This window comes from Coregonus lavaretus, assembly GCF_964263955.1.
Source record: "Coregonus lavaretus genome assembly, chromosome: 33".
Classification (NCBI taxonomy): domain Eukaryota; kingdom Metazoa; phylum Chordata; class Actinopteri; order Salmoniformes; family Salmonidae; genus Coregonus; species Coregonus lavaretus.
Window position 1 is genome coordinate 17,529,078 of NC_140020.1, and position 144,179 is coordinate 17,673,256.

At 42.9% G+C, this 144,179-nt stretch overlaps 7 protein-coding genes across 8 annotated transcripts in view; 3 read left to right on the forward strand and 4 right to left on the reverse strand.

Annotated features, from left to right (window-relative positions):
* Positions 1-17,213: 17,213 nt before the first annotated feature.
* Positions 17,214-22,431, reverse strand: LOC311108238 (basic leucine zipper transcriptional factor ATF-like 3; the record flags this gene model as incomplete). The annotated part of the gene is made up of 3 exons (XM_084150855.1): positions 17,214-17,408; positions 19,568-19,687; positions 22,360-22,431. The coding sequence occupies 3 exons, from the start codon at positions 22,429-22,431 to the stop codon at positions 17,214-17,216; spliced, it is 387 nt and encodes a 128-aa protein (XP_084006981.1).
* A 751-nt stretch (positions 22,432-23,182) lies between these two features.
* nsl1 (NSL1 component of MIS12 kinetochore complex) lies at positions 23,183-27,093 on the reverse strand. The gene is made up of 6 exons (XM_084151430.1): positions 26,894-27,093; positions 25,144-25,216; positions 24,473-24,603; positions 24,224-24,278; positions 24,006-24,073; positions 23,183-23,878 (listed from the first exon to the last, which is right to left on the reverse strand). The coding sequence occupies exons 1-6, from the start codon at positions 27,059-27,061 to the stop codon at positions 23,636-23,638; spliced, it is 738 nt and encodes a 245-aa protein (XP_084007556.1). The 5' UTR covers positions 27,062-27,093; the 3' UTR covers positions 23,183-23,635.
* Positions 27,094-27,202: 109 nt separating this feature from the next.
* On the forward strand, positions 27,203-31,035 carry tatdn3 (TatD DNase domain containing 3). The gene is made up of 10 exons (XM_084151603.1): positions 27,203-27,285; positions 27,557-27,589; positions 27,718-27,791; positions 28,093-28,177; positions 28,352-28,414; positions 29,553-29,662; positions 29,903-29,958; positions 30,068-30,180; positions 30,527-30,607; positions 30,701-31,035. The coding sequence occupies exons 1-10, from the start codon at positions 27,220-27,222 to the stop codon at positions 30,836-30,838; spliced, it is 819 nt and encodes a 272-aa protein (XP_084007729.1). The 5' UTR covers positions 27,203-27,219; the 3' UTR covers positions 30,839-31,035.
* Positions 31,036-32,436: 1,401 nt separating this feature from the next.
* Positions 32,437-48,911, forward strand: flvcr1 (FLVCR choline and heme transporter 1). The gene is made up of 10 exons (XM_084151102.1): positions 32,437-33,202; positions 33,392-33,536; positions 38,246-38,386; positions 38,965-39,032; positions 39,782-39,885; positions 40,496-40,606; positions 45,331-45,436; positions 46,028-46,139; positions 46,359-46,426; positions 47,109-48,911. The coding sequence occupies exons 1-10, from the start codon at positions 32,531-32,533 to the stop codon at positions 47,193-47,195; spliced, it is 1,614 nt and encodes a 537-aa protein (XP_084007228.1). The 5' UTR covers positions 32,437-32,530; the 3' UTR covers positions 47,196-48,911.
* Positions 48,912-50,289: 1,378 nt separating this feature from the next.
* On the forward strand, positions 50,290-89,475 carry vash2 (vasohibin 2). The gene is made up of 7 exons (XM_084150751.1): positions 50,290-50,672; positions 58,033-58,121; positions 60,950-61,006; positions 61,452-61,526; positions 71,779-72,160; positions 73,964-74,082; positions 89,183-89,475. The coding sequence occupies exons 1-7, from the start codon at positions 50,358-50,360 to the stop codon at positions 89,250-89,252; spliced, it is 1,107 nt and encodes a 368-aa protein (XP_084006877.1). The 5' UTR covers positions 50,290-50,357; the 3' UTR covers positions 89,253-89,475.
* An 11,451-nt stretch (positions 89,476-100,926) lies between these two features.
* angel2 (angel homolog 2) lies at positions 100,927-112,382 on the reverse strand. Of its 2 annotated transcripts, none has more exons than XM_084151302.1 (9): positions 112,178-112,382; positions 110,882-111,369; positions 110,494-110,723; positions 110,173-110,242; positions 109,344-109,765; positions 108,903-109,011; positions 108,694-108,763; positions 107,971-108,128; positions 100,927-101,817 (listed from the first exon to the last, which is right to left on the reverse strand). In XM_084151302.1, the coding sequence occupies exons 2-9, from the start codon at positions 111,360-111,362 to the stop codon at positions 101,669-101,671; spliced, it is 1,689 nt and encodes a 562-aa protein (XP_084007428.1). In that variant the 5' UTR covers positions 111,363-111,369; positions 112,178-112,382; the 3' UTR covers positions 100,927-101,668. The 2 variants fall into 2 exon arrangements, with proteins under 2 accessions (XP_084007428.1, XP_084007427.1); XM_084151301.1 differs by lacking the exon at positions 112,178-112,382 and adding an exon at positions 111,621-111,800.
* Positions 112,383-115,136: 2,754 nt separating this feature from the next.
* The window catches only part of galnt14 (UDP-N-acetyl-alpha-D-galactosamine:polypeptide N-acetylgalactosaminyltransferase 14 (GalNAc-T14)), a 116,926-nt gene continuing 87,883 nt past the window's right edge, over positions 115,137-144,179 (reverse strand). The window contains exons 7-15 of the mRNA XM_084151303.1: positions 142,673-142,760; positions 141,124-141,208; positions 132,374-132,477; positions 130,567-130,693; positions 128,731-128,823; positions 126,985-127,068; positions 125,740-125,884; positions 118,033-118,152; positions 115,137-115,800 (exon numbers count right to left, since the gene is read on the reverse strand). Coding sequence (XP_084007429.1) covers positions 115,642-115,800; positions 118,033-118,152; positions 125,740-125,884; positions 126,985-127,068; positions 128,731-128,823; positions 130,567-130,693; positions 132,374-132,477; positions 141,124-141,208; positions 142,673-142,760 — 1,005 coding nt within the window. The 3' untranslated portion in view covers positions 115,137-115,641. The remainder of the gene's footprint in view (positions 115,801-118,032; positions 118,153-125,739; positions 125,885-126,984; positions 127,069-128,730; positions 128,824-130,566; positions 130,694-132,373; positions 132,478-141,123; positions 141,209-142,672; positions 142,761-144,179) is intronic.

Consider the following 144,179-nt stretch of genomic DNA (forward strand, 5'->3'; position numbering starts at 1 on the left):
CTGACAGCCAAAATACGAAATACTACCTAAGACTGAAACAAATAACGAAACAGGGAGAACACTTCTCAAGTACCTGTACATATATCTCCGATCAGACACTGAGTAGTACTGCTGGACATAGAGAAACTAGCAGAGAAAACTGAGCAAGGGAACACAGGGAAGTGAGGGCATAAATACACAGGTGAACCGATAGACACAGGTGACACCAATAGGATGATGATTAGTCCCGACTATGAGTGAGGAGGTGCCTAAGGTTGTCGGCGGATGACACCTAGTGGGTCGCTCCGGAACTGCGTCCCCCTCCTGTAACAGATATGCATATTCTCGATACCATTTGAAAGGAAACACTTTGAAGTTTGTGGAAATGTGAAATTAATGTAGGAGAATATAACACATTAGCTCTGGTAAAAGATAACACAAACAAAAAAACATGCGTTTTCTATTTTTGTTGGGGTTCCATCAGCTTTGAAATGCAAGAGAAAGGCCACAATATAATATTGCAGTTCAGGTGCAATTTATATTTTGGCCACTAGATGGCAGCAGTGTGTGTGCAAAGTTTCAGATTGATCCAGTGAAGCATTGCAATACTGGACTATTTTGTATCAAGTCTGCCCAAATGTGCAGAATTGGTCAATTGATACATTTTCAAGTACATAACTATAGAGAACATACAAAAATGATATGGTAATACAAAATGTAAGTTTACACACTCCCAGGAATGTCATACATGATGGATCATTAGCTTATACACTAACTTTCACACATCTAGATGGCCGGGCGGGGTGGGTGTGGAGCCAGAGACAGCAGGGGTTCAAACTGTAGAACCCAGTTCCTACATTTGAATATAAAAATGGATTTTATCAAACAAAACTATGCTACATTTTATCTCTGGGACCCTTAAGATGACAAATCAGAGCAAGATTACTGAATGTAAGTACATTATTTACCTTCAGAGGTGAATGTATCAAACCAGTTGCTGTGATACGTTTTTTGTTGTTGTTCACTCTCCTCAAACAATAGCATGGTATTTATTCCCTGTAATAACTACTGTAAATTGGACAGTGCAGTTAGATTAACAATAATTTAAGCTTTGGAAAGTTTGCTGTTACTTACAACAGTCATGCTACTCACATTAGCGCATGTTAGCTCAACCGTCCCGTATACGGGACACCAATCCCATAGAGGTTAAATGGTTCTAGAAAATGTTATTAAGTGCTTCTCTAGAACATGATTGGGAAATATGTATGTAGATGATAACTCTGACACATTAACCTGAACAGGGGAAGTGTGTAACACACACAGACAGAATAAACTTTCCACCATCTAAACATTGGATCACAATCAAACATTGAGAATTCTAAATTATTAACATTATTAAAGGAGCTGGATCATTGTTTAACACCAGAGGTCAAATTTGGGTCAAAGTAAAGTTGTGAGGTGAAAAGGTCTGTGTGCTGTAATGTTCTCAGATGGGTAGCATCATACGGGATGTTTTCATTCTCTCTCTCAGAGGTATGTTATTATAGGCCTACTGTATCTCATCATGATAACTGTTCCTTCAGCCTTGCAGCACTCAACTCATTCTCATGCCACAGATAATAAAACATGATAAAACATTTCAACCAAGTACCATTCGCAATGCTTCTCAGAGAGTTGCGCTACAAAATTAAGTACAGGAATGATTCAACCTTCATAGAAATGTGTTGCACCATAGTAATTCATGCAACGATAGGGAGCACTCTTTGACATCCTGAGATGTGTTTTCCAAGCTTCTGAAATGGGCATGGCATTTGAATTCCTTTGAAAATCAAATCTTTTGAAAATCATTAGAAATGTGGAATTAATTGGAACGTTGTCACATAAATTATGGATATGTCACCAGGCACTCCATCCGCCAGAGCTCTACAACTACCAATGGTGATTAGAAAACATCCCTTGATAACAACAAAAAACTTGTCATGTTGACTGGTAACAGGGAATGATGTACAGGTAACTGCCAAAATAATGGAAACACTTGAGTAAATTAGGGATACAAAGTATATTGAAAGCAGTGCTTCCACAGAGGTGTGGTTCCTGAGTTAATTAAGCAATTAACATCCCATCATGCTTATGGTCATGTATACAAATGCTGGGCAGGACATTATTTTGGCTACCATGGCTATGACCCCCATAGGATGACAATGTCCCACTCCACAGGGCACGAGTGGTCACTGAATGGTTTGATGAGCATGAAAACGATGTAAACCATATGCCATGGCCACCAGATCTCAACCCAATTGAACACTTATGGGCGATTCTGGAGTGGCGCCTGAGACAGCGTTTTTCCACCACCATCAACAAAACACCAAATGATGGAATTTCTCGTGGAAGAATGGTGTCGCAGAGTTCCAGACACTTATAGAATCTATGCCAAGATGCATTGAAGCTGTTCTGGCTCATGGTGGCCCAACGCCCTATTAAGAAACTATATGTGGGTGTTTCCTTTATTTTTGCAGGTATCTGTATATGTACACAGTATATTATACAGAAACATAAAACATGTTTCAGTTCCTCTAAAAGTTCATGCCCCATACATGTAGGTCTTCCTGTAAGCTTTGGGGTAAGTAGCTATACAGTATGTTCACAGGAACAACAATGGACAGGAAATTCATCATACTGTAAAAGTACGTTCAGCCACTGGAGAGCAGTAAAGTCTCTAGTTTTTGGTTCTTGGCTACCATATCTGACAGCCATGGAGCACACACACACAATGTCGATCATTTTAATATCAGAGACTATATGCTCTGGCTTTATGCTGTTAACATTATTATTTTTTCATCCTAGGTGTAGTGCATCCATACCTGCCAATGAACTAGAAGGAAGTGAAGGATGGGAAATGTCAGTTAGGCTATATATTTACTTTAAGTCAGGCAGCTACAGTGCCTAAAGCTCTTGAAAAGGAAGTTATGATAATCTAAATGTGTAAACTCCATGCCCACATGCTCTATATATGTAATGTATACCATAACTAGGGTTCTTCAATGATAGATGGAAACAGGTAAGGTTAACTTTGATTCTATACAAGTAAAGACCAACAAAATCCAACTTATCACATGGCTCCATGATGGGGAAAAAAGGCAAATAGTTCTTGAACACTTAAAGAGATAGTCAACAGATTTGGTTTTCTTGCAAGAGTTACATTTTTTAAAATGAGAAATTTAATATTTAAAGAGGAGCTGGGTTGGAGAGGCATATGCTGCCACCTACTGTTGTAACAACAGAGATGTAGGCATCCTGATAAATAAGAATATACCTTACATGGTGAAAAATACACACTGATTTAATTGTATATCCCACCAAGGGCAAATCTGGTGTTTTTAGATAGAATTCAAGCTATAGTAGATCAAATCCAGACAGGAACTATTATTTTAAAATGTGACCTAAATCATACATTCGATAAGATTTATAGACGTAGTAATAAAAAAGGCACATTTAGTGAGCCTCCAAAGAGGCAGAAATGTTGTATCTCTACAAATAATTTACAGGACACCTGGAGATTACTATTCCCAACTACAAAATACTATTCATTTTTTTCTCAAAGTAAGAAAAGCTATTCAAGAATTGACTACATTTTTATTTCCAAAAATGCACTGAACAATTTACTGCATAAAAAAATTCCTTCTCCGGGATCATGCTTAATTACACCAATAGAAAATACACTTTGAGAATAAACAGAGCGCATCTTCTGGACCCAAAATTCCCTTTAGGGGAATGTTAATCTCATACTCTGCAAAAGTTTAATCTGATTTAGAAAGAAAAATTAAAGAAAAATAAATCATTATTTTAGAAAAAAAACACATACAAACTCTTTAGAAGGTAAAGAAGAAGAAAAAAAATATTTTACTTTTGAAGAGAGCCAACAACTACAGATTAAACTCAAATAAAGCATACTACTTAATGGCAAATAAACCTGGTAAATATCTTGCAGCTCTCACAAAATGAATACACGCTAAACCAGTTATAATTTAAAAAGATAAAGATACAAATGCGGTAATTAGAAACAACAACGTGATTAATTAAAATGTTAAAAGCTTCTATGAAATGTACAGTGAGGGAAAAAAGTATTTGATCCCCTGCTGATTTTGTACGTTTGCCCACTGACAAAGAAAGGATCAGTCTATAATTTTAATGGTAGGTTTATTTGAACAGTGAGAGACAGAATAACAACAACAAAAATCCAGAAAAACGCATGTCAAAAATGTTATAAATTGATTTGCATTTTAATGAGGGAAATAAGTATTTGACCCCTCTGCAAAACATGACTTAGTACTTGGTGGCAAAACCCTTGTTGGCAATCACAGAGATCAGACGTTTCTTGTAGTTGGCCACCAGGTTTGCACACATCTCAGGAGGGATTTTGTCCCACTCCTCTTTGCAGATCTTCTCCAAGTCATTAAGGTTTCGAGGCTGACGTTTGGCAACTCAAACCTTCAGCTCCCTCCACAGATATTCTATGGGATTAAGGTCTGGAGACTGGCTAGGCCACTCCAGGACCTTAATGTGCTTCTTCTTGAGGCACACCTTTGTTGCCTTGGCCGTGTGTTTTGGGTCATTGTCATGCTGGAATACCCATCCACGACCCATTTTCAATGCCCTGGCTGAGGGAAGGAGGTTCTCACCCAAGATTTGATGGTACATGGCCCTGTCCATCGTCCCTTTGATGCGGTGAAGTTGTCCTGTCCCCTTAGCAGAAAAACACCCCCAAAGCATAATGTTTCCACCTCCATGTTTGACGGTGGGGATGGTGTTCTTGGGGTCATAGGCAGCATTCCTCCTCCTCCAAACACGGCGAGTTGAGTTGATGCCAAAGAGCTCGATTTTGGTCTCATCTGACCACAACACTTTCACCCAGTTCTCCTCTGAATCATTCAGATGTTCATTGGCAAACTTCAGACGGCCCTGTATATGTGCTTTCTTGAGCAGGGGGACCTTGCGGGCGCTGCAGGATTTCAGTCCTTCATGGCGTAGTGTGTTACCAATTGTTTTCTTGGTGACTATGGTCCCAGCTGCCTTGAGATCATTGACAAGATCCTCCCGTGTAGTTCTGGGCTGATTCCTCACCATTCTCATGATCATTGCAACTCCACGAGGTGAGATCTTGCATGGAGCCCCAGGCCGAGGGAGATTGACAGTTATTTTGTGTTTCTTCCATTTGCGAATAATCGCACCAACTGTTGTCACCTTCTCACCAAGCTGCTTGGCGATGGTCTTGTAGCCCATTCCAGCCTTGTGTAGGTCTACAATCTTGTACCTGACATCCTTGGAGAGCTCTTTGGTCTTGGCCATGGTGGAGAGTTTGGAATCTGATTGATTGATTGCTTCTGTGGACAGGTGTCTTTTATACAGGTAACAAACTGAGATTAGGAGCACTCCCTTTAAGAGTGTGCTCCTAATCTCAGCTCATTACCTTTATAAAAGACACCTGGGAGCCAGAAATCTTTCTGATTGAGAGGGGGTCAAATACTTATTTCCCTCATTAAAATGCAAATCAATCTTTGACATGCGTTTTTCTGGATTTTTTTGTTGTTATTCTGTCTCTCACTGTTCAAATACACCTACCATTAAAATTATAGACTGATCATTTCTTTGTCAGTGGGCAAACGTACAAAATCAGCAGGGGATCAAATACTTTTTTCCCTCACTGTATATAAATCAGAATTAAACAACAGTTGGATGGATCCTATAGCCTTCTCAGGCTCTACAACCCTGAAGCAATTATCAGCAGACAAAAAATAATGAAAAACAGAGATCACCCAAAAATAAATAAATATAAAAACATTTGCATGGAGAAAAGCACCAGGAATGGATAGCTTTCCCATAGAATTCTATTCAACATTTTGGGACAAAGTAGCACCCCTATTTACACAAATGACAACTCATGTCACTCAATTCAGTACTTCCTTGTTCTGTGTATCAAAACGTTTTTTCAGTTATATTAAAACCAGGAAAATCTGGAGAGTCCCCTGCTGATTACATACCCATAAGTTTAATAAATTGTGACAATAAAATAATACCAAAGCTTATAAGCAATAGAATGGCAAAAGTCTTACCAGACTTGATACATATCAATCAAACAGGGTTGATTAAAAATAGACACAAACAAATACAAGAACAGTTACAAAATGTGGAAAAAGTCAAGGGGTCTGAATACCTTTCGAATGCACTTTACACTACCGGTCAAAAGCTTTAGAACACCTACTCATTCAAGGGTTTTTCTATATTTTTACTGTTTTCTACATTGTAGAATAACAGTGAAGACATCAAAACTATGAAATAACACATATGGAATCATGTAGTAACCAAAAAAGTGTTAAACAAATCAAAATATATTTTATATTTGAGATTCTTCAAATAGCCACCCTTTGCCTTGATGACAGCTTTGCACACGCTTGGCATTCTCTCAACCAGCTTCATGAGGTAGTCACCTGGAATGCATTTCAATTAACAGGTGTGCCTTCTTAAAAGTTAATTTGTGGAATTTCTTTCCTTCTTAATGCGTTTGAGCCAATCAGTTGTGTTGTGACAAGGTAGGGGGGGTATACAGAAGATAGCCCTATTTGGTAAAAGACCAAGTCCATATTATGGCAAGAACAGCTCAAATAAGCAAAGACAAACGACAGTCCATCATTACTTTAAGACATGAAGGTCAGTCAGTATGGAAAATGTCAAGAACTTTGAATGTTTCTTCAAGTGCAGTCGCAAAAACATTCAAGCTCTATGATGAAACTGGCTCTCATATGGACCGCCACAGGAATGGAAGTCCCAGAGTTACCTCTGCTGCAGAGGATAAGTTCATTAGAGTTACCCGCCTCAGAAATTGCAGCCTAAATAAATAAATTAAAAATAAAAAGTCACAGACACATCTCAGCATCAACTGTTCAGAGGAGACTGTGTGAATCAGGCCTTCATGGTCGAATTACTGCAAAGACACCACTACTAAAAGGACACCAATAAGAAGAAGAGACTTGCTTGGGCCAAGAAACATGAGCAATGGACATTAGACCAGTGGAAATGTCCTTTGGTCTGGAGTCCAAATTTGAGATTTTTGGTTCCAACCGCCGTGTCTTTGTGAGACGCGGTGTGTGTGAACGGATGATCTCCGCATGTGTTTTTCCCACCGTAAAGCATGGAGGAGGAGGTGTTATGGTGTGGGGGTGCTTTGCTGGTGACACTGTCTGTGATTTCTTTAGAATTCAAGGCACACTTAACCAGCATGGCTACCACAGCATTCTGCAGCGATACGCCATCCCATCTGGTTTGGGTTTAGTGGGACTATCATTTGTTTTTCAACAGGACAATGACCCAACACACCTCCAGGCTGTGTAAGGGCTATTTTACCAAGAAGGAGAGTGATGGAGTGCTGCATCAAATGACCTGGCCTCCACAATCCCCTGACCTCAACCAAATTGAGATGGTTTGGGATGAGTCGGACCGTAGAGTGAAGGAAAAGCAGCCAACAAGTGCTCAGCAAATGTGGGAACTCCTTCAAGACTGTTGGAAAAGCATTCCAGGTGAAGCTGGTTGAGAGAATGCCAAGAGTGTGCAAAGCTGTCATCAAGGCAAAGGGTGGCTATTTGAAAAATCTCAAATATAAAATATATTTTTGATTTGTTTAACACTTTTTTGGTTACTACATGATTCCATATGTGTTATTTCATAGTTTTGATGTCTTCACTATTATTCTACAATGCAGAAAATAGTAAAAGTAAAGAAAAACCCTTGAATGAGTAGGTGTTCTAAAACTTTTGACCGGTAGTGTAGATTTATCTATAATGGCTGTTGATGCCGAAAAGTATTTCGACCATCTTGAATGGCCTTTTCTATTCAAAACTTTGGAAGCTTTCAACTTTCCAGATGAATTAATCAATTTTATAAAAATATTATATAAATGTTTTAAAGCAAAAATATACACAGATAATACATTATCTGATGAAATTGCATTAGAAAGGGGCACAAGACAGGGATGTCCCCTCTCTCCCCTCCTCTTTGCACTGGCAATTGAACCGCTTGCAGAAAGAATTAGACAGGACCCAAATGTAACAGGTATCAGTTTTAGAAAACATGAATATAAACTAAACCTATTTGCAGATGATCTCCTGATATACCTGACCAATATTGAAAACTCAATGTCCCCTTTGCTAAAAAATATGTTCAGAATACTCTAAAGTCTCAGGATATAAAATGAAGGTGGAAAAAAACGAAACAATGGTAATAGGAAAAATAAAAAGAATAACTCGCGAACTACAACAATCCTTTAAGTGGACCACAAAAAATATTAAATACTTAGGATGCTTGATAAGTGACAACAAACAACATATATATAAAGTTAACTTTATTCCATTACTCAACAATATGAAAGCAGATCAAATTAAATGGAACAATCTTCCCATAGATCTTACAGGTAGAATACATCTCTTCAGAATGGTATGACTCCCAAAGTTTTTGTATTTATTTTCGGTAATACCAATTACCCCACAGAAGACATTCTTTAAAAAAGTATAGTCAGTCATAACTGACTTTATTGGCAAGTAAAATTCATAGAATAAAAAGGAATGCTTTACATCTTCCTAAGTCTGAGGGTGGTTTTAACCTTCCAGACTTGGAATCGTATCAACTCGCTACCCAACACTTTTATTTGCGACATATAGTTAAATGCACTAAAGAGGAACAATGTGTCCATATTGACGATGCATATGCTCCTCCCCAGAATCTTTATACGTGTCTATTTTCAAAGGATAAAGCTAAGAACATTAACTTCATAATTAAGAACACTATAACAACATGGAAGAAAATGAAACATATTCTACAAGAACCAATATCACTCCCTAAAAACACAATCCTATGGAACAATCCTTGGATAGCTTTTCAAAATTCACCAATAAATTGGTCCACATGGAAAACTAAAGGCATAGAAACCGTAAATGACTTGGTAACAGGAAATACATTTATTTCCATGACAGAATTAAAAAACAATTTTGGACTGACCAATGTACAGTTCCTTCAGAAAGTATTCACATCCATTGACTTTCTCCAAATATTGTTGTGTTACAGCCTGAATCAAAAATTGATTCAATTGAGATTTTTTGTCACTGGCCTACACACAATATCCAATCATGTCAATGTGGAATTATGTTTTTCGACATTTTTACAAATTAATAAAGAATTAAAAGCTGAAATGTCTTGAGTCAATAAGTATTCAACCCCTTTGTTATGGCAAGCCTAAATAAGTGGTGCTTAACAAGTCACATAATAAGTTGCGTGGACTCACTCTGAGTGCAATAATAGTGTTTAATATGATTTTGGAATGACTATCTCATCTCCGTACCCCACACATACAGATAATTGTAAGGTCCCTCAGTCGAGCAGCGAATTTCAAACACAGATTCAACCACAAAGACCAGGGAGGTTTTACAGTGCCTCACAAAGAAGGGCACCTATTGGTAGATGGGTAAAAATAAAAAAGCAGACATTGAATATCCCTTTGAGGATGGTGAAGTTACTAATTACACTATTGGATGGTGTATCAATACACCCAGTCACTAAAAAGATACAGGCGTCCTTCCTAACTCAGTTGCCGAAGAGGAAGGAAACTGCTCAGGGATTTCACCATGAGGCCAATGGTGACTTTAAAACAGTTACAGGGTTTAATGGCTGTGATAGGAGAACAATGAGGATGGATCAACAACATTGTAGTTAATCCACAATACTAACTTAATTGACAGAGTGAAAAGAAGGAAGCCTGTACAGAATACAAATATTCGAAGGCACTAAAGAATACTGCAAAAAATGTGGCACAGCAATTCACTTTTTGTCCTGAATACGAAGTGTTATGCTTGGGGCAAATCTAATACAACACATTACTGAGTACCTGTCACGAGAATTTTGTTATCTCAATGGTTGAAGTCAAACACTTCTTAAATCTTTGAATAATTCCCAGAGGTGTAAATCTCTAGTTTAAATTAATTAAACAAAGACCCAATCCTGCAATGGTCAGCCTTTATTCTTTGTTCTTATCATAGTCTACTCCTTGCTCGGGCAGGCTACATTTTTTCTCTATCGCGGTTCTCACAATATCCTGCAAGCCTTTTTCACTCCCCCTCCCTGTGTGGGAACCGGTCTCCTGTTATTGGTTTCAGTCGTTTTGCACATCTGCTTGCCTAATTACAAGACACAAATACTCTGTTGCTGGGCAAATATGCATCTTATATAAACACATTTGATTAACACTCTAAGCTCTAGTCTACTAATAGTCATACATTATTAGTTTAACTGAGGGTGTGACATTTTAGTCATATCTTACTCACACATTTCTTTATCAGTACCACTCTCCATATTCTCAAGCATAGAGGTGGCTGCATCATGTTATGGGTATGCTTGTAATCGTTAAGAACTTTCAGGATAAAACATAAACAGAATGGAGCTAAGCGCAGGCAAAATCCTGGAGGAAAACCTGGTTCAGTCCAAATCTACACTGGAGTTGCTTACCAGGTAGACAGTGAATGTTCCTGAGTGGCCGAGTTAGAGTTTTGACTTAAATCTACTAGAAAGATCTATGGCAAGACATGAACATTTGACAGAGATTGAAGAATGTAGAGAATAATAATGGGCAAATGTTGTACAATCCAGGTGTGGAAAGCTCTTGGAAACTTATCCAGAAAGACACAGCTGTAATCGCTGTCAAAGGTGCATCTACAAAATATTGACTCGGGATGTAAATACTTATGTAAATGAGATGTTTCTGTTTTTCATTTTCAATACGTTTGCTAAAATTTCTAAAGACATGTTTTCACTTTGTCATTATGGGGTATTGTGTGTAGATGGGTGAGAAAAACAATATATTTCATCCATTTAGAATTCAGGCTGTAAACACAACAAAATGTGGAATAAGTCAAGGGGTAGGAATACTTTCTTAAGGCACAGTAGATATTTTCAAAAACATGCAACATTTCGATTTGAAATCTTTTGGACATCAGAGTAACCTTGAGGGAATCTTACTTGAGTCAGAAAAGGATGTTCATATGATAGGTAAGATATGTAAAACCATGCAGAGCGCATATCCAACTGACAATCTCTTACAAACAAATCTAAACTATTGGAACAAAGACATAAAAATAACTGATTTTTGCACAAGATGGAGGGAATGTTGGAACATAACTAATGAAATTACAGTTAACCTCTTAAGGATCTGACCTTTTTTTCAATTTCCGCCTAAAATGACACACCCAAATCTAACTGCCTGTAGCTCAGGACCTGAAGCAAGGATATGCATGTTCTTGATACCATTTCAAAGGAAACACTTTGAAGTTTGTGGAAATGTGAAATTAATGTAGGAGAATATAACACATTAGATCTGGGTTTTTTTTGTTTCATCAGCTTTGAAATGCAAGAGAAAGGACACAATATAATATTGCAGTTTAGGCGCAATTTAGATTTATTTTGGCCACTAGATGGCAGCAGTGTGTGTGCAAAGTTTCAGATTGATCCAGTGAAGCATTGCGATACTGGACTATTTTGTATCAAGTCTGCCCAAATGTGCAGAATTGGTCAATTGATACATTTTCAAGTATATAACTATAGAGAACATACAAAAATGATATAGTAATACAAAATGTAAGTTTACACACTCCCAGGAATGTCATACATGATGGATCATTAGCTTATACACTAACTTTCACACATCTAGATGGCCTGGCGGGGTGGGTGTGGAGCCAGAGACAGCAGGGGTTCAAACTGTAGAACCCAGTTCCTACATTTGAATATAAAAATTGATTTTATCAAACAAAACTATGCTACATTTTATCTCTGGGACCCTTAAGATGACAAATTAGAGCAAGAATACTGAATGTAAGTACATTATTTACCTTTTGCTGTGATACGTTTTTTGTTGTTGATCACTCTCCTCAAACAATAGCATGGTATTTATTCACTGTAATAGCTACTGTAAATTGGACAGTGCAGTTAGGTTAACAATAATTTAAGCTTTCTGCCCATATAAGACATGTCTATGTCCTGGAAAGTTTGCTGTTACTTACAACAGTCATGCTAATCACATTAGCGCACGTTAGCTCAACTGTCCCGTATACGGGACACCGATCCCGTAGAGGTTAATGAAAATGTACGCTTAATCCAGTATAAACTAATGTATAGAATTTATTATACAAGAGACAAAATTCACAAATTCTACAGCACAACTGTCACGATCGTCTAATGAGGACCAATGCGCAGCGTTGAAGGTGAACATCTTTTATTAGATAAATGATCACACGATCAAAATAACAAACGAAACGTGACGTCTACAGTTGAACACAACCCAACGAGAACAAGAAACCACAAAACACAAAGTGAAAACCGACAGTTTAAGTATGGCTCCCAATCAGAGACAACGAGCCAACAGCTGACACTCGTTACCTCTGATTGGGAGTCACTCACACAAAGAAATACAATAACCTAGACCCACAACAAAACATAGAAACTAACACCCTGGCTCAACATACGAGAGTCCCCCGAGCCAGGGCGTGACAGTACCCCCCCCTAAAGGCGCGGACTCCGACCGCGCCAACGAAACACAACAGGGGAGGGACCGGGTGGGCACTCCGCCTAGGCGGCGGATCCGGCTCCAGTGGAACAGGCACGTGCCGTGCCGAACCGACGACGCACACCACTGGCTTGGTGTGGGGAACAGGCACGGGCCGGACAGGGCTGACGAAACGCCCCACAGACTTGGTGCTGGGAGCAGGAGTGGGCCGGACTGGGCTGGCGACGCGCACCACAGACCTGGTGCGGAGAGCAGGAACGGGCAGAGCCGGGCTGACGAGACGCACCACAGACTTGATGCGGGGAGCAGGAATGGGCCGGACTGGGCTGGCGACGCGCACCACAGACCTGGTGCGGAGAGCAGGAACGGGCAGAGCCGGGCTGACGAGACGCACCACAGACTTGATGCGGGGAGCAGGAATGGGCCGGACTGGGCTGGCGACGCGCACCACAGACCTGGTGCGGAGAGCAGGAACGGGCAGAGCCGGGCTGACGAGACGCACCACAGGCTTGATGCGGGGAGCAGGAATGGGCCGGACTGGGCTGGCGACGCGCACCACAGACCTGGTGCGGGGAGCAGGAACGGGCAGAGCCGGGCTGACGAGACGCACCGTAGACTTGATGCGGAGAGCAGGCACGGGCCGTGCCGGACTGACGACGCACACCACTGGCTTGGTGCGGGAAGCTTGGATGGGCCGGACTGTACTGGGGACACACACCACTGGCCCTACACCGGGATCTGGAACGGGCCGGACCGGACTGGCAACACACGCCAGTACCTCTCGCCGTGCCTCTACTTCCTCCATCCCCTCTTCGACCAGTGGCCCCCGTAACCCGGCGGCCTTCTCCGGCAACCCACTGGGCCGCTCTATCGCAGCCTCCTGCTGGTCCGACGTCGTGAGCCCCCCCCTAAAAATTTTCGGGGCGTCTCTCCTACCCGTGGACCAGGTCTCCATATCCCTCGCCAGCTTCTCGCCCTTCTGCCATAATGTCAAGCCCCTCTCTTCCTCACTCGGCTTGACCCAGTCCAGGAGGCGAAGGAGATCTGTGAGGGATCTCCCTGGCGATGGCTCCTGGACACGCTGCTTGGTCCCATCTTGGTGGTTTCTTCTGTCACGATCGTCTAATGAGGACCAATGCGCAGCGTTGAAGGTGAACATCTTTTATTAGATAAATGATCACACGATCAAAATAACAAACGAAACGTGACGTCTACAGTTGAACACAACCCAACGAGAACAAGAAACCACAAAACACAAAGTGAAAACCGACAGTTTAAGTATGGCTCCCAATCAGAGACAACGAGCCAACAGCTGACACTCGTTACCTCTGATTGGGAGTCACTCACACAAAGAAATACAATAACCTAGACCCACAACAAAACATAGAAACTAACACCCTGGCTCAACATACGAGAGTCCCCCGAGCCAGGGCGTGACAACAACGGCAGAATCACGTCTTAAATGTAAATCTAACAATGACTCAATAATCCATGCTTTCTGGAAATGCTATAAAGTCCAAAGTTATGGGCGGAGCTATAAGGTTGGCTGTCAGAAGTATTACAATGTAAACGTACTTTTAATCTGTCTGTCTACATATTTCAAGACATGGCATATGGGGGTGTAGTGAGATACCCAATGGGCTGGACGATTCTATTCTTATCACTAATCTTGAAGAAACGTATACAAAAAACGTGGAACTCAATCAATCCGCCATCATTAGCATAATGATTTATCATTGAAATATTGAAATAGCATGGGCGACAAAACAAATTGGTACAATTGAAGGCCATGTGGTTTCTGAGCTGGTCATGGGTGCACCTCAGCCACGCTCAAGGTCCTAAACGATATTATAACCGCGATCGATAAAAGACAGTACTGTGCAGCCGTCTTCATCGACCTGGCCAAGGCTTTCGACTCTGTCAATCACTGCATTCTTATTGGCAGACTAAATAGCCTTGGTTTCTCAAATGACTGCCTCGCCTGGTTCACCAACTACTTCTCAGATAGAGTTCAATGTGTCAAATCGGAGGGAATGTGGTCTGGACCTCTGGCAGTCTCTATGGGGGTGCCACAGGGTTCAATTCTCGGGCCGACTCTATTCTCTGTGTATATCAATGATGTCGCTCTTGCTGCTGGTGACTCTCAGATACACCTCTACACAGACGACACCATTTTGTATACATCTGGCCCTTCATTGGACACTGTGTTAACAAACCTCAATGCCATACAACACTCCTTCCGTAGCCTCCAACTGCTCTTAAACGCTAGTAAAACTAAACGCATGCTCTTCAATCGAACGCTGCTTGCACCCGCCCGCCCGACTAGAATCACTATTCTCGGCGGGTCTGACTTAGAATATGTGGACAACTACAAATACCTAAGTGTCTGGTTAGACCGTAAACTCTCCTTCCAGACTCACATTAAGCATCTCCAATCCAAAGTTAAATCTAGAATCGGCTTCCTATTTCGCAACAAAGCCTCCTTCACTCATGATGCCAAACATGCCCTCGTAAAACTGACTATCCTACCGATCCTTGACTTCGGCAGTGTCATTTACAAAATAGCCTCCAACACTCTACTCAGCAAATTGGATGTAGTCTATCACAGTGGCCATCCGTTTTGTCACCAAAGCCCCATATACTACCCACCATTGTGACCTGTACGCTCTCGTTGGATGGCCCTCACTACATATTAGTCTCAAAACCCACTGGCTCCAGGTCATCTATAAATCACTTCTAGGCAAATCCCTGCCTTATCTTAGCTCATTGGTCACCATAGCAACACCCACCCGTAGTATGCGCTCCAGCAGGTATATCTCACTGGTCATCCCCAAAGCCAACACCTCCTTTGGCCGCCATTCCTTCCAGTTCTCTGCTGCCAATGACTGGAACAAACTGCAAAAATCTCTGAAGCTGGAGACACTTATCTCCCTCACTGACTTTAAGCATCAGTTGTCAGAGCAGCTTACCGATCACTGCACCTGTACACAGCCCATCTGTAATTAGCCCACCCAACTACCTCATCCCCATATTGTTATTTATTTTGCTCATTTGCACCCCAGTATCTCTATTTGCACATCATCTTCTTGCACTATGGCCTATTTATTTCCCTACCTAAATAACTTACTACATTTGCACACACTGTATATAGATTTTTCTATTGTGTTTTTGACTGTATGTTTTGTTTATCCCATATGTAACTCTGTGTTGTTGTTGTTTTTATCGCACTGCTTTGCTTTATCTTGGCCAGGTCGCAGTTGTAAATGAGAACTTGTTCTCAACTGGCCTACCTGGTTAAATAAAGGTGAAAAAAAGAAGAAAAAAGTGGCAAACATGTGAACATGCGAGTCTGGGCAGATGAGATGTAGTCATTGTTTGTGTGCATCTGTAAGTTGTTCGTAGGTGTATGTTTGTATCTGGTGTGGGGAAACAATTTTTTTTGGAAAGAAAAATACACTATTATATGAATGTGTAAACTAATATTCTTACTAAGAGCATAAAAGATGGCATGTGAAATACCTCATTATGCCCTAAAATCTCCTGGACTGAACTGAAAGTAGTATCCTCTGTGTTGTGTGGTGGAAGTCCAAGTAGTCTGTGCTCATTTGAAAGTGAGAAGAGAAAGTTAGAAGAGAAAATAACTAAGAAGAAGTGCATACCGGTATGAAGAAGCGATCCACACAAAAGGCTTTATTATAATCACCACAATCACCCTCAAATGCAGTATGCAGAAGTCTATAGATTCCTCTGGTATGAAATGCACTGCCTGTGTGGCTGAAGAGTCTTTCACGTCTCTCAGTGGTCAGCCTGCATTTAGTAGAAGAAGCCTTGCCAATTACTACTAGGAATGTATCCATCCATTCATAATAACATTTGAGAGAAGCCTGCAGTCATGTCATCAAGATAGACCATACATACTGTAGATCATTGATGGTGACAAGAATTCCCAATCTTTTCCCCCCTTTATTGAGTTAGTGAATGATAATGGCATGCTTCAAAATTCACAATTTTTTTTTAAGTTATGAGAAGAAGACGTAATGAGGTTAGTGAGTATTTACCCACATTATAGGAAAGAGAGGGTGGGTACACTCTATAACAATGTAATAACATGAGCTAACAAACAATAATAATAATACTGTAAATATGATATTTGGATTAAGTGATTTGATTCTGTAATTTTATAAATTAAGTGTTGAATTGCATAAATCCATTGGTAATAGCCAGTGTATTAAATGTTTTAGATTAGGGACTAAGAAACCAGAAACATTTTAATGGTTAATTTTTTTCTGGTAAAGTATAAGTAAGTTCCCACACGGTCAAACCCAGGTAACGGTAAACCAGTTTGGTTAACCAAAACACAAGTAACCACATTTATCAGAAGCAAAGGGAAATGGTCTCATGGGAAAGGGATATGCAATTTATGTGCAATGTATTGTACAAAACATTTAAACAGGAAAAGCAATTTGAACATCTGAAACAAAGATCATTACTTCAGCCTATAATTATTTGATTACAACTTGATTCAAGCTGTACAATAATAATTGACGCAGAGAATAAAAAGAGCAGATGAGGACATATAATGTGACCTATTAAGTCTCCCACGTTGGTTTGTCTCTGTGGTCCTGGCATGGTATAGTGGCTATCTGGGCAGACAGGAGGGGACCTCTACATCCCTGGGCCCCAAAGGCCCTAACCCCAGGTTGGCAACACAGTGCATAATGGGACAGAGAGGCTCATGGGCCTTGAGGGCTTCTGTCAGACGCCTCTGCTCCTCAGACAAAAACTGCACCTCCTTCTTCAGCTGCCTGTTCTTCTGCTCCAGACACTCACATGCCTGTATAGGACAAACTGGGCTCAGTTAGTTTATAGTCTTACTTTCAGAGTAGAGTAAAATATTTATCTACTTCAGGGATGGGCAACTGGCGGCCCACGGGCTGCATGAAGGCCCTCGGAGCAATATATTTTTTGGGGGGAACTCAGTCGGGGTATCAACTTTTTGTTTGTTGCGAGTTATAATAGTAGAATACACAAAGTGCAATTTCGAAATGTGGTTGTTTATCAGCAGTTTTTCTCTAATTATGTCAGTCACTCATAGTCAGTCAATTATTTTTTATTATTTTTAACATTTTTAGTCATTTAGCAGACGCTCTTATCCAGAGCGACTTACAGGAGCAATTAGGGTTAAGTGCCTTGCTCAAGGGCACATCGACAGATTTTTCACCTAGTCGGCTCGGGGTTTAGAACCAGCGACCTTTCGGTTACTGGCACAACGCTCTTACCCACTAAGCTACCTGCCGCCCCAATTTGCCCATGCCTGCAATTTTTTTAGGGGATTGCTTAGTTAGTTATGCGGCCAACTATCTAAACTTGTTATCATGTTCGAATTACCGGCTTGGCGGCCCCCATTGATTTTGTCTCACTCAGATATCATATAAAAAACTGCAAACATTTCTTTCCACCATATGACAAAATATGTAGAATTGCAGGAATTTGCGATAAAACAGCTAATTTTCCTCTCCACCCCATGGCAAAATAAGAATTGCATGAAATTACAATGAACAAAAATATAAACACAACATGTAAAGTGTTGGTCCCACAATTCATGAGCTGAATTAAAAGATCCCACAAAATGTTCCATATGCACAAAAAGCTTATTTCTCTAAAGTTTTGTGCACAAATTTGTTTACATCCCTGTTAGTGAGCATTTCTCCTTTGCCAAGATAATCCATCCACCTGGCAGGTGTGGCATAACAAGAAGCTGATTAAACAGCATGATCATTACACAGGTGCACCTTGTGCTGGGGACAATAAAAGGCCCCTCTAAAATGTGCACTGGAACAGATGTCTCAAGTTTTGTGGGAGCGTGCAATTGGCATGCTGACTGCAGGAATGTCCACCAGAGCTGTTGCCAGAGAACTGAATGTTCATTTCTCTACCATAAGCCACCCCCAACGTCGTTTTAGAGAATTTGGCTGTAAGTCCAACTGGCCTCACAACTGCAGACCACATGTAACCACGCCAGCCCAGGACCTCCACATTTGGCTTCTTCACCTGCGGGATCGTCTGAGACCAGCCACCCGGACAGCTGATGAAACTGTCGGTTTGCACAACCGAAGAATTTCTGCACAAACTGTCAGAAACCTTCTCAGGGAAGCTCATCTGCGTGCTCGTCGTCCTCACCAGGGTCTTCACCTGACTGCAGTTTGGTGTCGTAACCGACTTTAGTGGGCAAATGCTCACCTTCAATGGCCACTGGCACTCTGGAGAAGCGTGCTCTTCACGGATGAATCCTGGTTTCAATTGTACTGGGCAGATGGCGTTGAGTGAGTGAGCGGTTTGCTGATGTCAACGTTGTAAACAGAGTGCCCCATGGTGGCCGTGGGGTTATGGTATGGGCAGGCATAAGCTACGGACAACGAACACAATTGTATTTTATCGATAGCTATTTGAATGCACAGAGATACCGTGATGAGATCCTGAAGCCCATTGTCGTGCCATTCATCCGCCGCCATCATCTCATGTTTCATTATGATAATGCATGGCCCCATGTCACAAGGATCTGTACACAATTCCTGGAAGCTGAAAATGTCCCAGTTCTTCCATGGCCTGCATACTCACCAGACAGAGCATGTTTGGGATGCTCTGGATCAACGTGTACGACAGTGTGTTCCAGTTCCCGCTAATATCCAGCAACTTCGCACAGCCATTGAATAGGAGTGGGACAACATTCCACAGGCCACAATCAACAGCCTGATCAACTCTATGCTGGGGGGGAACAGACCCACGAGCAACTGCGGCCCCTGAGTAAAATGAGTTCAGATTTTTTGTGGCCCCCACCCCCATCAAAGTTGCCCATCCCTGATCTACTTGATCCAGAGAATGAGTGAGACATTGATAGCTGTGTCATTACTGTCATATAACAGAAAAGGTTAGACTATGCCAAAATAGGAGTTGTGTGATTATGAGGAGTCTGTTATGCATGCACTGACCCACCTCATGCAGCTCATCCGCTCTTTGTGTCTGTTTTTTTCGGCTGTTCTTCGCTGCCACCCTGTTATTTTCCCTTCTTTTTAGTCTCCTGTCTTCATCACCATCACCACCAGAGCTCTGCAGCTGAGGTAAAGTTGGTCTGTATTACGTTTGACATTATTACAATATCACATACAAGCTGTTACTCTTTAGCTTTGACTGATCTTTGTGTGGTTACTCAACACAATGTTGCTGGTCTAGATTCTATTTTATCGTATAAGTTATTCAACGTAATAAAAATACAAGGGAAAATGTGTAAGTTAATAGGCCTAATACAAGTGGTGGAAAAAGTACCCAATTGTCATACTTGAGTAAAAGTAAAGATACTTTCATAGAAAATGACTCAACTAAAAGTGAAAGTCACCCAGTAAAATACTACTTGAGTAAAAGTCTAAAAGTATTTGGTTTTAAATATACTTAAGTATAAAAAGTAAAAGTATAAATAATTTCAAATTCCTTATAATAAGCCAATCAGATGACGCTATTTTCTTGTTATTTTTATTTTTATTTATGGATAGCCAGGGGCACACTCCAACACTCAGACATAATTTACAAAAGAAGCATGTGTGTTTAGTGAGTCGGCCAGATCAGCATCAGTAGGGATGGCCAGGGATGTTCTCTTGATAAGTGTGTGAATTGAACCATTTTCCTGTCCTGCTAAGCATTCAAAATGTAACAAGTACTTCTGGGTGTCAGGGAAAATGTATGGAATAAAAAGTACATTATTTTCTTTAGGAATGTAGTGAAGTAAAAGTAAAAGTAGTCAAAAATATAAATAGCAAAGTACAGTGGCTTGCGAAAGTATTCACCCCCCTTGGCATTTTTCCTATTTTGTTGCCTTACAACCTGGAATTAAAATGGATATATATTTTTTTTAATCATTTGATTTACACAACATGCCTACCACTTTGAAGATGCAAAATAAAAATAAGACAAAAAAACAGAAAACATGAGCGTGCATAACTATTCACCCCCCCCTCAATTGGATTGAGCTCTGGGCTTTGACTAGGCCATTCCAAGACATTTAAATGTTTCCCCTTAAACCACTCAAGTGTTGCTTTAGCAGTATGCTTAGGGTCATTGTCCTGCTGGAAGGTGAACCTCCGTCCCAGTCTCAAATCTCTGGAAGACTGAAACAGGTTTCCCTCAAGAATTTCCCTGTATTTAGCGCCATACATCATTCCTTCAATTCTGACCAGTTTCCCAGTCCCTGCTGATGAAAACATCCCCACAGAATGATGCTGCCACCAACATGCTTCACTGTGGGGATGGTGTTCTCGGGGTGATGAGAGGTGTTGGGTTTGCGCCAGACATAGCGTTTTCCTTGATGGCCAAAAAGCTCAATTTTAGTCTCATCTGACCCGAGTACCTTCTTCCATATGTTTGGGGAGTCTCCCACATGGCTTTTGGCGAATACCAAACGTGTTTACTTATTTTTTTCTTTAAGCAATGGCTTTTTTTCTGCCCACTCTCCCGTAAAGCCCAGCTCTGTGGAGTGTACGGCTTAAATTGGTCCTATGGACAGATCCTCCTATCTCCGCTGTGGAGCTTTGCGGCTCCTTCAGGGTTATCTTTGGTCTCTTTGTTGCCTCTCTGATTAATGCCCTCCTTGCCTGGTCCGTGAGTTTTGGTGGGCAGCCCTCTCTTGGCAGGTTTGTTGTGGTGCCATATTCTTTCCATTTTTTAATAATGGATTTAATGGTGCTCAGTGGGATGTTCAAAGTTTCAGATATTTTTTTATAACCCAACCCTGATCTGTACTTACATTTACATTTTAGTCATTTAGCAGACGCTCTTATCCAGAGCGACTTACAGTTAGTGCATACATTATTATTATTTTTTTTCATACTGACCCCCCGTTACTTACATTTACATTACATTTTAGTCATTTAGCAGACGCTCTTATCCAGAGCGACTTACAGTTAGTGAATACATATTTTTTTATACTGGCCCCCCGTGGGAATCGAACCCACAACCCTGGCGTTGCAAACGCCATGCTCTATCAACTGAGCTACATCCCGGCCGGCCATTCCCTCCCCTACCCTGGACGACGCTGGGCCAATTGTGCGCCGCCCATGAGTCTCCCGGTCGCGGCCGGCTGCGACAGAGCCTGGATTCGAACCAGGATCTCTAGTGACACAGTTAGCACTGCGATGCAGTGCCTTAGACCACTGCGCCACTCAGGAGTACTTTTCCACAACTTCGTCCCTGACCTGTTTGGAGAGCTCCTTGGTCTACATGGTGCCGCTTGCTTGGTGGTGCCCCTTGCTTAGTGGTGTTGCAGACTCTGGGGCCTTTCAGAACAGGTGTATATATACTGAGATCATGTGACAGATCATGTGACACTTAGATTGCACTCAGGTGGACTTTATTTAACTAATTATTTGACTTCTGAAGGTAATTGGTTGCACCAGATGTTATTTAGGGGCTTCATAGCAAAAGGGGTGAATACATATGCACGCACCACTTTTCCATTATTAATTTTTTATACTTTTTCATTTCACTTCACCAATTTGGACTATTTTGTGTATGTCCATTACATGAAATCCAAATAAAAATCAATTTAAATTACAGGTGGTAATGCAACAAAATAGGAAAAACGCCAAGAGGGATGAATACTTTTGCAAGGCACTGTACATATACCCATAAAAAGTTATTTTTATATACCCATTTAAAGTATTTTTACTTAAGTACTTTACACCACTGCCTAATACATTATTAAAGTAACGTTTCTATTTAGGCTATTTGACACTTACCTCGCATCTTTGAAGTAATAACATGTTTTGATTCTTGCTGTGTAGAAAGCTAGAAATATTGCTGTCAGACATCACAGATGCAATAACAAAGCATACATAGATTACTTAAAATATAAAACGTCAAAACAAGTTCTCTTCGAAAGTCTTATTTCAGATAGCAAGAGCCAAGATATGAACAAGTCATACGGGGCGTATGCGAGACAAAGTTTCACTTGTTCAAACTGCACTTGCCGCTTATTTTCAATAGTTATTTTAAGTCACGTGCTAAAAAGCGTCAGATGCCCTGTGATCGTTCACCCACCAGCAAGGGAATAAAGTGCGCTCTAAATTGCTGATTTGGGACAAGCGGAGAGTATCCTATAGGTTTACTGTACCTGTGTGATACTACTTGCTTAATTGTTGCTAATAGATGCAGGCTTGTTATTCATAACAACATATTCTTGTGTCATACATTTCATATACATTTTAGACCAGATAGATACTAATTCCCACAATGGATGATTAAAATAAATTTAAATATTAAAGGCCCCAGTGCAGTCAAAAATGTTATTTTCCTGTGTTTTATATATATTTCCACACTATGAGGTTGGAATAAAATGATAATGCCCTTTTAGTGTGAGAGCAGTTTGTTTTGGTGGGATGGAGTTTTGGCCTGTCTGATGACATCACCAGGCAGTAAATTGGTTAATAGACCAATAAGAAAGAGAGTTCCAAACCTCTCTGCCAATTACTGCTAGTTCAGTGTTCCCCTCCCACTCAGACCACTACCAGACAGTCCTAGCAAAATTCTAGCTTGAGACATTGCTCTTTGCTAATTTTCTTTCCACATTTTAATTGAAAACAATCACACTAAGGTACTTAATTGTTACCCAGTAATTATTTGACAGAGATAAAAAAATAAATAAAGCCACATTGGACCTTTAAACCTGGCTGTTACAGCTTGTTTAAGTAGCCTGTATTAACATAAGCCTACAACTTGGGCATTCTCAGCTGTGACAAATGCCAAATGGTGTAAGGGAATACCCATGCAAAAATATTTGTTTTCTTCTAAAGACATTTATATATATACACACACGTGACATATACAGTATAAAACAATGTACACTACTATTGGGTGCATTTCCCATTATCCATAATGTGAGGGCGGTATTGTATCACAGACTGCTGCAAACATAGGCCTTATCACCGTGGAGAGTACTACAGTATTGCATACTTCCAATCACAAATAAGAGTACATGTTCCATGATCAGGAAGCATTTATTATGTGGCATGTCTTTCACTCAGGTTTGTCATTGCTGTTACAAATGGCTGGCCTCTTTAGACCAGGAGCATAGTTGTTTCTGAGCTCTGTTTGCTCTATGGCTCTCTTGATGGGTGGTCTGGTCCCGCTAGCTGTCTTTTCCTCTCCGTTGGGCCTGCTGCACAACACCTCCCTGAACACTTCCAGTGACTCAGCTGTGGGACGCATTTTCAGCACCTGTCTCAGGCCCTCGGCCCTCTGCTGCACTGCCTGGAGAGACTGGACAGCAGACAAACATCAGTCACTCAAGACTGTGGTCATATATTAAACATACACTCATGTTACATAGAGGAAGGTGTAATGAGTGGGAAATAATAGGAGAAAGCTATATAGACGGTCCTGTTACCTTCATTACTGCGCTAGCTTGCCTAAACATACGAGGTGCAGCGTCCAATAAGTTGGTCATGATGGTTTCTGAAAAGAGAGAGTCTGACTATCAAACAATTGCAAAATCATGGGAACATAAAACATTTCATGTTCCAGTGTTATGCAAAGCGAGACATTTTCAGTACACTATTCTGTAACCGTTTAAGTTGATTAGATCTGATTGGTCTAAATGCTTACCTTGTACTGGGTCCTTTCCCACTTCTTGTGGCTTCACTACTTCTTCATACATTCCCTAAAAATAGAACATAATTTCAGTCTGAACACATGGTGTATGCTATATTTTCAAATGTATGAAATTTCTAACAGCAGTATTAAGTATGAGAGTGACAATCATGGCTATGCAAAAGTAATGCTACCCTTTTCAATGGGACCATTCAATCATTGACATAATACATAAACCCAGACGTAATAAAACGTGAAACCAACCATGAGTTTACGCTCCGCTTTTAGCGACCGTACGACATAGGGGAGGATCTCTTTAGGACCTTTACGTCGTTTCCGAGACGTTTCCACAATGTTCTCATCCAGCAGGTCGTCAAGTGCACTGCATTCATCTTCTAAGAAGTGATATTATACTGATGTAAAGCAATTTAAAAGTCTTTCTGAATTAACAAATGTTTAAAAGCATTAATGTGGGAACTAAACATCTATCTATCGTACCAATAATTGTCATTAGACTGAGCAACAAACTCGTCCAGTTCAATCTCTACTTGATATCAACTCACCGATGACACCAAGTTCCTCCTCCCTCACTGAATAATCTTTACATTGATGTCCTATTGTGCCTTGAGCTGCTTAATAAGAATCAAAACGATCTGCGCTCACATTTACAGTAGGCTACATTTCTAATACTTTAATATCACACGCAGCCAGCAAGAATAGATGGTTTCCCAGAAACATCCAAATTATGGAGTTACAGGTGCATTTAACAGATATTCTGGTTTACTATAAAACATGTTCACTAACTTCAAAACAACTGATCAAAGGGGATAATAAACTAATTGCATTGTGGCTGACAGTACACAGATATGTATTATGTTCAACTGAAAGGCACTAGATGTATAAAAAAATAGGAGACAGTTAGGAGATATGCTCACCCTCTTCATCAGGAGCCTCCTCCCAAGTCTGATTATTGATCAACACGTTTTCTTGAACAGCAGTCTCGAAGTTCTAAAAATCAAGAGATCAAGTTAAATTGAGACTCCGCCATACAACGTTGCCACGAGCAACAGGATGAACTGCAGATATTGCAGATGAATGCGATGCATTCACACCAATGATGTGTATAAACCTGGACTGCTGATGCTATGTATTGGCCATTGAGAGGCTTTGAAGTAACCAGTCGGCCATTTTGGCACTCCCCAGTAGGCGCAGTCCTCCATAGGAATTAATTGAATTCTACAGTATTCCAATTAAATGTTTCATGGACAAAGGTACATGTATTTAAGTTTTTTTTTTGTATTGGGGACAATAACATTAGTAATCTCAAAAAAATAAGTATACTTTAAGGAAAATGTCTATATTTTCTTCATAAAAAAAAAAAAATGTTTATCTCACATAATATAATTTTAAGGTATGCATTTAGGTGTCTGTAATATAATAAATGTGGCAAAAACTAATGTAGACATTAATAAATGCACATCTATAGCTTCCTAAATATTTTTTTCAAATGGTGGGGAGGACAGTATGAAAATGTATGCACTCGCTAACTGTAAGTCGCTCTGGATAAGAGCGTCTGCTAAATGACAAATGTAAAAAAAAAAAAAAAAAAATGTGGGGGAGTGCCAAGATGAAGTCACGGTGGCTTCAACACAGCGCCCCCTATCAGTCATCTAGTATACAAATAACAGATTCACACAGTATGTATGCATATGCGCAAGTGCTCTTCTTCGCTCTCTAAAAGCGAATTTACGTTTGATCCGAAAATGAGGCAGGAGACGCCGTATGGATGGTGTGACGCAATTGCGGCGCCTCCAGGGGCATGCAGAGGCCAAATTGAGCTCCGTACTGCATCGCCGTGCACAGCATACATTTTGGAACAATGTGGAGGGCTCCATATAGCTCAGCATTGACATGATTGGTTGATGGTTGGTGGGGGCGTGAGGTCCAGTATAAACTCAAACTCACTTCCTTGACAACAGCTCTGCTGCTCCATGAAGCGCAAGAAGTATGAATGCCCTGACTTCTGCAGAGGCCTTATCACCCTAAAAGGCTCTGCATGGTCAATCCACCACCCTAAAAGGCTCTGCATGGTCAATCCACATTCTGAAGTGGCCATTCAGCATTTACTGCGATGCAGCCTCCGCAGGGCTTTCATACTTCTTGTGCTTAGCGGAGCAGAGCTATTGTGAAGGAAGTTGTCAAGTAAGTGAGTTTGTTTATACTGGACCTCCCGCCCCCCAATTATGTAAATGCAGAGCCGTATGGAGCCCTCCGCATTGTTACAACATTTTAGAGGCGCATGGCAATGCGGTAGGGAGCTTGATTTGGCCTCTGCATGCCTCCGGAGGCTCCGCAATTGCGTCACACCCGCCATTCAAAGCCTCTGAACACATTTATGTATCAAGCATAACTTGGCTTTAAATGCTGCACAGCCAATGCAGATGTCAGATTGACCATGTAGCGCCTTTAACGTTAGTTGTTGCGGATGTCGGTCTGATATTGCGGTTTCTTCATGCACCACCGACTCTACATTGAACTTACCTAACTAACTTAACTAACGTAAGTACCACATCGCAAGATGTATTTTGATTTGTCTCTGCAAGCTAGTAGTTATATATCTTACAAAAACATTAACTGGCTAGCTAACGTTAGCCAAACAGAGACGTAAACAATCGATCAACTCACCACCAGCAACTCTTCCTGTAACAGTTGCTTGGCTTCCTCGGATAGCTGAGATTGGCCATTCAAAACCTTCTTCAGTAGTTCTTTGTATTTCTTAATTTGTTCGACCACAATTTTTTTCGACGTAAACTTCACCCTATGTTCTTCCTCTTTATTCAAGCAGATCTCCATATTTTGCGCCAAACGTTTGAAATGATTCTGCAGTGACCGGAACCGGAAATCACATATGTGGTCTTAGCAATAAAGGCGCATGAGAAACAAAACTGTGTAAAAACCGTTCCACCTCACATAATTCACTTTGAACTTCAACCCTATTTTCTTTTTTGTCTATGGCTTCAATGGATTGTGGCTTTGTTGATTGCCATTGCCACATCACAGCCTGTGAATTTGCCGAGGTATGTGTACACAAATCAGTGGGTATGTAGCAAAAGGCCTGTGGTATGTAAGCTAATATAACGGAAGCATTAGGTTAGTATTAAACTGTTATGCGAGCGTGGGTGCTTATGTGTGCTGCCCACCAGAAGGCAGTCTCGCAACTAGGAAGCGTGAAAAATGGTCACATACAGTCCACAGCACAGCAATACTTGCAGACAGCTGACTATGCAATGATTATTCCAGGGTGAATGTTCAAAAGTGACAGTACAAAACTGTGTGTCTATTCTGCAGGATTTAGAGGATGTGATCAAGAGGACCAGAGAGGTTAGTAGTAGCTATTATGTAATATGTGTAATATGTTTAATAATATAAAGTTAAAATGAATAAAATCTTGATTACTGTATTTATTAACAGTTGTATTGTAGTCTACATCAGATGTTGTGCCATTTCAGGCTGGAGTCAAAACACTTATTTCTGTCACAGAAGAGGCCAGTGAGTTTGAAAGAGTTATCCAGCTGTTTAAAGGGTCTGTATCATACACAACATATGTTATTTGCAGCACATAATAGTCCATATTCAGAAATGTCATCGTTTTATAATAGCAAATTCTGTGCCTTGTGATATCCTGCTCCAAATGCATACATCATAACACACAAAATAATAGTTCAACTCACTATCAAAATGTTCCCATGGCTTCCAGCAGCTTTTGACAGTCTGAGTTTTTTTATTCTCCAAGAGACATTTATCTGTTATTGTAGTACATTGAGACACTGTGAAACTGTTTTATGAATGTTGTCTTTGAGTTACTCTTACTGTTGTTCTTTCAGCTACCCAGATCTAGTTGCACCATGTTTTGGAATCCACCCAGTCCAAGGCTGTGGGTCCCAGGACCAGCGCAGCGTGAAGATTCAGGTACAAACATTCACCCATAGTTAGCAGTTCAACACACACTCACTGAATAGACATCAAACACATTTCAGACAGTCAGCCTTATGTTAGATATTATGGTTATAAACAAAATGTAATGGTATCTCAAGATGAAATGAACAGGCATGCTGACTTTTCCCAAAACATCTCTTATTACAGGACTTGGAGCCTGCCTTGCCCTTGTTCCAGAAGTACAGAGATGACATTGTTGCAGTTGGAGAGGTATGTACTGTACTGTAGGCCTACTCATAGAATCCCATGGAAAAACCACTTTTCACATCTCTAGTACTATGCAGCAGGTCTGTCTGGCCCTGCATCATGCTTAAACTTACACACACGTGTCATATCCTGGTGTAAAAACTGTAAGATTATATGACTTCTGTAAAGCAAAAGGATTAGGCTTATTAAGCCTGAGCTCCCACTTGCTAAACTGAAAGTGCACTCTGCTACATTTACATTTACGTCATTTAGCAGACGCTCTTATCCAGAGCGACTTACAAATTGGCTAGAATAACTTACATCACTAACAATTCACCCTACCGGCTAATACCCTTAATGATCAATATCCTTCGCATGAGTTTTGGAAGGAATGCATGTCTGGCAGAAAGCATTCTTTTACAAATGTAATTTGGTGGAGCCAAGAGAGGCAGGTATTAGGGCAAAGTCAACCATGTCAATCATGTCTCCCTGTCAGTAACAGCACAGAGTAAGCTAGTGGGGACAGGGAGCTCTAGCTGGACATTCCCAGCATGTGTTTTTGTTTGGGACTGACTGACTGTTGGCCTGGACTGGGAAAGCTTTGACTAACCGCCCACTGTTCAACTGGTTTCCATTAAGCTGCCCAGTGCCCATTTCAGATTTGTGTTGAGGGGCAATTCCATGATAATGGAATTACACTGAGACTCTTATATTTTTTTCACCAAACAAAAACCATTGATTTCAAAGTTTCACAAACCATAGAACTCTATGCACAATGACTACTTTTAACAATTTCCACTGAACCTTTTAATTTAAAAAGTAAGAACTGTGCACATACAATGTTTGGTAACAGAATCAAACTGAGGGAGATTTTACTGAAATTCTGTTACCAAACTTTGCATCTGCACAATTTTTCCAGTAATTTATTTATTTACTGTCTAAATTGTTCAAAGTAGTCATTGTGCATAGAGTTACATGGTTTGTTAAAGATTTAAATCAATGGTTTTTGTTTGGCATACATTTTAAATATCTCATCTTAATTCTGTTACTGTGGAATTGCCTAGAGGTTATGTTTTGCCAATAGACTGAATCAATGCAATGATAATGTTTTTCTATTGCCCCTCATCCTTTAAACTGTCACTTTTTCTTATTTTGATAACAGATTGGTCTTGACTTCACCCCTTGGTATGCCCCCACTTCACAGGAGAGAGAGGAACAGTTGACTGTTTTCACCAAGCAATTACAAATATCCAAGGATCTGGATTTGCCAGTGTAAGTTTATCGTGGATAGCCTTGGTCCATATTACTGGCTGTGCTAGGAGACACATTACATGAATGTAGTCAGACTGTGAGCAACTGCAACGAGCCATGTCCTTGGCAGGGACAAGAACAGGCTTTGCATGGAATGTCTCACTAGAACTGGATATTAGAGAGTATTATTATTTGTCACTACTATATTTCTCCTGACAGTTTCTTGTTGTGTAATTAAAGTTGTGTGCATTTTTGACGCAGGAACATCCATTCCCGATCAGCTGCAAAGATCACCATAGCTACTCTGAAAGAACAGGGTGGGTGTCTTAAAATCAGGATTACATAAGAGGACAGCCTCATTGCTGAAGTGACTAATGTTGCATTTTTAGGAGGCCTTAACATGTGCTATTTTGGCTATCCTATCAGGTATCACCTGTGCTTTGCTGCACAACTTTGCAGGGAAACCATCAGTGGCCATGGAAGGAGTGCAGGCAGGGTACTTCTTCTCCTTCCCTCCGGCTGTCTGCAGGAATGAACAGGTGAGCGATACAGTTGTTCATTAACCTGGAGTCATTCAGTAATCTCTCAGTACATTTTCTATAGGTATTGTGTAGTCACCAACAGTACTGTATGTCCTCATTGTTATAGAAAACCCTTATCTTTTCTAACACCTTGATCTTTGAACAAGCTCGTCTCAAGTTAAAGTTTTAAAGATTGGTTAAAGATTGGTGTAAGGCTACTTTTACTGGGCCAAAAACACTCACTGTGCATTTCTGCAAAACAAAACTCTGAACCGGCCATATGGCGTGATATAATCTGACATGATTTTTGGTGGTTGCTGTTGAGTCCCCTCATAATGACTGTGTTATTACTGTGTTATAACAGAAAGCCAAGCTGATCAAACAGATTCCATTAGAACACATCTGTCTGGAGACAGACTCTCCTGCCTTGGGACCAGAAAAATATGTGGGTCATCATTTGGAATGCATCATTATGTAAAGCAACAACCTGACAGTTTTGTATTATTGTTCTTATTTATTCTATGTCTCCCCTTTGCAGGTAAGGAATGAACCCAAGAACATATCACTGGTCTGTGAGTACATTGCTCATGTCAAAGGAATCACACCTCAAATGGTAATTCATGCCACTACAGATAATGCCCTCAGATTGTTTACAAAAATTAAGAGACTTGAGTGACAGGTTTTGTAATTAAATTCATCTTGTGTTAACTCATGCTGTGTCTCTGAAAATGAAATGGAATTGTGAATCTAACTGTAAGTCACTCTGGATAAGAGCGTCTGCTAAATGACTAAAATGTAAATGTAAAAATGTGAAATAAAATGCTCAATCAACAGATGTTTTTGCATTGTGATGGACACTTCTATGTATAATTTAAGTGCCATTTATTTCAGAAATATTCCACTTGGTGCTGAAGGGTTCCTCTGCTTCATTATACCAGGTGGGCCTTGTCTGAAAATAAAAAAATGAATATCAGTATCCATAACTTGTATTATTAACCATTAGGCCGACATGGTTTCAATTTGAGCAACATTTTTAAAGACCTCAAGTTCACGGAAGAAAGAAAACATGTTTCTGTTTGGTCAGGTTCACATCAGCAGACACTAACATCAGTATCTATGGACACACACACAATCAGCAGTCATTGGCTATGACGTTGGCAATGCTTACGGCTTTCTTCGAAATGTTTTCGCTCTGGGTATTTGGTAACATGTCCTGCAGCTGTCCAAGCAGACCGTTGCTCCGGAGTCACTGCCTGGAGCGATTTGAAGTCGCAGGTGTTTTGCAAATGACAGTCAAAATGTCTCTTCTCTGCTCTTTCCCAAAACTTGCTGTCAATCTCTACTCGACACCACGTTTCTCTTCGCATGTTTAATTCGAACAGGGCACCCTCTTTGTATTTTGACATGTTTTGATAGGCTTTACAACACCACAATAGCAAGTAGCAGCCAAATGACGTGGTGCGTAATGAGTGCATTATTGTGCCTAGCTCCCCCGCGGTTTCCATGGATCTGGAAACCTGAGAATTTCGCGCAACAATGCGAACTGTGACAACGTGGAAGTGTAGTGATGTAGGCCTACGTGTGCCAGTGCCTCTTGAACATAATTTAATCGTGGTAAATCTGAGGACGAGTTGAAGACCAGCGTTTTCAAAAACATAATTAATAAAAGTGTAAATTCACCTCCCATCTACAAATTTAAGATCTACAATTAGCAGAGAAAATAGATTTTTAGGCCTATGTTATTGAGGTGGATGATTTTATTACACATTTTATGCATAGATTGTCTCAATCGTTTGCCTTCCAGTGCGAGTATCCTACTGTATATGCTAGGCAGGTCTATTGGGTTAACTAAGATTAGAGATAATGAGGAGACCATGTGTCACTAATGAACAGATACACCTTTGAACAACCTTAATGCTATTTAGGAAATTATCCAGTTTATTTGAATGGGTAAAAAGGCCGGTGCGCACTTGTTCCATTCGTTTATCCAGGATTGATTGGGGATTATAACCGCCATAGCCCTCCAAAACCGCCATTTTGATTGGTCGGAGTCATCATCGGAAGGCCTCTATATTTGAGTTGTCTGATGTAAATGCGCCCTGCCCTACAGTACTCTCCCCTCCCCATGCACTGAGCAAAAGCGGCACCGACATACTAAGCTACAGCAGGACCATGCGAAAGAAGGCGCTTATGAGAGCGAATACAGATATATAGCCTACAATATTTTAAAATTACTTTATTTTTATTTTTTATAAAACGGTATGAATAGTTGTATTATCTACTAACTGAATGTTGGATCTGCCCTATTTTGCGTAAACGTGCTTCCTGATTGTAATAGGCTAGAGATAGGCGACGTTGGCGCAGCATCATGGTGGCTGGCGAGTTGGTACAGGAGCATCTGCGACGTGACAACGCACCTGACGAAACAGACTTCTCATGCAAGAGCTCGGTGCATAACGGGGCAGTCCCAACCGGGGATCAGTACTCCGTTCTAACGAAAGGATCGGCACATCTGACAGAACTGGACTCGAAGGCGTTGGAACAGGAGATCCCTCCAGATGAGAAGCAGGCTATGCTTCCTGGAGAGGAAAAATGTCTCGAAACGAAGCTCTATTGGAGAAGATTCGCCGTTTTAGCTGTGTTCAGCCTCTACTCCCTCGTCAACGCATTTCAATGGATCCAGTACAGCATCATCACCAACATTTTTACCCACTTCTACAATGTATCCAGTGACAAGATCGACTGGCTGTCAATTGTATACATGGTCGCGTATGTGCCTTTGATCTTCCCCGCAACATGGTTACTGGATAAAAAAGGACTGAAATTGACAGCCCTTATGGGCGCGGGTTTGAACTGCGTCGGTGCTTGGGTGAAATGCGCCAGCGTCCGGTCAGATCTGTTCGGTGTGACAATGACCGCACAGATAATATGTTCCATAGCCCAAGTCTTCATCCTCGGGCTGCCCTCTAGGATTGCATCAGTGTGGTTTGGCCCGAAGGAGGTGTCTACTGCATGTGCCACTGCCGTGTTGGGTAACCAGGTGCGTGTGTAATGAGTCATGATATGGGGGGCACCTATTGAATATTGTAGCCTAATCATATTGTAAACTGTAGGCCTACATGCTTATGATGTACATATTTATGCTGCTGTATAAAAATAACCATAACCATTTCTTTCTGTATTTTGATGGAATATGTGACATTGATGTATTTGTCTGATTCCTCTCTAGCTGGGCACTGCCATTGGCTTCCTGCTTCCACCTGTCCTGGTCCCCAACACTGTGGATGACATAGAGTTGATGGGACACAATATCAGCATTATGTTTTATGGGACAGCTGTAGTCTCCACTGCTCTCTTCATCTTGACTGTAATTGGTAAGTAAGTTGACACAAGCCTCATCATGCCATCTGGAATGGTGTTCCTGGAGAGCTACCGTCCTGTAGGTTTTCACCCCAAACCTAATCTAGTGCACCTGATTCTAATAATTATTTTGTTGATAAGCTGAATCAGGTTAGTTACAACTGGGGTTGGAGCAAAAACTTACAGGAGGGTAGCTCTCCAGGAACAGGGTTGGAGAGCCCAGATTTAGTCACTGTAGTAACTAACTCCATAAATCCAGACAACTGCACTTACAGTGCCTTCAGAAAGTATTCATACCCCTTGACTTATTCCACATTTTGTTGGGTTACAGCCTGAATTCAAAATGGATTAAATATATTTTTTTGCTCACCCATCTACACAAAATATCCCATAATGACAAAGTGAAAACATGTTTTTAGACATTTTTGCTAATTTATTGAAAATGATATACAGAAATATCGAATTTACATAAGTATTCACCCCCCTGAGTCAATACTTTGTAGAAGCACATTTGGCGGCGATTACAGCAGTGAGTCTTTTGGGGTAAATCTATATCAGCTTTGCACACCTGTATTGTACAATATTTGCACATGATTCTTTTTTAAATTCTTCAAGCTCTGTCAAGTTGATTGTTGATCATTGCTAGACAGCCATTCTCAAGTCTTGCCATAGATTTTCAAGCCGATTTAAGTCAAAACTCTAACTAGACCACTCAGGAACATTCAATGTTGTCATGGTAAGCAACTCCGGTGTAGATTTGGCCATGTGTTTTAGGTTATTATCCTGCTGAAAGGTGAATTTGTCTCCCAGTGTCTGTTGGAAAGCAGACTGAACCAGGTTTTCCTCTAAGATTTAGCATGTGCTTATAGCTGTATTCTGTTTTATTTTATCCTACAACATTTCCTAGTCCTTGCCGATGACAAGCATACCCATAACATAATGCAGCCACCACCATACTTGAAAAAATGAAGAGTGGTTCTCAGTGATGTGTTGGGTTTGCCCCAAACATAACACTTTGTATTCAGGACAAAAAGTTAATTTCTTTGCCACATTTAATGCACACAGGATGGATGTTTTGGATTATTTTTTTATTCTGTACAGGCTTCCTTCTTTTCACTCTGTAATTTAGGTTAGTAGTGTGGAGTAACTAGAATGTTGTTGATCCATCCTCAGTTTTCTCATATCACAACCATTAAACTCTGTAACTGTTTTAAAATCACGATTGGCCTCATGGTAAAATCTCAGAGCAGTTTCCTTACTCTCCGGCCACTGATTTAGGAAGGGCACCTGTATCTTTGCAGTGGATATTGATTGATACACTATCCAAAGCCTAATTAATAACTTCACCATGCTCAGAGGGATATTCAGCGTTTGCTTTTTGTATTTTTAAACATCTACCAATCGGTGCCCTTCTTTGCGAAGCATTGAAAAACCTCCCTGATCTTTGTGGTTGAATCTGTGCTTGAAATTCACTTCTCGATTGAGGGACTTTACAGATAATTATATGTGTGGGGTACAGAGATGAGGTAGTCATACAAGACTGATGTTAACTACTACACAGAGTGAGTCCATGCAATTTACAATGTGACTTGTTAAGCACATTTTTACTCCTGAACTTATTTAGGCTTGCCATAACAAAGGAGTTGAATACTTATTGACTCAAGACATATCAGATTAAATGTTTTATGAATTTCAAAACACTTCTACAAACTAAATTCCACTTTCACATTATGGGGTATTGTGTGTAGATCAGTGACACAAAATATACATTTAATCGATTTAAAATTCAGGCTGTAACACAACAAAATGTGGAAAAAGTCAAGGGGTGTGAATACTTTCTGAAGGCACTGTAGATTTTCCATAGGCTACGCATTCCATACAAACATACCAACCATGCAAACATACCACAGTAAATCCAACCCAGAGACACAGATTATTGTGAAATAGACACAAATTACTTATTGGAAAATTGTGACAGGCACAAGAAAAAGTGTATTTCTTTGTGTGCAGTACACGATTTTGTATACAGTGAATTATAAAGACAGTACGTTACTTAAGACAGAAACGATAGGAGGGAGGTTGGTCAGGGAGGATGGGTGGGCGTATAATGCGAACGTCTAGCAACCCTTAGCCGAGCTATAACGTTAGCCACCTAGCTAGCCTAGCTAACGTTAGCCACCTAGCTAGCCTAGCTAAAGTTAGCCACAACAAATTGGAATTCATGTAATGTACACAAATGCGTTATGAAGAAAGAAATACACACAAAATGCGCTGTGAAGAAAATTGTGTAATACATACAAAAAAGTCTGCCTGTCACGAATGTCAAATACGTAATTTGTGTTTATTTCACAATAAGCTGTGATAGTGTTTTGCAAAATCAGTTATTTTTTATTATTTATTTTTATTTAACCATGTAGGCCAGTTGAGAACAAGTTCTCATTTACAACTGCGACCTGGCCAAGATAAAGCAAAGCAGTGCGATAAAAACAACAACAACACAGAGTTACATATGGGATAAACAAAACATACAGTCAAAAACACAATAGAAAAATCAATATACAGTGCGTGCAAATGTAGTAAGTTATTTAGGTAGGGCAATTAATAGGCCATAGTGCAAGAAGATGATGTGCAAATAGAGATACTGGGGTGCAAATGAGCAAAATAAATAACAATATGGGGATGAGGTAGTTGGGTGGGCTAATTACAGATGGGCTGTGTACAGGTGCAGTGATCGGTAAGCTGCTCTGACAACTGATGCTTAAAGTTAGTGAGGGAGATAAGTATCTCCAGCTTCAGAGATTTTTGCAGTTCGTTCCAGTCATTGGCAGCAGAGAACTGGAAGGAATGGCGGCCAAAGGAGGTGTTGGCTTTGGGGATGACCAGTGAGATATACCTGCTGGAGCGCATACTACGGGTGGGTGTTGCTATGGTGACAAATGAGCTAAGATAAGGCAGGGATTTGCCTAGAAGTGATTTATAGATGACCTGGAGCCAGTGGGTTTTGAGACGAAAATGTAGTGAGGGCCAGCCAACGAGAGCGTACAGGTCACAATGGTGGGTAGTATATGGGGCTTTGGTGACAAAACGGATGGCCACTGTGATAGACTACATCCAATTTGCTGAGTAGAGTGTTGGAGGCTATTTTGTAAATGACACTGCCGAAGTCAAGGATCGGTAGGATAGTCAGTTTTACGAGGGCATGTTTGGCAGCATGAGTGAAGGAGGCTTTGTTGCGAAATAGGAAGCCGATTCTAGATTTAACTTTGGATTGGAGATGCTTAATGTGAGTCTGGAAGGAGAGTTTACGGTCTAACCAGACACTTAGGTATTTGTAGTTGTCCACATATTCTAAGTCAGACCCGCCGAGAATAGTGATTCTAGTCGGGCGGGCGGGTGCAAGCAGCGTTCGATTGAAGAGCATGCATTGAAGGAGTGTTGTATGGAATTGAAGCTCGATTGGAGGTTTGTTAACACAGTGTCCAATGAAGGGCCAGATGTATACAAAATGGTGTCGTCTGCGTAGAGGTGGATCTGAGAGTCACCAGCAGCAAGAGAGACATCATTGATATACACAGAGAATAGAGTCGGCCCGAGAATTGAACCCTGTGGCACCCCCATAGAGACTGCCAGAGGTCCAGACAACAGGCCCTCCGATTTGACACATTGAACTCTATCTGAGAAGTAGTTGGTGAACCAGGTGAGGTAGTCATTTGAGAAACCAAGGCTATTTAGTCTGCCAATAAGAATGTGGTGATTGACAGAGTCGAAAGCCTTGGCCAGGTCGATGAAGACGGCTGCACAGTACTGTCTTTTATCGATCGTGGTTATAATATCGTTTAGGACCTTGAGCGTGGCTGAGGTGCACCCAAGACCAGCTCAGAAACCAGATTGCATATCGGAGAAGGTACGGTGGGATTCGAAATGGTCGGTGATCTGTTTGTTAACTAGGCTTTCAAATACTTTCGAAAGGCAGGATGGATATAGGTCTGTAACAGTTTGGATCTAGAGTGTCACCCCCTTTGAAGAGGAGGATGACCGTGGCAGATTTCCAATCTCTGGGGATCTCAGATGATACGAAAGAGAGGTTGAACAGGCTAGTAATAGGGGTTGCTACAATTTCGGCTGCTAATTTTAGAAAGAAAGGGTCCAGATTGTCTAGCCCAGCTGATTTGTAGGGGTCCAGATTTTGCAGCTCTTTCAGAACATTAGCTATCTGAATTTGGGTGAAGGAGAAGCGGAGGGTGCAGAGCTGGTGGCCGGGGTAGGGGTAGCCAGATGGAAAGCATGGCCAGCCGTAGCAAAATGCTTATTGAAATTCTCGATTATCATAGATTTAATCTGTGGTGACAGTGTTTCCTAGCCTCAGTGCAGTGGGCAGCTGGGAGGAGGTGCTCTTGTTCTCCATGGACTTTACAGTGTCCCAAAACATTTTGGAGTTAGTGCTACAGGATGCAAATTTCTGTTTGAAAAAGCTAGCCTTTGCTGTGTATATTGGTTCCTGACTTCCCTGAAAAGTTGCATATCGCGGGGGCTGTTCGATGCTAATGCAGTACGCCACAGGATGTTTTTGTGCTGGTCAAGGGCAGTCATTGCAGTAATAAGTCATTGCAGTAATAAGCTACTGAGTGCATTTGAAGCAAGAAACAGAGACAAACACTTTACCATTATGTTGTAAAGCTGTAAATACAGCAGGTTAGTGTTGACTATGTCTCTTCTCTCCTAGTCATGAAAGACAGACCCTCACTACCTCCCAGCAAAGCTCAGGCTGTCCTGCCTGACTGTGCTCCTGAAGACTACTCCTACAGACAGTCCATCATCAACCTGTTCAAGAACAAACCTTTCATCCTACTGCTCATCAGTTATGGTGAGACACCAGACTTATCATAATCTCACCTTATCTTGCTCCTTATGTTTTTACTACACTTACTATAACCAAGTTATTACCACTGTAACACAAAGCTACCTTAAAGTTATGATGAGACACCTGACTAATTGCCAGATCTGTGCTTTAGCAAACTCATCTGTTGTGTTTGTTGTCATGCCAAAAGTGACAATGAAAGTTAGAGGAGTTGCCGAAGCACATACAGATCTGGGGCTAGTTATCCTGAGTGCTGACCTTCAAAGTCTCTTTTTATTGCATTCTGTTCATTCCACTGATTGTTTCCTGGGGATATGTGTTCCATTATGAGAACAATCTGTCTTTAGCCCCATACAAGGCCGATAAGATCTGTCCTTTAACCCCATACACCCCAAGGCAGACTGACTGCCCAGTGCTCAGTCCAGTTATGTACATTTCTTGGATTTGACATCTAGAGAGTTTATTTTGTTGGTGTTCAGTTATTTTCATGGTTTTGTGTGTACTATGTTGATTCTTGGAATTTATATCACTATGGCGGGATGAAACATTGAAAGAAATCTATTTAGTTTCCTATTTTCTTTTAGGTATCATGACTGGTTCTTTCTACTCTGTGTCAACACTTCTCAATCAGATGATTATGGCTTGTTACAAGGTAAGTGGAGTACAAAAGATGCGTGTTCCAATGACTGAAAATGAAGATTATTTGTGAAAATTAAAGTTTCTTTGATAGGTTGATTTACTACATACATAGCTAGACCAAACACAAGCTCTTGAATGGGACAGAAGTAAAGACTCTAGGGAAAAGGGGTGGCAGGTAGCTTAGTGGGTAAGAGCGTTGTGCCAGTAACCGAAAGGTCGCTGGTTCTAATCCCGAGCCGACTAGGTGAAAAATCTGTCGTTGTGCCCTTAAGCAAGGCACTTAACCCTAATTGCTCCTGTAAGTCGCTCTGGATAAAAGCGTCTGCTAAATGACGTAAATGTAAAAGGCTTTCTCTGTAAACAGATGGAGTTAAATGAGAGCAGAAACCATGACAGGGCACGAATCCATTGTGTCCCGTTTTGAAGTTCATTATCCACTTTTTACGCATGCCTGCTACCAATGGAGGAGAGAGTCAGTCAGGGTTGGCTAAAAGACTGAAAGACAAACAACTTTCTGTGAACTCTGGTAGCAGCCTTCTCTCACTTTAAAATGACATAAACATCACTTTCCCACCAGACCTTCCATAAATCCCTGAACTGTACCCCCTAAACCGATACACCATGTATGAAAGGTCATACATGCATCCAGACCATATTGTGTCTGGAGTCCTCTTGAGCCTCAAGTTTGTGAATATGATAGTGTGGCACATGTCCCTAGAAAAGCCTGCTAACCTTACGCTAACATTCACCTCCTCACCCCAGAACCAGGAACTGAATGCAGGCAGGATTGGTCTCACCCTTGTGGTGGCTGGAATGGTGGGCTCCATCATCTGTGGACTGTGGCTGGATCACACCAAAACCTACAAGTAGGTACTGTCCCCAAGCACAACTGCCAGTGACATGAATCACTACATTCTTTGTTGACACAGTCATAAAACTATGTTGCACATGATGCAATATTGAGCTGCAGAAGGCAGTTACAGTCTATGTCTATTTACATTTCCAGTCTAAAGTTTGGACACAACTACTCATTCAAGGGTTTTTCTTTATTTTTACTTTTTTTTTTTACATTGTATAATAATAGTGAAGACTTCAAAACTATGAAATAACACATATGGAATCATGTAGTAACCAAAAAAGTGTTAAACAAATCAAAATATATTTTATATATGAGATTCTTCAAATAGCCACCCTTTGCCTTGATGACAGCTTTGCACACTCTTGCTACTCATACTGGTGCTGGGTTGTGTATGAAACCAATGGTTAGAATCAGTGACATTTACAGTAAGCTATAAAGTAATTAATAATAAAGTCAACTTATATAGGCTATGTAAGTCCCTGAGACATAGAGAATGATGAAGGTGGGAGTGATATTGTACATTTTCCCTGCCCATGCCTCTTTAATTGTAAAACTCTCTATATTGAATGTGTCCACTTGTATTTACATCAAGGTTCTGTCCTGTGATTGTTCCTCAGAATGACCACTTTGATTGTCTACATCCTGTCCTTCATTGGTATGCTGGTGTTCACCTTCACTCTGGACCTCAACAGTATCTACCTGGTGTTCTTCACAGCCGGTGTGCTGGGGTAAGGCTGGAGATAACCCCTCTGTTTGAACTAGATAAAAATACTGTCTAGCGTCATCATTGAGAGAGTCTACTCATTTGTGTAACAGCCAACTTGGTAACAGGAAAGGATCCTGTAGCCACAAAGGAAATGGTTTCCTGTCAGATTGTAAATCATTTATTGAAATGATAAGAAGTAAAATAGTCATAATAGCCCATGTTGCACATTGTGTCTACATGATGAGGTAGTGAACAGTAGGGTGTCATTCAGGACATTTAAAATGCAAGCCTCTTATTTAATTTTCCATTCCCTGGTCTAATGACCTTTTTTGACATCATCTTCTAATTCTCTTGTATGCTTTGAAGGTAAACAGTCACTCATGCAATGTCTCTATTATTTATGTAGTGTTCAGGGGCGGACTGGAACCAGAAATCTGCCCTGGCATTTCTAACACACCGGCCCATTTTTTTCCCTTGAGGCCCCCATTATTAGCCAGATAATGATAATTTTGTGCAAAAAACCCAAGCTGGACAGGCCTCCTTTATTTAACCAGGTAAGCCAGTTGAGAACAAGTTCTCATTTACAACTGCGACCTGGCCAAGATAAAGCAAAGCAGTTCGATTAAAAACAACAACAACACAGAGTTACATATGGAATAAACAAAAACAAAACGTACAGTCAATAACACAATAGAAAATCTATATACAGTGTGTGCAAATGTAGTAAGTTATGGAGGTAAGGCAATAAATAGGCCATAGTGCAAAATAATTACAATTTAGTATTAACACTGGAGTGATAGATGTGCAGAAGATGATGTGCAAATAGAGATACTGGGGTGTAAATGAGCAAAATAAATAACAATGTAAATAACAATATGGGGATGAGGTAGTTGGGTGGGCTAATTACAGATGGGCTGTGTACAGGTGCAGTGATCGGTAAGCTGCTCTGACAACTGATGCTTACAGTTAGTGAGGGAGATGAGTGTCTCCAGCTTCAGAGATTTTTGCAGTTCGTTCCAGTCATTAGCAGCAGAGAACTGGAAGGAATGGCGGCCAAAGGAGGTGTTTGCTTTGGGGATGACCAGTGAGATATACCTGCTGGAATGCATACTACGGGTGGGTGTTGCTATGGTGACCAATGAGCTAAGATAAGGCAGGGATTTGCCTAGAAGTGATTTATAGATGACCTGGAGCCAGTGGGTTTGGCGACGAATATGTAGTGAGGGCCAGCCAACGAGAGCGTACAGGTCACAATGGTGGGTAGTATATGGGGCTTTGGTGACAAAACGGATGGCACTGTGATAGACTACATCCAATTTGCTGAGTAGAGTGTTGGAAGCTATTTTGTAAATGACATCGCCGAAGTCAAGGATCGGTAGGATAGTCAGTTTTACGAGGGCATGTTTGGCAGCATGAGTGAAGGAGGCTTTGTTGCGAAATAGGAAGCCGATTCTAGATTTAACTTTGGATTGGAGATGCTTAATGTGAGTCTGGAAGGAGAGTTTACGGTCTAACCAGACACCTAGGTATTTGTAGTTGTCCACATATTCTAAGTCAGACCCGCAGAGAGTAGTGATTCTAGTCGGGCGGCGGGTGCAAGCAGCGTTCAATTGAAGAGCATGCATTTAGTTTTACTAGCGTTTAAGAGCAGTTGGAGGCCACGGAAGGAGTGTTGTATGGTATTGAAGCTTTTTTGGAGGTTTGTTAAAACAGAGTCCAGTGAAGGGCCAGATGTATACAAAATGGTGTCGTCTGCGTAGAGGTGGATCTGAGAGTCACCAGCAGCAAGATCGACATCATTGATATACGCAGAGAATAGAGTCGGCCCTGTGGCACCCCCATAGAGACTGCCAGAGGTCCAGACAACAGGCCCTCCGATTTGACACATTGAACTCTATCTGAGAAGTAGTTGGTGAACCAGGCGAGGCAGTCATTTGAGAAACCAAAGCTATTTAGTCTGCCAATAAGAATGCGGTGATTGACAGAGTCAAAAGCCTTGGCCAGGTCGATGAAGACGGCTGCACAGTACTGTCTTTTATCGATCGCGGTTATAATATCGTTTACTCCTGAGTGGCGCAGTGGTCTAAGGCACTGCATTGCAGTGCTAACTGTGCCACTAGAGATCCTGGTTCGAATCCAGGCTCTGTCGCAGCCGGCCGCGACCGGGAGACTCATGGGCGGCGCACAATTGGCCCAGCGTCGTCTAGGGTAGGGGAGGGAATGGCCGGCAGGGATGTAGCTCAGTTGATAGAGCATGGTGTTTGCAACGCCAGGGTTGTGGGTTCGATTCCCACGGGGGGCCAGTATAAAAAAAATATGTAATCACTAACTGTAAGTCGCTCTGGATAAGAGCGTCTGCTAAATGACTAAAATGTAAATGTAAATGTAGGACCTTGAGCGTGGCTGAGGTGCATCCGTGACCAGCTCGGAAACAGATTGCATAGCGGAGAAGTTACGGTGGTATTCGAAATGGTCGTGATCTGTTTGTTAGCTAGGCTTTCAAATACTTTCGAAAGGCAGGGCAGGATGGATATAGGTCTGTAACAGTTTGGATCTAGAGTGTCACCCCCTTTGAAGAGGGGGATGACTGCGGCAGCTTTCCAATCTCTGGAGATCTCAGATTATACGAAAGAGAGGTTGAACAGGCTAGCCTCTTATTTAATTTTCCATTCCCTGGTGTCACGTTCGTCGGATACAGAGGACCAAGGCGCAGCGTGGAAGGCGAACATACTTTTATTTATTAGAATAATCACCCGAACAAAACAACAAATCGATACGTGACGTCCTCGGTTCAAACACAAACCTACACTGGAACAAGATCCCACATAAAACAATGCCAAACGGCTACCTAAGTATGGCTCCCAATCAGAGACAACGAGCTACAGCCGTCTCCGATTGGGAGCCACCCTGGCCAACATAGAAATACAAAACTAGAACAAACAAAGAAAACTCACACCCTGGCTCAACATACAAGCGTCCCCAGAGCCAGGGCGTGACAGAACCCCCCCCCAAAGGCGCGGACTCCGACCGCGCCAACCAAACACCACAGGGGAGGGACCGGGTGGGCACTCCGCCTTGGCGGCGGATCCGGCTCCGGGCATGATCCCCACTCCCTCTCTAACCCCCCAAAGTACCCCTGGTCCGGTCTGGCCCTGCTGGCCGGAGCTGGACTGAACACTGGTGGAGCGGATTGCTCTAGCTCCGGCGTGGAGCAGCTGACCGGTGCCGGACCAGGCACAGGGTGGAACAGGCACGGGCTGTGCCGGACTGACGACGCACACCACTGGCTTGGTGTGGGGAGCAGGAACGGGCCGGACCGGGCTGACGAAGCGCACCACCGGCTTGGTGCGGGGAGCAGGAACGGGCTGGACCGGGCTGACGAAGCGCACCACCGACTTGGTGCGGGGAGCAGGAACGGGCCGGACCGGGCTGACGAAGCGCACCACTGACTTGGTGCGGGGAGCAGGAACGGGCCGGACCGGGCTGACGAAGCGCACCACTGACTTGGTGCGGGGAGCAGGAACGGGCCGGACCGGGCTGACGAAGCGCACCACTGACTTGGTGCGGGGAGCAGGAACGGGCCGGACCGGGCTGACGAAGCGCACCACTGACTTGGTGCGGGGAGCAGGAACGGGCCGGACCGGGCTGACGAAGCGCACCACAGGCTCGGTGCGAGGGACAGGAACAAGCCGGACCGTACTGGGAACACACACGCCTGGCCCTACGCGGGGATCAGGAACGGGCCGGACCGGACTGGCAACACACCCCAGTACCTCTCGCCGTGCCTCTACATCCTCCTTCCCCCTGGTGACCAGTGACTCCCGTAACCTGGCGGCCTCCTGCTGCCCCGTCGTCCACGGCGTGAGCCCCCCCCTAAAAAAATTCTGGGCGTCTCTCCTCCCCGTGGGCCAGGCCTCCATAGCTCTCGCCAGACTTTCGCTCCTCTGCTTCCAAGTCCAGCCTCTCTCCTCCTCCCGCGGCTTGACCCAGTCGAGGTGGATATCCGCCAGCGATACCTCTGGCGTTGGCTCCTGGACACGCTGCTTGGTCCAGTCTTGGTGGGATCTTCTGTCACGTTCGTCGGATACAGAGGACCAAGGCGCAGCGTGGAAGGCGAACATACTTTTATTTATTAGAATAATCACCCGAACAAAACAACAAATCGATACGTGACGTCCTCGGTTCAAACACAAACCTACACTGGAACAAGATCCCACATAAAACAATGCCAAACGGCTACCTAAGTATGGCTCCCAATCAGAGACAACGAGCTACAGCCGTCTCCGATTGGGAGCCACCCTGGCCAACATAGAAATACAAAACTAGAACAAACAAAGAAAACTCACACCCTGGCTCAACATACAAGCGTCCCCAGAGCCAGGGCGTGACACCTGGTCTAATTACCTTTTTTGACATCATCTTCTCATTCTCTTGTATGCTTTGAAGGTAAACAGTCACTCATGCAATGCCTCTATTATTTATGTAGTGTTCAGGGGCGGACTGGAACCAGAAATGTTCAACCTTAAACAAGGACATCAGGCCTCCCGAGTGGTGCAGCGGTCTAAGGCACTGCATCAGTGCTTGAGACATCACTCCAGACCTGTGTTCGATATCAGGCTACCAATTAGATATCACGAAATTGGGGAGAAAAGTACAAAAATAAAAAAAACAAGGGCATCAAGATAAAGCAGTGTGTTTTCCCAGAGGTCAGGCATGGTTTATTGATATGATATTGTTATTCTGTAGGTTCTTCATGACTGGTTACCTGCCGCTTGGCTTTGAATTTGGGGTTGAAATTACGTATCCTGAATCTGAAGGGACATCTTCTGGTCTTCTTAATGCATTTGCACAGGTAAGGGTCAGACACATGATCATGTAAACAATCATGAATATTGTTTTATTGTTTGTGGAACCACGTCTCCAGTGATATTTCCAGGCAAACACTTTTGGGTATTCCCGTGCACCACAACATGTGTCCTCCCCTCAACATTATGTAATTTTTGTCTACCCACACAAAGTCTGCACAGTATATTAACTTTCTATTCTAGTTCTTTATAGGATGGTTTAGCTTCTTTGCCAAGTGGGCGTCTGATAAGTTTTTTGTTTGGTGATCTGTTTTGTCAGTCACTATAATGCTTGTATACACTATTGGAAAAAAAGGTGCTATCTAGAACCAATAATGGTTCTTCGGCTGTCCCCATAGGAGAACCCTTTGAAGAACCCTTTTTGGTTCCAGGTAGAACTCTTTTGGGTTTCATGTAGAACCCTTTCCACAGAGGGTTCTACATGGAACCCAAAAGAGTTATACTTGGGGCCAAAAAGGGTTATCCTATGGGGACAACCGAAAAACCCTTTTGGAACCCTTTTTTCTAAGAGTGTACCCTTGAGGCACTACAGGTGTACAGTGTTTTTCCTCACCTCCTATGTCTCTTTCCTCCCTCAGATCTTTGGGATTATTTTCACATTGATCCAGGGAAGACTAACAACAAACTACAACCCCCTGGTTGGGAACCTGTTCCTCTGTGTCTGGATCTTCCTGGGCATCTTTCTCACAGGTTGGTTGGCTCTCTGATCTGTTCTGATCTGTTCTGATCTGTTCTGATCTGTTCTGTGGAGTGTGGGTGTCTTCTATATGATCCACCTTCTGCTATGAAAACTGATACAGACTAATGAAATACAATACAATGCAATACAATGTAGGCTACACCACAGCTTTGTATGTTTATATATTGTTTGATGAGGCACTCTTAATTACTTTCGCTTGTTTATTTCAGCCTTAATAAAATCAGAACTGAAAAGAAACAACGTCAATATGGGCATGGACAAAAAAGCTCTTCAAGCAGTAAGTCACGTTCTGTCCATTTACCTCGGAGAGAGATTTTCTATTTTCCTTTTCTTTCTCCTGAAAGGTCACCCTCCTCTCAATCACTTTTCCTTGAATGATGTATCACACACAGATGTCAGGTCACTCGTCTGTCTGTTCTTTCACATTGACAGCCATTGTGAAAGCTGTCTCATATCTCATGAGATTCCCAACATCAAGGCCCGGGCAAACATAAAAAGACAAAAAAGTCCTGCAGTGTCTCAGCTACTGAGCTCTCTGCTTGGCTCATCTAATGTGAATCTTTATCATGCCGAGAGCAGCGTGCTGGGCAAAGCAAATGAATCCTTAGATGCATTTGTTTTCAATTGATTATTTGGCAGTCTTCAGGCAGTCACTAGACAAAATATGTATAGTAGTATTCATGTTGCATATCTATTGAAAAGATATGGCTTTATAGTTTCCAGGAGCATTGCTGACATCAGTATAGGGCATCTGCAAACTTGTGCTGTAGGATGTTGTTATGGGATACTAGAATACCATTTGGCACTGTGATTATGTACCCAACTGTGTTGGTTTAATGAACAGTTATTGGTTTATAACATTGTTACAACTAGTTACTTAAGTGATGAGAAGACTCTTTATCTCATGAAAGGACAATAGAATACTTTAATTAAAGATATATTTCTCTCTGCTGTCTTAGGTCCCTACCGAGTGCGCTTCAGACAAGCCAACCAATGGCGTCAAGATGGAAACTTCAGTCAGCTTTTCCCATGAGACCTCACTTTAATCCAAATAGAACAGGGGGGGGGGGGTCAAGTCGCTCAACACTCTACTGAACATTTCAGAGGCCTACAACGCATTCAACAAAGTTTCCTGAGGTTACTTGAAATCTCATTTTCTTTGGATTGTATACTGTAATGTGTTATTATAATGTTTGTACTGCAATGGTTTTAGCCAAGCCATGATTTGTTTACAGACAGGTATACTATAAGCACACCTTTTAACTTCCAATAGTCCCCTCCTTGTTTTGCTTGATGATCCACTTCTGTCTCTATAATTGTCATCATCTCTGGTTCATAAAGTGGTGCTTATTTAAATTTATTTAAGGCATTATACAGAACCACACAGGAAATATAATGTAGGATCTCTGACCTGCCTTAGCCTGTGAGGAAGAACATTGTTATCATTATGGTGATGTTATTATTGTGATGCTGCATTATGTAATTACATGACAATGCAGTTTAACAGTGTCGGTTTTGTTCTCTACGACATGTCAGCCATACAAATATGGACCAAATATGACGCACTAAAGTGCACAATGCATATGACAAATGTGCAACATGTACAATCTACATTTCAGTGTATTACTTACATGCATGCTTTTGAAAGTGTTAAAATGTTGATAACTTTGTTGAATACATGGCACAGATAACAGTTCTGCCGAGATAAGTAGCTAATGGTATAGCAGTGCCACCCAGAGGGATATTGTGGAAATACTAAGAAAGCTGTGTGGATGATGAAGCACAAACAGGAGTGATAATGACTGCAGCATTACAATTCAAACATCTCCAAACCTTTACAGGGGATTATATAGCTCAAACTGTGTCTATAAGGACTATGCACAGTAGCCATTTCCCAGCACATCTCTAAACCGCTATATTTTGGCTCTTGTATTTCTCTTGTTTTAACGGGAATAATTCATCTCATCCAATTAATAATCAGAAGATCCAATCCATAGGCATTTCTGCTATCTCAATAGCAATTTTATGTTTTATTTTCCTATGTTGCTCCCTGCAGGATATGTACAAATTAGTGCTTATAATTATTAATATTTGAGTATCAAAGCTAATGTTATTATTTAGCTTCTTATGACTGTAGAAAAAACATTTATTTGGTTGACAGATGTATTCCTCTCTTTTCTAGCGTTTTATGTAATTATGAATAATGATGAAGTAACATTTCTATATGGACAGTCATAACATTTCAATGCTTTTTTCTAATTTTGATAATTAACTTATTACAGTTTATATACCAATGTAGTTATTTGTTTCAATTATTTAGCTTTATTTCAATTGATTGCATTTACCAAGACCATTGAAATTAATCATTGAACATGTTATAAAATGTAATAATTTGTTCCGAATTGAGAATGAGTACATCCAGACCATGAACTATACAACATATGGCTTTGACACACCACTGTCTAAAGTCTCGACAGCCTGATTTATAATTTCGCTAAGTAATCCACAGTATAGTCAGTGCCAACACTGTTACAATGCAGCTGCTATAGAATGCGTCTGCTGCACAAGGTGCCCCAGAGTGTACTGTAACAATTAGGTTTTAGTTTTGCTTCTGTAGTTTGCCCTTGGGCTTTTGTGGGTGGAAAGGAGCCGTATGGATACTTGCTTATCTGCAGATAATGTACATTTTGTGGCAATCAGAACATAAAACACTGAGTGTAAACAATACAATAAAATGATTTTTAGTTCAGCAACTACAGTCAGTGGGTTGTAATTGTGTAATGTTTTATTACTTGTAGTCATGAGGTGTCACAAAATACTTTTAGCTCATGACCTAGACATTGTAACAACAGCGTCCTCATGTGGTGACCAATACATTTTCATAAGCATATAGTGTATTCTAATAACTCGAGGGTCCAAAATATGATGGTTTTTTGTGACAGTATCCTAAGTGATTGAAATGCTAGCATTAGGTTTTCCTAATACTGGAAAACGTGTAGAGAAAGTTAGACTAATAGAGTTAGAATGAGCGTTTGGCAGACATTGTCCAGAAGAGGGCATATTTGGCAAACTAACCTGTTACTGGAGTGCTTATTCTCATATTTCTAAACAAGTAACCTTGATATCCCACTAGGGCAATTTGATAAATAAATTAAATGTCCTCATATCATTTAACTATATTTATTTATTCTCTGCATTAATAATTTAGCATTTGATAATCTTGTACAATATGTAAACTGGTACATTGCTTGCTGAAACAAGCCAATAACCTTTTGCAAATAGCAACTGACCATTTCACGTCAGACATCACTGGTTAAACTGAATCGGGTGAAGTTGTTACATTGTAACACCGTTATAATAACAGTATCATTTTAAATGTATTGACCATAACAATGCCCAGGGTTGAGAAAAAAATCCAATTTGTTGCAAATTTCACTTGTTGACGCCCTCATCCGCAATCGTCACCAATCACAGCAAGGGACTCGTTCCTTATTTGGTATGGAGGCTACTTAAGTCCGCCTCTCTTTGTTGGTACAGCCAATCAAATCATTCAGAACACGGCTGGTTGACGGGGTTACGATAGGCAGAATAACATAGTGAAATCATTTATCCCTAAAGATTAACCATGTGATGGAGGTTTAAATTACCAAAAAGGAGTTTTCATCATGAGGACGAAGCTTTCGAATAGACAGCCTACTCGATATTGGGGAAATATGTAGTAGACTACGAACGGAACGGAATGCATAGCAGAGGTAATCTCTAGCTGTGGGAGTCAGTCGCCCCGGGCGCAGTGTTCTGAGCAAAAAATGAAGTTAGAGGGAGCCAAACCGTGAATATTCCGCTACGGGCAACAAGCAAACTACATGGTTATGAATTGTCCACACACTACGCGGTATTTTAGTCGGCTATGCTTTGCGTTTTGATTTCTTGCTAGCATATATCTTTCAGACTTTTTTAATGTCTACAGATTATGCTTAGCTGAATATGAAATGCATATTTTTTTATGTTGCATTTCTACCTATAAAGCTTGACACGTGCCATTTTTTAAAATTTCGTTTATATGTGATTTCAGTATCCATTATCTGGGTATAGGGGAGTGGATATTGGTACAGCAACATGTTTGTTATAGCAAACCTGGGTTATTGACAAAAGCAAGACGAATCATCACGGGCTGCCATCTGCCAGGACCCCCACTTTTGAATTGAACAATGACTGGACCCAACGCCACTAGCACTTGTTCATCTGCAGCTAAAATGGGGAGGCACCGATCCAAAAGCACCAGTGGCAGTACGTACTGCAACTCGAGCCCGGGTGCTGAATCTGCCACCCTTAGCACCCCCAACAACGCTGGACGTTCATCGGGAGAGGAAGAGGAGAAAGATGGGGGTGTGCTATTTTACGTGAACAGAACTGGTTTTCCCATTGAGGGTGTCACTTGGGAGAGGATGTGGACTCATGTGGCTAAAGTACACCCTGATGGACAAGACATTAGCAAGATAAGGAATGCTGCATACCTTCCTAAAGTAAGTATAGCCTAAAAGCCAGACAAATAAGCAGTTATATTGTCATACAATCCTGGGCAATTACCAAGTTATAACCAACAGACATATGTTTCATATTGCAATTCAACAGACATAATTTGAAATTCCATCTATGCAAAGAATTCATCAACCTGTTCACAGGACAATAGCAGGATGAGTTGAAGAGTTTAAAGTCGCTCTGGATAAGAGTGTCTGCTAAATGATGTAAATGTAAATGTAAAAGAGTTCCTCCTGAAAGTCTTTCTCTTTCCTAATTATCCTGTGGAGGAATGAATAATGAATTTAAGGCTATTTCAGCCTGCCCCTGGCCTCTAATAGGACACTCACTATATTGTCTCTGCGTAAATTCATCAGAGGCCAGACATAACTGGGACTGAGTGTCACCAAGCGGGGACCAGTGTTGAGAGTGTCTCTCTTGCTGTCACTGGTGGGAGTGGGACTGGGCTGAGAAAGGAGACACTGGAGCATCACTAATTGGTACACTGGAAATTAGTACATGTGATGGCAAATCCCAAATTCATAGCACACTGTAGGCTATATAAACAGCAGAGCATATGACAATGCACACAGGAATCTTTGTATTTGCCCCAGTCTGTGTCCTTTCTTGATGCTGCCTCTGTATAAGTTATTGGAATTATGACCAGAGGCTGTTTTAGTGTTTTATAGTATCACCAAGGGACAGTGACACTTTCTTTTATGTTCAGGGTTTCTTATGAACTACATTTTGGCAGTCCACAATAGCAGTATTTAGCTGAGAAACCTGTAGGCCTGCACAGTGCTGTGGGATTTCACTCTTGTCATATCATACCATTGTCCATCACACTGCCTTAATAACTGCCTTAATAAACCAATAAAAACACTATCTATAGACTACGCCTTAGTGAATAGGGGACTGTAGTTGTATTACGCATTGCTACGCCATACTACACTGAACAAAAATATAAACGCAACATGCAACAATTTCTAAGATTTTACTGAGTTACAATTCATATAAGGAAATCAGTAAATTCAAATAAATTCATTAGGGCCTAATCTATGAATTTCACATGAATGGGAATACAGATATGCATCTGTTGGTCACAGATACCTTAAAAAAAGGTAGGGGCGTGGATCAGAAAACCAGTCAGTAGCTGGTGTGACCACCATTTGCCTCTTTTTCAGTTAATCAGACTGTTAATCAGACTGTTGATTGTGGCCTGTGGAATGTTGTCCCACTCCTCTTCAATGGCTGTGTGAAGTTACTGGATATTGGTTGGAACTGGAACACGCTGTCAAATATGTCGATCCAGAGCATCCCAAAAATGCTCAATGGGTGACATGTCTGGTGAGTATGCAGGAAATGGAAGAACTGGGACATTTTCAGCTTCCAGGAATTGTGTACAGATCCTGAGACAGTTTGTGCAGAAATTCTTCAGTTGTACAAACCCACAGTTTCATCAGCTGTCCAGGAGGCTGGTCTCAGACGATCCCGCAGGTGAAGAAGCCGGATGTGGAGGTCCTGGGCTGGGAAAGTTACACGTGGTCTGCGGTTGTGAGGCCGGTTGGACGTACTGCCAAATTCTCGAAAACGACATTGGAGGCTATGGTAGAGAAATGAACATTACATTCTCTGGCAACAGCTCTGGTGGACATTCCTACAGTCAGCATACCAATTGCACGCTCGCTCAAAACCTGAGACATCTGTGGCATTGTGCTGTGTGACAAAACTGCACATTTTAGAGTGGCCTTTTATTGTCTGCAGCACAAGGTGCACCTGTGTAAGGATCATGCTGTTTAATCAGCCTTGATATGCCACACCTGTCAGGTGGATGGATTATCTTGGCAAAGGAGAAATGCTCACTAACAGGGATGTAAACAAATTTGTGTACTACATTTTAGAGAAATACGTTTTTGTGCGTATGGAACATTTCTGGGATCTTTTATTTCAGCTCATGAAACATGGGACCAACACTTTACATGTTGCGTTTATATATTTTTCAGTATATTAGTCTGTAATCCAAAACTGTTTTGAGAAACATAAATGGCCTAACAAGTGTGAAAGGAGAGTGGAGTCATTAATATCCCAGAAGTAACAGTGACCTATATTGAACCCTGCCTGAGATCTCCAGGTGCAGGTGTTGGGCTAGCTAACTCATTAAGGAAATTACAGCAAGGCAGCTCAGGGACAATCTCAAATCCAGGGTCAGCGTCTGGGTGACTGTGTGGAGGAATGAGCATTGCAGTGCTGTCTGTGGAGCTCAAGTGTATTCATACAGTTGAAGTTGGAAGTTTACATACACCTTAGCCAAATACATTTCAACTCAGTTTTTCACAATTCTTGACATTTAATCCTAGTAAATTAACACTTTATTTTAAGAATGTGAAATGTCAGAATAATAGTAGAGAGAATGATTTATTTCAGCTTTTATTTATTTCACCACATTCCAGGTGGGTCAGAAGTTTACATACACTCAATTAGTATTTGGTAGCATTGCCTTTAAATTGTTTAACTTGGGTCAAATTTTGGGTAGCCTTCGACAAGCTTCCCACAATAAGTTGGGTGAATTTTGGCCCATTCCTCCTGACAGAGCTGGTGTAATTGAGTCAGGTTTGTAGGCCTCCTTGCTCGCACACGCTTTTTCAGTTCTGCCCATAAATTGTCTATAGGATTGAGGTCAGGGCTTTGTGATGGCCACTCCAATACCTTGACTTTGTTGTCCTTAAGCCATTTTGCCACAACTTTGGAAGTATGCTTGGGGTCATTGTCCATTTGGAAGACCCATTTGCGACCAAGCTTTAACTTCCTGACTGATGTCTTGAGATGTTACTTCAATATATCCACATAATTTTCCTTCTTCATGATGCCATCTATTTTGTGAAGTGCACCAGTCCCTCCTGCAGCAAAGCACCCCCACAGCATGATGCTGCCACCCCTGTGCTTCACGGTTGGGATGGTGTTCTTCGGCTTGCAAGCAACCCCCTTTTTCCTCCAAACATAACAATGGTCATTATGGCTAAACAGTTCTATTTTTGTTTCATCAGACCAGAGGACATTTCTCCAAAAAGTACGATCTTTCTCCCCATGTGCAGTTTCAAACTGTATTCTGGCTTTTTTATGGCGGTTTTGGAGCAGTGGCTTCTTCCTTGCTGAGCGGCCTTTCAGGTTATGTCGATATAGGACTTGTTTTACTGTGGATATAGATACTTTTGCACCTGTTTCCTCCAGCATCTTCACAAGGTCCTTTGCTGTTGTTCTGGGATTGATTTGCACTTTTCGCACCAAAGTACGTTCATCTCTAGGAGACAGAACGCGTCTCCTTCCTGAGTGGTATGACGGCTGCATGGTCCCATGGTGTTTATACTTGCGTACTATTGTTTGTACAGATGAACATGGTACTTTCAGGCGTTTGGAAATTGCTCCCAAGGATGAACCAGACTTGTGGAGGTCTACACATTTTTTTCTGAGGTCTTGGCTGATTTCTTTTGAATTTCCCATGATGTCAAGCAAAGAGGCACTGAGTTTGAAGGTAGGCCTTGAAATACATCCACAGGTACACCTCCAATTGACTCAAATGATGTCAATTAGCCTATCAGAAGCTTCTAAAGCCATGACATCATTTTCTGGAATTTTCCAAGCTGTTTAAAGGCACAGTCAACTTAGTGTATGTAAACTTCTGACCCACTGGAATTGTGATACAGTGAATTATTAGTGAAGTAATCTGTCTGTAAACAATTGTTGGAAAAATTACTTGTGTCATGCACAAAGTAGATGTCCTAACCGACTTGCCAAAACTATAGTTTGTTAACAAGAAATTTGTGGAGTGGTTGAAAAACGAGTTTTAATGACTACAACCTAAGTGTATGTAAACTTCCGATTTCAACTGTATAGAGCTATAGGCTACAGAGAGAATCCTGTGAAATCTCAAGCTGCATCTCCCTGCAGCACTGAATGCAAGCTAACACTCTGAGGAGGTGTGATCAAAGTGTGTCTCGTGATCCATTCATTGATTGCATCCATTCATCTTACATGAAGAAAAGGGTTAGGATTTTAAGTATTTAGCCATTCATTGTTTTGTAAATTTGGTTCCACTGTCCCACCTAAATGGCATGTTGGTAAGAAGTTATCAGATTTAACTCTCCTGAAATACTGTATTCCTCTGTTATTCTCTATTGATGTTGTCAGGAATGGTAACACCACTGCTTGAGCTTTGTGCCCGTCCTTTGCCCTGATTATTTGAAGGGGTTGGTTATGAGCTAACTAATCCACCATCAGGGATTTGAGTCTAGGATAATCCCTATCGCCTAATTGTTTCCATAAAGCTTTGTACAGGAAACAAAACAGGCTTTCAGCCCAAATCCTTCCTTTCTGTTTCAAACGTACATTATACGCACCTCACCCTTACCGAAAAACTGGCTTCTGGAAAACGGATGTGGCAAATCTTTGGCCGATTTGATGCAAATTTGCAGCAAGCTCATATTTTGTTTTATAGCAAAACGTAGCAATTTTGCAGCGACTTGTGAATTTCTGGCAAACGATTCTGGGAAACTTGTGGTGAACATTCTACTGTTTGCTGCATATTTGTTGCAAACTCATTATGAATATGCGAATTAGATCAATTTATCCGTTACTTTGTGTATTAACAACATTGAAATGTATTTTCTACATAAACCAAATCACATTGCGTCACGACAGGATTTGGTTAGAACTGAACTGATCTCCAAACGTGGTGCTACTGTATGAAGAATCATTTAGGTATTTGTTTTTGTTGCATTCCTATGGGAGAAGGTTCAAGCTAATGTTTTCTGGTAACTGTAAATAAGTAGTTACACAGGCTCTGCTTACATGCACATCACATGAAAACCGCAAGCTAACATGCTCTAAAGATAGTCTCTGACCAATGCCCAACTGTCTTCTTGAGAGAGACAAATGCCCAGGGTGTTTGGTGCTGCAGTCACATCTTGGCTGGATCTCTCAAGTTTCACTGATGTGCCCTGGGGATGTAAAGTTAGATTAGATCCACCACACAGGGGGGCAGGTCGCCTTTTTCCCCCACAGAAGACCTCTCTAAAGCTGGGGAAAAGATGCAGAAGGGGTGAGGGACAGCTGGACGGAAAGGGAGAAAGTCCCTCTTTGAACTATATTTTAATTCCTGCAGGTTCACCTGTGAGGAGCATACAGTACGGCTACAGACAGACCATGAATTGTCAGCCTCAGCCTTGCTCAGTGAGGTCACCAGGTGTTAATACTATCCAGCTTACTGCAGTGCTGAGGCAGAAATTCAATCTACTTTTCAAAGCTTGTGCCACTGCCACAAGCTCTCCATTTCCCTCTGCGTAACTGTCCCCCTTTTATAAGAACCTCTTTCACACCTTATAATGAGGAATAAAGATGTGAATCACACACTAGTTCGTTCAGCTCCAGTAGTTCTCTGGGCTCCGCAGGGCGCCCTCCTCTTCTCCAGAGGGAAGGAGAGAAAGAGGCGCAGGAGGACAGCTAATTACACAGGGTGATTTGGGAGCACTGTGTGTTGCACTCAACTAAACACTAAACAGTAACACTGCATCTAAATAACAAAATCACTAGTGTTTTCATCAAATGTACATTGTTCTATTAATGATCAATGAAGTGTTATTACATTTCTATATGTGGTGTGGTAGGCTACACTTTGAGAAGATGGCTGATCCCAAGTAACTAGGAGGGCCCTTTCTCAGTTAGCACTCATTCTCTCATTGCTCTCTATGCTGTGGAGAGAGAGAGATAAAGAGAGGGAGAGAAGAAAGGAATCACCCCGTATTCCTTCCCTGACCCAGCAGAATTCTGTTCCGTTCCAGGCTCTCGGCAATGGAGATAGGGCTTGCGGGGCAATTGTTTGAGGGATTACTGAGAAATAAGACCCAATGCCACTGACTGCTGAATATTCCCCTCATCTTTCTGCTTTTCATTTCACTTGCACAGCTTTGATGTGATGCTTTTAAAATGAGGCTGTGTGCGGCAGGTAGCCTAGTGGTTAAGAGCGCTGGGCAAGTAACCGAAAGGCCGCTGGTTCACATCCCCGAGCCGACTAGGTGAAAAATCTGTTGATGTGCCCTTGAGCAAGGCACTCAACCCTAATTGCTGCTCTAAGTCTCTCTGGATAAGGGTGTCTACTAAGAGAGCTTAGCCATATCTGTTTGGGGTAGAGGGCTGACGAGCCCTATCTGTTGGGGGTAAAGGGCTGATGAGCCCTATCTGTTGGGGGTAAAGGGCTGATGAGCCCTATCTGTTGGGGGTAGAGGGCCGATGAGCCCTACCTGTTGGGGGTAGAGGGCTGATGAGCCCTATCTGTTGGGGGTAGAGGGCTGATGTGCCCTATCTGTTGGGGGTAGAGGGCTGATGAGCCCTATCTGTTGGGGGTAGAGGGCTGATGTGCCCTATCTGTTGGGGGTAGAGGGCTGATGAGCCCTATCTGTTGGGGGTAGAGGGCTGATGAGCCCTATCTGTTGGGGGTAGAGGGCTGATGAGCCAACCTGTTTGGGGTAGAGGGCCGATGAAGGACAAACCTAATCTTATTTTCATCTCACCTTGATGGGTTTGGGTTTCTCTTTTCCTCTCCACCCCCCACACAAAATATACACATTTGCTATCTCTCACTCTCTCTTTCTCTTTGCCTGTCAGCCCTTTGATCCAGTGGCTGTATTGTTCTCTGTTGAGTCAGATACCACAGAAACCTGATTGATAGGACCAGTGTGTGTGTGTGTGTGTGTGTGTGTGTGTGTGTGTGTGTGTGTGTGTGTGCCATTGACTCATCAGAGAAATAGACCAAAACATTATTACCTAGAAAGCCTAATATCCTGGAAAGGAAATGTCTTGACTCTTGATCTATCACCTCAGGCTTTCCAAGTAGAACGTAGTAGAGTTGTGTGACTGAGCCAGAGGGCTAAACTGTTTGTCTTGAGCCTGAGACCAGACTCTTCAGATAAGCTAATTCCAGCTCTGTTGAGAGAAACAACCCAGAGGAAATTACATGGCTTTATGTCTACTGTGCCCCCTGGGCCTCCTTCCTGTACACACACACACACACACACACACACACACACACACACACACACACACACACACACACACACACACACACACACACACACACACACACACACACACCACACACACATGCAGTACATGTGTTTTTCTGGTTCTGAGTCAATGACTGTACAGTAAAAAGGAAGCCAAACATTTTATGAGCCAAATTCCAAGGCATGTCAGAGGAAGCACAGCACCAGTCATAGTCATTACAGCTGTTTTACAGAGTTTCTCAATATTGCCACATGTTTATGTTTCCACCACCAAGATAAACTCTAACAGTCTTTCTTTGTCAACTTACAGCACCCTGTGCCATCGGTCCCCAACTTCAAGCCCTCCATGTCTGTCCCTGATTGGCTGCTGGCCATCCAGAACTACATGAAGACACTGCAGTATCCTTTCCCTGCCGAGCCCGTAACCTGCCACCACCCCTCCCTTCCCCTCCTCTCTCATCCCCTGTTCACAGAACACACTGAGAAGAGCAGCCTGGCCTCAGAGCCAAGACGTATGATACCTACTAATGGTCTAGTTACTTTAGACAGAAACAAAAGTAGGGAGGTTGGTCGGGGAGGATGGGTAGGTGTAATCCGTGACCTTCTAGCAATCCAAAGGTTGCGTGTTCGATTAGCGTCGGGGACAACTGTAGCATTTTAGCTAACCCTTCCCCAAACCCTTGTTCTAACCTTAACCCAATTCACCTAACCTGCTACGTAAATTCACCTAACCTTTGTCGCTTTAGTTCGCCTAACCACCAACGTAAATTCTCCCCATAATTCTCCTCTGTTGTTATGACGCAACAAGCAACCTGGTCTCAGAGAAAGACATATAAAACTATACGCCCTCCAGGATGTATGATAAGTTAAACCATCCAATTCGTATGTTATTGTACGACCGGATAAGGTGTATGAAACTATACGTCCTCTAATTTGTATGATATTGTACGACCGCTAGACCATTCATAATTTAACATAACGTAACATATCATACTAAATGGAGTGTCACAGATTTACATACAGAATAATAAGAATTGCCCTGAGACCACGTTGAGAAGAGAGAAGCCACAGTACCTGTTAGCACACAGTGTCCTCCTATAGCTCATTACAGATGAATGTGCACCGCTGCTCTTTTCACACTGTTTTAATTCACTCTGGAGCCCTGGGAGTTGTACTGTATGTATGCAGTGTGTTAGCTAGCTAACACTTTCAAGGTTTTCAGGTGGGCTTAATTTTTTGTGATTGTAGCCAGGGGAGTGCAGGTGCACCAACTGCCATAGCAACAGGTGCTCCCTGGGTCTGTAAACAATGTCACAGTACCTTTAATGCCCATAATAAATATGATCCATGATGCACCACTGTGGGGTCAAGAAGCGGTCAGCGCTTTACAAAAAACGACCAGTTGCCCCTCTTAATAAAAAAACTCCCAACAACTGTCAATTAACTGTCAACTTCACTTTGTTCACTAGAGTAGACACATTCAGGTGGAGAGTGGACATAGTCTTCAAATTAATTTGAGTTAACTTGACACACAACAGTGAGGAAATACATAAATGAATTAGGTCTTCAAGGTACAGTTACATTTCTCTCAAACATTCATAAACCCGTAGCCTACATTACATGAACCTGATCTCAGAAACGTCCACCATTTCCCTCTCATCCACACTTATATATTCTTCCAGACCCCTATGAATGCCACTTAGGGAGCGGTCGAAATGTACACAATTGTTACCCAGAGGAAAATGGGGGAGGGTCATGCTTTTTCAATTTCAGTCAGGGGGAAGGTTTAGTATGTTTTAATTAAGTCCAGGGGAGGGTCATGTAATTTGTAATCGATTAAATGTCATATTGCTCAGTGTTTGAGAATGAGTTGCTTATTATAGTATCTCGATGTGTGCCCGATGATGCCCCTTATCCCTGATTCTCTGCTGGGCACGCAATATCAAGTGCGTCTAGTGTGATCTCAATAAAATGATCCATAGCCTAGGCTATATGAAGAGCATGCTCGAAGAAGCACAGGGCAAAGTAATATTTGAAGAAAATGTACTTCCTTCCTGAGTTTTTGCGCTGCTGGGATGGTGTATTTAAAACTAGGCTACACTGCATTACACACTGCAATGGATAGGCTATCCCAATCATGAGCCCTGGCCTGCCCTGCTCTTGCTGATGTAAACCCTTTTGTACTGCCTAACCAATGACTGTGCTGTGTACGGTGGCAGTTCAGGAGGCGAGTCAAAGGCGTCTTCAGATTATATAGAGTACCAGTCAAAAGTTTGGACGCACCTACTCATTGAGATTCTTCAAATAGCCACCCTTTGCCTTGATGACAGCTTTGCACACTCTTGGCATTCTCTCAACCAGCTTCACCTGGAATGCTTTTCCAAAAGTCTTGAAGGAGTTCCCACAGATGCTGAGCACTTGTTGGCTGCTTTTCCTTCACTCTGTGGTCAACTCATCCCAAACCATCTCAATTGGGTTGAGGTTGGATGATTGTGGAGGCCAGGTCATCTGGTTTGTCTCTATGACATCCAGAGGCTGCACTACAACCTTCTATAGCCCAGGAGACAAAACATGGACTGCTTGAGAAGTAATGTGTGATTCTGTCACTATCAATTGACGTTTGACATTTCAACAGGCTATTAAACAACATACTAACTCTAAATCAGTCAGGAGCAAGCCAGGTAGCCTAAGAAGGAACACAAATGAATTATTTAGGCTATATTATTATTATTTCAAGGCTATAGCCTGCCATATAAGAAATCAATTGTGAAGAATTTGTGACACGCTACAGGCTGGCAGGAGCTCTCAGCATTTCAACAACACTTCAATAACATGCCTATACATTTTGCATTTAGGCTGTATTGAATTGCATTTATATATATTACTTAGAATTAAATAATAATGAAACGAAAAATGCCTTATTAGGCTATACAGTCATTTAGAAACACGAGTTTGGCCAGTCTTTGGTTTGAGGATCAAATCAAATGAAATCAAACTTGGCTGTCCTAGGAGTGAGGGTAAATGGTAGGCATGTTCTCTGCTATCCACTTTATGTTTAAATTATTATTTTGGGTACAATGGAGAGTCACTTGTTTTCTTTCAAGTGTTCAGGGAGGGTCGGGTAAAAATATATTTTACTGAAGGGAGGGCAATCCATTTTCATTTCAGAGAGGTTCTCCAGGTATCCCTCATCATAAATAACGTACATTCCCTTAACTGTCTGTCAGATACAATCACACAGGAACTCAGTTCTTTGAGATAAGGAAAACCAGACCATTGTGTGGGTAAGTGAGGCTGTGAGGCCATTTCTGTGGTATTTTCATTGGCTTTTCTTTGGCTGCCGCTACTTTACAGAGCCAGGAGAGAGGTCCCACTACTCGGTGAATCCACATTTGTCTGTAGAAGAATATAGGCCAGTTCAGATGTTCAAAATAGCCATCCTCTGCCTCTGTCTGTGTCCTTCACCCTGAGTACACATGCTAGGTGCATGTACTGCAAAAACAGCCAGGACATTTAACGTTTTATAGAAAATAAGTAAAAGGGGTCATTGTATTTAGAAGATGGTGTTTTCATTAATGTGCTTGGCTTGTACTTGACACAATCAAACAGGGGTTTGTTGTAATCCTGTTTGGTGAGATAATACCATTGTGTCATCTTCTGCATAAAGCACCAAAGAGGACTTTGTATGAAACAATAATATTCTCTACAATCATCTCTGTTCCCTTTCAGGTTGATGGAGACTGCGAGAGAAATGATCAGGGAATCTCTTCCAATCAAATGCCTTGAAGCTGTCATCCTTGGAATGTATCCTTTCATCGTCTGTAGGCACAGTCAGAGATACACATTAACCAGTGGGAGTTGGAGCTGATCTGTTTCAGGTCAGGATGTCCCCGATGAAACTCTTGAAATCAATGAGACATGTAGTCTAATGTTCCCCCTTAGGCTCAATAAGGCTCACATATTTCCCTGTTGCTAGGAAACAAGAGTCTAAAAGTTCAAAGCGTAACTTCCCTCCTTGCATATAGTCAGACAGGCAGAGCAAACTTTCTGCAGCGTCTCACACATTGCCTTTTAGAGCCGCTTGGCTGCTGGGCCTTTTCACAAACGGTTACTGTCACGCTTAGGTGCACACAGGTTTATCCTCGGTCAAGGTTGCAGGCAGCCTGGACATTCACGCTGCAGGCTTGTCTCACTTATGGAGAAAGACAGGCTTTTCTCTAGGTTTATGTCATAGGCTTAAAGCTGTAATCCTTAATGGTGAAACTGCTACAACAAACACTGTTTTTTCCCTCGTACATCATAGCACGCGTAAGCAGCATATGTAATGCAATTTGTTTTACCTTGTTGCGCGATACTCCCCCAGCGCTCCTCACTTCTGCTTCGTCAACAAAACAAAAACAATAACGGCCGTGGTACTGTCCATTTGTAGCTTGTTTTTGGACACAGGTCCAGGAATGGCTAAAGGATTGCAATATTTACCTGGAGCTAACCTTGCAGATAGCATTACTGGGTGATCTGAAAAGTCATAGTCAATCGATCAATAATATAATAATACTTTTAGCAAAAAAAAATATTTTCAATTTACAATCTGTAAAAACAATGAGAATAGAAAGGTTCAGAACTTTTGTGAAACATCACAGTACAGTTGAAAAATATATGGCAAATAGAATTCCTATATGGATGGTGTTAAGAGATAGATGGGTGGTGTTGAATGGAGTTGAAGGATGGGACTAATAACAACTAATAACAAGATAACTAATAATGTAAGCATACTGTGTCCATAATAAGTATATAGGTTGTAGGTTGGGAGCTTTTGTGAAAGAGCACAGTTAGAAAGAAATGGCATATAGAAGCAAACCGGATGGACATCATGAAAATGATCGGAGAGGTTGATAGTAGAAGAAGTTCCGAAAAAAAAAAAAAAATATATATAATTATTGTAAAATTGACTGTGTCCATAAAATGTATATAGTATGTATAAGCTGGAAGTAGAGGCCTAAGCATTGTTGTTCACTAGTTTACTCCAATTAGGGAAGGGGTGGTGAGGTTGGAAAGTAATAAAGGGGAATATATATATATAAAAAAAAAAAGGATATGTATGTGTATGTATGTATGTATGTATGTGTATGTATGTATGTATGTATGTGTGTGTATGTGTGTATGTATGTATGTGTGTATATATGTATATATGTATATGTATGTATATATGTGTGTATATACATACATATACATATATATATAAACATGGGGGATTGGAAGTGATGCAGACAATTACATTGATGGAAGTTACAATCTATCTGCAATATTAAGCTGATCTACTCCATAAAAAAAAAGATTATTAGCTCAATGATGCTTTCACTTGCAACCGACAGTGTTTCATCTCCTAGATGGGAGCCAGCCAAGCTGTATGCTAAGATTCAAAACCAGTTGATAAGTTCAGATACTCACTGACTCACTCAGTTCATGCATCATTAACAGGTATATAAAGAGATGCTCAGTTGTTACAGCATGGCTCTTAGTTCTGTTCTGTTAATGGTTGAGTAAATGGAGCGTAGTATACTCGTGTTATCTTATGATACAACCTCTGTTGGCCCTCAAGATCAACTACCACAGCCTTGTCTTTGTGTTGAGCTTAAACCACCGGTAGTATGCTGCATAATTAGGACCCACCAAGGCAGATTCCTCTACTACAGATTCTGAGAACAGTAGCTAAAGATGCTTATCGCAGAGAGGAGAAACAGAGTTTATGATTAAAAAAGAACGATAATCTAACTCTGTTTCATCAGGTCTTGGACATAATTTCTTCAACCTTTTGATCAACCAGCGTCATTAACCAGAGCCTGGATTTAGAAGACATGAAATCATGTGATTTAGTAAATGGAAAGAGGAGAAATGCCAAGTTCCCTTTAATTCAACTCTGGATGCTCTTATCATTGTTACGTATTTTTTTTTATATCTATTCTTTAGGCCAGGGTTTCCCAAACTGGGTTCTGGGGCCCCCCCTCGGTGCACATTCTGGTTGTTGCCCTATCACTACACAGCTGATTCATATTTATTGTGGGCCATCTCCCACACAGAGCATCATGGCGACAGCGCAAGCGGTTGTCTTAATCTTCCAAACACTGAAAGAGTGTTTGTCATATAACTGGAGATATGCTGTTCTGTTGGAGAACGGCTTAGGGGGCAGTTAACAGGCGTGTAATTAATATTTTCAATGTCTCCCTGGAGTTTGCCCAGCTCAGGTGTCAAAGCAGCAGTGAGCGTGGGGGGTAGAGCTGCTAGAGCTAGTAAACACAGGCCTTATAGAGTCATACGTCGCTTAGCTTGGTTTCCATGGTAACGGTAATCCTCCCCAGGTGACGGAAAGAGTGCTTGCCTGGTGGCAGATAAGAGGACTTGAGGAAGGATGCTACTGTTGGGGTTGATTGCATGCCATTCATCATGGGTAATGTGATCTTGTTGTAGTTAATAGCCCATGAATTATAGAGAAGCAATGAGGGGACTCCCTGTGTGTGTGTGTGTGTGTGTGTGTGTGTGTGTGTGTGTGTGTGTGTGTGTGTGTGTGTGTGTGTGTGTGTGTGTGTGTGTGCGCGCGCACGTGTAGACAGACCCAGCTGCCACAGGGGAGGACAGAGGGGCTTTCTTTTTTTAGGAGTGGTTGTAGTTCCGGATTTTCTGGGACCTGGAAGTTTTGTACTAAAGATACAGAGATTTGAGAAAGAAGTTTCCAGAGGGGCGGCGCAGGGGCAAGAACTCCTCATTTGTAGCCTCTGCCTTCTTTTTTTCTGTTGCTCTAACCGTCGCCTCGGTGAATAATCACACCAACGTTCTACAACAGACGCCACGATGCGCTCGCTACTCTGTGAAAAAACAAGGTGTCAGAACAAAGTCTTCTTTCTGAGGGAGATTATTTCTGCTGTCTGGCTGCGGGATGTTTCTCATGCGAAAACACAATGTGCTGATGTGTGACTCATCAACATGTTCATGTCAACCATAACCTCTACTCATGGTGTTTCCTGTCCTGTGGGGATATTACATAATACCTGTCACACTTCTCTCAAACCTCAAGAGCTTTTTTCTTCAAATGGGATATGCCAACTTGATTTACTTGAGGCTTCCTCTGTGAATATTGCTATACAAGAATATTGCTTGTGAAACACGACTCATGAACGTATACGAATGCTACAGAGACGCCTTTTAATTATGGATGTTGTGTTCATTGTCATTGCGGCAGGAGAAAGAGAATCCCCAAAGCAGCCGTCAAACTGGTGGTGAAGCTCTGTCGGCTGGCCTGTATGATTATTTAATGAGAGGACTGTGCTGTGCTGTGGATGGTGGGGTGTTGAGATGACGGACAGGCGCTCTAGCCATTGAGAGGGCTCGGAGTGGATGGTTGCTGGTAGCTGAGGAGAGACAGAGCCAAACCACAAACCAGTCAGTGTGTCCTGAAATGTGTTCCCTCTCTCACATCCATTGTGTTCTCTCACCCACAGTGGCAGCTTGTGATGTTACTGCACAACACTGCAGAGTGAGGGCGCAGCTAAACAGCCTGCTTACTGAAAACATGAGGCATCAATAAATAAGGATGCTGATACGGATGAATAGATCATAGATGCATAATAGATGTATGGACGATGGTGGTATTAACATCAGAGTGCTACTCAGGCTAGAAGTTCTAGAAGTCTTGTATAAAGGGTTCACACTTCAGTATATGTTATTGGCCCAGTCAGTCGGATTGAATTCGCCAGTCGCTCGTTACTGGTCATTAGGTCACTGACACACACAGTGGATTTTCCTGTTCCTGTGTGTGTCACTATACTGCCTCTACTGCCTCAGGCCCTTGGTGGTCCCAGATAACCCAGCTCCACAACCCACCAAGTCCCCCTTCGTCCCCCTCTTCCCTGGGCAGGACAGATTAATCCAGTCTGCCTCATCGTGTGTCGCCCAGCCACGCTGCAATGGATCCACAGGCCAGTTACATAAAAGTTCTGGGGAGCGACTACCACAGATGGAGTATAGGTCCCAGGGAGAATGAGGCTAGTCTAGTGTGCTGTGTGAGGCACTAGATTCCACGTTAGGACACCACAGCAGGAAAGAAAGAAAAACAGTCTTTGAGTTTGATTTTGAGTCTGGTTGCTTTCAAATGATAGGTCCTCACTTTTATTGGAAAAGGGCCTTAGTCTTTTTGTGATGGTATCCTGTCCTATGACGCGCTGATTTGGAATGAATTAATGTTGAGAATGTGAATGTCTTGTGAAATGTCTTGTGAAAGATGTACTGTTTCTGCAGAGATGTTCTACAGTCTGTTTGTTGTACTGGGGCTGTTATAATGAATATGCCTCCTCTCAGCTTTGAGCCCTCTCATTGACTCCCTCCATTAGCTGATTGATTTAGAGATAGTGTGAGTGTGAGTGTGTTTGTGTTCAAAGTCAATGCCAGTTAGCTAATGAGTTTATGGAAATATAATGCATTTCTGAGAGGGCTTAACACTGGCTTGCATACGCCCTTCTCTCTCTCTCTGCTGCTGCTTGTAAACAGCAGTAAACATCAAGTAATCACCATTCAGGAGATAATTAGAAAGTATTACATCTCTGAAAATGTTTAAGTTATTGTTGATGATGCTAATGATGCTAACCCCCTTGATCATGGGGCTTAAGCTCTGTCCTATGTCCTTCTCTCTCCATCACTCTCTCTCTGTCTCTCTCTCTCTCTCTCTGTCTTAAAAATAACCATTTAGTAGACCGTATTAAATTCCCTGAAACTGTTGTTGTTGCTAATCATGTCAGTTGCTTTCAAATTATACCATCTGGACAAGAGGAGTACCTATGCAAGAATGCTGTTCATTGACTATAGCTCAGCATTCAACACCATAGTACCCTCCAAGCTCATCATTAAGCTTGAGGCCCTGAGTCTGAACCCCGCCCTGTGCAACTGGGTCCTGGACTTCCTGACGGGCCGCCCCCAGGTGGTGAAGGTAGGAAACAACACCTCCACTTCGCTGATCCTCAACACTGGGGCCCCACAAGGGTGCGTGCTCAGCCCACTCCTGTACTCCCTGTTCACCCATGACTGCGTGGCCAAGCACGCCTCCAACTCAATCATCAAGTTTGCAGACGACACAACAGTAGTAGGCTTGATTACCAACAATGACGAGACAGCCTACAGGGAGGAGGTGAGGGCTCTGGGAGTGTGGTTCCAGGAAAATAACCTCTCACTCAACGTCAACAAAACAAAGGAGATGATCTTGGACTTCAGCAAACAGCAGAGGGTGCACCCCCCTATCCACATCGACGGGACCGCAGTGGAGAAGGTGGAAAGCTTCAAGTTCCTTGGCATACACATCACTGACAAACTGAAATGGTCCACCCACACAGACAGTGTGGTGAAGAAGGCGCAACAGAGCCTCTTCAACCTCAGGAGGCTGAAGAAATTTGGCTTGGCACCTAAAACCCTCACAAACTTTTACAGATGCACAATTGAGAGCATCCTGTTGGGCTGTATCACCGCCTGGTATGGCAACTGCACCGCCCGCAAACGCAGGGCTCGCTAGAGGGTGTGCCGAACGCATTACCGGGGCCAAACTACCCGCCCTCCAGGACACCTACAGCACCCGATGTCACAGGAAGGCCAAAAAGATCATCAAGGACATCAACCACCCGAGCCACTGCCTGTTCACCCCGCTATCATCCAGAATGCGAGGTCAGTACAGGTGCATCAAAGCTGGGACCGAGAGACTGAAAAACAGCTTCTATCTCAAGGCCATCAGACTCTTAAATAGCCATCACTAGCACATTAGAGGCTGCTGCCTATAGACATAGACTAGAAATCACTGGCCACTTTAAGAAATGGAACACTAGTCACTTTAATAATGTTTACATATCTTGCATTACTCATCTCATATGTATATACTGTATTCTATACTATTCTACTGTATCTTAGTCCATGCCGCTCTGTCATTGCTCATCCATATATGTACAGTACCAGTCAAAGGTTTGGACACGCCTACTCATTCAAGGATTTTTCTTTATTTGTACTATTTTTTACATTGTAGAATAATAGTAAAGACATTAAAACTATGAAATAACACATATGGAATCATGTAGTAACCAAAAAAGTGTTAAACAAATCAAAATTTATTTTATATTTGAGATTTTTCAAATAGCCACCCTTTGCCTTGATGACAGCTTTGCACACTCTTGGCATTCTCTCAACCAGCTTCAGCTGGAATGCTTTTCCAACAGTGTTGAAGGAGTTCCCACATATGCTGAGCACTTGTTGGCTGCTTTTCCTTCACTCTGCGGTTCGACTCATCCCAAACCATCTCAATTGGGTTGAGGTCGGGGGATTGTGGAGGCCAGGTCATCTGATGCAGCACTCCATCACTCTCCTTCTTGGTAAAATAGCCCTTACACAGCCTGGAGGTGTGTTGGGTCATTGTCCTATTGAAAAACAAATGATAGTCCAACTAAGCCCAAACCAGATGGGATGGCGTATCGCTGCAGAATGCTGTGGTAGCCATGCTGGTTAAGTGTGCCTTGAATTCTAAATAAATAACAGACAGTGTCACCAGCAAAGCACCCCCACACCATAACACCTCCTCCTCCATGCTTTACGGTGGGAAATACACATGCGGAGATCATCCGTTCACCTACACCGTGTCTCACAAAGACTCAGCGGTTGGAACCAAAAATCTCAAATTTGGACTCCAGACCAAAGGACAAATTTCCACCGGTCTAATTTCCATTCCTCGTGTTTCTTGGCCCAAGCAGTTCTCTTCTTATTATTGGTGTCCTTTAGTAATGGTTTCTTTGCAGCAATTCGACCTTGAAGGCCTGATTCACACAGTTCCCTCTGAACAGTTGATGTTGAGATGTGTCTGTGACTGAGGCTGGTAACTCTAATGAACTTATCCTCTGCAGCAGAGGTAACTCTGGGTCTTCCATTCCTGTGGCGGTCCTCATGAGAGCCAGTGTCATCATAGCACTTGATGGTTTTTGCGACTGCACTTGAAGAAACTTTCAAAGTTCTTGAAATGTTCCGTATTGACTGACCTTCATGTCTTAAAGTAATGATGGACTGTCGTTTGCTATAATATGGACTTGGTCTTTTACCAAATAGGGTTATCTTCTGTATACCCCCCTACCTTGTCACAACACAACTGATTGGCTCAAATGCATTAAGACGGAAAGAAATTCCACAAATTAACTTTTAAAATAAAATAAAATAAAATGTTATTTGTCACATACACGTGTTTAGCAGATGTTATTGCGGGGGTAGCGAAATGCTTGTGCTTCTAGCTCCGACAGTGCAGTAATATCTAAGAAGTAATATCAAAAAATTTCACAACATATACCCAATACACACAAATCTAAGTAAGGAATGGAATTTAAGAATATATACATATATGGACAAGCAATGACAGAGCGGCATGGACTAAGATACAGAAGAATATTATAGAATACAGTGTATAAATATGAGATGCAAGATATGTAAACATTATTAAAGTGACTAGTGTTCCATTTCTTAAAGTGGCCAGTGATTTCAATAGGCAGCAGCAGCCTCTAATGTGCTAGTGATGGATATTTAACAGTCTGATGGCCTTGAGATAGTTGTGTCGTCTGCAAACTTGATGATTGAGTTGGATTCGTGCTTGGCCACGCAGTCATGGGTGAACAAGGAGTACAGGAGGGGGCTGAGCACGCACCCTTGTGGAGATGTTGTTTCCTATCTTCACCACCTGGGGGCAGCCCGTCAGGAAGTCCAGGACCCAGTTGCACAGGGTGGGGTTCAGACCAAGGGCCTCAAACTTAATGATGAGCTTGGAGGGTACTATGGTGTTGAATGCTGAGCTATAGTCAATGAACAGCATTCTTACATAGGTGTTCCTCTTGTCCAGATGGGATAGGGCAGTGTGCAGTGTGATGGCGATTGCATCGTCTGTGGATCTATTGGGGCGGTAAGCAAATTGAAGTGGGTCTAGGGTGACAGGTAAGGTAGAGGTGATATGATCCTTGACTAATATCTCAAAGCACTTCATTTTGACAGAGGTGAGTGCTACGGGGCGATAGTCATTTAGTTCAGTTACCTTTGCTTTCTTGGGTACAGGAACAATGGTGGCCATCTTGAAGCATGTGGGACAGCAGACTGGGATAGGGAGAGATTGAATATGTCCGTGAACACACCAGCCAGCTGGTCTGCGCATGCTCTGAGGACGTAGCTATGGATGCCGTCTGGGCCGGCAGCCTTGCGGGGGTTAACATGCTTAAATGTCTTACTCACGTCGGCCACGGAGAAGGAGAGCCCACAGTCCTTGGTAGTGGGCCGTGTCGGTGGCACTGTGTTATCCTCAAAGCGGGCGAAGAAGGTGTTTAGCTTGTCTGGAAGCGAGACGTCGGTGTCGGCGACGTGGCTGGTTTTCCTTTTGTAGTCCGTGATTGTCTGTAGACCCTGCCACATACGTCTCGTGTCTGAACCATTGAATTGCGACTCCACTATGTCTATATACTGATGTTTTGCCAGTTGAATTTCCTTGCGGAGTGAGTAGCTACACTGTTTGTATTCTGCCATATTCCTAGTCACCTTGCCATGATTAAATGCGGTGGTTCGCGCTTTCAGTACTGCCATCTATCCACGGTTTCTGGTTAGGGTAGGTTGTAATAGTCACAGTGGGCACAACATCTCCTATACACTTCCTGATAAACTCAGTCACCGTTTCAGTGTATTCGTCAAAATTATTTTCGCAAGCTACCTGGAACATATCCCAGTCCGCGTGATCAAAACAATCTTGAAGCGTGGATTCCGATTGGTCAGACCAGCATTGAATAGTCCTTAGCACGGGTACTTCCTGTTTGAGTTTCTGCCTATAGGAAGGGAGGAGCAAAATGGAGTCGTGGTCAGATTTGCCGAAAGGAGGGCGGGGGAGGGCCTTATAACCATCCCGGAATTTCGAATAGCAATGGTCAAGGATTTTAGCAGCCAGAGTACAACAGTCGATATGTTGATAGAACTTCGGCAGCCTAGTCCTCAAATTTGCTTTGTTAAAATCCCTGGCTACAATAAATGCAGCCTCAGGATATGTGGTTTCCAGTTTGCATAAAGTCCAGTGAAGTTCTTTGAGGGCCGTCGTGGTATCGCCCTGATGTCTCTCTGGAAAGAAATCCTTGCCCTGAGCTTGTCGACTTTGTTATCCAAAGACTGAACATTAGCGAGTAGTATACTTGGAAGCGGTGGGTGGTGTGCGCGCCTCCTAAGTCGAACCAGCAGGCCGCTCTGAGTGCCTCTCATCCGGCGGCGATGTTTTGGGTCAGCCGCTGGAATCAGTTCAATTGCCCTGGGGAGAGCAAACAAAGGATCTGCTTCGGGAAAGTCATATTCCTGGTCGTAATGCTGGTGAGTTACCGCCGCTCTGATGTCCAATAGTTTTTCCTGGCTGTATGTAATGATACAAAACACTTTCTGAGCTAAGAATGTAAAAAATTATACATAAAAATACAAAATAGTGCAAAGTTTCCTAAGAGCTAGTCGCGATGCCGCCATCTTTGTCGGCGCCAGAAGGCACACCTGTTAATTGAAATGCATTCCAGGTGACTACCTCATGAAGCTGGTTGAGAGAATGGCAAGAGTGTGTAAAGCTGTCATCAAGGCAAAGGGTGGCTATTTGAAGAATCTCAAATATAAAATATATTTTGATTTGTTTAACACTTTTTTGGTTACTACATGATTCCATATGTGTTATTTCATAGTTTTGATGTCTTCACTATTATTCTACAATGTAAAAAATTGTACAAATAAAGAAAAACCCTTGAATGAGTAGGTGTGTCCCAACTTTTGACTGGTAGTGTATATATTCTTAATTCCATTCCTTACTTAGATTTGTGTGTATATGTATATGGGTATATGTTGTGAAATTGTTAGATATTACTTGTTAGATATTACTGCACTGTCGGAGGTAGAAGCACAAGCATTTCGCTACACCCGCAAAAACATGTGCTAAACACGATTTGATTTGATGATTTTATTTGATTTGAGTTAACATCCTTGACACAGGCTGCGTCAGCTACCTGACCAACGGGCTGACCTCGGTGGAGCGTTTTCCCATCAGCTTCAAGACCCAGTTCTCAGGGAACCACTTCCACCACGTGGTGCTGGGCGTTTACTGCAACGGACGTTATGGCACACTGGGCATGAGCCGCCGCCAAGACCTCATGGACAAGGCTCTGACCTTCCGCACGCTCAGCGAGCTGGTGTTGGAGTTCGAGGACTCGTACCGCCGCTACCAGCACACCCTGAAGAAGGTGAAGATCGGCCTGTACGTGCCCCACGACCCGCACGTCTTCCAGCCCATTGAGTGGAAGTACCTGGTGCTCAACGCCGCCCGTCTGGGGAGAGAGGACATGAGGAAGGAGCTGGAGAAGCATGGCCGAGACATGAGGATGAAGGTGAGATATTGTTGTCCTACTTTCTCACATTTTCTCACATGGGCAGACATGAGAGGTCATATGTGTCAAACTTGATTACTTGATGCCTCACTGCCATCCATTCATACATTTCCTGTGTTTAGTATCTACAATGCTGTATCTCCCAAGTCTTTGAAAAATACTAGGAAGTTTAGGGTACAATATACACTTTGAACTCTGTTAGGGTGAAAAAGTTCACCACAATACATTAGCTCTCTAGTCTACTGTCCCGGGGTCATCCCTGAGGGAACGTTCAACTCGTTAGTGTTGCTTTTGCTTGGCGTCCGTCTGGAACGGCGTCACGTCATAGAATTCCCCCCCAGTTCCCTGTCTGAAAGCAGGGCTGCCGCCACGGAGAGTCAAAGGGTGGAATATGAGCCTTCAGGGATAATTAAGGCCAGAGTTCCCCTCAGTGGAGAAGAGAGAGAAAGAGAGAGGCAGAGAGAGGCAGAGAGATAGGGAGAGAAAGAGAAAAGGAGAGAGAAATGGAGAGAGAGATAGAGAGCGAGAGGCTGGCTGGCTGGTTGGACTGCGTATCCCAGATTCCCTTGTATTAGCTGTAGCGTGGTGGTAGCTAGTGGTGTTGGGAGATGGTCAGAGGATGGTGCGTCTGGGGCTGACTAAAAAAGCAACAGTAAATGTAGGTCAGTTCCCAGCTGCCCAGCGCTGGAGACACAGCCTTGACCTCTGTGTTTGACCCTCGTTAGCTGTACATACTTAATGTGAGTCGTGTGAACACTGAAATTGTACATTCTTACAGTGCTTACCAAAAATGTGTCAGTGTATCAATAGATATCACTGTATTTCTGGAAGCTGAAAAATTCACCACCACCCTTTCACTTCATCTTTTTAGAACTAGTAATAGTGATATTAGTGTAAAAAACACTTTTCTCATTTGAATTAATCAATTTAGGGGTCATTTTTCATTGAAAATGCTCAAAAACCAGTTGGGAAATGTCTCTAGTGTGTTTTCTATGCACAACTCAGACAGAGAGCTTGCATTTCATATAGGAGACCATTGTCTGTCCTTATAACCCTCCCCCACTACAGCACACACATCCTTACATCTATCACCAACCTTATGACTAACATCCTGCATATGCTTTCAGCTGCATGTGGTTTCTGGAGCACGGAATATGAGCTACTTCCTGTGTATTCATTCCAGGAAATCATGATCCCTCTCCAGTCTCTTCTCCAAATGTTGGTCAGGAGTGAGCTCTCATTAGGTTTCTACCAGAACAGGGTGACCATGAAACTCTAATTCTGATAATCGAATGGCGGACGTCAGTAATATTTCAGTTCAACTCCTGAGTATCTCTCTCAGTGCCTGTAGTGTGCGTGTGTGCCTGAGCGTGCCTGTGAGCCAGATGGTTGCTGGGTAATTGAGTTTGCAGAGGGAGTTGACTAGTGGGCTGATTGGGTTAATGGGGTACCATTGTGTTGCCTGGGAGGCTGGCTTCATTACTGTCTGTTAGTCTCCTCTTCTCCCTACATTGACTCACAGATGACTCCTTTACACTCTCTGTCTCTGAGATCCAACTGTGTCTTTAAAAGTTAACTTCTTCGACTGCTCTTTTTATTGAAGTGGAACTTTTCATTTCCCCAGCCCCATAGCCTGCTGCAAATGGGCCCACTGAATGGTTAACATGTCTGCAACGCCTCCTCTGTAGCTTGCAGCTGTAAACAAAACCACTTAAATATCAGTGCAGTAAAGAAACTGCAGCTCAAACTGTCTCTTATCATTTAGATTCCATATCTAAGTCTTATTTTTTTGTTTTCTCTCAGATCCTGAAGTCGTCAAGTGCCCAGTCTCCCATCAAAGAACGGACCAGAGGCAAGTCTCTCTCCCCCCGACGCCGACAGAGCAGCCCCCAAAGACGCCACATCCACCGGAGAGACAAGTCGTAAGTATCCCTGGGAATCAACCTCAGGTTATTAGCATCACTGAGACAGAAGGTGGAATGGCCTTTCTTAGGTAGTTTTACATTGACATCTCAACACTTCCTAACAATTAGGAAGAGTTCACATCAGGTTACTTTTGAAGAAAATATCATTTGTTTAATGTTCAATGGTCACAAAACGTAAGGTTAGATTTCATCTACATACAACAGTTTTTCCTTAGAGATTTAATTAAAAGTTGGGCTGGTTTTAATTAAAAGTAATTTAATCTCATGCAGATCAGATTGGATATGCATGAGTGAGATGTATAGTTCATAGAAATCAACTGTTGATCATCCCAACTATAAAACCTCTCAATGCCCCATCTTGATTACTTGGCTAGACGCTATGATGTTAGAGAGAGATTCATTGGCTGTGTCTATGGAATGTTTTCCATCTTGTTTTTATATTAACGAGGGCATGGAACCCTGACACACTTTCTGAAGTTGCTGAACTTTAAGGAGTTAACAGAGTCTTACATGTTTTCTGTAGACTATTGCTGTTCTCTTATCCTGTCAACCCTCTTTCCCTGTCTTGCTTCCTGGCTAAGGATCCCAGTTCATGTAGAGTTCACAGTCTATCACATTCTTGTCAGCTCCAGTTAGAGGAAACTGTGAGGACTAAGCAGCAGGACTAGATCAGATACTGACATTAGCTAATCTGGGTGAATTTGGAGTATGGAGTTAACTGGCTTCAGTGTGTGCATAGGGGTGTGTGGGCGAGGGAGTGAATGTGTGCGATGTGCTTGCCTATGGTATGTAGCCTATGCGTGAGTGTACACCACAGTTTGTGTTGTGATGAAGGACCTAACTCAGTGGCTTGGCTGGGCTGAAGGTCCATTCGGACAGCACAGCAGTAGAATCACAGCCTGCTTGGCAGAGGGAGGGAGAAGCACTTGTTTTCTGCTGACAACAGCTGAAAGCCCCAGTCAGGCCAGCATAGTGTCTCTTATGGAAGGGAAGTGTTCACTCCTATTATCACTCACCAGCACACTGGGAGAATTCAGGAAGACCCTGCCCTGACAAAGAGGCTGCTGGGATACGTGCACTGTTGAGTGGAGTTGGAATATATTGCCCCTCCTCACGAACCACTGATACAGAGTCAGATCTTGTCTCATCCTCTATTGGTTAAGGTTAGGAATGGGGCTAGTGTAATGTGATCCTAGATCTGTGGTGAAGGGCAACTTCTACCTCAATCCTGTGCAGAAGGCATCCTGGGATTTATGCATGGACTCTCAGGTCACCTACCATAATTCCTCTGGGCTACGCTTAAGTCTGCTGTTGACTGAGCATGTCACACAGAGACAGAGTAACAGGACTTGAAGTGTTGTCAAGGGAGAGTTCCTCTGACAAGATAGAGGCTCGGAGAGAAACTCAGGACACGCAAGCACACACACATACACACACACACACACACACACACACACACACACACACACACACATACACAGTGCCCTGTTCCTATCTGGCAAGATGAGAGCCCTCTTTTCCCGTCCTCCTGGCCTGGTTTGGTCTCCTCTCAGCTGGCAGAGGGCAGGCTGAGTCTGTAATAGGATCTGGGGCTGACCCAGTGCAGCAGCTGCAGCGTCACTCAGGGAACACAGGCATGGAGAGGAGGATCCACATGCATGAGACAGATGCGTTCTGGTAATCCCCCCACTACAGACTGAGGAGATAGGCTTGATACTTGGTTTTTATCATAGCACCACTCTGCTTAGCAACCCAAATCCTAATGATGTAACCCAAGCCCCTGTTGGAATGGACACAGTGGAATGGCCAGGGGATTTCTGTCATGCCTGGATTATGGGTGTGTGTGTTGTGATTTGACATGATGGGAAACCTTTTATCCTTTGGCATCTGGTGCGTGTGTGCGTGTTTGTGTGTGCATGCGTGCTTTTGTACATTTATATGTGTGTATGTGTTTGTGAATGTGAGTCTGTGCGTGTGCGTAATCACCACTTAATGTGGCTCCTACACCATAGTAATTGAGACCAATGAAGTACATTGTCTATCCTGACAGACCAAAGGAGTGGGAGGAGGCTCTTCTAAGAGAACAACAGTGACATTTAAAGAGGGGCTGCAGGCCAAGGTCTACTTGTTCAGCACCACCCTCCAATCTGACAGAGTTATTTTAGGCCTGTTCGTAGACACCCACCTCTCTGCCTGTCGCCTCCTTTGAGATGTTAATTATTGAGGAAGAGAGTCTTTTCCACCCCCTGATACGTTCTTGTGTCCCATGTCTCACCATGTCGCCCCTAGGGAGCAGTGTTCCTCCTCTGTCACCAACATGTTCAATTATTCACCTCAAATCCAGAGGCAACCAACATAGTCTATCCGAGTCCCTGGCTATGTTATAGACATGTTTGTTCAGCCAGCGCCTCAGAAAATGTCATCAGCAGTCAGAGTTTATGTACAAAGAGTAGAGAGTAACTCTAACCGATCTCTGGAAGCCTGCTAATGCTCTCTCTCCATCCACTGCCTGCTCATCGAGCGATGCCGCTGGGAGATTTGTAGATATTGGGTTTGTTTAATGGGGCGAATACGTGCTGCCAAATAACATTTACTTGCGAAGACTGGATTTCTATTCCCACAGTGGTTTATGAACGTATTAAGTCTAATTGGTTAAATGGGGAATAAAAGCTATACTGAGAGCGTGATGTATCCATGAATAGCTTGGAAAATATCCTCTGTTGTGGATGAATGGCTCAGTAGATGTACCCATAGATGTGCTAGCACTGCCATTAACAAGACTGAATAAGTAGGTAAAGCACTCAATACAGTTATCCAGAGCTCTGCTCAGCAGGTGGTTTCAGCGCAGTGCGATCGTTCTCATGAACACAGAAATGTGAAGCTGAGATAGAAAGTCTGAAATTAACTTCACTTTATAGACAAAGCCTTTGCAGAAGATGCAGGTTGAAGACAGAGATGAAATAGTCTCCATGGAGATCTTCCTCTCAGGTAGAGGAAAGCAGAAGTCAGACATGGAGACAGAATGCCGCAGGGCAGCCCTCTACTCTACCACCCTGTGTCACTGTCATCTGGCTTTATCATAGCAGCCAGGCACATCGCTAGTAAACAATTAGAGGTTTAGCCCACTCGCCAAGAAACCTTCGCTTTTGAAGGAATTTTTTTTATGTTATCTAGAGTCTCTAGACCCACCAAATTTCTTAATATCAAATGCAAGGTAATTCTAATGGGCTACAATACTGCACCTGTTTCCGGAAAAGTGAAATATTCAATGAGGTTGTTGAGACAAGGACAGCCAAGAGTGGTCAGACCAGGGGTCTTGTCATTATCATTACCGTTCCTATCTCCTACTATCTATTTTTTTATTTTATTATTATTATTATTTATATTTTTTTGGGGGTAGATCAGCTTTAATACTGCAGATAGATTGTAACTTCCATCAATGTAATTGTCTGCATCACTTCCAATCCCCCATATGTTTTTTGTTCTCGCAAATATATATATACAGTGGGGAGAAGTATTTGATACACTGCCGATTTTGCAGGTTTTCCTACCTACAAAGCATGTAGAGGTCTGTAATTTTTATCATAGGTACACTTCAACTGTGAGAGATGGAATCTAAAACAAAAATCTAGAAAATCACATTGTATGATTTTTAAGTAATTAATTTGCATTTTATTGCATGACATAAGTATTTGATCACCTACCAACCAGTAAGAATTCTCACAGACCTGTTAGTTTTTCTTTAAGAAGCCTTCCTGTTCTCCACTCATTACCTGTATTAACTGCACCTGTTTGAACTCGTTACCTGTATAAAAGACACCTGTCCACACACTCAATCAAACAGACTCCAACCTCTCCACAATGGCCAAGACCAGAGAGCTGTGTAAGGACATCAGGGATAAAAATGTAGACCTGCACAAGGCTGGGATGGGCTACAGGACAATAGGCAAGCAGCTTGGTGAGAAGGCAACAACTGTTGGCGCAATTATTAGAAAATGGAAGAAGTTCAAGATGACGGTCAATCACCCTCGGTCTGGGGCTCCATGCAAGATCTCACCTCGTGGGGCATCTATGATCATGAGGAAGGTGAGGGATCAACCCAGAACTACATGGCAGGACCTGGTCAATGACCTGAAGAGAGCTGGGACCACAGTCTCAAAGAAAACCATTAAAATCCTGCAGCGCACGCAAGGTCCCCCTGCTCAAGCCAGCACATGTCCATGCCCGTCTGAAGTTTGCCAATGACCATCTGGATGATCCAGAGGAGGAATGGGAGAAGGTCATGTGGTCTGATAGAGCTTTTTGGTCTAAACTCCACTCGCCGTGTTTGGAGGAAGAAGAAGGATGAGTACAACTCCAAGAACACCATCCCAACCGTGAATGGAGGTGGAAACATCATTCTTTGGGGATGCTTTTCTGCAAAGGGGACAGGATGACTGCACCGTATTGAGGGGAGGATGGATGGGGCCATGTATCGCGAGATCTTGGCCAACAACCTCCTTCCCTCAGTAAGAGCATTGAAGATGGGTCGGGGCTGGGTCTTCCAGCATGACAACGACCCGAAACACACAGCCAGGGCAACTAAGGAGTGGCTCCGTAAGAAGCATCTCATGGTCCTGGAGTGGCCTAGCCAGTCTCCAGACCTGAACCCAATAGAAAATCTTTGGAGGGAGCTGAAAGTCCGTATTGCCCAGCGACAGCCCCGAAACCTGAAGGATGTGGAGAAGGTCTGTATGGAGGAGTGGGCCAAAATCCCTGCTGCAGTGAGTGCAAACCTGGTCAAGACCTACAGGAAACATATGATCTCTGTAATTGCAAACAAAGGTTTCTGTACCAAATATTAAGTTCTGGTTTTCTGATGTATCAAATACTTATGTCATGCAATAAAATGCAAATGAATTACTTAAAAATCATACAATGTGATTTTCTGGATTTTTGTTTTAGATTCAGTCTCTCACAGTTGAAGTGTACCTATGATAAAAATGACAGACCTCTACATGCTTTGTAAATAGGAAAACCTGCAAAATCGGCAGTGTATCAAATACTTGTTCTTCCCACTGTGTATATATATATATATATTTCCCTTTATTACCCTTCAACCTCACCACCCCTTCCCTAATTGGAGTAAACTAGTGAACAACAATGCTTAGGCCTCTACTTCCAGCTTATACATACTATATAAATTTTATGGACACAGTCAATTTTACAATAATTCTATTTTGTTTGTTTTATACTCCTGAACTTCCTCTACCCTCAACCTCTCCGATCATTTTCATGATGTCCATCCGGTTTGCTTCTGTATGCCATATCTTTCCAACTGTGCTCTTTCACAAAAGCTCTCAATAACCTATATACTTATTATGGACACAGCATGCTTACATTATTAGTTGTCTTGTTGTTATTAATTGTTATTAGTCCCATCCTTGACCTCCATTCAACACCATCCATCTATCTCCTAACACCATCCATATTGGATCTCTATTTGCCATATATATTTCAACTGTACTGTGATGTTTCACAAAAGTTCTGAACCTTTCTATTCTCATTGTTTCTACAGATTGTAAATTGAAAATATTTTTTTTTGCTAAAAGTATTATTATATTATTGATCGATTGACTATGACTTTTCAGATCACCCAGTAATGCTATCTGCAGGGTTAGCTCCAGGTAAATATTGCAATCCTTTAGCCATTCCTGGACCTGTGTCCAAAAACAAGCTACAAATGGACAGTACCAAAACAAATACCCTACTATCTTTCCTCTCTAGCTGTACATTGTAGAGGCAGCCTGTACTGTAGATCGGCTGGCTGTTGTCTGTTCTGGGGTGGGCTGGGCTGGGCTGGCTGTTGTCTGATCTGTAGTGGGCTGGATGTTGTCTATTCTGTAATGGGCTGGGCTGGCTGTTGTCTGATCTGTAGTGGGCTGGATGTTGTCTATTCTGTAGTGGGCTGGGCTGGCTGTTGTCTGATCTGTAGGGGGCTGGATGTTGTCTATTCTGTAATGGGCTGGGTGTTGTCTGTTCTGTAGTGGACTGGGCTGGCTGTCGTCTGATCTGTAGTGGGCTGGGTGTTGTCTATTCTGTAATGGGCTGGGTGTTGTCTGTTCTGTAGTGGGCTGGGCTGGCTGTTGTCTGATCTGTAGTGGGCTGGATGTTGTCTATTCTGTAGTGGGCTGGGCTGGCTGTTGTCTGATCTGGGGTGGGCTGGGCTGGCTGTTGTCTGATCTGTAGTGGGCTGGATGTTGTCTATTCTGTAGTGGGCTGGGCTGGCTGTTGTCTGATCTGTAGTGGGCTGGGTGTTGTCTATTCTGTAATGGGCTGGGTGTTGTCTGTTCTGTAGTGGACTGGGCTGGCTGTCGTCTGATCTGTAGTGGGCTGGAGTGGGCTGGCTGTTGTCTATTCTGTAGTGGGCTGGATGTTATCTATTCTGTAGTGGGCTGGGGTGGGCTGGCTATTATCTATTCTGTAGTGGGCTGGATGTTGTCTATTCTGTAGTGGGCTGGGCTGGCTGTTGTCTGTTCTGTAGTGGTCTGGGCTGGATGTTGTCTATTCTGTAGTGGGCTGGGTTGGGTTGGCTGTTATCTATTTTGTAGTGGGCTGGCTGTTGTCTGATCTGTAGTGGGCTGGCTGTTGTCTGATCTGTAGTGGGCTGGAGTGGGCTGGCTGTTATCTATTCTGTAGTGGGCTGGGGTCGGTTGGCTGTTATCTATTTTGTAGTGGGCTGGATGTTGTCTATTCTGTAGTGGGTTGGGATGGCTGTTGTCTATTCTGTAGTGGGCTGGGCTGGCTGTTGTCTATTCTGTAGTGGGCTGGCTGTTGTCTGTTCTGTAGTGGGCTGGATGTTGTCTATTCTGTAGTGGGCTGGGCTGGCTGTTTGATCTGTAGTGGGCTGGGTGTTGTCTATTCTGTAGTGGGCTGGGCTGGCTGTTTGATCTGTAGTGGGCTGGATGTTGTCTATTCTGTAGTGGGCTGGGCTGGCTGTTGTCTGATCTGTAGTGGGCTGGAGTGGGCTGGCTGTTGTCTATTCTGTAGTGGGCTGGGGTGGGCTGGCTGTTATCTATTCTGTGGTGGGCTGGATGTTGTCTATTCTGTAGTGGGCTGGGCTGGCTGTTGTCTGTTCTGTAGTGGTCATGGCTGGATGTTGTCTATTCTGTAGTGGACTGGGCTGGATGTTGTCTATTCTGTAGTGGGCTGAGCTGGCTGTCGTCTGATCTGTAGTGGGCTGGATGTTGTCTATTCTGTAGTGGGCTGGGGTGGGCTGGCTATTATCTATTCTGTAGTGGGCTGGATGTTGTCTATTCTGTAGTGGGATGGGCTGGCTGTTGTCTGTTCTGTAGTGGTCTGGGCTGGATGTTGTCTATACTGTAGTGGGCTGGAGTGGGCTGGCTGTTGTCTATTTTGTAGTGGGCTGGATGTTGTCTATTCTGTAGTGGGTTGGGATGGCTGTTGTCTATTCTGTAGTGGGCTGGGCTGGCTGTTGTCTATTCTGTAGTGGGCTGGGTGTTGTCTATTCTGTAGTGGGCTGGGTGTTGTATGTTCTGTAGTGGGCTGGATGTTGTCTATTCTGTAGTGGGCTGGGCTGGCTGTTGTCTATTCTGTAGTTGGCTGGAGTGGGCTGGCTGTTATCTATTCTGTAGTGGGCTGGATGTTGTCTATTCTGTAGTGGGCTGGGCTGGCTGTTGTCTGATCTGTAGTGGGCTGGAGTGGGCTGGCTGTTGTATATTCTGTAGTGGGCTGGGGTGGGCTGGCTGTTATCTATTCTGTGGTGGGCTGGATGTTGTCTATTCTGTAGTGGGCTGGGCTGGCTGTTGTCTGTTCTGTAGTGGTCATGGCTGGATGTTATCTATTCTGTAGTGGACTGGGCTGGATGTTGTCTATTCTGTAGTGGGCTGAGCTGGCTGTCGTCTGATCTGTAGTGGGCTGGAGTGGGCTGGCTGTTGTCTATTCTGTAGTGGGCTGGGGTGGGCTGGCTGTTATCTATTATGTGGTGGGCTGGATGTTGTCTGATCTGTAGTGGGCTGGCTGTTGTCTGATCTGTAGTGGGCTGGAGTGGGCTGGCTGTTATCTATTCTGTAGTGGGCTGGGGTCGGTTGGCTGTTATCTATTTTGTAGTGGGCTGGATGTTGTCTATTCTGTAGTGGGTTGGGATGTCTGTTGTCTATTCTGTAGTGGGCTGGGCTGGCTGTTGTCTATTCTGTAGTGGGCTGGCTGTTGTCTGTTCTGTAGTGGGCTGGATGTTGTCTATTCTGTAGTGGGCTGGGCTGGCTGTTTGATCTGTAGTGGGCTGGGTGTTGTCTATTCTGTAGAGTGCTGGGCTGGCTGTTTGATCTGTAGTGGGCTGGATGTTGTCTATTCTGTAGTGGGCTGGGCTGGCTGTTGTCTGATCTGTAGTGGGCTGGAGTGGGCTGGCTGTTGTCTATTCTGTAGTGGGCTGGGGTGGGCTGGCTGTTATCTATTCTATGGTGGGCTGGATGTTGTCTATTCTGTAGTGGGCTGGGCTGGCTGTTGTCTGTTCTGTAGTGGTCATGGCTGGATGTTGTCTATTCTGTAGTGGACTGGGCTGGATGTTGTCTATTCTGTAGTGGGCTGAGCTGGCTGTCGTCTGATCTGTAGTGGGCTGGATGTTGTCTATTCTGTAGTGGGCTGGGGTGGGCTGGCTATTATCTATTCTGTAGTGGGCTGGATGTTGTCTATTCTGTAGTGGGATGGGCTGGCTGTTGTCTGTTCTGTAGTGGTCTGGGCTGGATGTTGTCTATACTGTAGTGGGCTGGAGTGGGCTGGCTGTTGTCTATTTTGTAGTGGGCTGGATGTTGTCTATTCTGTAGTGGGTTGGGATGGCTGTTGTCTATTCTGTAGTGGGCTGGGCTGGCTGTTGTCTATTCTGTAGTGGGCTGGGTGTTGTCTATTCTGTAGTGGGCTGGGTGTTGTATGTTCTGTAGTGGGCTGGATGTTGTCTATTCTGTAGTGGGCTGGGCTGGCTGTTGTCTATTCTGTAGTTGGCTGGGTGTTGTCTATTCTGTAGTGGGCTGGGTGTTGTCTGTTCTGTAGTGGGCTGGTTGTTGTCTATTCTGTAGTGGGCTGGAGTGGGCTGGCTGTTATCTATTCTGTAGTGGGCTGGGGTGGGTTGGCTGTTATCTATTTTGTGGTGGGCTGGATGTTGTCTATTCTGTAGTGGGTTGGGATGGCTGTTGTCTATTCTGTAGTGGGCTGGGCTGGCTGTTGTCTATTCTGTAGTGGGATTGGTGTTGTCTGTTCTGTAGTGGGCTGGATGTTGTCTATTCTGTAGTGGGCTGGCTGTTTGATCTGTAGTGGGCTGGATGATGTCTATTCTGTAGTGGGCTGGGCTGGCTGTCGTCTGATCTGTAGTGGGCTGAAGTGGGCTGGCTGTTGTCTGATCTGTAGTGGGCTGGAGTGGGCTGGCTGTTATCTATTCTGTAGTGGGCTGGGGTGGGTTGGCTGTTATCTATTTTGTAGTGGGCTGGATGTTGTCTATTCTGTAGTGGGTTGGTATGGCTGTTGTCTATTCTGTAGTGGGCTGGGCTGGCTGTTGTCTATTCTGTAGTGGGCTGGGTGTTGTCTATTCTGTAGTGGGCTGGGCTGGCTGTCGTCTGATCTGTAGTGGGCTGGATGTTGTCTATTCTGTAGTGGGCTGGGTGTTGTTTGATCTGTAGTGGGCTGAAGTGGGCTGGCTGTTGTCTGATCTGTAGTGGGCTGGAGTGGGCTGGCTGTTATCTATTCTGTAGTGGGCTGGATGTTGTCTATTCTGTAGTGGGCTGGGCTGGCTGTTGTCTGATCTGTAGTGGGCTGGAGTGGGCTGGCTGTTGTATATTCTGTAGTGGGCTGGGGTGGGCTGGCTGTTATCTATTCTGTGGTGGGCTGGATGTTGTCTATTCTGTAGTGGGCTGGGCTGGCTGTTGTCTGTTCTGTAGTGGTCATGGCTGGATGTTATCTATTCTGTAGTGGACTGGGCTGGATGTTGTCTATTCTGTAGTGGGCTGAGCTGGCTGTCGTCTGATCTGTAGTGGGCTGGAGTGGGCTGGCTGTTGTCTATTCTGTAGTGGGCTGGGGTGGACTGGCTGTTATCTATTATGTGGTGGGCTGGATGTTGTCTATTCTGTAGTGGGCTGGAGTGGGCTGGCTGTTGTCTATTATGTAGTGGGCTGGGGTGGGCTGGCTGTTATCTATTCTGTGGTGGGCTGGCTGTTATCTATTCTGTAGTGAGCTGGCTGTTGTCTGTTCTGTAGTGGTCATGGCTGGATGTTGTCTATTCTGTAGTGGGCTGGGCTGGCTGTTGTCTATTCTGTAGTGGGCTGGGTGTTGTCAGTTCTGTAGTGGGCTGGGTGTTGTCTGTTCTGTAGTTGGCTGGATGTTGTCTATTTTGTAGTGGGCTGGGTGTTGTCTGTTCTGTAGTTGGCTGGGTGTTGTCTATTCTGTAGTGGGCTGGGTGTTGTCTGTTCTGTAGTTGGGTGGGTGTTGTCTATTCTGTAGTGGGCTGGATGTTGTCGATTCTGTAGTGGGCTGGGTGTTGTCTGTTCTGCAGTGGTCTGGATGTTGTCAATTCTGTAGTGGGCTGGGCTGGCTGTTTATTCTGTAGTGGGCTGGGTGTTGTCTATTCTGTAGTGGGCTGGGTGTTGTTTGTTCTGTAGTGGGCTGGGTGTTGTCTATTCTGTAGTGGGCTGGGTGTTGTCTGTTCTGTAGTTGGCTGGGTGTTGTCTATTCTGTAGTGGGCTGGATGTTGTCGATTCTGTAGTGGGCTGGGTGTTGTCTGTTCTGCAGTGGTCTGGATGTTGTCAATTCTGTAGTGGGCTGGGCTGGCTGTTTATTCTGTAGTGGGCTGGGTGTTGTCTATTCTGTAGTGGGCTGGGTGTTGTTTGTTCTGTAGTGGGCTGGGTGTTGTCTATTCTGTAGTTGGCTGGGTGTTGTCTATTCTGTAGTGGGCTGGGTGTTGTAAATTCTGTAGTGGGCTGGGCTGGGTGTTGTCTGTTCTGTAGTGGTCTGGGTGTTGTCTATTTTGTAGTGGGCTGGGCTGGGGTGGGCTGGCTGTTGACTGCTGTGTCTGTGCTCTGAGATTCTCCTCTTCAGAGCGCGGAGTCCAGGCCCACTCTCCTCTCCTCTCCTCTCCTCTCCTCTCCTCTCCTCTCCTCTCCTCTCCTCTCCTCTATTATTGTTTAACAAAGCTCTTTGTTCTACTTTGTGTAATCAGCTCTGAAACCCATGTATAGGCTGTAATCCCCACAGGGGCTCAATCATCACAGTTGTAATTGTTTTGATCAGCACTAAAACAGAAAGCCTACCCTCAGGTAATTTGTCCCCTCCCAGAGGACTTAGTGAAATCTGCAGGCTTTAGTCTGATGAATAGTTAAGCAGAGTGGTGTTTCTCTGTGTTGAGGAATGATGTTAATTCCGTGGCCTGTGGTGATGGATGGGCTGTTAACCAGGGCTGCTTGGAAGCCACTGTGTGGGAATGGTGTGGCTCAGAGAAAGTTGACGCCTGTCTGGCTGACTGATCGACTGACTGTGTGCGCTGGGTGTTGAAAGCCTGGGCTCTCTGTGCACCCCCTGTCCCTGGAAGACAGAATGCTATTGATCGGAGCAGCAGGGGAGGGAGTAGGTGTGCTGTCCAGGGTACTGAGGAAGTAGTCTTAGATAGATACAGTGGCTTGCGAAAGTATTCACCCCCCTTCACATTTTTCCTATTTTCTTGCCTTACAACCTGGAATTAAAATTGATTTTTTTGGGGTTTGTATCATTTGATTTATACAACATGCCTACCACTTTGAAGATGCAAAATACATTTTTTTGTGAAACAAACAAGAAATAAGACAAAAAAACAGAAACCTTGAGCGTGCATAACTATTCACCCCCCCCCCAAAGTCAATACTTTGTAGAGCCACCTTTTGCAGCAATTACAGCTGCAAGTCTCTTGGGGTATGTCTCTATAAGCTTGGCACATCTAGCCACTGCGATTGTTGCCCATTCTTCAAGGCAGAACTGCTCCAGCTCCTTCAAGTTGGATGGGTTCTACTGGTGTACAGCAATCTTTAAGTCATACCACAGATTCTCAATTGGATTGAGGTCTGGGCTTTGACTAGGCCATTCCAAGACATTTAAATGTTTCCACTCGAGTGTTGCTTTAGCAGGATGCTTAGGGTCATTTTCCTGCTGGAAGGTGAACCTCCGTCCCAGTCTCAAATCTCTGGAAGACTGAAACAGGTTTCCCTCAAGAATCTCCCTGTATTTAGTGCCATCCATCATTCCTTCAATTCTGACCAGTTTCCCAGTCCCTGCAGATGAAAAACATCCCCACAGCATGATGCAGCCACCACCATGCTTCACTGTGGGGATGGTGTTCTCGGGGTGATGAGAGGTGTTGAGTTTCCGCCAGACATAGCATTTTCCTTGATGGGCAAAAAGCTAAATTTTAGTCTCATCTGACCAGAGTACCTTCTTCCATATGTTTGGGGAGTCTCCCACATGCCTTTTGGTGAACACCAAATGTGTTTGCTTATTTTTTTCTTTAAGCAAAGGCTTTTTTCTGCCCACCCTTCCGTAAAGCCCAGCTCTGTGGAGTGTACAGCTTAAAGTGGTCCTATGGACAGATACTCCAATCTCCGCTGTGGAGCTTTGCAGCTCCTTCAGGGTTATCTTTGGTCTCTTTGTTGCCTCTCTGATTAATGCCCTCCTTTCCTGCTCCATGAGTTTTGGTGGGCGGCCCTCTCTTGGCAGGTTTGTTGTGGTGCCATATTCTTTCAATTTTGTAATAATGGATTTAATGGTGCTCCGTGGGATGTTCAAACTTTCTGATATTTTTTTATAACCCAACCCTGATCTGTTCTTCTCCACAACTTTGAGCTCCTTGGTCTTCATGGTGCCACTTTCTTGGTGGTGCCCCTTGCTTAGTGGTGTTGCAGACTCTGGGGCCTTTCAGAACAGGTGTAAATATAATGAGATCATGTGACATTTAGATTGCACACAGGTGGACTTTATTTAACTAATTATGTGAATTTTGAAGGTAATTGGTTGCAGCAGATCTTATTTAGGGGCTTCATAGCAAAGGGGGTGAATACATATGCACGCACCACTTTTCCGTTATTAATTTTTTTGCATTTTTTGAAACAACAAATTTTTTTCATTTCACTTCACCAATTTGGACTATTTTGGGTATGTCCATTACATGAAATCCAAATAAAAATCCATTTCAATTACAGGTTGTAATGCAACAAAATAGGAAAAATGCCAAGGGGGATGAATACTTTTGCAAGGCACTGTACACACATACCGGCATACACACACACACAAACTCATACACCGCCTGCATTGATGGACTGGTTTGACGTTGAAATGAGTTCTTGCTCTCGCTCTCTCTGGCTGGGGGGGATGGGAATCGATGGGAAAGGATACTAAGCAGGAAATGCACTCTGGGGGAGGGAATGGGGCGAGAGAAACACAGGCAAGAGGAGTGCCTTCAGGGCTTCAAGCCAAGCAGAGTATTGAACACAGAAGACATTAGAGGAGAAATAGGAAACCTTTGTTACTTTGGAGAGAACTTATTTATGAAGGTCTAACCCATAAGACTCTTTTTAGAAATACCTCTTCTCTTTGATCTCTGGGCTGAAATGTATTTTTGTCCTTGTCAGAGGGAAGGTGCTGTGTGGGTGGTTATTTAGGGCCTGAGAATCCAGGTTTGGTTGCGTAGTGTGTGTGTGTCTGTGTGTGCGTGTGCGTAAGCATGATTGCAGTGACAGGGGAAGTGCTATGCTGTGTGTTGGAGCAGTGCAGGGCTGAGCTGACAGGACACCACCACCACAGTGCAGGATTAAAAAGAGATGACTGGCTGACTGAGACTATCCTGCTGCTTCACACTTCAAACACTTCTCTTCTTTCTCTCTCCCTCTCTACTCTCTTTCTATCTGCCCCCTGCCTCTCTCTATTCCTCTGCTTCTTTTTCTATTGGCATCTGATGAGCTGTTTTACAAAACACTTTTTCTGTATCACTCACCTTCACTTCTGTGGGCGAAGCAATAGGTGTCAGATGGTACTGAAAGCCTGCCACCCTCAGGTCGGTGTAAGGTGTGTGCGTGTATGGGCATGTGTGTGTCAGAAAGTCCTGCGTCTTTGCTCTCCTCAGCACAAGGACAAGGTCACTATGCTGATGAGAACCTATGGGGAGCCAGTCTACGTGACCACACTCAATGAAACAGTACTACACCCAGACTGACACTAAAGGATGCCCCAGGCTTTACTGACACTCTGGGGGACTGACTCACTGGCTCTCTACATGAGCAAATGTCAAATATCCCTCATTCATCTTTAATCAATCAAATGTATTTTATAATGCCCTTTTTACATCAGCAGTTGTCACAAAGTGCTTTACAAATACCCAGCCTAAAACCACAAAGAGCAAGCAATGCAGATGTAGAAGCACAGTGGCTAGGAAAAACTCTTACCTCTGCTCTGTGTGTGAGGGAGGATCACAATAGGAAGTTATTGAGTGTGTCTGAGGTGTCCAATACTGTAATCACTTCAATAGGAAGTTATTGAGTGTGTCTGAGGTGTCCAATACTGTAATCACTTCAATAGGAAGTTATTGAGTGTGTCTGAGGTGTCCAATACTGTAATCACTTCAATAGGAAGTTATTGAGTGTGTCTGAGGTGTCCAATACTGTAATCACTTCAATAGGAAGTTATTGAGTGTGTCTGAGGTGTCCAATACTGTAATCACTTCAATAGGAAGTTATTGAGTGTGTCTTGAGGTGTTCAAAACTGTAATCACTTCAGTAGGAAGTTATTGAGTGTGTCTGAGGTGTTCAATAATGTAATCACTTCAATAGGAAATGATTGAGTGTGTCTGAGGGGTTCAATACTGTAATCACTTCAATAGGAAGTTATTGAGTGTGTCTGAGGTGTTCAATACTGTAATCACTTCAATAGGAAGTTATTGAGTGTGTCTGAGGTGTTCAGTACTGTAATCACTTCAATAGGAAGTTATTGAGTGTGTCTGAGGTGTTCAATACACTTCATCAGCTGAAGTGACTGGGTCTTGTCTTTTAGTGCTCTAAATGATGACACTACATTTGTCTTGTCTCTCTCTCTTTTTCAGACCTGCGGCTCTGGATCGAAAGCCTGCAGAACTCAGCACTTTGAACGACGGCTACCAGATCCGCATCTGAGACTCCCTGGAGTTAATTCTCCTGGTCTCCACTCTGACCCCCCAGTCCGCCTCACACACACCTCACACACCCTCAAATATATTTACCAGACATTGTGTATATCATAATTATAAAGTATTGGTAGGGTTTTGCCAGCCTCTTCTGAAGAGTGAAGATGACAACATTATGCTCAGTGCTAAACTGGAGTTTGACATCCAGTAGGAACAAATACATCAAATATATCAAAGGTATATATTTCCTGTCCTTCATGACCAGACGATGAACAAAAGCCTGAACAAGAAGAGGTGTGTTTTTCAATATACACCTCCACGCATGAATGACATTACAAATGTGCATACAATGATGCATGAAGGCATCCTATCAAGACCTCTCATGCAATTAGAGAAGTACATACTGTATGTGGGGTGCTCTACATAGTTTTTTAAATAAAATTTTTCATAGCCTGTGTGCTTTTGTGAAGGAGAGCAACAGTTACATTTCAGTTACATTTACAATGTGAAGATTCATTTTTAAAAGCTGAGAATCTGTGAGTTAAAACACTAGCCGACAGTATGCTGATATCATGTAAAAAGGATCAAATAGTGTGACTGATCTCACAGATACAGTACTGGGCCCGGTTTCCCAAAAGCATCTTAAGGCTAAGTTCATCGTTAGAACCATCGTTAAGATGCTTTTGGGAAACTGGGCCCAGATCAATTCATGTTTTAAGGAAATCAAAGATTGTGACAATGATGCTTTGGAGCATAGCCAGAACATTACCTTTTATTCCCAAGATAATTTGACCGTGACATTGGGTTGAATGAAATGTCAACTCTGTTACACCTCAGTATACAGACGTATACAAAAACATGTGTGATAATGTTATGTAGCTCCTAACTAGAGGCCTTTCTGAATCCTTTCACAGAATCTTGAAGTTAAGAATACTGAACTGAACACCACAAGACAGACTTATCAGTCAAATCAAGGCTTCTTTGCCATCTCAACTGCCATGATGCAGTGTCAAGATTGTTTATAATTTTTTTTGTAGTATTCAAAAGTCATCATCAGATATTCAGGAGGGTGCCAACTGAACAATATCAGAATGTATAGCTTTTGGTTAAACAAGATATGCACATCAAACAGAAATGATAGACCATCGTATGTCTTCCTCAATCTTAATAGTTTCTAGATTGCAGCAGAATTGAAATCCAGTCTCATTATCTTGAATCCTGAACGAACTGAGAACATATCAGTTCTTATGTTTCTAATTAACATTTTTTATTCTAATGATCAAATTGTGAATGGTGCTGCTAGTCTGACAGTATACCACCAAGGTCAACACTATTGGTACCAGCCGTCTGAAAGACTACTCTAAGCACAAAACAACCAGCTTAATATACACTACATGGCCAAAAGTATGTGAATTCAAATTAGTGAATTCGGCTGTTTCAGCCACACCCATTGCTGACTTGACTGGCCTACACAGAGCATACTTTTGGCCATGTAGTGTATGACTTTGGTTTTACAATCCTCTATAGAATCACAATGTGCTTCACTTTTACACAATACAATAATTTGTCTAATCTATACAGGCTAGGTTTAACATTCTTACTGTTAAACACTGCCGTAAAAAAAAAAAAAAGACTTTGGGCTCTATTCAATCCACATCGCGGAAGTTCAGCTTTACAGCGTGATTGAAATTTAAAGGCAATGTTACTGCTTTAGTGGAGACTGCATTCACCGTACCCGCTGCATATCTAACGCTTCAGCTTTCCAGATTGAATAGAACACTAACTGGGAGGAAAGACTGCTTTCACTGCTGCAAATCTGGAAACTGAAAGATAATACTCAAAGTGATGTAGCTTAAATAGATTTGTGCTCTTAACTGTTTAGTGTTGAGCTAAATTATGTTGTGGAAGAGTTCCATTGGCGATTCTTCGCTGTTTCTTGAACAAATCTGTTACTGAGTGCAGTGTTTAATCATGCAGGTTGTTGTTTTTATGACGTGGTGAAAACACTTTGTTGTGATGATGATGATGTATTCTTTGGACGAGGTGTGATTTTAAAGAAGCACACTCCACATTGTAGCAGTATCATTTTTCAAAGGCCTTGCTTTGGTTGTGCTGTTGACCACTGAATAGGCTTGAAAAGTGACGTACCATCCAACGTTACAACGGTTAAAGAAAAACAGGACCACTCCTCATGACGACTGTAGATGGGTTTTTAATCCATTTTGTATTTACCAAATGGTGTGTTTTTAAAAATAAAGAATCAAGTTATCTGAATAACTGCACAATATGAGTAACCTCAAACCAGCTGCAACCACTATAATGTACCATCACCTACTGCATTCAGTGGTTGATAACTTGAAAGGCAATGATGTGTTGTTGGGACTAAGCATTACTGAATATTTAGCTGTTTTCTGAGCATGATGTGGATTGTGGAACTCTACTTAACCTTTGTGTAACTGTAATTCAGCTTTTTAGATGAGACTGCTTATCCTGTATTAACGTGCATTTCATGAGGAGTGCTCTCTTGGCCTCTTCTCATAAATGGGAATGTAAGTAACTAGAACTCTGGGTGTTAGTGTTCTCTCTATTATAATGCCACTGGTGCTACCAGATGGCTGGTATTATTCTCATATCTTTCTGGAAAGGGCTTATCTATTTGTCCCATTGGCTGAAAAGGAAGAGGAAAAGTATTGATGGTAGATCAACAGCAGAACAAATGGTAGCATTTCTTACAGAACCACTATTCTATTGAAATGAGACTTTAGACTCCGTCCCTGGTTTTCTACATGTATGATGATGACAGGGTGATTTTTGTATTATGACCACTGGTGGAAGATAACGTCCTCCCAACTCCTACTGTTACACTGATCAGTTGACAATGGTTTTTTATCAACTGTAGCATGTGTTGTAATAAAAAATTATTTCTGTTTTTAATTCCGTCTTTGCTGTTATTTCTTTACTCAACAGGTAGGAAAGATAATAGGTAATGAAATAATGTGAAATACATTTCTTCATGGGGCACAGGCATAATATATGTAATAATATGGTATTCAATCAAATCATTCCAGGTTTGAATATATCACACAACTAGACCAGGCAGATTTGACCCCATCGGAGTAAATATAAATGACGAAATGTCATAACATTCCCCAGTAGGCTAGGGTCTTATTCATTATTTGGGATAGTGCTGTACTGATATCTCTGTACAGTGGGGAAAAAAGTATTTAGTCAGCCACCAATTGTGCAAGTTCTCCCACTTAAAAAGATGAGAGAGGCCTGTAATTTTCATCATAGGTACACGTCAACTATGACAGACAAAATGAGGAAAAGAAATCCTGAAAATCACATTGTAGGATTTTTAATGAATTTATTTGCAAATTATGGTGGAAAATAAGTATTTGGTCAATAACAAAAGTTTCTCAATACTTTGTTATATACCCTTTGTTGGCAATGACACAGGTCAAACGTTTTCTGTATGTCTTCACAAGGTTTTCACACACTGTTGCTGGTATTTTGGCCCATTCCTCCATGCAGATCTCCTCTAGAGCAGTGATGTTTTGGGGCTGTCGCTGGGCAACACAGACTTTCAACTCCCTCCAAAGATTTTCTATGGGGTTGAGATCTGGAGACTGGCTAGGCCACTCCAGGACCTTGAAATGCTTCTTACGAAGCCACTCCTTCGTTGCCCGGGCGGTGTGTTTGGGATCATTGTCATGCTGAAAGACCCAGCTACGTTTCATCTTCAATGCCCTTGCTGTTGGAAGGAGGTTTTCACTCAAAATCTCACGATACATGGCCCCATTCATTCTTTCCTTTACACGGATCAGTCGTCCTGGTCCCTTTGCAGAAAAACAGCCCCAAAGCATGATGTTTCCACCCCCATGCTTCACAGTAGGTATGATGTTCTTTGGATGCAACTCAGCATTCTTTGTCCTTCAAACACGACGAGTTGAGTTTTTACCAAAAAGTTATATTTTGGTTTCATCTGACCATATGACATTCTCCCAATCCTCTTCTGGATCATCCAAATGCACTCTAGCAAACTTCAGACGGGCCTGGACATGTACTGGCTTAAGCAGGGGGACACGTCTGGCACTGCAGGATTTGAGTCCCTGGCGGCGTAGTGTGTTACTGATGGTAGGCTTTGTTACTTTGGTCCCAGCTCTCTGCAGGTCATTCACTAGGTCCCCCCGTGTGGTGATTTTTGCTCACCATTCTTGTGATCATTTTGACCCCACGGGGTGAGATCTTGCGTGGAGCCCCAGATCGAGGGAGATTATCAGTGGTCTTGTATGTCTTCCATTTCCTAATAATTGCTCCCACAGTTGATTTCTTCAAACCAAGCTGCTTACCTATTGCAGATTCAGTCTTCCCAGCCTGGTGCAGGTCTACAATTTTGTTTCTGGTGTCCTTTGACAGCTCTTTGGTCTTGGCCATAGTGGAGTTTGGAGTGTGACTGTTTGAGGTTGTGGACAGGTGTCTTTTATACTCATAACAAGTTCAAACAGGTGCCATTAATACAGGTAACGAGTGGAGGACAGAGGAGCCTCTTAAAGAAGAAGTTACAGGTCTGTGAGAGCCAGAAATCTTGCTTGTTTGTAGATGACCAAATACTTATTTTCCACCATAATTTGCTAATAAATTCATAAAAAATCCTACAATGCGATTTTCTGGAGAGAATAAAATCTCAATTTGTCTGTCATAGTTGACGTGTACCTATGATGAAAATTACAGGCCTCTCTCATCTTTTTAAGTGGGAGAACTTGCACAATTGGTGGCTGACTAAATACTTTTTCCCCCACTGTATATAGTCAGGCACAGGATGCCGTGTCTCTATTCATCTGTTTACAGCAGCTGTGACATGCAACGACACAGTGCAGTTTTATACTGAACAAAAATATAAACACAACTTGCAACAATTTCAAAGACTTTACTGAGTTACAGTTCAAATTATGAAATCAGTCAATTGAAATAAATTCATTAGGCCCTAATCTATGGATTTCATGACTGGAAATACAGATATGCATCTGTTGGCCAAAGATACCTTACAAAAAATGGGCCTCACAATGGGCCTCAGGATCTCGTCACGGTATTTCTGTGCATTCAAATTAAAATGCAATTGTGTTCGTTGTCCATAGCTTATGCCTGCCCATATCATAACCCCACCGCCACCATGGGCCACTCGTTCACAACGTTGACATCAGCAAACCGCTCGCCCACATGACGCCATACACGTGGTCTGCGGTTGTGAGGCCGGTTGGACGTACTGCCAAATTCTCTAAAACAACGTTGGAGGCGGCTTATGGTAGAGAAATTATCATTAAATTATCTGGCAACAGCTCTGGTGGACATTCCTGCAGTCAGCATGCCAATTGCACGCTCCCTCAAAACTTGAGACATCTGTGGCATTGGGTTGTGTGACAAAACTGTACATTTTAGAGTGGCATTTTATTGTCCCCAGCACAAGGTGCACCTGTGTAATGATCATGCTTTTTAATCAGCTTCTTGATAAACCACACCTGTCAGGTGGATGGATTATCTTGGCGAAGGAGAAATGCTCACTAACAGGGATGTAAACACATTTGTGCCCAGAATTTGATATACACTTTTTGTGTGCGTATGGAACATTTCTGGGATATTTTATTTCAGCTCATGAAACATGGGCCAACACTTTACATGTTGCATTTATATTTTTGTTCAGTGTATAAAATGAATCCCAAATTTCTCATCTCTGACGCAGCTCAGGGAATGCCTCCCTCTCTCTAAACTCAGAAAAGAAACTGTGGTCGATTTCAATACGTTCTCACCTTGTTTACTATCCCTCATTCCCACTGATCTAAATTACACAATAGGCAATAACTAACAGGCAATGAGGGTAAAGGACAATAGCTAAGGAAAGGAAGCATCTTCAAAGTACTGGGATTCAGCCCATGTCTAAGCAAGAAGATGAGTCATCCCCAATGAGGCTGGATCTCACCAACCATCAAACGATAAGCCTGTAAACGCTTTCATCCCAGAAATCCCACAAAGCAGCAGCAGCAGAGGCTTTGCAGATGTCAGCAGAACATCACTTATCTCTGAGACTTGAGTCCTAATGGCTTTCATTCACACCATCAGCCAGACATGTCAGCCAGGATTAGGTGGTGAGGAACCAAATCAAATGAAGGGTTTTGGCACACAGAAAAAGACAAATATCAAGAACAGCATAATTTTAGAGATTCAAATTCAAAGGAGATGCAATAAAGCAAGTCCAGAGAATTTATTTGAATGGGACATGTGTATGAAGTGGCTCATCTTGTTTACAACCGTTGGCATGTCGCTGGAAAGGCATCATAGGCTAATTCAATTTGGCCTCAGACTTGATCATATTTTATCTAGAATGTGAGCAATGTCAAAACAGAAGCAGGGTCAATTAGTGAAACAAGATTAATCACTTGATATTCACTACATCAAATTCAATGGTCTGTACAGCAGCGGTTTGTGTGCTTGAGAAGGGCGGTTTATAGCACTAATGTTGCCGTTATAGAAGGCAACCAAAATACTACAGACATCGGAGAGCTGCATCTTTGCCTATAAGGAATTCCAAATCCAATGTCCTCAAACTCTGACTTAGTTTCAGTCTAAAGAAAAAGATTGATGTGCAATATTGGGAACAGACTTGAGGATTCTGCAGTGTGATCTTGGAGAAGTGTGTAGAATATTAAAAACACTCATACATGTTGAGATATTGTCTGTCAGGGATTGACTCCAATGGTTCCTCATCTAAAGGCAGAGATGGCCGTTCTTGTTAATGAGCTTTTCACACTCCCAAGGTTCTGCACCCTGGGTTCACTTTCATTCCTTTCTAGGGGCCTCGTTTATCAAAGGTGCGTGCGCACAAAAAAAGACTCTAAACCTTGCGCCAGTTTTCAATTTGGAACTTGACAGGAAAGTGTGCCTACAGTGGCATGCGAAAGTATTCACCCCCCTTGGCATTTTTCCTATTTTGTTGCCTTACAACCTGGAATTAAAATGGATTTTTTGGGGGGTTTGTATCATTTGATTTACACAACATGCAGATGCAAAATAATTTTATTTGTGGAACAAACAAGAAATAAGACAAAAAAACAGAAACCTTGAGCGTGCATAACTATTCACCCCCCCAAAGTCAATACTTTGTAGAGCCACCTTTTGCAGCAATTACAGCTGCAAGTCTCTTGGGGTATGTCTCTATAAGCTTGGCACATCTAGCCACTGGGATTTTTGCCCATTCTTCAAGGCAAAACTGCTCCAGCTCCTTCAAGTTGGATGGGTTCCGCTGGTGTACAGCTATCTTTAAGTCATACCATAGATTCTCAATTTGATTGAGGTCTGGGCTTTGACTAGGCCATTCCAAGACATTTAAATGTTTCCACTCGAGTGTTGCTTTAGCAGGATGCTTAGGGTCATTTTCCTGCTGGAAGGTGAACCTCCGTCCCAGTCTCAAATCTCTGGAAGACTGAAACAGGTTTCCCTCAAGAATTTCCCTGTATTTATATCAAATTTTATTGGTCACATGCGCCAAATACAACAGGTGCAGACATTACAGTGAAATGCTTACTTACAGCCCTTAACCAACAGTGCATTTATTTTTAACAAAAAAAGTAAAAATAAACCAACAACAAAAAAAGTGTTGAGAAAAAAAAGAGCAGAAGTAAAATAAAATAACAGTAGGGAGGCTATATATACAGGGGGTACCGTTGCAGAGTCAATGTGCGGGGGCACCGGCTAGTTGAGGTAGTTGAGGTAATATGTACATGTGGGTAGAGTTAAAGTGACTATGCATAAATAATTAACAGAGTAGCAGCAGCGTAAAAAGGATGTTGCAGACTCTGGGGTTTCCCCTTCAACCACTTGAGTGTTGCTTTAGCAGTATGCTTAGGGTCATTGTCCTGCTGGAAGGTGAACCTCCGTCCCAGTTCTCGGGGTGATGAGAGGTGTTGGGTTTGCGGCAGACATTTTCCTTGATGGGCAAAAAGCTAAATTCTAGTCTCATCTGACCCGAGTACCTTCTTCCATATGTTTGGGGAGTCTCCCACATTGCTTTTGGCGAACACCAAACGTGTTTGCTTATTTTTTTCTTTAAGCAATGGCTTTTTTCTGGCCACTCTTCAGTAAAGCCCAGCTTTGTGTTGTGTAAGGCTTAAAGTGGTCCTATGGACAGCTACTCCAATCTCCACTGTGGAGCTTTGCAGCTCCTTCAGGGTTATCTTTGGTATCTTTGTTGCCTCTCTGATTAATGCCCTCCTTGCCTGGTCCGTGAGTTTTGGTGGGCGGCCCTCTCTTGGAAGGTTTGTTGTGGTGCCATTTCTTTCAATTTTTTAAAAATGGATTTAATGGTGCTCCGTGGGATGTTCAAAGTTTTGGATATTCTTTTATAACCCAACCATGATCTGTACTTCTCCACCACTTTGTCCCTGACCTGTTTGGAGAGTTCCTTGGTCTTCATGGTGCCGCCCCTTGCTTAGTGGTGTTGCATACTCTGGGGTCTTTCAGAACAGGAGTATATATACTGAGATCATGTGACGCTTAAATAGCACACAGGTTAACTTTATTTAACTAATTATGTGACTTTTGAAGGTAATTGGTTGCACCCGATCTTATTTAGGCTCATAGCAAAGGAGGTGAATACATATGCACGCACCACTTTTCCGTTATTTAATTTTTTTAATTTTTTGAAACAAGTAATTTTTTTAATTTCACTTCACCAATTTTGACTATTTGGTGTATGTCCATTACATGAAATCCAAATAAAAATCCATTTAAATTACAGGTTGTAATGCAACAAAATAGGAAAAACGCCAAGGGAGATGAATACTTTTGCAAGGCACTGTATCTCTACACAAATCTCAAACCATGCGTGCGCACAACTTCTAGAAGGTTGATCAACTGTATTGGAAGCAAATAGGCTTATTGTTCGTTTGGGGGAAATGGGAGGTGTTTGATCCACACCTCTACAGAAATGTGATCAGATTTGCCATTGCGCTTTCTTTAAGGAACTATCATGGCCCGGTTCCAACGTCTCCAAATCATACAGCAAATTAGGGAATTTTCTTACCATAAAAGGTGAATGGTGTGCATTTTCCAGGCAGGATTGTATCGCTCTTTCACGACCACACAAATATAATATAGCTGTAATTTATCAATGAAGACATGCGTAAATGTTGTGTGCGACAGTTTGATCAATTCCCAAATATTGTGGCACTCGCAAATCCCAGAATCTCCATGTACCCCAGAATTTAATACGAAATGTATGCACGGTTGATAAATGAGGCCCCAGGTGAGAAATACCTATTTTCTCTGATCAGCTTCTCTGTCCACCAGTGTGCCTTTATCTCTGAGAAATACTGTTCAAACAATCCCTGGAACTCATTAAATGTAAAGTGACATTACTACAGAGAGCTGAACTCTATGCAGGTACAGTGTGTCTTTAATTGCAGGTCTATTATTGCATTACATGCAGTACAATAGCTGTGACTGATATAGCCTTCATTTTCAATACTAATATTATTTTATTTTATTAGGATCTCTTTTAGCCCAAGGGCTAGCCTTCCAAGAGTCCTTAAGAAATGTAAAAAACTGCACAGAAATTAGAAAAACAAAAGCAAAGTAAAAGCACAAAGATCCAAAATCCTATTACCTATACATATTATGAGTTACACCCCCCAGCACCCCACTCCATGTGCATATATGAATTTAAATACAACATAGCATACAGTTTTACAATGACCTTAGACCTACTCTAGTCGTTCAAGACATTTTATGAATTAATCTCAAAGCTATTTGGAAAGTTTTTGGAACTTTCTGGCAAGGAGTACTAGGACTTCACTGCTCTGAAATTAAAAGCTATTTTGCCAAAACTTGGGTTTTGGCAGCCTTGGTTCTGCTCCATGTTTCACGAGAGTGTTTGTCTTTGACCATATCCATTTTAATTGATATAGCGGTTGGTCTTTCAGAGTGGTGAATTTCATGAAAAAGGCTCTTGCATTACTCCAGATGACAGAGCAGTAGTTACAGTTGAAGTCAGAAGTTTACATACACCTTAGCCAAATACATTTAAACTCAGTTTTTCACAATTCCTGACATTTAATCCTAGTCAAAATTCCCTTTTTTAGTTCAGTTAGGATCACCACTTTATTTTAAGAATGTGAAATGTCAGAATAGTAGAGAGAATGATTTATTTCAGCTTTTATTTCTTTCATCACATTCCCATTGGGTCAGAAGTTTACATACACTCAATTAGTATTTGGTAGCATTGCCTTTAAATTGTTTAACTTGGGTAAAACGTTTCGGGTAGCCTTCCACAAGCTTCCCACAATAAGTTGGGTGAATTTTGGCCCATTCCTCCTGACAGAGCTGGTGTAACTGAGTCAGGTTTGTAGGCCTCCTTGCTCATACACACTTTTTTAGTTCTGCCCACAAATTTTCTATAGGATTGAGGTCAGGGCTTTGTGAAGGCCACTCCAATACCTTGACTTTGTTGTCCTTAAGCCATTTTGCCACAACTTTGGAAGTATGCTTGGGGTCATTGTTCTTTGGAAGACCCATTTGCGACCAAGCTTTAACTTCCTGACTGATGTCTTGAGATGTTGCTTCAATATATCCACATAATTTTCCTTCCTCATGATGCCATCTATTTTGTGAAGTGCACCAGTCCCTCCTGCAGCAAAGCACCCCCACATTATGATGCTGCCACCCCCGTGCTTCACGGTTGGGATGGTGTTCTTCGGCTTGCAAGTTGCCCCCCTTTTCCTCCAAACATAACGATGGTCATTATGGCCAAACAGTTCTATTTTTGTTTCATCAGACAAGAGGACATTTCTCCAAAAAGTACGATCTTTGTCCCCATGTGCAGTTTCAAACTGTATTCTGGCTTTTTTATGGCGGTTTTGGAGCAGTGGCTTCTTCCTTGCTGAGTGGCCTTTCAGGTTATGTCGATATAGTACTCGTTTTACTGTGGATATAGATAATTTTGTACCTGTTTTCTCCAGCATCTTCACAAGGTCCTTTGCTGTTGTTCTGGGATTGATTTGCACTTTTCGCACCAAAGTACGTTCATCTCTAGGAGACAGAACGCGTCTCCTTCCTGAGTGGTATGACGGCTGCATGGTCCCATGGTTTTTATACTTGTGTACTATTGTTTGTACAGATGAACGTGGTACCTTCAGGCGTTTGGAAATTGCTCCCAAGGATGAACCAGACTTGTGGAGGTCTACAATTTTTTTTCGGCGGTCTTGGCTGATTTCTTTTGATTTTCCCATGATGTCAAGCAAAGAGGCACTGAGTTTGAAGGTAGGCCTTGAAATACATCCACAGGTACACTTCCAATTGACTCAAATGATGTCAATTAGCCTATCAGAAGCTTCTAAAGCCATGACATCATTTTCTGGAATTTTCCAAGCTGTTTAAAGGCACAGTCAACTTAGTGTATGCAAACTTCTGACCCACTGGAATTGTGATACAGTGAATTATAAGTGAAATAATCTGTCTGTAAACAATTGTTGGAAAAATTACTTGTGCCATGCACAAAGTAGATGTCCTAACTGACTTGCCAAAACTATAGTTTGTTAACAAGAAATGTGTGGAGTGGTTGAAAAACAAGTTTTAATGACTCCAACCTAAGTGTATGTAAACTTCTGACTTAAACTGTAATTTGACTATGGATGATAGCTTTTGAGATTTATTTTAGAATTTGCACTGGCATATATTTCGCAATCCTTCTGAGCATACAGGTGTCGTCGATGATTTTGTTGCAGAGCTGTGAAATGTGTGATGACAAAGAGACTGTTGTCTAACAGCACACCTAACAGCCTAGTCTATAAAACTCTTCTATGGGTGTCCCGCCAACTGCCAGCTCTAAGGAGGGTCGTTTCTTCCTTCTCTTCGTACATTTTAGCATTTCTTTGGTTTGATTTAAGCATGAATTTGTGCTAATTATCAAACCAAATAGTACTGTACGTGTATGACATAATGAATACATTTTTTATATCTCAGTATTTTTCCTTATCAGCAGCACTGTTTGAAATGAATTTATCAACATTTATACAAATCTAAAAGAAGTCTCTTTTCATATCTTCAACCAATGCAAAAATGTCACACCAAAAAGTTAAAATGTGTAAACATCTTGATGCAGTAGCCTAGAGTTAGGCCACTGCAAAGCTCCAAGTTCATCAATAATGTCTTTGAAATGAAAGTTCAACATCTTCCAGTGTCAGTGTTTGTACCCTTCCTACAGTTCACAGGGATATGAGATCATGAGAGATGAGAGACAGAAGCCATGGTGAGCTTGTGTACAATTGGTGTTTGGCTGCTGGTGAGAGGTTTGGACGGATTCCTGGGTCTCTCCAGGTCTTTGAACCCCAGTTCTGTCTGTCCGAGGCGCTAAACCCTGAACCCTAACATCCAGTCTCAGGGGCAGAGGCGAAAGCGGGCCAGTATGGGCAGGTGATCGGAGGAGTTGTGCTCATTGGGCAGCCCGTTGACGGCCTCCAGGTCTGTCTGTCCCACCAGGGCCAGTCTGGCCAGCAGCTGCAGCCCTCGCCTTGGCAATGGACCCTCTGGGAGGAAGACAAAAGACATGGTTAAAGGGATACTTAGCATGCTAGCAGATACCCATAGATTTCCAGTCATTGCGCTAACGCTAGTTAGCATTGGCTTGCAAAACTAACTAACTTCCTTCCTTCATACTGGACACAGACAAATAAAAATGGTATCCACTAGTTCATCTGACTCTGGGGAAGTAGATTTTTTATTTATTTAACCTTTATTTAACCAGGTAGGCCAGTTGAGAACAGGTTCTCATTTACAACTGCGACCTGGCCAAGATAAAGCAAAGCATTGCGATAAAAACACAGAGTTACATATGGGATAAACAAACACATAGTCAATAACACAATAGAAAATCTAAATATAGTGTGTGCAAATGTAGTAAGTTATGGAGGTAAGGCAATAAATAAGCCATAGTGCAAAATAATTTAATTTAATATTAACACTGGAGTGATAGATGTGCAGAAGATGATGTGCTAAATGGCATTTTATTATATTATTAAATAGAGATACTGGGGTGCAAATGAGCAAAATAAATAACAATATGGGGATGAGGTACTTGGGTGGGCTAATTACAGATGGGCTGTGTACAGGTGCAGTGATCGGTAAGCTGCTCTGACAACTGATGCTTAAAGTTAGTGAGGGAGATAAGTGTCTCCAGCTTCAGAGATGTTTGCAGTTCGTTCCAGTCATTAGCAGCAGAGAACTGGAAGGAATGGCGGCCAAAGGAGGTGTTGGCTTTGTGGATGACCAGTGAGATACAGGGAGGGAAAAAAGTATTTGATCCCCTGCTGATTTTGTACATTTGCCCACTGACAAAGACATGATCAGTCTATAATTTTAATGGTAGGTTTATTTGAACAGTGAGAGACAGAATAACAACAAATAAATCCAGAAAAACACATGTCAAAAATGTTATGAATTGATTTGCATTTTAATGAGGGAAATAAGTATTTGACCCCTCTGCAAAACATGACTTAGTACTTGGTGGCAAAACGCTTGTTGTCAATCACAGAGGTCAGACGTTTCTTGTAGTTGGCCACCAGGTCAGGGGATTTTGTTCCACTCCTCTTTGCAGATCTTCTCCAAGTCATTAAGGTTTCAAGGCTGACGTTTGGCAACTCGAACCTTCAGCTCCCTCCACAGATTTTCTATGGGATTAAGGTCTGGAGACTGGCTAGGCCACTCCAGGATCCTAATGTGCTTCTTCTTGAGCCACTCCTTTGTTGCCTTGGCCGTGTGTTTTGGGTCATTGTCATGCTGGAATACCCATCCACGACCCATTTTCAATGCCCTGGCTGAGGGAAGGAGGTTCTCACCCAAGATTTGACAGTACATGGCCCCGTCCATTGTCCCTTTGATGCGGTGAAGTTGTCCTGTCCCCTTAGCAGAAAAACACCCCCAAAGCATAATGTTTCCACCTCCATGTTTGACGGTGGGGATGGTGTTCTTGGGGTCATAGGCAGCATTCCTCCTCCTCCAAACACGGCGAGTTGATGCCAAAGAGCTCCATTTTGGTCTCTTCTGACCACAACACTTTCACCCAGTTCTCCTCTGAATCATTCAGATGTTCGTTGGAAAACTTCAGACGGGCCTGTATGTGTGCTTTCTTGAGCAGGGGGACCTTGCTGGCGCTGCAGGATTTCAGTCCTTCACGGCGTAGTGTGTTACCAATTGTTTTCTTGGTGACTATGGTCCCAGCTGCCTTGAGATCATTGACAAGATCCTCCCGCGTAGTTCTGGGCTGATTCCTCACCGTTCTCATGAGATCTTGCATGGAGCCCCAGGCCGAGGGAGATTGACAGTTATTTTGTGTTTCTTCCATTTGCGAATAATCGCACCAACTGTTGTCACCTTCTCCCCAAGCTGCTTGGCGATGGTCTTGTAGCCCATTCCAGCCTTGTGTAGGTCTACAATCTTGTCCCTGACATCCTTGGAGAGCTCTTTGGTCTTGGCCATGGTGGAGAGTTTGGAATTTGATTGATTGATTGCTTCTGTGGACAGGTGTCTTTTATACAGGTAACAAACTGAGATTAGGAGCACTCCCTTTAAGAGTGTGATCATAATCTCAGCTCGTTAACTGTATAAAAGACACCTGGGAGCCAGAAATCTTTCTGATTGAGAGGGGGTAAAATACTTATTTCCCTCATTAAAATGCAAATCAATTTATTACATTTTTGACATGCGTTTTTCTGGATTTTTTTGTTGTTATTCTGTCTCTCACTTTTCAAATAAACCTACCATTAAAATTATAGACTGATAATTTCTTTGTCAGTGGGCAAACGTACAAAATCAGCAGGGGATCAAAAACTTTTTTCCCTCAATGTATACCTGCTGGAGCGCATACTACGGGTGGGTGTTGCTATGGTGACCAATGAGCTAAGATAAGGCAGGGATTTGCCTAGCAGAGATTTATAGATGACCTTGAGCCAGTGGGATTGGCGACGAATATGTAGTGAGGGCCAGCCAACGAGAGCGTACAGGTCACAATGGTGGGTAGTATATGGGGCTTTGGTGACAAAACGGATGGCACTGTGATAGACTACATCCAATTTGCTGAGTAGAGTGTTGGAGGCTATTTTGTAAATGACACCGCCGAAGTCAAGGATCGGTAGGATAGTTAGTTTTACGAGGGCATGTTTGGCAGCATGAGTGAAGGAGGCGTTGTTGCGAAATAGGAAGCCGATTCTAGATTTAACTTTGGATTGGAGATGCTTAATGTGAGTCTGGAAGGAGAGTTTACGGTTTAACCAGAGACCTAGGTATTTGTAGTTGTCCACAAATTCTAAGTCAGACCCGCCGAGAGTAGTGATTATAGTCGGGCGGGCGGGGGCAAGCAGCGTTCGATTGAAGAGCATGCATTTAGTTTTACTAGTGTTTAAGAGCAGTTGGAGGCTACGGAAGGAGTGTTGTATGGCATTGAAGCTCGTTTGGAGGTTTGTTAACAGTGTCCAATGAAGGGCCAGATGTATACAAAATGGTGTCGTCTGCGTAGAGGTGGATCAGAGTCACCAGCAGCAAGAGTAACATCATTGATATACACAGAGAATAGACTCGGCCCAAGAATTGAACCCTGTGGCACCCCCATAGAGACTGCCATAGGTCCAGACAACAGGCCCTCCGATTTGACACATTGAACTCTATCTGAGAAGTAGTTGGTGAACCAGGCGAGGCAGTCATTTGAGAAACCAAGGCTATTTAGTCTGCCAATAAGAATGCGGTGAGTTGAAAGCCTTGGCCAGGTCGATGAAGACGGCTGCACAGTACTGTCTTTTATCGATCGCGGTTATAATATCGTTTAGGACCTTAAGCGTGGCTGAGGTGCACCCATGACCAGCTCGAAAATCAGATTGCATAGCAGAGAAGGTACGGTGGGATTCGAAATGGTCGATGATCTATTTGTTAACTTGGCTTTCAAATACTTCGAAAGGCAGGGCAGGATGGATATAGGTCTGTAACAGTTTGGATCTAGAGTGTCACACCCTTTGAAGAGGGGGATGACCGCGGCAGCTTTCCAATCTCTGGGGATCTCAGATGATACGAAAGAGGTTGAACAGGCTAGTAATAGGGGTTGCTACAATTTCGGCAGCTAATTTTAGAAAGAAAGGGTCCAGATTGTCTAGCCCAGCTGATTTGTAGGGGTCCAGATTTTGCAGCTCTTTCAGAACATCAGCTATCTGAATTTGGGTGAAGGAGAAGCGGAGGGTGCAGAGCTGGTGGCCGGGGTAGGGGTAGCTAGATGGAAAGAATGACCAGCCGTAGCAAAATGCTTATTGAAATTCTCAATTATCGTAGATTTAATCTGTGGTGACAGTGTTTCTTAGCCTCAGTGCAGTGGTCAGCTGGGAGGAGGTGCTCTTATTCTCCATGGACTTTACAGTGTCCCAAAACATTTTGGAGTTAGTGCTACAGGATGCAAATTTCTGTTTGAAAAAGCTAGCCTTTGCTTTCTTGAGTGTGCCCATGTTTATGGATTTAGGGTTGTACCTGGTAGGTTCCTTGATAATTTGTGTGAGATTGAGGGCATCTAGTTTAGATTGTAGGACGGCCTGGGTGTTAAGCATATCCCAGTTTAGGTCACCAAGCAGTACGCACTCTGAGGATAGATGGGGGGCAATCAATTCACATATGGTGTCCATGGCACAGCTGGGGGCTGAGGGGAGTCTGTAGCAAGCGGCAACAGTGAGATACTTATTTCTGGAAAGGTGGATTTTTAGAAGTAGAAGCTCAAACTGTTTGGGCACAGACCTGGATAGTATGATAGAGCTCTGCAGGCTATCTCTACAGTAGATTGCAACTCCGCCCCCTTTGGCAGTTCTATCTAGACGGAAAATGTTGTAGTTGGGGATGGAAATTTCAGAGTTTTTGGTAGCCTTCCCAACCCAGGATTCAGACACTGCTAGAACATCAGGGTTGGTGGAGTGTGCCAACGCAGTGAATAACTCAAACTTAGGGAGGAGACTTCTGATGTTAACATGCAAGAAACCAAGGCTTTTACGGTTACAGAAGTCAACAAATGATAGCGCCTGGGGAGTAGGAGTGATACTGGGGGCTACAGGGCCTGGGTTAACCTCTACATCACCAGAGGAACAGAGGAGGAGTAGAATAAGGATACGGCTAAAGGCTTTAAGAACTGGTCTTGTAGTACGTTGGGTACAGAGAATAAAAGGGGCAGATTTCCGGGCGTTGTAGAATAGATTCAGGGCATTATGTACAGACAAGGATATGGAAGGATATGAGTACAGTGGCGGTAAACCTAAGCGTTGGGTAACAATGAAAGAGATAGCATCACTGGAGGCACCGATTGAGCCGGTCTCCGCGTGTATGGGGGGTGGGACAAAGGAACTATCTGAGGCAGGTTGAGCGGGACTGGGGGCTCTACAGTGAAATTGTATAATAAGAACTAACCAAAACAGCAATAGGCAAGGCATATTGACATGGGAGAGAGGCATAAAGCAATCACAAGTGTTATTCGAGAGAGCTAAGACAACAACTGGTAATGGCGACGAATGCTTGGGCTGAGGCTAAACAGATAAACAGGACAGATAAACAGGATGGGGTACTGTGTAAAGGAACGGTCCAGCAGGCATCAGCTGTGTAGCTGAGTTATCATAAGGTCCAGTGAACAGCAATAGGTGAGTCCGGGAGCAGTTCGATGGCTGCTACGGCACAGGCGAGCAGGAGGCACGGCTGTTGATTGCGTGTGCTAGCGGGCCGGGGCTAGCAGATGGCTCTTCGTGGTCATAGCAACAGGAAGCCTGTTGAAACCACATCAGACGATTACGTCAGCAGACCAGTCGTGATGGATCGGCGGGGCTCTGTGTCGACACTAGGAGGTCCCGTCTAGTTGACAGAGAGGTAGATAGCCGGGAGATGGGCCTGGCTCGAGGATAGCTCAAGGCTAACTGGTGCTTGCTTCGGGACAGTGGTGATTAGCCAACAACAACATCCATTCGGTTGCAGCTAGCTAGTTGCGATGATCCGGTGTTAAGGTCCAGTGATTCAGTGATTCCGGCAGAAAATCCGATATGTTCTGGGTCGATAGCGCGCTGTGCAGACTGGCCGATAATTGTCCAGGCTAGAGCTGGCTGGTAGGTAGTGCAGGCCACGGACAATGGTGTAAAACGCTAACTGTGGCTAATAGCAAGTAGCTAGTTAGCTGGCTAGTTTCAGCCGGAGGTTCTAGATAAGAAGGTATAAGAAATAATAGAATCCGTTCCACATTGGGTGAGGCGGTTTGCAGGAAAGTATATTTAGTTGAAGGATGAAAAGTGAGATTGAGAAATATATACAAAAAATACAAAAAAACTAGGCTATTTACATGAGCACACTACAGAATACACGACCGCACTGCTACGCCATCTTGGATTCCAAGGGCCTCATTAGATAAAGGGCCTCATTGCCAAAATCCCAAAGTATCCCTTTAAGGCCCTGAGTTTTTCCAGATGCGATCTTGATCAGGGAAAATGTAGCCCTGGTTCCATAATGCAGCCTGGGAGTCTCACTCCACAGCCCACTGCACTGCAGCATCTACAGAAGTCACATTGCAGGACCGACCTTATCATAAACAATATTGATTATCAGATGCCACCCTGCTCCAAGGCCAGTGTAACAATCAATCAACAAATCCTATGTGTTGTATGTAGTATACTGTGTGTGGGTACCTGGCTGAGTGGAAATGTCCCCGGTTCCTGCGGAGTAGAAGATGTAGTCCACAGTGATGGCTGTCCTGGAGTGACAGGTGGTGATCTCAGGCCTGCCATCCTCTGTCAGGTAGTGGGAGTAAGCTGACGTCAGCCTCAGACTGTGCTCTATACTGGGTCTGGACATGGGGAGGGGGAGAGACACAGTGTCACACAGGGCACTGGCTTAACTTCAACTGCTAATTAAGACAGACAGTTGCTCCTTGAAGTTCTGACTATACTGGACAAACAACAAATCAACCAGAGATAGACTTGTCACTTCTCCCTATGAGCAGTTCCACTCGCTTCAAATTAACATTGTAGGGGAAGGATGTGGCAACTCCTGTCTCCTCCATTCTCCAAGGCATGCAAACGAGAGAGTGAGAGAAGGGGGAGAGAGAGAACGGGGAGAGAGGTGGAAAAATCAGCCTCGGCTGTCAGATGTGCAGACGCCAGTCAAAACAAATTACATTTCCGTCGAGCAGCACAGACACTCAACTGTGTGAAAAGTATTCATATTGAAGGCCTGCTGTTAGTCAGAGGAGCTCTGGCTGGTGTAGGTCCTCTGACAGGATCAGATCACTTACAGTTACATGACAGAATTAAGAACTAACTGACAGTAAAACAACAGAGACTGTAGGGATCACACTGTCTGTCTCAACTAAATGATTATTTAACCCCGAAAACCAACCGGAGCTAACTGACCTGTTCATAGCTGCCATAGCTTGTGCTGCAAAGTCCTGCACAGACATGTTGGCGACTCCCCCGTCAACATCTGGGAGGAAAGAAGAGTATTAACGTCATATACAGATCAGAAGAAAGAAGGGTGCATTTCCTCAGTGTTGGTAATGGCCTGAGGCTCTTCACTGAGCCAGTGTGGGGAATAAGACGGTGGATGGACCGCCATAGGTCACCTGTAGGGGCCGTCGCATGCTGGCACTGCTGGGTAACGCCCAGGCTAAGGGGCCAAATGGGCACGGTCAGGATCCGCTGGCCTCTGGGATTCTCCTCCTGCCCTGACACCTGCACACACACACTGTTGCTTTAAGATAGGTTCACACCGTTTTGTCTAGCGCAGTAAAGCAACTTACTGTACACTAATGTGGTTATTTGGTGGTAAGCATAAAAATCACATCGAATGGCCATTCAACCCAGGTTGAAAATGAACAAGAAATACTAGAGCATGATGACTGACAGAGAAGAGCTCAAGGAACATTTTATAGCAGCTCACATTTTTTGGCAGTACTCCATGAACATTATGTTCCCTCTGCAGTAATCAGCTTCAGTCACAGAGCTTATTATCTCACTGCAGAAAGTGACAGAAAGAGGCTGGGTGTGTAGATGATGGCCCTCACCTTGCCTATGGGAATACCGTCGTACTCCAGCCTGCTCTCCCTAACGAAGCTGTACAGGGGAGACCAGGGCACAGAGTTAAAGTCCCCACAGAGGACGATGGGACAGGAGCTGCCGTCAGGGAGGCGGGACACTGTACTGATCTCTGCCAGCAGTATGGCCAGCTGGGCCAGCTTAATGTCCCCGCGCCGGGGGTTGTACAGGAGGTGTGTATTGGCCACACAAACGCAGGCATCAGGCCTGGAGGATCCCGTTGGGTGCAGTAACAGCACCTGGCCCACGTTATCCCGGTCTAGCAGGGGGATGCCCCGGCGGAAGTACTCCACTGGGTGACTGGACAGCAGGGAGAAGCGGTCCTTCTTATAGACCACTGCACAGCCGTCAGGCTTCCTGCCTGTCCTCCGCTTGTACTCACACTGGTAACCTGGGGAAAGAAATGGGAAATAAACATCACTACATTAAAGAAAATAGGACACATTTCTCATAAACTGTGATGAAAAATGTACAAGATTTAAATGTTTTTTAATTATTTAAACAGGAAATAGGTTTTGGAATACCTGAACCACTCGTGCTACTTCATTTTCTTCAGGAAAACCAAGTGGTTTGAGAAAATATTAATTACCTATGCCTGTGGCTCCCTCTAGTGGTCATATTACATGTAACCTCCAATGGCAAGATCACTTGCTTCTGCATCCAGTTTCCATTGTATTATTTTGACAGGCTGATAAGAGCTTTTCAATTTCAATAGGCAGAGCTACAGCTCAAAATAATAGGCTTAGTCTTATTAAACAAAACAGTGAGGGCAACACAGTGAGTACAAAACAGCATTACCTAATGCTTCTAGAGAGGGTTTGATCTGTTTTTCATAGTGGTCCTCTTGCACCTCCTGCAGACACATTATCTATAGAGACAAAGTTTGACTTCATTCCACAGTACACATCTAACATGAAATTAAGCAGTGTCATCACCACTGACTTGCTCTAAGGGATACAGATTTGAACTAGTCAAAACAGGGCCACTATGTTGTGTTCTCTGTTCCTTGTGATGATGAATATGTTGAAAATCTGAATCGATCACAAGCTAATAGATCAGGTAACTGGTGGGAGATACTTTCTTGTACCATCAGTAATGATTCATAAACCAATCACTTACATCTGTGTTGTGCTCTTTGAGCTCTTTCAGGATGTTGGAGAGCCTGTGGTTCCAGTTGAGGATGGAGGAGCTACAGTGTTTGTACAGGTAGTTATTGTCATGTAGTAGGTCCTGAGAGAGGATGTTATACGACATCACAGAGAAGTCAACGGGTGGTTCTTGCCTCCCACCACCAGACTGAGGTCTGGACTTATAGCAGTGGGAAAAGTCCTCCCATTGTCTCTTCAGCTCTGGAAATGCACAAACAAAACAATATGTTTAGAATGTGAATGACACTGCTTGACAGGGCCCATATTGGACTAAACCTAATCTACCTCAGTTTAATTTCATATAAAAGAATAAATGGTGTTTTCAAGAAAAGCGGCAGTTTTTGAAACTGAAGTAATACCCAATGCCTGTCTTGGTGGACTTGTCCCAGGAGGCGGCGGTGGTGGTTTCCCGTCTTTGAACCAGTAGTTGGGGCTGGTTGTGGCACTACGAGCCTGTCGTGGTGCGTACTCTCGTTTGGGGGAGCCCTTGGACCTATCCCCTGGACCCCTCTCCTCTGAACTCCTCCTCCGCTTGTTTGGAGGCTCCTTGTCTGAGCGCTCCATCAGTCCAAGGTGGAAGTGTTGATGAGGAAAACCGTGAAAAGGGAACCCTGGTGGGAGGTGTTGTCTGGACTGTAGTCTTGCCCAATTGGTGTTGTGGGTATCTTGCGGTCGGAAGGCCCCTGAGAGGTGCCTGGTGGGGTGGGAGAGTTGAGGCGAAGGGGGCACACCCGGCCGACATGGGTAACTGGGGTATGGTACGTTCCTCCAGCCGCCCAACGGGGCTTGAGTTGGGGGCAACCAGTGAGAGCCAAACGCGGTCAGGTGTCGAGAAAACATGGGTTGACTGTGGGAGAGAAATTATATGCACTCAGCTCAAGCAAACAGCAACGCATAGCTGGGGCTGTGTTTTCTTTACAAACGTATATAATGTCATTCAATAGCACAAGGATTTGCATAGGCGAATGAGCTAGCTAACTTTGTTGGTGATTATGACCACCAACCATAGTAGCTGGCTAAGCTAGGTAACTAGCTACCTAGTTAGCATAATCACAATAGCTAACTGTTTAGTAGGCTGAAATGAGCGTTACAACTTACTTTCGGTCAGCGTTTGGATAGACATTGTTTAGGTTTTGATGTCGAGACATTAAAGATTATCCGCAAACATGACAGTGTCTTCTACAACACAGCGAGCAAGTGTTTCTTCCAAAAACAAATCTGAATCTAGTCCTTCGGCGAAATTCAATAGGCCATTTTCGAGTCCTTAAATTATGACGTATGTAAACATGACGCGTTAATGAAGCGCTCTGTGCATAGTCATGGGATATGTAGTGTTTGCCATCATGGATCGCCAATCCAATTTACCGGAAAAAAACTACATCTACCATTATGTTCCAATACGATGCAGACAAAAATGTCAAAACGGAGGACATCGAAAACTCTCCAAATGTCACTTTCAAATTGTAAAGAATTCAGTCGACAATACCATTGTATTCTTGGACAGATTTCAGAGCAAATAATCGTAATTGATTAGAAAAATTCGCTCGACGAAGACTAGTCTATTGATATCCTTTCTTACCCAATTAACAAGGGCACTAGCTAGATATTGCTAACATTACACCGGCCGGTATATCTGATAGCGTGACATAACATACCTGCGAATGATCGTTTACCCATGGAAGTTAGCCAGGCATTTTCCTTTGATTGAGTGGTTATTAGGCTATTTATTCTCAAATCCTTCTCTTTAAGCCGTGTTGCCGTCAACACCTCTTGACGTTCGTCTGTCTTTGTAAAACCATTGATATGCAGAACATTGTGGTCTATTCCTCACTGTGGGCTGATGTGTCGCTGCACCGCACTGGAAGATGCTGGTAATGCCGACCGAGGTGGCTGTGCTGGTACCAGTAGCATCTAATACAATAGTTATAGTTGAATAATTGAAGAACATTTATACTAATTATACTGAGACTGTAATTCATCAGGGAAGGGGCCATTCCACCTTCACCATTATAAAATGTTATCAATATTTACGTCATTTAGCAGACGCTCTTATCAAGAGCGACTTACAGTTAGTGAGTGCATACAATCTTTTTTTTTTTTTTTTCATACTGGCCCCCCATGAGAATCGAACCCACAACCCTGGCGTTGCAAACGCCATGCTCTACCAACTGAGCTACATCACTGCTGGCCATTCCCTCCCCTACCCTGGACGACGCTGGGCCAATTGTGCGCCACCCCATGGGTCTCCCGGTCGCGGCCGGCAACGTATCACTGATGAACACAAAAATAATAAACATTTTCTGTATTTCTTTTATTTCCAGTTTTGACATAGCAGCACTGGCCATTACAGTGTGTGTGTGTGTGTGTGTGTGTTTGTTTTCAGGATCATATACATTTTGTGTAAAGGTCATCTCCATTTCAATTAAAAATAAATGGGAATCATGAAATGTTTTTCACAAATCTTAAATTAGGATATTAAAATATTGTCATTTGACATGTGCATTCAATTTGCTGTCACAAATTCCACCAAAGCTGCAAACCATTCCATATTAGATCACCACTGAAATGTCATTACAAAGACAGAATTTGTACATTTGAAGCAGCAGTTATAAAAATAGTTGTGAGTGACAGACCACATGAGTTTCAATGACAACAGCAATGAAAAATTGTGTCCCCTGTATTTCCATCTACAGTATATTAGCCCACAATACATGACTTTAGACCTGCTGAGCAGTGGTGTAAAGTACTTCAGTAAAAATACTTTAAAGTACTACTTAAGTAGTTTTTTGGGGTATCTGTACTTTCATTTACTATTTATATTTTTGACAACTTTTACTTTGAAAATAATGTACTTTTTACTCCATACATTTTCCCTGACACCCAAAATTACTTGTTACATTTCGAATGCTTAGAAGGACAGGAAAATTGTCCAATTCATGCACTTCTCAAGAGAACATCCCTACTGCTCTGATCTGATGGACTCACTAAACACAAATGTAAATGTTGTCTGAGTGTTGGAGTCTGCCCCTGGCTATCCTTAAATAAAGAAAATGGTGCTATCTGGTTTGCTTAATATAAGGAATGTGAAATGATTTATACTTTTACTTTTGATACTTAAGTATATTTTAGCAATTACATTTACTTTTGATACTTAAGTACAGTGCCTTGCAAAAGTATTCATTCCCATTGGCGTTTTTCCTATTTTGTTGCATTACAACCTGTTATTTAAATTTATTTTATTTAGATTTCATGTAATGGACATACAAAATAGTCCAAATTGGTGAAGTGAAATTTAAAAAATAAATAACGGAAAAGTGGTGCATATGTATTCACCCCCTTTGCTATGAAGCACCTAAATAAGATCTGGTGCAACCAATTACCTTCAAAAGTCACATAATTAGTTAAATAAAGTTAACCTGTGTGCTATTTAAGCGTCACATGATCTCAGTATATATACACCTGTTCTGAAAGGCCCCAGAGTCTGCAACACCACTAAGCAAGGGGCACCACCAAGAAAGCGGCACCATGAAGACCAAGGAGCTCTCCAAACAGGTCAGGGACAAAGTTGTAGAGAAGTACAGATCAGGGTTGGGTTATAAAAAAATATCTGAAACTTAGAACATCCCACGGAGCACCATAAAATCCATGATAAAAAAATTGAAAGAATATGGCACCACAACAAACCTGCCAAGAGAGGGCCGCCCACCAAAACTCACAGACCAGGCAAGGAAGGCATTAATCAGAGAGGCAACAAAGAGACCAAAGATAACCCTGAAGGAGCTACAAAGCTCCACAGCGGAGATTGGAGTATCTGTCCATAGTACCACTTTAAGCCGTACACTCCACACAGCTGGGCTTTACTGAAGGGTGGCCAGAAAAAAAGCCATTGTTTAAAGAAAAAAATAAGCAAACACGTTTGGTGTTTGCCAAAAGGCATGTGGGAGACTCCCCAAACATATGTAAGAAGGTACTCTGGTCAGATGAGACTAAAATTGAGCTTTTTGCCCATCAAGGAAAACGCTATGTCTGGCGCAAACCCAACACCTCTCATCACCCCGAGAACACCATCCCCACAGTGAAGCATGGTGGTGGCAGCATCATGCTGTGGGGATGTTTTTCATCGACAGGGACTGGGAAACTGGTCAGAATTGAAGGAATGATGGATGGTGCTAAATACAGGGAAATTCTTGAGGGAAACCTATTTCAGTCTTCCAGAGATTTGAGACTGGGACGGAGGTTCATCTTCCAGCAGGACAGTGACCCTAAGCATACTGCTAAAGCATCACTCAAATGGTTTAAGGGGAAACATTTAGATGTCTTGGAATGGCCTAGTCAAAGCCCAGACCTCAATCCAATTGAAAATATATGGTATGACTTAAAGATTGCTGTACACCAGCGGAACCCATCCAACTTGAAGGAGCTGGAGCAGTTTTGCCTTGAAGAATGGGCAAAAATCCCAGTGGCTAGACGTGCCAAGCTTATAGAGACATACCCCAAGAGACTTGCAGCTGTAATTGCTGCAAAAGGTGGCTCTACAAAGTATTGACTTTGGGGGGGGTGAATAGTTATGCACGCTCAAGTTTTCTGTTTTTTTGTCTTATTTCTTGTTTGTTTCACAATAAAAAATATGTTGCATCTTCAAAGTGGTAGGCATGTTGTTTAAATCAAATGATACAACCCCCCCAAAATCCATTTTAATTCCAGGTTGTAAGGCAACAAAATAGGAAAAAATGCCAAGGGGGGTGAATACTTTCGCAAGCCACTGTACATTTAAAACCAAATACTTTTAGACTTTTACTCAAGTAGTATTTTACTGGGTGACTTTCACTTTTTCTTGGGTCATTTTCTATTAAGGTATTTTTACTTTTACCAAGTATGACAATTGGGTACTTTTCCCACCACTGCTGCTGAGCGTCTTGTTGAACACTTGAATGTGCTGATGTCAGTCCAAGTCCCTGCCATCTTATAAAGACTAATCTCAGTGACCGAAAATACCTTTTACGCTCTCCCTCCATCTCTATCTCTTTCTAAAAGCTCTCGGCTATAGTAAACACTGCAATAGGTCGTGAGTGCTTGTAGGGTAGTCCTCCTCTACAGGAAGGCTTGTGTTGTGGATGGATCACGAGAAGGGCATCTCCCATCTCTGGGTGTAGGCTGTCAGTTCACAGGGGCTGATCACAAGCATCTTGCTGCTCTCGATGCCGTCCAGGGCCATCTCACTGTCCAGGCAGAAGTGGGAGACCAGGTGCTCCAGGTGGGTGCCTGACTTCTGCCATCGCTGGAACACAACAGGTCATACAAAGATCAATAACTATACTGTACACAGACAGGCATTCTCATGTAATGAAACTGTTATTGTCCATTAATTGTTTCTAAAGGCAATCAGTTCAAAAATATACAATAAAAAAAAAGAGTTTGGGCAACTATTGTCCAATACTGACCCTGTAATGTCGACTTCTTATTTAGCTAACGATCTTTATTTCATGTCATGTGGACGGCACTGTTACAGTATGGGATGGCCATTATCTATCATCGCTACTTCCCACTATTCACCACTAGATGCCCCTCTTTACTTAATTTCTGCTGAGTCACAATCGTTCAGAGCAGGGAATTAGGCTACTCTTTGCTCAGAATTGTTGATACCGTTGAACTAATTAGCATATAAACAAAACTACAGGATATTAACAAACATGCAAGGAATTTGTTATTGTCTTACACATCCCATCACTGGGTAGATAGCTGACAGGCAAAGTCTGTTGCCAAGACTAGTGGGGCATATCATGATCATGTATCCCTCCTCAGTGGCAGAAACAATACATTGGATATGTGACACAGAGATACAGCTGTCTTTGTTCCACAGTATTTAGACTCAGTGAACAGAAACAAGCGCTGTTCCATTGTACCCCTGATCAAAGCAGCAAAGACTCAAATTGCCATGACATGTTTTTTCATTTTTTTTTTTATGAAGCAAAGGGAGACTGCACTTTTTAATTAAAAAAAGAAAATAATTCAAACTAAATCAATTAGTATTCAGTGCCTGTGGTGCCTCAAAGTCATTGTTCTTGTTACTGGCTGTTAAAGCACATTTATGGGATGCTGAGAGCCTCTCTCTGCTGTAGCCTGCAGTGGCCTGAGGGAACACATGAGCACGGCTCTAATTATCTATCTTCATTGCACAGTTTCCGTCTGTGTGCCAGGGGTGGAACATGCTGCTCTCGGAGCCTTCTTAGCAGGAGGAAGTAGTATATACCTGATCAACTTCTGATAGTGTGAGGGCTGGGGCTACTGTTAACAGAGCATTGTTAATATACTGAACAAAAATATAAACGCAACATGTAAAGTGTTGGTCCCATGTTTCATGAGCTCAAATAAAAGATCACAGTAATTGCACAAAAGCTTATTTCGGTCCAATTTTGTGCACAAATTTGTTTATATCCCTGTGAGTGAGCATTTCTCCTTTGCCAAGATTATCCGTCCACCTGACAGGTGTGGCATATCAAGAGGCTGATTAAACAGCATAATCCTTCTACTACTACTACTACTACTACTCCCCCCCCCCCCCCCCCCCCCCCCACTGCTAGCTGTGCCACTAGAGATCCTCACAACCGCAGACTACGTGTAACCACGCCAGCCCAGGAGCTCCAGATCCGGCTTATTCACCTGCGGGATCGTCTGAGGAGTATTTCTGTCTGTAATAAAGCCCTTTTGTAGGGAAAAACTCATTCTGATTGGCCTGTCTCCCAAGTGGGTGGGTCTCTCCTAGGCCCACCCATGGCTGCGCCCCTGCCCAGTCATGTGAAATCCATAGATTAGGGCCTAATACATTTATTTCAATTGACTGATTTCCTTATATGAACTGTAACTCAGTAAAATCGTTGAAATTGTTGCATGATGCGTTAATATTTTTGTTCAGTATAAAATCTCTAGAATGTAGCACTGCCGTATCCATCTATGCAACACTCACTTGACTCTGACGGAGCTGTGTATAATGTTTTAAGCATGCTATGTATCATCTCATTCCCTCTCACGATCCCAGACACTAAATCATTATCGCCACATATTCATGATTAATCTGTCCCTGCAGTCTCGACCCAAACAACAATGTTAACACATTATACAGTCATGCATGCTGTTCAAACACCCTCCAACTCATAAACAGTATCTGCAGACATTCTGCACAAACCAACTCCTTTGTTTCTTGTTTTGTTTTCCTTATTGTTTACCATTAATGTCATAAAGCATGTATGACCTTTTCAGACAAAATAGACTGAGGACCTTGCCTCTGTCTTAGGGTGCAGCAGCTGGCTGGTGATACAGGAAGAACTCAGAGCTCTAAGGTACACTCTCCTGGGGCCTCTACACTGCGTGAAATCCTAAGTGAAAGTTGATTTATGGCTTGTCAAAAGTGTCTTTGCTCGTTTGCGGCAGGGGGCTGCGGTGTCGGTGGCGGGCCGGCATGGTGTGGCACGCTGGGTGTTCAGGAGAGGACGGGCGCCCTCTGGGCTCTTACTTGTTTCCCATCGCCCATGTTGCAGGGCATGAGCATGACCTGGGAGGCAGGGAAGGTGGTGGAGAGAGAGAGGCAGTGCTGCTGCTGGCGGATCTGCTGCCCGTGGGTGTAGATCCACTCCTGAGGAGAGAGATGCACTGTTATTACAAACAAATACCACAACAACACACTATTCATTCAGCCTAACAACACACTCTCACAACACAAAAAGCACAATGTACACTGAGTGTACAAAACATTAGGAATACTAGCTCTTTCCATGACATAGACTGACCAAGTGACCCTTATTGATGTCACTTGTTAAATTCACTTCAATCAGTGTAAATCAGGAATGGGCAACTGGCATGCGGCCTGGCCCGCCTTTTGTAGGCCCGCGGCCCAATAAAAAAAAAGTTGCGGTCTCAACTTACTGTTAGAATACACAAGGTGCAATTTAGAAATTTGGTTGTGCATCAGCAGTCACTCAATTAGCCCATGTCAGCTTAATTTTTTTTAGATTGGTAAATTAGTCTAGCGGCTAATGTGCTAGATTGGTAAATTAGTCTAGTGGCCATGGATGTGGGTACGCAGACCCACGAGCCACTGCGGCCCCTCATGATGCCTTCTGTTTTTTGTGGCCCCCATCCCCATTAAAGTTGCCCATCCCTAATCAAATCAAATCAAATCAAATTTTATTGGTCACATGCGCCGAATACAACAGGTGCAGACATTACAGTGAAATGCTTACTTACAGCCCTTAACCAACAGTGCATTTATTTTTAAAAATAAAACAACAACAAAAAAAATGTTGAGAAAAAAAAGAGCAGAAGTAAAATAAAGTGACAGTAGGGAGGCTATATATACAGGGGGGTACCGTTGCAGAGTCAATGTGCGGGGGCACCGGCTAGTTGAGGTAGTTGAGGTAATATGTACATGTGGGTAGAGTTAAAGTGACTATGCATAAATAATTAACAGAGTAGCAGCAGCGTAAAAAGGATGGGGTGGGGGGGCAGTGCAAATAGTCCGGGTAGCCATGATTAGCTGTTCAGGAGTCTTATGACTTGGGGGTAGAAGCTGTTGAGAAGTCTTTTGGACTTAGTGTAGATGAAGGTGAGGAGACAGGTTAAATAATGATTTTTAAGCCTTGAGACAATTGAGACATGGATTGTGTATGTGTACCATTCAGAGGGTGAATGGGCAAGACAAAATATTTAAGTGCCTTTGAACGGGGTATGGTAGTAGGTGCCAGGCGCACCGGTTTGTGTCAACAACTGCAACGCTTCTGGGTTTTTCACGTTCAACAGTTTCCTGTGTGTATCAAGAATGGGTCCACCACCCAAAGGACATCCAGCCAACTTGAGTGTGGGAAGCATTGGAGTCAACATGGGCCAGCATCCTTGTGGAACACTTTCGGCACCTTGTAGAGTCCTTCCCCCGACGAATTGAGGCTATTCTGAGGGCAAAAGGGGATGCAACTCAATATTAGGAAGGTGCTCCTAATGTTTTGTACACTCAGTGTATATGCGTGTAGACACATTTACACACAATCATGAGATCCTGATAATACAAAATGATATGTTTTTTTTTCACTATGAAAACACTCTCAGATGACAGACTGGGTATGTACGAGTGTAGGCTACATCCAATCATGAGGCAACCCAGTCCCTCTACCCAGGCAGAGTGTGGATCTCCAGTCCAGCACACACCACTACCCACGCCTCCAGTGCATCTGTCTTTGGGAGTGGGTTCACTCTACAGGAACATTCCATACATCATGAAATAATAAGAGTCTGTCTCTGTGGAACCAGACTGGGGAGTATTACTGAGATGGCATGCTGGAGATTGACACACACATGCACGCACACACACGCACATGTGCGCGCCAACAGTTCACACACAGTCGAGTCTCAACAATAGCCAAAACCCAGATGAAAAACAGTAAATACTTTATGTCCCATGTCCCAGACCTAGACATTCTAATTTCATTGACCGCTGAAACTCGTAAACGATGTAGAAGTAATGCTGCTAAGCCTGTCTGTGTATGGTGGTGCACGCACATCCAGCCACTTTCCATGCTCTAGCTAGCTTGCAGAGGATTTGATATTGATCCAAGGATCAAATCATTCACACATATTAAGTCATGAATCCTAGTGTGGTATGGTAGAATGTCAGACAGAAAGCCTATTTTTAAATGCTGTTGTTACCAGCTGCCAGGCGACATCCCTGTCCCCATATGTCCAAGACAGGCCAGATGCTGTCCAAAACAAATTGTAGTTTTATTTGATTTTATAGTTGTAGCTAGGTCTCCTTCCCCTGAGCTCAACGAGAAACAATAAAGCATCTGTGTCCTTGTCTGGTGGAAAGCTTTATTCTTGTAACAGTTGTCACGTTCTTGTATTTAACTTTTGTGCACTTCCTTGGTTCCATTACATGTAACCATGTGTTTTGAAAAGATGTTGTACATGGTTAGTCTGTGTAAGATGTCTAAATATGACCGTTCCTCGCCAAGCTATACCATATACCACTTATGTATGCTTGCTTTGACTGATTTTACAACAGCAAGAGCAAATTGAGAGCTACTGATTTCACTCAAGTGACTCATATACATTACATGTAGAAATGGTAGATCCTGTCAATGGTTTCGTTTGGCATTAAAGAAACTTGAGTTGATAGCAAGCGACACCTGAGGGCCAATGCCAAGACATGAAGAGGATTCTGGCTATGTAATTGGAGGCAATTAGGAAGACATGTAGTAAGTGACCACAGAGCAGCAGCAGTAATGACAACCTTCCCAACTGGTGATTCCTATACTAGATGTTTAGCAAGGTCACACAGCAGGAAGTGTATGTGTGTGTGACAACACAAGAGGGGTCCCAGGGTGATCACTAGATGGACATGCTACGAAGAACAATGCGGATATAGTCATAATTGATGAGCAACATGACCAATTTGCTTTCGTCCATAGTGCTGACCAGGTCCCATTGATATTGTACCAATCTCTGATCACTAGAGATATGTTTGAAAAGACATGCCATTTTCTGAAGTGGATTTCTTAGTGGTGGTGGTGTCAGAGATGAAGGAGCCCAGAGGATTGAGTTGGTCCAGAGTGAAGGTTCATAATGAATGGTAAGAAATAAAGACATTAACCTCAATAAACATATTCAGGTTACACATTCTCAATTACCATAAATATATGCACATTACAATTACTACTGTAGAATTCTGCATTAAGCAAGAAGTAACCTGGGGTACACATTTTTCTCTCATTTGGGATTTAGCAACCATTGCGTGGAACACGTTTCCAAGGGTTTTCATTCCCCAAGGACAGGCAGAAATAAAAAAGGTCACACCAAAACCAAGTCCCATCCATTCTCCCAGCCACAAACCTTAACCATTGGCCTATATGGATAGGGCTAAATTGAAATGTTTTTTCAGAATAAATATGAAAAGCATATGGTAACCATGGTAGCAAGCAATTGAAAGGGAACAGTTTGGAGATAATGGAAAAATTATTAGACCAAAGGTGAGGACACAACAGTTCACCTGTCACAAGACTGAATCCAAACATTACACTGTTGATTTTATTTAAATGTTACATTTACTGTACTTTTTGCCGCATTTGTTGATAACAAAATCAGAAAATATTCTTGATAAATTCAGTAACATGATTAGACTATTCATGGAAAATGTGGGGTAGGTGCAACATAAGACAAAACATTTACAAGGGTTTGAGTGAGAGGACTAACTGGTGTCCACACACCTCTCCAAAGTGTGCACAGTTCCTAAGCAATTTCAATGCACTTTAATGACTCAAAGAAGAGTCTTCAACTATAAGGTACTTTTTTGAGCTCTCCTAGCTGTGCCGTTGAGGAACTAGATCAAACACACTTTCGTTTGGAACACAACCCTGCATCCTTGCCATCACACAATTACTGTTGTTTACGGAATCCAAAAACGGTCCATTATAAGTCGCAATCTGGGTCAGGTGGGCATGATTTGAAGGCTTGTTCTATTGCCAAGATGACTAGCTAAGTTATAAAATACGATCTTCCAGTCTTAAGCTTTCACAAGGCAATTCAGAAAAACTGATTGTAATTTTGCTGCGCATAGAAAGGAGTCATGAGTGGATTCAGGTGCGTGTGCCGTGGCAAATTTTCTTCACAATAAACAAACATAGGCTTTTTCTGTTCAGAACAACCCAGGGTGTGACGACATGTCATCTTGTAAGTGTACATCAAACATAGTGATCATAAACGTTGACACTGTATATGACATGAGTTTTATGATTTGGAGATGTGAAGTGCACATTTGGACTGGATTTATTATCATCCTCAACGTCTCATCCTTCAAAATACATCCAGTCATCATCAATTTTCAGCATTTCCCTCACTCAGACAACAAAACATTTGCAAAAGTTGCCCAATTACTGGGAGGAATTGGGGCAACTTCTTGTCGCACACGGTGCTCAAGTTCAGAACGGCTGTCAGACAAAACCCATACAGCGCTGTGAAGCGCAGAGACAGAGCTCTGACATGTATAGTATGTTACTGTACAGCCACTATGTTCCAATTTAAGAACATAGTGCCCAAATCTGCCATTTTCAACCCGTATTCAGGTACAAGTGTGAAGGGCTACCAAGCTCTGCAGTAGCCTACACTAACAAGTGTACAATATCACAGCTAGCATTTCATGATTTTTAAGGCTCTTTTTGTACATAGGCCTACATCAGCATGAAATGTTGATATGCTATTTTACACCCCATTTCTTATGAAATACACTGTTCTGCCTTGAAAATACAGCCCATATTATATATGACATGTTTATCGTAAGAGCTGGTCCGCATGGCTCATCAGTCATCCTCTTTCCCTGCCACAGTCACATCATTAGATTACAGCACTGCTCCAATAAGAATCATATCACCTGGAAGCACATCACAGAGGATAGGGCCCAGTGTGTGTGGGTGCGTGTGAACATCCATTAAATGTGGCAATGTGCGCACAAGTGTGTGTGCGCGCTCGTGCCTATGTCTATCAGTAACAGCAGCCTTGCCAGAGGCCTGTGTGGAGGTGCTGTGTTTCGCTGTGGAGGTGACACCAGGAGGCTAGTACAGTCCAGTACAGTAGGCCTGTCTCTGGGCAGAACAGAGCAGAGGGCTGTAATAACCAGGCCCAGCTGGGCTGTGTGTGTTAAACGGCAGGTGGGTGGAGACGAGGCCTGCTAGCAGATTAACAGGTCAGAAGGCAGAGGGCATGCACATATCACTGCTTAATATGATAAACTGCACTGTGGAAATGTGCTCTGTATTAAATCTAATTACCCTGCTGTAATGGCACAGCTTTTTACGATGTCCGTTGTGGCACGCCAATGTTAATTTAATATTAATCTAGCGTGGCTCGAAGTCTAGGGGAAGCTGTGTGCTACTTTTGGAGACAGACAAACAGTTGCTTTTAGAAGCTATATAATAGAGCACAGACAGACTGGTTGGATAGAGGCTGAGTGAAAACATAATTCTAGTCCTTCATATTGGCAGCTGTGTTTTTGTCTGAATCTCCTTCCACTTCTCTGAGTTAATCAGAACACCTGAGAACCACCAGCCTGGATCATAAGGAACAGCTGTGGCCATTCTAAATCTACTTTGAGTGAAGCCTAGCTAACAATTCTAGGGAAATACATGTTTTTGTAATGTTACCAATAATGTTCCCCTAATGTTTGAGTGTCCACTTTTCTGTTAGTTAGTGGAACATTCTATCTACATTAGCAAAAACCTTCTGAGAACCTTTTTAGCATGTTTTCGTGTTAAAGTTAGGAGAACATTCCCTTAATGTCAAACCTAACTTATTTTCAACGTACTTATTTACAATGTTCACTAAACACTAATGTTCAAGACGCATTTTATGGGACGTTGCAAGAACATTCATGTGTCCAGTTTTCTGAGGGTTAGGAGAATATTACGTCAACATCTCACCAAACATACACAGAACATGGTTGCCATGTTTTCATAATATATATATATATATATATATATATATACAATATTAATGTTTTAGAACTCACAATGTCTTGGTTCACGGTACTCCGATCTTCCTGCTACGCCCCCATGTCCGTGTCACGTATCAGTTAATCTGACTATTCTCTCATCATTGATTTTATTTACTTATTTCAGCAATTTAAGGGCTTTCTGTATGTTTGTCTAATGGTGGAGCATATGAACCTGTTTTACCTTATACTCCTGAATCACTATGATTTATAAAAACATTTGAGTGTACTTTTAGCACATTGGCTTCAAAGTGCATTCATCCTATTGCTTCCACCTGAGAACATTCCTTGCAAATCACGGCAACATTCTTATGAAAACGTTGGTTAATAACCTAATAAGACTCTTACGGGGACGTTCTCTAAAGTTGTGGGGAAGTTTGTTGTTAGCTGGGAGTGTCCTACCTAGATCTAGAGATGTCTTCTATTCTTATACACTGTAGTAATAAAATATAACTATTGGGCTACTACAGTCCTGGACAAGCATAATAGGCTAAGACTTAATTACTGCTGACACAATCATTAACAGTACCTTCTTTTAGCATGTCTCAGCACTGAATTAAATCTAATTAAAGCATAATGAGCTTCCTAGGGAAATGAATTGGGAGAGAGAAAACACTCTCCTCCTGACCAAAACAAGTCTGACCATCAAAGGCTGTGTTTACACATGCAGCCGAATTCTGATCTTTTATTCACTAATTGGTCTGTTGAACAATCAGATTTGAAAAAGATCTGATGTGAAAAGATCTGATGTGTTTGGTCAAAAGACCAATTAGTGGAAAAAAGATCAGAGTTGGGCTGCCTGTGTTAACGCAGCCTAAGGGCCTTCCTTCCTTTTGCATAAGACATCTAGCTTTGGGATATCATCTGATTTACATGAACTATATGACCCATCAACAGGTAACACTTCAACTTAGACAATGCTTGATTTTTCAGTGTGTGTTTGAGAGAGGTAAGTGTACAGGGAAGTGCTGTGATAGCCTGTCACGGCAGTGAAAATGAGCAGAACAAGTATTTGGGAATTGTCTATGGCGGCTGAGAGGCGCTGAGCAGGTCTACCTACTGGTGGCACTGACACGAGAGAGAGAGAGAGAGAGAGAGAGAGAGAGAGAGAGAGAGAGAGAGAGAGAGAGAGAGAGAGAGAGAGAGAGAGAGAGAGAGAGAGGTGTGAGACTGTCAGAGTGGTATCAGCTCAGGCTGAATTCCACAAGTGCAAGATGATGCTTGTCTGCCCGAATTGTATAGAGACGGAAAGAAAACATGAGAGGAGCAGTACGGATGGACGGGGAGAGAGGCTTAGATCATGTTGGTTCTAACACAGTGTGTGTGCTGGAGAGGCTAACGAGGACAGATACTTTCTGACAGGGCGTGGAGACAGCAGGCTGGGACACATAGTACCACTCCGTCAGTGAGTGCTGAAGCTTTCAGATTGGTGTGCAGAACAGCCCCTTAACCAGCAGGCAGTAGTAGAACAGTAATAATGACTCTCGACTAGACCATAGCTCTTTCTATACTTTGTGGGTATTGAATCTGGTCTGGGCTATACAGTAGCTCTCTGTCAGTGTGTGCCAAAGCTGCATTGGCCCGTAGCGCTCTGTTTATGAGTGTATATTCTTGAGCGGGCCATAGCTCTCCCTGTTGGAGACTGAGTCTGTCTATTGAGTGTAGGCTGTCTGAATGTTGTGTAGACCGTACCTGGTTGAGTGCTGGCACAGCTTTGGTTCCAATGCAGGGTGCCAGTGTGAGAGAAGGTAGGTCCTGTCCTTCCACCCTACGGGACTCCAGACAATTCTGTCTTTGACGAATCACCCCTGACTTAGAGTCCAAATCATCTGGCACTCTGAAAGTACACAACGTACACTTTTTAAATGTATTTTCTTGCTTTATTGTTTATTCACCAATGCATAGACGTCTGAATACAAGGAAGATGTATCATCTCTGAATGTAATGTTTTGATACTCATGCCTGGGATAGATTCATTGTGGCGTTTATACATGCAGATGCATAACTATTTATTATAGAGATTAACATTGAAGCTATTTAGAGTGTCATGTTCCGTGGTCTGGCATTAATGCTTCCTCAAACAACGTCTGAACTGAATTACAATCAATATACAAATGTACAAGAAGAAATAGCTCTTCACATGGCCATTCATCAGAGGTAGGAAGAACCCAATGCTCTGGGTGGGGGGATGTGTGTGTGTGTGCGCGCGCGCGTGTGTGTGTGTTTGTGTGAGAGAGTGAGTGAGTGAGAGCGGTAGGTAATGGAGTCTGCTGCCAGTGTGGATCTGTGGAGGCTTTACAGCCCAGTTCATTCACTTAGTCAGCAAATGGGAACCTGGAACCAGCAGCAGTGAATCCATCACACACACACAGCCGCCCCCCACCCCCCCCCATAGGTAACGTTACTCATATCCCTCATATCCTACAAGCATTTTGTAATAGCCTATGACTGTACTTCTCTCTATATATTGCTCTCTTGTATGGCTTTACCATTATCTGTGTATACTCTCTCTCACAGAGACGTGTCCTCCTCCTATAAACCTTTTCAAATCAAATTGTATTTGTCACATGCACCGAATACAACGGGTGTAGACTTTATCGTACATTAGCTTTTTCTCAACTTCTGTCAATTCACCTGTTCTTCAACTATCTTTTTATAGTCGTTTTTTCTTAGTATGCAATTAACAGTCGATCCAAGTAATCTAAAGGTCAGACCATGCCCTCTCCTCTCCTCTCTCCCGAGTCCACATTGTTAGTTTCAGTCCATGGGATTAACCTAAACTAAATCACGCCTGGCTGTTGTTGTATCAGTCAGATTGAGCTGCAAGCCTGGGACTCGGAGCAATCAGGGGGAAGTCTGAATACAAAAAATAATCATTAATCTATTCTGAATTAAGCATAATGGGATGTGTGTGAGTGGCCGGCCACACGCACTCACTTGAGCTCTGGGTAGACGTTGTCTAGATACCACTTGAAGGATTTGCACTTGAGACTCTTGCGGAGCTCTTCCCTGCTATGAATGCTGATAAGAGAGAGAGAAAGAGAGGGAAATGAACGTTAGAGAGAGGAACCTTTTTTATTATGCTGTCCTGCTCTTATCACAGAAAAGACAGTGCTACACATTCACACACAGGCAGGCACACACATACCTTATGGTGAACCATGTGGAATCCATTGGTGCATTACGTAATGCAGGGAGACCAAAAACACTTTTAAATAACCTAAATGATATGGTTTGAACTGAACCGTCTACCCAGGTTAATCATGCTATACTAAGTGCAATTTGGGTATGTATTCTCTAATCTTTCTCTATATCAGTCCTCTGTAGTATAGAACTTACAGTGCCGTGAAAAAGTATTCGCCCCTTTTCTGATTTTCTCTATTTTTGATACTGAATGTTATCAGATCTTCAACCAAAACCTAATATTAGATAAAGGAAACCTGAGTTTACAAATTACAAAAAAAAGGTATACTTATTTTATTTATTTAATTAACAAAGTTATGCAACACCCAATACTCCTGTGTGAAAAAGTAATTGCCCCCTTGCCCTCAATAACTGGTTGTGCCACCTTTAGCTGCAATGACTGCAACCAAATGCTTCCTGTAGTTGTTGATCAGTCTCTCACATCGCTGTGGAGGAATTTTGGCCCACTCTTGCATGCAGAACTGCTGTAACTCAACGACATTTGTTGGTCTTCAAGCATGAACTGCTCGTTTCAAGTCCTGCCACACCATCTCAATTGGGATTAGGTCTGGACATTGACTAGGCCATGTCATCCAAAAAGTTATACTTTTGAATCATCTGTCCATAGAACATTCTGTCCATCCAGGTGCTTTCAGGTGCTTTTTGGCAAACTTGAGTCAACTTTTTGGACGACATGGGTCCCATTATTCCTGGCAAAACACTGCATTCCACAGTAAGAACCTCATACCAACGGTCAAGCATGGTGGTGGTAGTGTGATGGTTTGGGGATGCTTTGCTGCCTCAGGACCTGGATGACTTGCCTTAATAGAAGGAACCAGGAATTCTGCTCTGTATCAGATAATTCTACAGGAGAATATCAGGCCATCCGTCTGTGAGCTGAAGCTGAAGTGTAGCTGGGTCATGCAGCAAGACAGTGATCCAAAACACACAACCAAGTCTACATGAAAATGGCTAAAAAGCAACAAATTTGAAGTTTTGGAATGGCCTAGTCAAAGTCCAGACCAAATCCCACCAATTGAGATGTTGTGGCAGGACTTGAAACGAGCAGTTCATGCTTGAAAACCAACAAATGTCGCTGAGTTACAGAAGTTCTGCATGCAAGAGTGGGCCAAAATTCCTCCACAGCGATGTGAGAGACTGATCAACACCTACAGGAAGCGTTTGGTTGCAGTCATTGCAGCTAAAGGTGGCACAACCAGTTATTGAGGGCAAGGGATCAATTACTTTTTCACACAGGGGTATTGGGTGTTGCATAACTTTGTTTATGAAATAAATTAAATAAGTATGTAATTGTTGTGTTATTTGTTCACTCAGGTTCCCTTTACCTAATATTATGTTTTGGTTGAAGATCTGATAACATTCAGTATAAAAAATATGCAAAAGTAGAGAAAATTAGAAAGGGGGCAAATACTTTTTCACGGCACTATATAGCAGTAGAAATGTATGGTGTGTAGAAATGTATGGTGGTGTTTCACTCACTCTCCGTAGGACTTGCCCCGCGCTGCAGGGCGAGCAGAGTAGTAGAAGAGCCTGAAGTCGTCCATCCACACCTCCGCCGTCCGTCTGGTGTTCCTGCAACACAGCCAGTCCAGCACACAGTAGGAGTCAGTAGGCGTTTTATATTAAACCACTTCATCCCAGGGTGGGCCAGACTGATAGTGTGAAAACACCTAGTACGTATGTGACCAAAATAACCATAAGCCAAGCCTGCCCTCGCATACTGGCCTCAAACACATTCCAAGAAAATGAATCATCTCGTTTGCTGGAGGAAAGCAGCAAAATAAATAATGTTCTGAGAGCCAAATGTACAGTATCATATTCTGTGCATGTCTAGCTCACACTTTTAAACATTCTAGTAATGTGATTCCTCTGACACTGCTGCTGCATACTGTGGCCCTCCTCCCAATAGATATGTATGTATCTTGCTTTAGACGTTAAAGGGATAATTTACTCCACTTTCATACACCTCTTTTCACATTTGAAAGCCTCTGGCAAACGTTGAATTTGGGGTGAAGACACCTTTACACGTGCATTCCAGTGCATCTCTAGCGTTCCACACTGTCCTGTTCAGTTAATTAAGCTAGTCTACACCCCTATCCTATCCCCTTGGCCCTCACAGGCAGGAACACAAAGTTTCAGCCTACTGTCACACATCACATCTCTCCTTTCCACCTTACACAGTCTCAGAAGGATGCATACTCAACACTACTGAGACACAGCCTGGCTTCTGAGCAGCAGCAGAAGATTCTGGGACAGAAAAGGGTGTAGCAGCTTGTAACACAAATTACAGTGATATTGTGCTGAGAGCAGAGCACCAGAGTGCAGGTGAATAAATTACATATAATTATCAGAGAGCATGCTGAGTCACCAGCTGCCATTAGAAGCCTGGCTTTCTTTTCAGGACATTAAATCAAACATCATACTTGGAGTAATTATTCATTAACTTGGCTGAACTATGCTACACATACACATTTTGTTGACAGGATTTATTAATTATTCATTGGAGGGCCTAATGTGTTTTGTGTTGTAAGTAAAGAGGGAAAGCTCATCAGTGAATGAACAGTGAACACAAACTGCCAGTCAGTCAAAGGAGAGGCAGCCAAGTCAAGGGGTGATTTTTGCACAACACATTTTCTGAAAACGTCTCTGTAATCAAATCAAATAGTGTGTTGTTCACTTTACATATTCAGTCCATGCCGTGACTTTCCTGAAGGCTAAATGCAAATGAGAAATACAAATTAAGAAAACCGATTCTGTCGATAATTGCATTGTTAACCAAGGGCAGCATTTCTGATTCATGCCAAAGTTGAACATTTGATAAAAAATTGTATATAGACAAAACTTTTCAGATAGAATCATAGAAATTGGGTGCACACGCACGATCAGCTAACTAAAGCCCTGCCAAACACAGCAACAACATGATTCTAATCCCCAATATGGAAAGAGAGCCAAACTACTCTGATGTACAGAAGAGAATAGAGCTTAGCATAATACATTCAAAACACAATGTTTGGCAAAGCTTTAGAGAAAACTACAGCAATGTCTTCAATTTGTATTTGCTACGTTCGCTGCTAATCTTATCCCACTATTGGGTTGCATTGCACGAATACCGGCCTACAGCTCAATAACTCATACAGTACATATCGAGTGGTACATTGCAGTACCTATTTTGGTTGCCGTGGGTTGCTTTGTTATTTTGGAGCAGGCAGATAGATACAGTAAGATATAGGTGTTACTTGATGTAGGTGTTGAGTGCCTTTGTATTTTGGAGCAGGCTGTGAGATAGGATACAATACAGATGGAGTCAGGTCTTACTTGATGTAGGTGTTGGCGTTGCCCTCAGGGAAGATGTAAGGGTGTTTCTTGCGGAAGACGTGGCCGACCCTGCTGCAGGGGATAATCTCCAGGCTCCCTCCACACATCCACACCCGGAACGAGATCTCTACAGGGGATCACACACACGCCACACAACACAACACAACACACAAAACACAGCTACCATTAGTTATCATTGTCCCATGGAATAGCTCAGGGGCTATCCTGACCCACAGAGAGCAGAACTGTTTTGTATGTTCAGTGCTTGTAGACTGTATGAGTGGTGGGTGAGAGGAGGTGCAGTGGGACAACAGAGTCCTAAGGACAGAGCTCTCATATACTGTAAGATGGAGAACGGTTACAGGGGACAGGAGGTGAAATTCTAACACACAGTTTCGCATATGTCTTGGTCATCTACAAGTGAAACCAAGTTAAGACTAGACTCCTGTTAAGACGTTATATTATTTCACGTTCCAATACAATCCATACACATTACCCATCATCCTTATCATCATCAGCATCTGTATATGGGGCAGCTCTGACGCCTTGAATATTTGATAACATGCTTGCTGCCTCATATCTCATGTTTAAATCTGCCATGTCCTCTGCTCACTTAAAGAAACCATGTGAAAGTAAATGAAGTCCTTCCATTGCCTGGTCTAATTTAGCCCAGGATAATATAGTAGCCTATAGACATCCGGCCTGTTGCTACACACCAGTTTTTCAAACCCAACAGAGTTGAAGTTTCGTAGCCTCAACATAATTTTATATGCTGTGTTTTTCTTTTTCCGAGTAACATGTTCAACACTTTCCCAACAAGCCTCTGAGCTTTTTCTGCATTTCAAAGTGTTAAAGGGAGCAGTGCAGGGAATACTTTCCATCTTGGAGAGAAAGCACAAAAGAGAGAAATAAAAGAGATATGTGGAAGAGAGATGAAGAGAGAGAAAATAAAAGAGACTGGGGAGAGAGATAAAGAGAAAGAGAGAGAGAGAGCATCCTATTCAAGTCTTACTGTACCCCTGTCTCTGCTTTGTTCTCTATTGATCTGAAACAGCAGCAGCAGTACAGACAGGGGAACCTGTCAGTCTACTATGTGAACTCCAGAATCCTTCTGCCAGAGATACATGGGAGAGAACTAGTCAGCCTCCTGGCCTTTTTAGAATCTGGAACACACTATGAATCATCCCCACCACTACCACGGTTAGCTCTGGCTGCTGTGCACAACTCGCCTGCAGATGTACCTGACAGGAGCAAACATGAAGCAGGGAAGAGAAGTACTAACGCTACCTATTGCTCCAGGGGTCTGGCTATGACTGGAATAGCTGAAATGTTTACACTCGCTCTAGCTTGTTTGACGGTGATGTGGTGTTATGCTGAAAAATGATTGGTCATAGAAATTCTGCTTAATTTTTGTGTCTTCTTGACCCTTGACATTTTATAGTCAACTATACAATAAGTGTTACAAGTCCAACATATGGAGAGCGTTTGATTGATTTGAAAAATTATCACTTCATGACCTGCAAGATGAGGATTTGGGGGGTTTGGGACTGTGGTAAAATAACCATTACAAACCCAAAGAGTATCCCTCCAAAACATCCAACACAATACATCAACTGTCCCGCTTTAGTAAGGAAAGGCCTCATGGCGGCAGCGCCCTTGAGCAGACAGAAGGACTGGTGTCAGCTATAGAGGCAGGCTATAAGTGCTGACAGACTGCCACGCTGCTGCCATTCAGGTGCTCTCAGGCAGCCTAATCCCCCCAGCTACAGCCCAGCCCAGCTCCAGCCCAGTCAGCTGACTCACTCACCAAAGTTCTCCCCGCCCCAGATGTCCATGGCTGTGTCATACTTCCCCAGGTGGTTGAACCATGACTTGTCAATCACAAACAGCCCTCCGGCAATGATGGGAGTCCTGAGAGAGAGAGAGAGAGAGAGAGAGAGAGAGAGAGAGAGAGAGAGAGAGAGAGAGAGAGAGAGAGAGAGAGAGAGAGAGAGAATATTCAGGTAATATTATATCATGAAATATTGACTGAATGGGATATGATGGCTTCTCCCACCAAAATGTCAGACAGACTTGAGGTAGTTTGGTGATGTTTTTGTAGATACTAAGAACACATTATGATAGATCCAGGTGACTTGTTGAAGAGTCCAATCTATCTAAATCCTATCCATCTCCACACAGCTGAGTCTTGCTGATGTGAATAATGATGCTGGCCCGGCGAGGCCCAGTGAGTGTGTGTGAGCCGCTGAGTAAAATGTAAATTGATTGAGTGATAAAGGAGCCAGCCGGCGGACAGACCTGGGCTGGGCTGGCTGACAAGCAGAGTGTAAGAGGATACCTTCTCATTATCAGGCGGAAGCTGCACCCAGGCCCTCCACAGTGTGCCAACCGGGGCCTATCTAACACAATACACTCACAACACAGGACCAGACAATGCAGAGGGAGAGAGAGCGGACAGAGAAAGGGGAGTGAGAGAGAGGGGTAGAGAGAGAGCTCTCACGTTGCTGACTTCAAGGCAAGCCATTTAAAAAATATTTTTCTTTCATTTTGAAAGACGAGGAGCATTGTCTCGTCTCTAGAATAGACACGCTATGATGCTCTCTGGCGTCAACAACATATTCACCACATTCATTTTCTCACAGCGGTTTCTCATTCCCTGTCTCTGTCTGAAGAAGCTGAGTAATTTACACTGAACAAAAATAGAAATGCAACATGCAACAATTTCAAACATACAGTTCTTATAAGGAAATATCAATTGAAATAAATTCATTAGGCCCTAATCTATGGATTTCACATGACTGGGAATACAGATATGCATCTGTTGGTCACAGATACCTTAAAAAAAATAAATAAGGGCGTGGATCAGAAAACCAGTCAGTATCTGGTGTGACCACCATTTGCCATTGTGGCCTGTGGAATGTTGTCCCACTCCTCTTCAATGGCTGTGCGAAGTTGCTGGATATTGTCAGGAACTGGAACACGCTGTCGTACATGATGATCCAGAGCATCTCAAACATGCTCGATGGGTGACATGTCTAGTGAGTATACAGGCCATGGAAGAACTGGGACATTTTCAGCTTCCAGGAATTGTGTACAGATCCTGACATGGGGCTGTGCATTATCATAATTAAACATGAGATGATGGCGGCGGATGAATGGCACGACAATGGGCCTCAGGATCTCATCACAGTATCTCTGTGCATTCAAATAGCCATCGATAAAATGCAATTGTGCTCGTTGTCCGTAGCTTATGCCTGCCCATACCATAACCCCACTGCCACCATGGGGCACTCTGTTTACAACATTGACATCAGCAAGCCGCTCACTCACACGACGCCATACACACTGTCTGCCATCTGCCCAGTTCAATTGAAACCGGAATTCATCCGTGAAGAGCATGCTTCGCCAGAGTGCCAGTGGCCATTGAAGGTGAGCATTTGCCCACTAAAGTCGGTTACGATGCCAAACTGCAGTCAGGTCAAGACCCTGGTCAGGACCTATGTAACGATCATGCTGTTTAATCAGCTTCTTGATATGTCACACCTGTCAGGTGGATGAATTATATTGACAAAGGAGAAATGCTCACTAACAAGCATGTAAACAAATTTGTGCAAACAATTTGAGAGAAATTAGATTTTGTGCATATGGCAAATCTCTAGGATATTTTATTTCAGCTCATGAAACATGGGACCAACACTTTACATGTTGCGTTTGTATTTTGACCAATGATGACAGAGGAGGGGAATTGATTCTTGAGGCAATACCACGTTCTCTGGTCATTTATAACGTCTCCAGAGTGCACTCGAGGCTACGACTTACAAATTTACCACCTAAATAGATACATTGACATCTGACAAAATACAACCCTTGCCAGCGAGAACCTTGGCTGCACCCTGAAAACAGCTTGAGGCTGCATGTTTTCCTCCTGCATTTCAAGTCTTGCATCAGGACATTACTATTTCTGGTAGTAAACATAAAGATTGATTATTGATTCAGCTATACTCCTGAGTGGCGCAGTGGTCTAAGGCACTGCATCGCAGTGCTAACTGTGCCACTAGAGATCCTGGTTCGAATCCAGGCTCTGTCGCAGCCGGCCGCGACCGGGAGACTCATGGGCGGCGCACAATTGGCCCAGCGTCGTCCAGGGTAGGGGAGGGAATGGCCGGCAGGGATGTAGCTCAGTTGATAGAGCATGGCGTTTGCAACGCCAGGGTTGTGGGTTCGATTCCCACGGGGGGCCAGTATAAAAAAAATATGTATTCACTAACTGTAAGTCGCTCTGGATAAGAGCGTCTGCTAAATGACGTAAATGTAAATGTAAATATCATCATAAAGTCAGAAACGGCCTTGGGAAAGCCAAATTAGAAAGTTCAGCCCAGAACTTGACGCTTCCCTATTTTGCAGCGAGACATCTTTTGTTGTATATTTCCCCTGCTGCAACATACGTACAGCATCTGCCAGACTGAAGGGAGTATTACAAGAGGAAATCATTGTTTGACAATGCTGTAAAAACCCAAGTTATTGGTGTCTGCCATTAACTGCTGCTGCTGCTTCCATTTTCAGATCCCACTTTTTTTTCAGACACTGTCCATAAATAGACCCCCCCCCCACTGGAGAGAAAAAATGACAGGAAATGACATGCCTATGACAAACAGATGATGATGATGATGGGATTGAATGACTGGATGATGATGTGTCGGCAGCGACAGGACAGCAACAGGCTAGTAAGAGATGGAAGATGGGGAGGATAATGACTCATTTGTGACTCAATATTCCCTGTGGAGTTTGCAGTGTTCTTTAAGTGATGTGTATTATTAGGTGGATGCAATTAAGAAGAGTGATTGGCAATGCATAGTAAGTGAATCGGTCTCCATTGACCTTCTATCGAACACTGTGCACGCACGCACGCACACACACACACACACACACACACACACACACGCTCCTACCATCTGTGCCTCTTTAGCTCACTGCCTCTTCCAACACCAGCACTGGTGCTGTCTCAGTGTCAGTCCCACCACTCCTGGTAGGTCTCTGCTAAAAAAGTGTGTGTCTATCTGTACCAGTGTTAGGAGCAGACTCCCTGTGACGCTGCACCAGTCTGGGCACATGGCCCATGCTGCCAGGCTGTGTGATGTGGGATCAGCTTCCCACCAGGCCTGGGTCTGTGCCTGGGCTATTAGAGGGCCTCATTACTCTAACACCCCCAGGGGCTGGGTGCTGGGGTGGGCACGGAGGGATGTAGGGTAGCGGACCATAGACACACTTAGGAGGAGATGGGCGGAGGAGAGGATAGGTGAAGAGAGGGGAGAGGGGAGAGGAAAAGAGAGGAATGAAGGATGGAAGTACAGACAGAGAGATGAGTAAAGAAGTATGAAGAGGAAACTAGACGAAGGGAGGATAAATAAGAAAACAGAAAGAGGGGAGGAGGGGAGGAGGGAAGATGAGAGCCAGACTGCCCTGAGCAGGGCTGAGGGACGCAAGTGGAGAGGCTCACCATCTTACTCATTTCTCAAGTGGAGGGAAGATGGCAGCCCACAGCCCAGCGTCTCTGACACTCTCACCAGCGCTCACTGGCAGGAGCCAAGGCTCTCAATCCCCGCACAGCACAGTGAATATTCATGATGGAAACACGTGTGACTTACCGGCTCGATTCGGTGTCATGTAACAAAATTTGAAATTGTGTTTTTTACATTGGATAAAAGTAGAGACTCAGAGCTAGAAAATTGTATATCATACACTAGTTGAGGAACAATGGGAAAGTAATTCTGCTTTGAAAGTTGATAAACTTGCAACCCAACTTTTGAGAAAATGGCCCTTGAATGTTTTGGTATACCTACTGGAGAGCTCTTTGTCTACACCCATTCAGCACCCTCTTAAGCCTTAGCCCCATCCATCTCTTTAAGGATTCACATGTGAGGCTAAACAGAGTGAGTACGGTAGTGTACTAAACAACCAAAGATTTCAAGACTAAGGGCTGATTTATATTACGTCTATCAACATGTCTATATACAGTTGTCGCAGTGACATCATGAACATTCTATTGCCGTCCAACATCAAACTTGTCGTTGTTGTTATGAAAACGTATAAACACACAGCAACCTGGTGGTCCAAAATAGCATAACTGGAGTATTTTAACACCAATAAACCCATCCGTTTAAAAAGTATATGTATATGTCAATCTAGCAAACCAGGTAACTAAAAGCAACTTTCTAAACAATGTTTTGGTTCGTTTTTAGCTTGTTAAGTTAGCTGGCTAGCCAGATCAAATAATGATCATATCATATACAGTGGGGTGAACAAGTATTTGATACACTGCCGATTTTGCAGGTTTTCCTAATTACAAAGCATGTAGAGGTCTGTAATTTTTATCATAGGTACACTTCAACTTTGAGAGACGGAATCTCAGAAAATCCAGAAAATCACATTGTATGATTTTTAAGTAATTAATTTGCATTTTATTGCATGACATAAGTATTTGATCACCTACCAACCAGTAAAAATTCCGGCTCTCACAGCCCTGTTAGTTTTTCTTTAAGAAGCCCTCCTGTTATCCACTCATTACCTGTATTAACTGCACCTGTTTGAACTCATTACCTGTATAAAAGACACCTGTCCACACACTCAATCAAACAGACTCCAACCTCTCCACAATGGCCAAGACCAGAGAGCTGTGTAAGGACATCAGGGATAAAATTGTAGACCTGCACAAGGCTGGGATGGGCTACAGGACAATAGGCAAGCAGCTTGGTGAGAAGGCAACAACTGTTGGCGCAATTATTAGAAAATGGAAGAAGTTCTAGATGACGGTCAATCACCCTCGGTCTGGGGCTCCATGCAAGATCTCACCTCGTGGGGCATCAATAATCATCAGGAAGGTGAGGGATCAGCCCAGAACTACACGGCAGGACCTGGTCAATGACCTGAAGAGTGCTGGGACCACAGTCTCAAAGAAAACCATTAGTAACACACTACGCCATCATGGATTAAAATCCTGCAGCGCCAATGACCAAAATCCTGAAGTTTGCCAATGACCATCTGGATGATCCAGAGGAGGAATGGGAGAAGGTAATGTGGTCTGATGAGACAAAAATAGAGCTTTTTGGTCTAAACTCCACTCGCCGTGTTTGGAGGAAGAAGAAGGATGAGTACAACCCCAAGAACACCATCCCAACCATGAAGCATGGAGGTGGAAACATCATTCTTTGGGGATGCTTTTCTGCAAAGGGGACAGGACGACTGCACCGTATTGAGGGGAGGATGAATGGGGCCATGTATCGCGAGATCTTGGCCAACAACCTCCTTCCCTCAGTAATAGCATTGAAATGGGTCGTGGCTGGGTCTTCCAGCATGACAACGACCCGAAACACACAGCCAGGGCAACTAAGGAGTGGCTCCGTAAGAAGCATCTCAAGGTCCTGGAGTGGCCTAGCCAGTCTCCAGACCTGAATCCAATAGAAAATCTTTGGAGGGAGCTGAAAGTCCGTATTGCCCAGTGACAGCCCCGAAACCTGAAGGATCTGGAGAAGGTCTGTTTGGAGGAGTGGGCCAAAATCCCTGCTGCAGTGTGTGCAAACCTGGTCAAGACCTACAGGAAACGTATGATCTCTGTAATTGCAAACAAAGGTTTCTGTACCAAATATTAAGTTCTGCTTTTCTGATGTATCAAATACTTATGTCATGCAATAACATGCAAATTAATTACTTAAAAATCATACAATGTGATTTTCTGGATTTTTGTCTCTCACAGTTGAAGTGTACCTATGATACAAATTACAGACCTCTACATGCTTTGTAAGTAGGAAAACCTGCAAGATCGGCAGTGTATCAAATACTTGTTCTCCCCACTGTAGCTGACGTCTTAATTTTAGCTAATTTGTATTCATTATTACAGGAAAATAAACTCACAACAAGATAATTATTTATAAGTTAATGGCGAGCTAATTACAGAAAATAGCTTACGGTTATGAGTGTGACTAAAAAGCAGGGCAATCTATTGGAGAATTTTAGAACTTGGACACTGTCTCGTTGGCCTAATGTTATATCCTAATTTGACTTTGGTGCAGGTCATGTTGTTCTTCACATTACCGTCTCTGGTAAACACACACTATATCAAATAAAATCTAAGTTTATTTGTCACATGCACAGTATACAGAAGGTGTAAACAGTACAGTGAAATGGTTACTTGCATAGTGGAGTATTTCGTTTAGACATGTACAGTGAGGGAAAAAAGTATTTGATCCCCTGCTGATTTTGTACATTTGCTAACTGACAAAGAAATGATCAGTCTATAATGTTAATGGTAGGTTTATTTGAACAGTGAGAGACAGAATAACAACAAAAAAATCCAGAAAAATGAATGTCAAAAATGTTATAAATTGATTTGCATTTTAATGAGGGAAATAAGTATTTGACCCCTCTGCAAAACATGACTTAGTACTTGGTGGCAAAACCCTTGTTGGCAATCACAGAGGTCAGACGTTTCTTGTAGTTGGCCACCAGGTTTGCACACATCTCAGGAGGGATTTTGTCCCACTCCTCTTTGCAGATCTTCTCCAAGTCATTAAGGTTTCGAGGCTGACATTTGGCAACTCGAACCTTCAGCTCCCTCCACAGATTTTCTATGGGATTAAGGTCTGGAGACTGGCTAGGCCACTCCAGGACCTTAATGTGCTTCTTCTTGAGCCACTCCTTTGTTGCCTTGACCGTGTGTTTTGGGTCACTGTCATACTGGAATACCCATCCACGACCCATTTTCAATGCCCTGGCTGAGGGAAGGATGTTTTCACCCAAGATTTGACGGTACATGGCCCCGTCCATCGTCTCTTTGATGCGGTGAAGTTGTCCTGTCCCCTTAGCAGAAAAACACCCCCAAAGCATAATGTTTCCACCTCCATGTTTGACGGTGTGGATGGTGTTCTTGGGGTCATAGGTAGCATTCCTCCTCCTCCAAACACGGCGAGTTGAGTTGATGCCAAAGAGCTCCATTTCGGTCTCATCTGACTACAACACTTTCACCCAGTTCTCCTCTGAATCATTCATCATTCAGATGTTCATTGGCAAACTTCAGACGGCCCTGTATATGTGCTTTCTTGAGCAGGGGGACCTTGCGGGCGCTGCAGGATTTCAGTCCTTCACGGCGTAGTGTGTTACCAATTGTTTTCTTGGTGACTATGGTCCCAGCTGCCTTGAGATCATTGACAAGATCCTCTCGTGTAGTTCTGGGCTGATTCCTCACCGTTCTCATGATCATTGCAACTCCACGAGGTGAGATCTTGCATTGAGCCCCAGGCCAAGGGAGATTGACAGTTCTTTTGTGTTTCTTCCAGTTGCGAATAATCGCACCAACTGTTGTCACCTTCTCACCAAGCTGCTTGGCGATGGTCTTGTAGCCCATTCCAGCCTTGTGTAGGTCTACAATCTTGTCCCTGACATCTTTGGAGAGCTCTTTGGTCTTGGCCATGGTGGAGAGTTTGGAATCTGATTGATTTATTGCTTCTGTGGACAGGTGTCTTTTATACAGGTAACAAGCTGAGATTAGGAGCAGTCTCTTTAAGAGTGTGCTCCTAATCTCAGCTCGTTACCTGTATAAAAGACACCTGATAGCCAGAAATCTTTCTGATTGAGAGGGGGTCAAATACTTATTTCCCTCATTAAAATGCAAATCAATTTATTACGTTTTTGACATGCGTTTTTCTGGATTTATTTGTTGTTATTCTGTTTCTTACTGTTCAAATAAACCTACCATTAAAATTATAGACTGATCCTTTCTTTGTCAGTGGGCAAACGTACAAAATCAGCAGGGGATCAAATACTTTTTTCCCTCATTGTAGCTAGCTAGCTAGCTAAACAATGAACCATAATCCCAACTCATAACGTTACTACCCTGTATGAATTTTGACAACAGTATCAAGTATTTTCTTAGAAAATATGTTCCTTCCTGGAAATGTGTGCTAGTGTTTTGAATATAAATGTTGTCTATCTCTGTACCTGGATAATAATTATGACCGGAAATGAACAGAGATAGATAGAGAGAGAGTGAAAGGGAGAGAGAGAGATGTGTAAGAGAGATCAATCATTCTAGCCGAGCACTAAAATGATCTGCCCTGGATTCAGAGCCATCTGGGGCCAAGAGGATTAAAGATGATCAACTCTTTTTGGCTGAAATAATGCAAAGGTGCTTTAACTGGCTGTGGTCCGGTCCCCTCTCTGATCTCCTCTGGGCTGCATCCTCATTAGCCGTGCTGCTGCTATCTCTGCAGAGATCAATGGTTTAACTGCCTCTTCCAGCTGCTGCTGCTTAGTCCGCCTCTCCCTCGCTCCTCCCTGATGGACTGTTTAGATCACAGTGCAGTGTAAGGCCACAGGAAGAGACTTCATTCCACTGTTCCTCCACTCCACTGCCAGCCACTGGACTTGCGGATGGAGGGATGGGCAGTCAGACAGGCACCCCCTCCTCCCCTCCTCTATCCCTCCCTCGGTCCCTCTCCTCTCTTCTCTTCTGCAGCCAGGCCAGACCATCCCATAATATCCGTCTTTATGCCTCCCTTCACTTACTTAATGGGTTCGGTGGGGTCAGCTCTCCTGGCTTTCTGCTCAGCAGACAACTGCTCCCACTTGAAATGTAGACTCCAGTCGAAGCCTGCAGCAGAGAGAGAGAGAGATAATCACAACACAAACTGGGAATGTGGGAGAGAGGGAGGGTGAGGGAGAGGGGGAGGGTGAGGGAGAGAGGGAGGGAGGGTGAGGGAGAGAGGGAGGGAGGGTGAGGGAGAGATGGAGGGAGGGAGGGGAGGGTCAGGAGGAGAGCATTGCAGGTCAGAGAGAAGGGGACCAAACAACTAACAAAAAAAGGATGATGAGGAGGGGGGTGAGAAGGAGGGTGGACTATGAACTATAAAGGCGGGGTCAATTATAAAAACGCTGCAGCAGCCTCTTCCTTCATCACACGCTTTATTAATCTCTGGCAGAACACTGTCAATAATTACAGCCACCATTCCTGCTAACGTCTCCTATTTAATTACTCTAATGATTAATTATGGGCCCCAGCCCATTGGCTAATAGCTGATCTGGGCTGAACCTTGGGAATGACCTTCATCAGGCTTTACACAAGAGCTTTTAAATAGCCCATCCCATCCTGTCCTGAGACAGACGCAGTGCCCTTGATGTCTTCAAATATACTGTATGCATGAGAGAACCAATGCATATCTGCTCTATGAATAAAGTATGTGGATGTGTGTCTGTCAAATCAAATCAAATGTTATTTGTCACATACACGTGTTTAGCAGATGTTATTGCGGGTGTAGTGAAATGCTTTTGCTTCTAGCTACAACAGTGCAGTAATATCTAACAAGTAATATCTAACAATTTCACAACATATACCCTCTACACACAAATCTACCAAGGAATGGAATTTAAGAATATATACATATATGGACAAGCAATGACAGAGCGGCATGGACTAAGATACAGTAGAATATTATAGAATATAATACAGTATATACATATGAGATGAGTAGTGCAAGATATGTAAACATTATTAAAGTGTGTGTACGTGAACATGTATGTGCATGTGTGTGTGTGCACGTCTTAGTGTGTTTATGTGTCTCAGTATGTGTGTGTGTGCAGGGGAGAGAGAGAGAGGGTCTGATTTGGCAGGCAGACCCAGGAGTGCTAGCGCAGCAGTCTGCAGGCAGGCAGGGCCGGGTCTCAGTGGATCAATACGGCTCTATTGACACCACATCTTTTTCATGTTATGAGTGATGGCTACATCAATAATTAAAACGTCCAATCTGAGAAGGCCTAGGACTATTATCCCCATTTACTGTCCTATCCAGATCTCTGGGAACACTGATTGGAGCTGTTCATCTGGCTGTGTGTGTGTGTGTGTGTGTGTGTGTGTGTGTGTAGCCTCTACTAGCCAGCTGGGGGAGGGAATGGAAAAGAAGGGAGGGGTGGGGTCAGGGATAAGGGATGAAAATAGGGATGGAGAAAGGGAGGGTTGGAAAGAGGGCTGGACAGATACAGAGATGGATAGAGAGAGGGAGGGACATAGGTGTGGAGATAGCGATGAGGATGGGGAGGTCAAGTCCCTGTAGCTCCATACCTCCACGGAGGTCAGAGGAGGCTGCTACGTAGGCGAAGGTATCCATGTTGATGATGTCGATCACTGGGCTCACCACACAGGTCGGGTCCTGGTGAGACGAGAGAGCGAGACGGGAGTCAGAGACCATGTTCCAAACTTACAGTAAGAGCCAATGGCACAATTCATTATTTACAGTTCAGAAGCTGAAGTTAATGAAAAAGCTATGGGAGTAATGGGAGGCATTGATGTGCTGCAGGGCACTGATTAAACATACATTATGTTCATACAATAGGTCACCCAGCAGTTTGGATGATGTTTCAGTTAATGCTGATACATCAGTAGCCTAGTAGTCCTGAAGTCAAGGAAATAACCAGGGAAAATGTCCACCTTTAGGACATGTGATACATCTGGTGAGATGTGCTGATTCATTACTGTTAGGGTCACTTGAAAGACGTGATAGTGGCTTGGGGTCATTGTCTTGTTTTTCCTCCTTCCAGCTAAAGGAAGGTACATCGATCAGTGTCTGATCAGATCACACAGAGTGACGAGGAGGTTAACAGGCGCTGTGTGTGAAAGTCATGTCTCCAAATAGTCTTCACACACACACCCGTGCATGCCATGCACACACCAGTCAGAACTCACAGACACACACACTAAGTCTCAGTCAAAGCCCATGACAGAGTCATCTTTAGGAGCTGACACACACACACACACACACACACACACACACACACACACACACACACACACAGTGACAGGCAGCATCCTGGGCAGTATCCTGGGCAGTCTGACCACATTATCTGACATTTGATTTGCCTCCTCGCCTTCAGCATCCCGTTCAGCTCATTTCTCACACACGCTCATCTGCTCTTCTTCAGACATTTACTTTCTCTCATCCCTCTATTCCCCTCCTCTCCCTCTTTTATTTTCTCTCTCACTCTCTGCCATGGTGTTTAGTCAAGGTGATTTGCCTTGACCAGCACCCATGCTTCACAAGACTGCTTGGGTAGACTACTGAGTTTTCAATCCCTTTATGCGGCTCTGAGAGGAATGTCCCTTTACAGCGGCGTGGTGTGTCATGAATATTATACATGCGTCTTTGTGCCTGCATTTACATAAATCAATAAGTAATACATTTAGAAATAGATATGTATATATGTGGACAGTGATGGATGACTCCCTCAGAACAAAATCAATTATGTTTATTTTTATATATTGATTGTTTGTAGACAAGAGCTTCCTGTATTAGCACATATATTACAAAACATGATGTTATGCCTCGCAGGGCCAAATCCAAAATAATGTTGGCACGTTGTTGAGAACTGAACGCCAGACATCGGCAACCGCACCAGGGAATTAAGATGAAGACAGCACTTTGAAATCAGACATGCATTAAGGTTAGTATATAATTGAATATAACATGTAAGCCCCCCAGCATTAGCTAGTTACTATAGCTTCATAGACCACTATCAGTGTTTAGAGAGCAGCATGTCCACATAAGAGCTTTGAGAGAGAGGGGGGAAGGGGG

Excerpts from the sequence above, each read along its gene's own strand:
- nsl1 (XM_084151430.1), bottom strand. The coding sequence starts at position 27,061 with ATGGAGATCTGCTTGAATAAAGAGGAAGAACATAGGGTGAAGTTTACG. Across the intron at positions 24,604-25,143 it reads GGAGGCTCCTGATGAAGAGG|AAGATGAATGCAGTGCACTT; the intron begins GTGAGCATATCT and ends ATCACTTCTTAG. Across the intron at positions 24,279-24,472 it reads AAGCGGAGCGTAAACTCATG|GGAATGTATGAAGAAGTAGT; the intron begins GTTGGTTTCACG and ends TTCTATTTTTAG.
- tatdn3 (XM_084151603.1), top strand. The coding sequence starts at position 27,220 with ATGGCTTCAATGGATTGTGGCTTTGTTGATTGCCATTGCCACATCACA. Across the intron at positions 29,663-29,902 it reads AAGGATCTGGATTTGCCAGT|GAACATCCATTCCCGATCAG; the intron begins GTAAGTTTATCG and ends TTTTTGACGCAG. Across the intron at positions 29,959-30,067 it reads AGCTACTCTGAAAGAACAGG|GTATCACCTGTGCTTTGCTG; the intron begins GTGGGTGTCTTA and ends CTATCCTATCAG.
- angel2 (XM_084151301.1), bottom strand. The coding sequence starts at position 111,670 with ATGTCTCGACATCAAAACCTAAACAATGTCTATCCAAACGCTGACCGA. Across the intron at positions 108,764-108,902 it reads GCATGCGACGGCCCCTACAG|ATGTTGACGGGGGAGTCGCC; the intron begins GTGACCTATGGC and ends CTTTCCTCCCAG. Across the intron at positions 101,818-107,970 it reads GGACATTTCCACTCAGCCAG|AGGGTCCATTGCCAAGGCGA; the intron begins GTACCCACACAC and ends TCTTCCTCCCAG.
- vash2 (XM_084150751.1), top strand. The coding sequence starts at position 50,358 with ATGACTGGACCCAACGCCACTAGCACTTGTTCATCTGCAGCTAAAATG. Across the intron at positions 58,122-60,949 it reads AACTACATGAAGACACTGCA|ATACAATCACACAGGAACTC; the intron begins GTATCCTTTCCC and ends ACTGTCTGTCAG. Across the intron at positions 61,527-71,778 it reads GAAGCTGTCATCCTTGGAAT|CTACCTGACCAACGGGCTGA; the intron begins GTATCCTTTCAT and ends AGGCTGCGTCAG.
- flvcr1 (XM_084151102.1), top strand. The coding sequence starts at position 32,531 with ATGGTGGCTGGCGAGTTGGTACAGGAGCATCTGCGACGTGACAACGCA. Across the intron at positions 38,387-38,964 it reads CCTACTGCTCATCAGTTATG|GTATCATGACTGGTTCTTTC; the intron begins GTGAGACACCAG and ends ATTTTCTTTTAG. Across the intron at positions 40,607-45,330 it reads TTCACAGCCGGTGTGCTGGG|GTTCTTCATGACTGGTTACC; the intron begins GTAAGGCTGGAG and ends GTTATTCTGTAG.